This window comes from Staurois parvus, unplaced genomic scaffold (assembly GCF_062004578.1).
Source record: "Staurois parvus isolate SC_StPar_1 unplaced genomic scaffold, SC_StPar_1.0 ptg000029l, whole genome shotgun sequence".
Classification (NCBI taxonomy): domain Eukaryota; kingdom Metazoa; phylum Chordata; class Amphibia; order Anura; family Ranidae; genus Staurois; species Staurois parvus.
In genome coordinates, this window is record NW_028317825.1 from 4,976,532 (window position 1) to 5,120,710 (window position 144,179).

The 144,179-nt window shown below is 41.3% G+C and overlaps 2 protein-coding genes across 2 annotated transcripts; both read right to left on the reverse strand.

Moving 5' to 3' along the window:
• Positions 1-16,034: 16,034 nt before the first annotated feature.
• LOC149471080 (uncharacterized) lies at positions 16,035-87,077 on the reverse strand. The gene is made up of 4 exons (XM_089657992.1): positions 86,836-87,077; positions 78,244-78,395; positions 16,692-16,767; positions 16,035-16,603 (listed from the first exon to the last, which is right to left on the reverse strand). The coding sequence occupies exons 1-4, from the start codon at positions 87,075-87,077 to the stop codon at positions 16,597-16,599; spliced, it is 477 nt and encodes a 158-aa protein (XP_089514118.1). The 3' UTR covers positions 16,035-16,596.
• A 36,842-nt stretch (positions 87,078-123,919) lies between these two features.
• FZD9 (frizzled class receptor 9) lies at positions 123,920-134,153 on the reverse strand. The gene has a single exon (XM_089657417.1). The coding sequence runs from the start codon at positions 133,413-133,415 to the stop codon at positions 131,652-131,654; it is 1,764 nt and encodes a 587-aa protein (XP_089513543.1). The 5' UTR covers positions 133,416-134,153; the 3' UTR covers positions 123,920-131,651.
• Between the last annotated feature and the right edge of the window lie 10,026 nt (positions 134,154-144,179).

Consider the following 144,179-nt stretch of genomic DNA (forward strand, 5'->3'; position numbering starts at 1 on the left):
GAGCAAAAGAGTTATAGTAAGCTAATCGATACTGATTATTCATCAATACCATTGGGAGGTATTGCATTAAAAAATGTCAGCCCTTAGGTCATGGTGCTGGAGTTTAATTATACTAATAAAGCAATATTCCCCTAAAGGGAGTGTTCAAATCTTGCATATTTATTTATAATCACTCCCAAGCAAAATCCTTGCGCCACTCATGAATCAAAAGGTAATAGTGGCTTATGTCAAAAATGAAGCATTGCTTGAAAAGAAAGGAGAAGGAATGAAAGAAGATGAACAAAAGGGAGATGGTAGAAGGGAATAGGAGAAGGGGTAAAAAAAAAAAAGGGGTAAAGAGAACATATTATATTTACGCCATGCGATCAAGACCACAGCTCGAACGTTTGCATACCACAGGGTGTCTATCTGGTTTTTCAGTAAGGTATCACAACGCCCAGACCTTGTGTCACAAATCTAGGGAGTTATTCAGAAAGGCTGTCAGATGTTCCATTCATTTGACATCCCAGATCCTGGCATGTAATTCTGTGAAAAATGGGTGATCTATGCTTTTCCATTTGAGGGCTATTAGACATCCCACTGCCATGGGTGCATGTGAGAGTAACTTTTTGGCAGCTTTTTTTGGTAGTAGACCAAAAAGGTTTTAGGAAAAAAGAGGTCCAGGTGTCAAACACTTGATGGACCAAGGGGTGAACAGTTTCCCAGTATGGTTTAATAAACTGTTATTGCCAACATATGATGTAGCAAGTCTAGATCTATTTTGCACTTTCAGCATCTGTCTGTTGCTGTTGGTAGATATTGTGGAGAAATTCAGGGCTTTGGTACCAGTGGAAGAGTTTTTTATAAAAATTTTCTTTATAAAGAATACAAGTAGAGGTTGTAGAGGCTTGTGATCATATAATTTGCCAGAATTGGCCTGCATAGTTTGGAGACCCCTCACTTAGATTATACATTGTAACTTTGAAGTTAATCACAAGGTGAGAGGCTGCAATAGGGGGCTGATCTGTATCAAACATTTGTTAACGTAGGCATTGCAATTTGCATGGCTATGTAATCTCTCAGCCAGCATCTCAGTCCATTAAGTAGATGGTGACCTTAGTTATTCCCTGAACAAAGATGGCTCTGTCCTTCTGGAAATAAAAATGAATGAAAATGAAGGCATTGTCACGGTGAGTACTGTGATCTCTGTGAGAGGTAATAAATACCTGTAAGTATAACGCTTACACATTACTTAGCATGCATGCATTTAACAGTAAAAAAAAAATCTGATGGCATGTCCTCTAAGTGATTTTCACAAGTGACACCTTAATCAGCTGCATCTTTAGCCATTGATGTCTGGATTTCTATTGGTCAAGAAGGGTTAACGCATTTTGTGTGTTCGATTGGAAACAGCATCAGTTAGGGAGAACTGTAGATGAAAGGGATTCTGAAGCTGTGCCAAAGACAGCATTTTCCACCATTAACAAAACATGAGTTGTTGGAATTCCTTGTAGATGGATAGTGTTGCATAAAACCAGTACAGCTCCAGACACTGTACAACTTGTGTCAAAGCGCTTTGAAACTTGTCGGGACACTTCTGCTGTACAAAACCTACAGCCCACAGTGTTTCTACGTTTTAAGTTACTGATCTTTACTAGGAAAATGATACAGAAGCATGCTAACACAGCGATAAAGGGACACAGTCACTTGACATTTGTTAAATACACTAGTGGTGCACTGAAATGAAAATTCTGGTGCCGAAATGGAAACTTTAGGATGCACTTGGCCAAAAACCGAAACCAAAATGTCTGCATATGTGTCGAGGCTCAATTTTTTTTTTTTAACTTTTAATGTGTTTTTACAAATTTTTTTATAAGTTATGATTTTATGGCTATCACATAGGAGACCAATAATCCCCTATGTGATAGCATATAAGTGACAGGTCCTCTTTGTAGGGTCGGCAGTGTGTGCAAGCATGGAGTAGGAGAGGAGCAGTGTATACAGTGAGGGAGCGGTGTATACAGACAGGCTCCTTCACTTGCCGTCGCTAAATGTCATTGCCGATTTTTAAATGCAATTGCCGGCACCAACAATTTGCTATAATTTGCCCTCTTTGAACCTCAGTAAGCTCTGACATGACTCTGTATTACTAGCAGCACATGCAGTGAATGACGAAAATGAGGCTTCCCATCTATTAGCTAGGTGTCTCTTCACACAGCGTAATTGGCGGAATATAGCAAATTGTCAGTGCCCGGAATTGAGTGAATGATGGAAGTGAGGCTTCCCTTCTGTTAGCTAGGTATCTCATCACACAGTGAAAGCAAAATAATTTTACATCACCTGGGAACCAATCAAGTGCTATGTTGGCCTCTATGGTTCAACAACAATATTTAGAAAAACAGGAAATTTGACTTGCCTGTAAATTCCTTACCTTGGAGTACAGGACAGGTCACAGGACTTGTTTTTATGGACATTGGGTTATATGTAGCTATGTTCATATGATTGGACGCTACCCACAGAGCATCACCAATCCATATACAGGTGAAACTCAAAAAATTAGAATATCGTGCAAAAGTTAATTTATTTCAGTAATGCAATTTAAAAGGTGAAACTAATATATGAGATAGACTCATTACATGCAAAGCAAGATAATTGTCATAATTGTGACGATTATGGCTTACAGCTCATGAAAACCCGATATCCACAATCTCAGAAAATTAGAATATTGTGAAAAGGTGCAATATTCTAGGCTCAAAGTGTCCCACTCTAATCAGCTAATTAAGCCACAACACCTGCAAAGGGTTCCTGAGCCTTTAAATGGTCTCTCAGTCTGGTTCAGTAGAAATCACAATCATGGGAAAGACTGCTGACCTGACAGTTGTGCAGAAAACCATCATTGACACCCTCCATAAGGAGGGAAAGCCTCAAAAGGTAATTCAAAAGAAGTTGGATGTTCCAAAAGTGCTGTATCAAAGCACATTAGTAGAAAGGTATGAGGAAGGGAAAAGTGTGGAAGAAAAAGGTTCACAAGCAGCAGGGATGACTGCAGCCTGGAGAGGATTGTCAGGAAAAGGCCATTCAAAAGTGTTGGGGACTTTCACAAGGAGTGGACTGAGGCTGGAGTCAGTGCATCAAGAGCCACCACACACAGATGGATCCTGGACATGGGCTTCAAATGTCGTATTCCTCTTGTCAAGCCGCTCCTGAACAACAAACAACGTCAGAAGCGTCTTACCTGGGCTAAAGAAAAACAGACCTGGTCTGTTGCTCAGTGGTCCAAAGTCCTCTTTTTTGATGAAAGCAAATTTTGCATCTCATTTGGAAACCAAGGACCCAGAGTATGGAGGAAGAATGGAGCGGCACACACTGCAAGATGCTTGAAGTCCAGTGTGACGTTTCCACAGTCTGTGTTGATTTGGGGAGCCATGTCATCTGCTGATGTTGGTCCACTGTGCTTCATTAAGTCCAGGGTCAACACAACCGTCTACCAGGAGATTTTGGAGCACTTCATGGTTCCTTCCTTCTTTGCTTGGATGAGCAGGAAAGGCAGGGTGGTGATGTCAAGATCTCCACTTTGTCCACTGAGAGAACACTTTGCATTCATTGAGAAAATGGTGCCTGTGCAGTGTGAAAGTCCCTGTGTGTTCAGTAAGCAGCAGGACAGCTACTCAGCACAGGACCCAGAAGCTAGCGGAAAACACTGTAGTAACGGTGCCTACTACAGTGATTTCCAGCTTCCATGGGGATGGCACATACGTACTTGCCTTGCCAGGAAGAAAAAGCTCTGCAGCGCTAAGATGCAAAAAAAGAAAAAAGGATGAAAATTATATTTTCTAGAATATATGAGATATATATATATATATCGGTTATTTATGATACACTGTGTTTTAGCAAATTACATGTTATCCATTTAGGGTTTAGATCTATTTTAAGAGAAAAATGCTCTTCATCAGCAACTCTCCCTGACAAAAACAGCACTAGTTGTCACTATTTTTATTAATGTACCTTAATAGACAGCCTTGCCAGTCATGCTTTGCTTCCAAAGCTGACTAGAGTGGAATAAAACCATTCTGATGAATGTGCACTCCCATACAAGGTTGAGTCCAAGCTAGGAATGCCATGAGACTTTGGCTGCCAAATGCACTATCCTCAGATGTAGATGGCAGGCTATTCATAACTGTTCTGTTTTTGCCAGGAACCTGCCTGCAGTGATTGTCATGTCAACATATGCTGCTGCAGTTTCCTCGACGGATGTTTATGTGCTGTGTGCAGGAACACCAAACTCCTTCCTGGCCATGAAATGCATTTGATTACTGTTCTGTGTCACTTTTAACAGAAATTAGAATTATCTCTGCTCATTGTTGTAGCCTTAGTATCCTAAAGTGGAGCTACAAGCAAGTAAGAACAAAAAATAAAAAAATTATTAATATATCCGTAAATAGACGGCGCTATATAAGTACCTGAAATAAATAAAATAAATAAATATAGCTATGCATTCATTAACAAGTAATAACAATGGGAGGAAACCGGAGTACCCGGAGGAAACCCACGCAGTCACAGGGAGAACATGCAAACTCCAGGCAGGTGGTGCCGTGGCTGGGATTCGAACCAACGACCCTAGTACTTTGCTAACACTGAGCACGCTGACAAGTGGAATAAGTAAAATGATGACCACATTTTTGTGCTGCTACTCAATGACTGTCCAGTCAGCAGGCTAGGGGTGTCTTTTGACCAATCAAGTGAAGTTCCCCTCACATAGCCCCACTGCATGGGGCTCATCACCCCACTGCATGGGGCTCATCACCCCACTGCATGGAGGTTTCCTATAACAGATGCAATTTGTATTCAGGGTCATGGCTTAAGTGAAATGAGAAACACACATTTTTTTCCCCTTCAATGTCCAGTTGGCAGTGTGGGGGTATGTTTTTGACCAAGCTCTGTTGCTGATGCAGTAGAGATCTACAAGCATGTGAGTCTGGAACACAATACTGCCTGCATTGAAGTCCTTTGGCGCATAAATCAGCTTCCATATAGGAATAACACCTGCATATTTAGCTCCTTTCATTTTAGGCCTTTTTATAAGGGAGAATGTAAGGCTTTTAAGAATGCCCTAAGTTTTAGAGTTAATTATGCTGCAAAGGGAACTGCACTTCCCTTTTTATTTTTTATTATACATTTTTTAGAGTATATTGGAATGCTAATTTTAATAATACCCATGTAGCAATGAAGTTCTATTTCCCACAAACAATAAAACCCTCTTCCTTCTGAGCTCATATAGCCAATATATAACATTATATATAATATATAAGAAACTGCTGTCAGTCAAAAAAATATTGGGCAGGGTTAGGTGTGGTTAACTACGATTGACAAGGCTTGGACTCAGCATTGATAATCCTGATTCGCATCCTGCTCTAGTGCAAGCAGGCATAGCCTACTTAACGTGTTACTAAACGCCTTACATTCCACAGTGAGTATAACAAGCATGCTTTACTGCATATACACACTGATTTTACTAATGTGTGCTCTGAATTCAAGAGATCTCTGAATTCACATGTGGTGGACTTCACTGGAAGGATCAACGGGTATTTGTGAGGGGGACTAAGGGAAAACTGTAAGAGCAGATGCAATGACAATTAAGATTCTCAGCACATATTTTTTTAAATAAGGCCTATCACTTTAGGAAAGTAAACACACTTCAGTCTTTAAGTATGTATTTTGGCAGTGAAAGATGTACCCAAAAACGAATGCACAGAGATATCATACAGTCCCTGAGAAATATAAGAAAATGTTAGGGAGTTTTTTTTTAATAAGAAAAAAAGTTAAGAAATGTAATCCCCTGATATTTATCAGAAACTGAAATACCAAATATGAAAATTAAATGTTTTCTGATAAACACAAGTCACTAATACATCAAGACTTTAAATAAGGAATTAATTATGTAAACACTGTATTACCGCTGTTAGATAAACACCTAAAATACTTTAAAACCAAGAAAGAAATCTTTATATAAACTCAAACAGAACTTACATATAAGCAAAGTCCATAAATAAAGTGAAATGACTTTGCTATCCATAGTCAACTAAAACGTCCTGATTAGATTTATTGACTTGTATGCTATGACTGTTCTATTTGTGTGCAATACATTTCACTTCCAACTTATTTTATGACACTTTATGTTATGTTGTCAATACCTATAAAACTAGCTGTACTCAAAGCAACACGATTGTTTCTAAATGATCCTACATTTAGTGATTTCTTTTCCATCTGATGTGATTTATGCATATTCACTATTCTTGAACAGGAAAGTGGCAAAAATTTGTTGACCGGGTATGCATTAGTGATGCTGGCTTCTCAGAATACACTATATTGCCAAAAGTATTGGGACGTCTGCCTTTACATGTACATGAACTTTAATGGCATCCCAGTCTTAGTCCGTAGGGTTCAATATTGAGTTGGTCTACTCTTTGCAGCTATAACAGCTTCAACTCTTTTGGAAAGGCTGTCCACAAGGTTTAGAAGTGTGTCCATGAGAATGTTTGACCATTCTTTCAGAAGCGCATTTGTGAGGTCAGGCACTGAGGTCGGACGAAAAGGCCTGGCTCGCAGTCTCTGCTCTAATTCATCTCAAAGGTGTTCTATCGGGTTGAGGTTGGGAGTCTGTGCAGGCCAGTCATGTTGCTCAACTCCAAACTCGCTCATCCATGTCTTTATGGACCTTGCTTTGTGCATTGGTGTGCAGTCATGTTATAACAGGAAGGGGCCATCCCCAAACTGTTCCCACAAAGTTGGGAGCATGAAATTGTGAAATTGTCCAAAATGTCTTAGTATGCTAACGTTTTAAGAGTTCCCTTCACTGGAACTAAGGGGCCAAACCCAACCCCTGAAAAACAACCCCACATCATAAATCGCCCCAACACCAAACTTTACACTAGGCACAATGCAGTCAGGCAAGTACCATTCTCCTGGCAACTGCCAAACACAGACAGAGCCATCGGATTGCCAGACAGATAAGTGTGATTCGTCACTCCAGAGAACACGTCTCCAAGCTCTAGAATCCAGTGGCGGCGTGCTTTACATTACTGCATCCAATGCTTTTGTAATGTAAGGCTTGAATGCAGCTGCTCGGCCATGGAAACCAATTCCATGAAGCTCTCTATGCACTGCTGTGCTAATCTGAAGGCCACACAAAGTTGGAGATCTTTAGCTATTGACTCTGCAGAGAGTTGGTGACTTCTGCGCACTGTACGCTTCAGCATGTACTGACCCCGCTCTGTCATTTTACGTGGCCTACAAATTCCTGGCTGTTCTTTTCAGTTGCTTCCACTTTGTTATAATACCACTAACAGTTGACTGCGGAATATTTAGTGGCTAGGAAATTTCATGGATGGACTTATAGCACAGGTGGGAACCTATCACGGTATTATGCTTGAATTCACTGAGCTCCTGAGAGCAACCCATTCTTTCACAAAGGTTTGTAGAAGCATTCTGCATGCCTAGGTGCTTGATGTTATACACCTGTGGCCATGGAGGTCACTGGAAAACCTGAATCCAATTATTTGGAGGGGTGTCCCAATACTTTTGGCAATATAGTGTATTTTGTTGCCCTGTGCACACTAAAATTGTCATGCGATTGTGTCAGAATTGTTGTAATCATACAGTAAACAACGATGATTTGGCTAAAACACTTCCAAATAGAAAAATCAAGGTATTACATGGTAGATGTGTTCTGGGGTATCTATCATTCAATTTTTGGTAGCAAAGGGCATGGCATCTAAAAGGGTGCCTTAAACAGAAAAAATCATGATTGGGCTTATACCCAAATTTTTTTATTAATTCATACATTAAAACTGTTTGTATCACTTATTACAGAATAACTCTACAACTTAGTTTCAGAACCTAAAAGCCCTCTGATATCTGAAAGTCGCTTCCTTGTCAACTGGCTGATTTTTTGCTTATAACACATGCTGATTCCTAGCACCTGAGTGCCTTTAATGGTATCAAATAATAGAGTACCATAGTGAACAGGAACATAAACAATAATTTCTCCCTTTAATAAAGAGCTGGCTTAAATCCTGCTGGATTGGATTCTGGTGTTTCAAGAATTGGGCTCTGATATTTGATGCTGTTATCCACAATCAGAATTTGGAAGACTGCATGTGTTATCAGATAAAAGTAAAGCTCTGCTGATGACACCTCTTAAGGCTAGCCATATGTGGCTTGAATTCCTTCTGAATCAGTTGAAATTCAAGCTGTGAGTGTCCCTGTCGGCATCACCTGGTTCAACAACCTGATTGAAAATGCAGAGGCAATGGGTGGAAAATTGTCAGCTAAACAGTGTCTACATCTAAATAGATGCAGTTACTGTTCTGGTAGTCAGCTGCTGGAGCTGTGGCTGCCAAACACAACAGTTAGTAGCGCAGAGTCTTCCATCCATACTGTATAGCATGAATAGGGGAATCAAGTCACTTTTCCTGTTCAGCCCATGGGGAGGAATGAGAGAAATCTACAAGTGTATGGTTAGCATAAGACTTGCTATTGCCAAATGCAGCAATGGGTCAATAAGAGATGGGATGGGGGCAAGGCCAGGCACTCATTCCATCTGATCTAAGGCTATTCATACATAAAGAGAGTCCACATACTAAACAAGAGAAATCTAATAGATTCCTCCATTCATACTGAACAGAATATCTCCTGCTAGCTATTGTATTTTGACATCTGTGGATGTCACAACACCCAAATAGTGCATGAGGACTCAAGGTGGTTGTAAACCTCTGACACGAAATTTGAGCAAAGTCATCTCTGTCTGCAGCCTCATTTCTCTACTATCAGCAAGAACCACTTCTGACAAGTTTTCCTGAAACCAAGAGAAAAATGGTGACGGGGAGAAACCTCCAGCAGATTGACAGCCTCAGTTCTATTCTTATAAGCTCTGTGGATGGGGAGGTGGTGTGTCTCTTCCCTCCAATCAGCACTGAGAGCTCTCCTCACTGAGCTCTGCAGTGTGTACACGCTTTATAAATGCAGAACAGATGTAGATAAGAGAAGACTGTAGATATACAGGTACAACATATGTAGGAGGATTTGTTTAATTTCTGTGTATCACCTGAGGCTAGTCACTTCAGTGGGTATATGTAAGGGTTTACAAACACTTAAGGTATATCTGCATATCAGAGCATTTGGCTAGTCTTAACCTCCCTGGCGGTATTCCCGAGTGTAGCTCGGGGTAACGTTTCAGTACCACAAGCGGTAACCCCGAGCTACACTCGGGAATACCCTTTAGCGTTGCTCCGGGATCCCTCGATCACTTACCTTGTCCTGCGCTCCCGCGATGTTCCTCCTGCAGTGTCCCCTGTAATGTCCTCCGGCGGCTGCCGGCATCTGTCATCTGGGTTCCATCCCCTGCGACGTCGGGACGTACGGGGGATGGAACGGTGGGAAATTTGAAAATGACAAAAAGTGACATTCACTAAATTCACTAAAATCACATAGTAAAACATTACTGTATCAAACCATTTCACATACATTTTGTCCCTAGTGCTTTGTCCTGTGCCCTGCCTGCATGTTTACCGTTCTTTCTGCCTGGAAACTGAGAAATGTCCATGGCGTCCAAAAAGCATCCCTTTTGGTCAAAAGCGGTTTTAGACCAGCTAGAGAACAGCGATAGTACATTAGAACCACTTGCAGAATTGAGTGATGATTCGTGCGAAATTCGTCATCAGACACTGAAAACGATTTTGCGACTTTGCTCAGTGATGTGCGAACTTGGCGCTATATTTCAAATTTCAGTGTTTTTGGTTTGATTATATTATTGAATTAATTTTATTATTATATTATTATTATTTATGATTATTTATTAAATTATAATTTATGATTTGGTGTTTCAAATTTTATCCTACCCGGAATGTTTACTAGACTCTTGTTCGGACAGATTTCAGTGAGTTATTCCTAAAAATTACAGGCCTACAATAAAAAAAATACATATTTCCATGCAAAAAAATGTACCACTTTGAGCACAGAAATATGGACATAATCAAACCGCTAGGGAGGTTAAAGGAAATCTATGGTAACAGCACACAGTTTCATTTTATAACATGCTTAATATTATAAAATAGAAATAAACAATAGTTATGTTTGACAATCCAAAGAATCTTACTTGAAAAACCTCATATTGTGAGTTCTGCCTGTCTGCTGCTATCTCCTTCAACACTGGCTTCTGCTCCATGGTTTACTTTCAATTTCTAATGACTACATATCCCATACTAACTTGTTGTCTGTAAGCAGTAATTCCTGTGCTGACTACACCACTGCGCACCTCTATAGTCCAGGTGGCAGGCTCTGTGTAATGTGTGACACAGCAGTGCTTACTCACAGGGCATAGAGAATACATGTCACGGAATTCAAGGAAGTAAATGTGTGGGGATCTTCCCAAAGTAAGCTGACAAAACTTAAAAATCGTTTAGATTAAGAGTGGTGATCTAGAAATAATTGAAATGCAAGGAAAAAAATGAATATATAGTTTTACATTTTGACCATAGATATGTTTTAAACTAAAAATGCTTAAAGGGTAACTCCACTTGTGTGGGAAAAAATTAGCAAATAAAAAAAATGTAATATAGCATATACAATTGTGACACAAGCCATATTGCAATTGAATGTTATTGAAAATTACCTTTCCGTTTCAATCTGCAGCACTGTAATTTTCTGTAAAATGCTATGCACTATGGCTACCTGGAGGTGTTCTGTATGCAGATGGTATACAGAACGTCCCCCCCCAGATATGTAATTTCCTGCTTGTGTGATTGGCTCACAGATTTTCTCAGAAGTCTGCACTAAGATACAAATCAGATTTGAGCATCACCTGTAACAAAAATGTCATTTTTGCTGAGGTACTCCCCAAGGAAAATCACGTCTGTCTGATAATTATAAAACCACTCCCATTATCCTTTACACTGCACATGGACACAGACAAACAAACAACTATTCCTTCAGAATAACAAAAGGTAGGAGCCTGCAACAATGTTTGTTAAAATCCTTGCAATGTACATAGATCACTCAGAGGGGAATGTTTTTTCTTAAAGTGGAGCTACATCAAAAAAGGGAAGATCCACTTCAAGCCTTTGTTCTCCGCTTCCCATTAAGGATTCGTACCTTTGGGGAGCGAGGAGGGAACGGGTACCCGAATTTGACATTTACCCGCTCCCACTTCCGCTCCGATCGCCTAGGCGATCAGAAACGAAAGTTGTCCTCCCTCCCCGTAGTCTTCTGGGACGTGTGACAGGTCCCAGAAGACTACGGGGCCATTAACAAAGCGCAGCACTTCTCACACATGCGCAGCGCAGTGGGCACCTGGCTGTGAAGCCACAAGCTGTCACAGCCGGGTGCCCACACTGAAGATGCCAGCGCCAGGGCGAGAAGACGGCAGGTGAAACCAGCCATGGTGAGGAAAGGTAAGTGTCTGTATTTTAAAAGTCAGCAGCTATAGCTTTTGTAGCTGCTGACTTATTTTTTTTTCAGGTGGAACTCCGCTTTACCAAAAGTGGAGTTACTCTTTAAACAAAAATAGGAATAGATGTGCTGCAAAGTGAAGGGAAATATCTCTAACAGAGTCCAGGATAGTAGTATAAACCTGGCAAGGGTTCAAACATATCCCCACTTTATTGAAAACTAAAAATATTTGGTTGGACATACACTTTTAAGCCGGTAAACATTGCCTTTTGAATATGGTTAGAGTGAAAAGTTTCTCATTTGACTGGAGTATATATGCTGAAAAGATTCACACAGCATAGGATCTCGTACAGCTCAATACATCAGCTTAATCTGCTACACTGCAGTGTATCTGAGCAGCTGCAGGGAGTCTACGGAGCCCTGTACACTGACTGTTTACTGAAAGGACGGAAGACTGTGTTTTAGGCATGGTGACAAAACTGTAATTAGGCAAGATAGCTTACATTGTGCTGCCTGGTATGTGCACTTGCAAAACAAGCATAGATTAATATCAGCAGCATACAAGAAGGTTACTTTAAAATTATGTGATTATTTAATAACCTGTTGTAGACTGAAAGAGTATGCAGATATACAATCTTGCTGGGACTGTGCATAGATTGTGAGCTCTATCGAGCAGGGCCCACTGTTTCCTCTTGTACCAAATTGTATTGCAACTGTAATGTCTACCTTTATGTTGTAAAGCGCTGCACAAACTGTTGGTGCTATATAAATCCTGTATAATAATAATAATAATACGAAAAGAGTTCCATCAACAACGACTTTGCTAATAACTAGTCCAGGAGTGTACAAGGCTTTTCTAGGTCTTTCCTTGTAAAGACAGAGGAAACCAGTCACAATAATCAATGCTATGTTGCTAAGAAGGACCATATATATCACCTGGCACTCACAGGGATGCTGAGGGATACTTCTTTCCTTTTGTGAGGAACTGTTAGCCAAACTCCACACACCGTAGAGGAAGCGCTGGTGGTATTGCAAGTGCAGGCATTTAGGTTGATGATGGCGGAGATGCTAGAACAGCACTTGTGATGTGCCAACATGTGAGGTTCTTGTGTCGGCAACAAAGCTAATACACAATGCAACTCGCTGAAGAGATATCCTTCCTAGGTGAAGAATCTGTTAATTTTAGTAATAAGTATATTTAAAGTTAGGTGGTTCAAATTTAGTGTTGATATGAACAGTTATTTCTAGTGAGTCTTTCCTTTACACATGCAGTGCTTTAGAACTATGGGAAAGTAGTTCACATGCTCACCCATAGAGTAGTAGGATTTAGGTATGCATACCACACAATGTATTTGAAGCAAAAATTCCCAATATATCAGAAATATTTCATAATGACAAAATGCACAGAAAATACTGTAAGGGTTATTGTGTGTACATAGCTGCAACATATACAGTGTATAAACAGGCCCACACTCTGGGACAGCATGTAACAGAATGGTCAGCATTGATACCAAATACAAAATACACGGAATGCAGAGATCACATCACACTCCAAAAGGAGATCATACAGCAACTAGAATAGCAACAAGCTACACCCTAATGGATAGGATGGAGGAAGAGAGTCTGATGGTTTGGAGAACAAAAGAAACCCCCTTATTAAGAACAATTCACCTTGGAAATAAAAAATATGCACCCACAGAAAAATGCCAGCATTAGCAGGTAACATGACACAAACATTCAGTTAGTGGCAATGGTGTCTCTTAAAGGGTAACTCCACTACTTTAAAGAAGATATGACTGTGAAGAGAGAGTATAGTCTTTTCAATTACCTTACTTTATGATAAGCTTATCTGAGATAATCTTAGTGTAAATAAAGTTATCAATGTATGTTAATGGTTATATGCTGTCCTACTAACAGCCGACAGCTAACTAACAAAACTGACAGAAGCAGCACTGTGTTTCATTCCAACACTGAATTTACTTCTGTGAATAGTTCTGTAAAACTGTAAAAACAATCACATAAATTGAAGTTGCAATATGCTTGAAAACGCATCGCTAATAAATGCACACAATCAACACATTTCTCGCAAACAGCTACCTACAAATCACATTAAATACATTTAAATGTGATCTAGATATATATATATATATATATATATATATATATATATATATATATATATATATATATATATGTGACTTCAACAAACACAATGAATGATCTTACAGGCATAGGTGTGTCAAAGGGAGGAAGGATGCCTTCACTGGTGTTCTTCAGAAGCTAAAATTGCTAGATAGATGGCTGGAAGATGGGAATCTTTATTAACAAGACACTCCCTATTCTTGTTGAACAGAATAAAAAAAACAGGAACATTGCAGTGAACACCAAATAGATGGCTTCCTACTCAACACAATGATGATATACAGAACAGGTTTTAAAAATGTCTATAGTTAACTGTATATGTAAATAGAGAGAACCATATTTGCTCATTAGATAATAAAGCTTGGTCTTGCTCCTTCTCATAATGAAATTCAGCTAACTTACTGAAAACAAAAGCACTCCCTGTGTGGCTGATATCTAATCCTAACAGATGTTAAAGTGACCCTGTCACCAATTTTAATATTTAAATAAAGCAACTTCCTGTACTGAAGAATGTAAATACTTACCTTTGGTGCCCATGGTAGCAAACTCCAGTCAGTATTGTCCTACAAAGTCTACTTAAAAATGTACACATCAAGAAGCCCAGGAGCATTGCACCACCATTCATTAGTAGAATGGTGGGTATGGGACCTTGGGATATGTGTGTGTGCTGTGTGGTAGGAGGTTGGTCCTGAAAGGTAAGTAGGAGGCATTGATGCACCAAGGGAGTATGTCTAATTCTTTTTTGTGGAGGTGTAGGAGGAGTTGGTCGATCAGTGTTTCCCCCCATGTCTCCTGTCATGCTACTAAATGTATGTATGTAAGTGATTGTAAAGGCAAATTAAAAAAAAAAAAAAACAAACATGTCATACTTTTTGTGTTTTGGAGGATCAGAAAATGCATTGTTCCCATAGAAACTTATGAAACATGGAATGTATTGAGCCAAAGAAAGCTTTGATGGATTGGTATAGTGTGTAAAAAGAAGTAATCCAAGGTTCCCAAATCATCTACAGTATGGTTGCTCTGCCAAACAAGAAGAAAAATGCAAGATCTTGTTTGATCATTTTCAATATGGTTTGTGTAGTTATGGTGGCAAAGGTAGTAAAGGTTGGAAGGGAGTTGGTCTGAACTTTCAAGTTAAGAGGAAGTTCAATTGGCAGACTAATGCCACGGTTTGCAGGAACAAGATATTAAGTGCATAGGATTTCGTATAGCTTATTTTAAATATGGAACGTTGTTGGGATTTTCTTCAGGATTGTCAGCAAGGAGCGTGGATTGTAGTTGAGAGAAGATTAAGAGCAAATTGTTGGTCAAAGTTGCTATTTGCATCCGGTTCAGCCCACCCCCGATCTGTGTATATTGGTATTGGGACACATACTGTATAGCAGGGAGGTCGTGCTCATCTTAGGCGGAATTCACACTTGAGCGATTTGTAGCTTGAAGCGCCAAGAAACTCAAACTTTAAAAAAATCTATTGTTCTCTATGGTGCCTGCTCACACCTATTCATGCGAACAGGCATAGAGAATAATTGATTTAAATTTGACATTTTTTGGAGCTTCAAGCTACAAATTGCTCAAATGTGAATATAACCTAAGAAATGAAGGTAGTGTACGATGTGCTGGGGAGAGCCTCATGAAGTGTCGTTGTTCACTTAGGGTCACATTCAAAATAGCATTTGTGGTAAAACAAGTGAAGTATTGCAGTAACTATTGTTCAGGTAAAACTGAGATCAGATATAGGAGACATTCATATAATAAATCATCAAATATGTTTGTTTAAAAATGCACTGCAGTGCTTGGCACCCCATAATTACACGGCAAACCAACAGACACGCATTATGCACACAATAATGTGCACTGTGTATTGTGGATGAACCCTTTGAGGCAAAAAACACTTCAAAAAAGTTGTTTTTGCACAGAAGACTTGCAGTTGTTTCTAGAATTATAAAATGTTCATACTATGGGCCATTTTTAAATTCAAGTAGTTTTTAATAGATTTGTTGAGATAGTAGAGTTTCCCTTCAGGTCATAATGTCTGTGTTATCAATTTATGTTCTATGTCCTTGGTTAATTTAACCTTTTTGTTTTATTCCCACAATCCCTCTTAGTGTCAGTGTTATGTACCTTGTAATGTTTGTTTTTTTGCAGGATGCCATCTAATATTACACAACAGGCTTTGTCTACATACTATAAGGTCTACAGACACACAGACACGCTCCACACATGCATATCCACAAACACATAAGACAACAGAATGAATTTAAAAAGGATATCATATAACCACTAACTGTAACAGGACGTGTAGAACAAAGGGAACATTCTGCTAATTACTGGCATCAGTATCCACTATTACATTTCCTAGTGCATGCAAATTCCATATAAATGTCTTACATACAGTGTGTATATATTATAACTGGTAATGGAAAGAACATTGACACAGATTAGATTTTGGAATAAATGAGCTCAATGTCTTACGTGACCTTGCTTTATTTGGAAGGCTGAGTCTGAATTTAATGAACAGTAGTTGTTGCCAATTATGGATAGAGTGGGAGATACCACTTAAATGTGTGAAAAGGGTGAGCAAAGGTTCAATGAAACACATTCTAAGCATAACTGAATACACATTCTAAGTAATTACAGTAAGCATAGGAGAAAAGTAGCAGACTTTTTGCTCTTTAATGTTAAAGTTGGTGAAAATAATAAAAATGCAGAACTGAGAGGAGAAACATTTTATACAAAAGAAAAAAAAATGGACTTTAACGGCACAACATAAGATACTACTGTACATATACCATAAAAGTAATACATTTTATTACAAACACTTAAAATAACATACAAAAAAATAAATAAAAGCATACAAATGGACCAAACCCCCAGGAGAGGGGTCTATACGTTCAATACCACGTATAGGATTTCAGTCAGACACCTTGTATATATACTACTGTAACCAAATAGGCACTTGTCCAAATCCAAAAGTCAATGCATTTCGCACTGGACTTAGCTTCCTCTGTACCATGGGTTATGTTGGAGTGACTACATGCTGTGAAAGAATAAAAAAGACGTATTAACATTATTACATCCTGTTAACAGTATCACATGTAAATGCAACATTTAGATTGTATGCTCACATCAGTATGGCTGTACAGCAAGTACCTTGTAAATAAAATCGTGTGGCTGGGCACAGGGGTCTCAAGAAAATCATCCCTGGGAGGACAAAAAAATATATGCAAGGGCACAGGTAAGTACTTTAAAATGGAATAAAGAACCACTAAAATAATCACAGTGGGGGGGGGGGAGAAAAAAAAAAAAAGGATTACTGATATTCCACATCTCTCTAGTACACAAAGCAATACTCACAAGTCAAAAAACTACTGTGACTGTTCCCATAATGTATTGTGACTATAGTATTGACCATGAAAGCCTGATGCCAATAAATAAAAGGAGATAATTAGAGATGAGCGAATTATTCAAAAATTCGATTCGGCTGATTCGTTGAATTTGCGGGAGAAATTCGATTCGATGCGAATTTATTCGCCGCGAATTTAACTTATTAAAAGGGTTTCTAGGCTTCAGAGAGCCTTTATATTAGTGCAGAACACTGTACCTTTAATTTAAATGCCCTTGGAGTCTGCTGGGGAAGAGAAATAATACTGTCAGTCAGTATGACATGCAGATGAGTGCCGTCGATCTTAGAATCACCGCACACTTCACTCATTTGGGCAGTCACGGGGCACGACGAAGAAGAAGAAGAAGAAGAAGAAGAATGAAAAGAAGAAGAAGAAGAATGAAAAGAAGAAGAAGAAGAATGAAAAGAAGAAGAAGAAGAATGAAAAGAAGAAGAATGAAAAGAAGAATGAGAAGAAGAATGAAAAGAAGAATGAAAAGAAGAATGAGAAGAATGAAAAGAAGAAGAATGAAAAGAAGAATGAGAAGAATGAAAAGAAGAATGAAAAGAAGAATGAGAAGAATGAAAAGAAGAATGAAAAGAAGAATGAAAAGAAGAAGAAGAATGAAAAGAAGAAGAAGAATGAAAAGAAGAATGAAAAGAAGAAGAAGAAGAATGAAAAGAAGAAGAAGAAGAATGAAAAGAAGAATGAAAAGAATAAGAATGAAAAGAAGAAGAAGAAGAATGAAAAGAAGAATGAAAAGAAGAAGAAGAAGAATGAAAAGAAGAAGAAGAAGAATGAAAAGAAGAATGAAAAGAAGAAGAAGAAGAATGAAAAGAAGAAGAATGAAAAGAAGAAGAAGAAGAATGAAAAGAAGAATGAGAAGAAGAATGAAAAGAAGAATGAAAAGAAGAATGAAAAGAAGAAGAAGAATGAAAAGAAGAATGAGAAGAAGAATGAAAAGAAGAATGAGAAGAATGAAAAGAAGAATGAAAAGAAGAAGAAGAAGAATGAAAAGAAGAAGAAGAAGAAGAAGAATGAAAAGAAGAATGAAAAGAAGAATGAAAAGAAGAAGAAGAAGAATGAAAAGAAGAAGAAGAAGAATGAAAAGAAGAAGAAGAAGAATGAAAAGAAGAATGAAAAGAAGAAGAAGAAGAATGAAAAGAAGGAGAAGAATGAAAAGAAGAATGAAAAGAAGAAGAAGAAGAATGAAAAGGAGAAGAAGAAAAATGAAAAGAAGAAGAAGAAGAATGAAAAGAAGAAGAAGAATGAAAAGAAGAATGAAAAGAAGAAGAAGAAGAATGAAAAGAAGAAGAAGAATGAAAAGAAGAAGAAGAAGAAGAATGAAAAGAAGAATGAAAAGAAGAATGAAAAGAAGAATGAGAAGAATGAAAAGAAGAATGAAAAGAAGAATGAAAAGAAGAAGAAGAATGAGAAGAAGAATGAGAAGAAGAATGAAAAGAAGAATGAAAAGAAGAAGAAGAAGAATGAAAAGAAGAATGAAAAGAAGAAGAATGAAAAGAAGAAGAATGAAAAGAAGAAGAAGAAGAATGAAAAGAAGAATGAAAAGAAGAAGAAGAATGAACAGAAGAAGAAGAAGAATGAAAAGAAGAATGAAAAGAAGAAGAATGAAAAGAAGAAGAATGAAAAGAAGAAGAAGAATGAAAAGAAGAAGAATGAAAAGAAGAAGAAGAATGAAAAGAAGAAGAAGAAGAAGAATGAAAAGAAGAAGAAGAATGAAAAGAAGAAGAAGAATGAAAAGAAGAAGAAGAAGAATGAAAAGAATGAAAAGAAGATGAAGAATGAAAAGAAGAAGAAGAAGAATGAAAAGAAGAATGAAAAGAAGAAGAAGAAGAATGAAAAGAAGAAGAAGAAGAATGAAAAGAAGAATGAAAAGAAGAAGAAGAAGAATGAAAAGAAGAAGAAGAATGAAAAGAAGAAGAATTAAAGTACAGCAAAAAGTGTATCTGCAGAGAGCTCCGCTATTTCTGACAGTTCTCTGACAGTTCCTTCACATTTACAGCGGTTGAAACATTGTATCTATTTATTTCCGAATAAAAACATCTGTATTCTAAATGGAAACAAATAGATACAATGTTTCAACCGCTGTAAATGAACTGTCAGAACTGTCAGAAATAGCGGAGCTCTCTGCAGTGACACTTTTGCCGGCTGATCGGGAAAAATTCGATTCGTGCACCCGAAGTTTGCTAAAATTCGGATTCGATGCGAATCGAATTTTTCCTGATATTCGAAACGAATTCCACTTCGCCAGGTTCGATTCGCTCATCTCTAGAGATAATGTCCCGGAAAGTCCCCACTGAGCAGTGCCTAAAACAATAGCACAATAGCACTCTGTACAAGGATTTTCTCCTACCAGTTTGGCACTACTATATTCATGTGGATGTGGCACAATGGAAGCCTTGGGTTACAGATGTGAAAATAATAAAAAATATACTGATAGCTTTTTTCCAATGAAGCAATGTGCTTTTTATGTGAATACACAGAAAGCACATTTACATAGCTCAGAGCTACATAAAAGTTTGCACCCTTATTTTTTTTTGCATCGGTATTTTGTCTCATGGCAATTTTCTGAGCTCCATTGCAGCATGTATTCCACATGGGTGTGAAAATCCCAAATCAGATCAGTATAGCTAAGTAAAAATAGACAGTTGATCCATACTTTTAACTTCCACCTACAACGTGACACGATGGTCGCTCGAGTCAGTTCACATTGCTGTGGCTGCAATGCTTTGCTTCACAGTGAAACCATGACACCATGACAAGGTTAGCAAGTGGCGCCGCTTGTCAAACTCACACAATGAAGTCAATTGGACAGCGCAGCAACCGTGTGCCAAAAATGAGCAAGAGGCTTGCAAACTGGCTGGTGAGCCTGCCGCCCATGTAAAAGAGACCAAAAGGATTTAAAAGTTATCAGCTGATAAGAATCCTCTTTTGTTTGCTCCTCCCTCTCCCCTCTGGTAAGGTTTTAATGTGTCTATTGTCTAGGGGGCATGTAACAGTAAAAGTTATTTTGCCTTTTCCTTGTAGGTTTTCTTCTGTAGGACAACTGATCCCTTAAAACCACTTCTCTTCACTGGTTGTGCAACCATCCCACTCATCTTCATCATGTGCAATGCAGAACCAACAGTCCTGGACAGGACATGGGTGACCCACCAACATTTTAGGGCTGGAGCTGGAGGAGCAAGGAATGAGATACATATTCTGTTAATCCTCCTAGATTAAACAAACATTAGATCCCCAGTTTAGGGAGAAAGCTACCTAAAGAGGGCTTTTATAACTGTACTGCAGTTCCACTTTAACTCCTTCCCACTGCTGCCGCTGCCTCCTGACCGCTTAACAAGATCTAAATGCGGGCGGGCTTTCCAATCATGTGACTGATGTAATTGACAGTCACATGATCGCAAAGCTGCTGATCGCAAGTATGCTTAACCGCTGGTTACTGTGCTGGGAGCGCACAGGGAATGTGCTTTCAGCATAGAAAAGTATTTCACTAGGAACGCATATATGCGACTGCACAGCGTTCAAGCCTACTCACCTCGAATCCGCATATATGTGTCAGTTCATCAGGAAGAGATTAAAGGACATCTGTCATGAGAGAAATATGTAGGTTGCCATTGATGAACCACTTCTAAAAATGCTAGATGTCTGTGTCAGGCCAATATACCTTTCATAGTTGTCTCATGACAGGTGTACTTCACTATGATTTGCTATTCAGGAAATTCTACACACTGTGCTTTTAGGGTGAACCACTTTCCCACATTCCAGTGATTCACATTAACATCTGATTTTGTAGTTTTTACCTCAGCGTGGCGTATAAAGATCACCGAGCAACTAAACTGAAGGGTTTCCAAATGCCTATCTGACATCACCTTTAAGTTTTCCCATAGCATTGTAAACAATAAAATAAATGAGTTGTAGCCTTTTAGAACTTCCCTTTTTGTTACTTGAATTTCTTTTCAGGTGCATTAGTATGTGTATTCACAGCTCATCAGCCAGAGTAGCTCCCTGGTCTTATATTTGAAAAAAACATTCAGCTAATTAATCAAAGTTTGAAATCTATTTGTGATGTTAGTATATACTTTAAAGTGGACCTGTACTTTGTTGAGCTGCCCCCACATGACAGCTCTATGGCCTGGTGATTGGCTGCTCAGGTGCTGAGTACTGCATCATGGGAGAAAAGGAAAAGCATTTCAAAACTCCCTTTACTCAGAGGTGAGAACTAATTTATAGAAATCCAGCAGGCAAATGGGGAGGTGGGAGAGCATAAGGCAGGGGTGTCACTCAATTTCTTTGCGGGCCACATCAGCTTTATGCCTGACCACAAAGGGCCGGTTGTATCTGTAAGACTATATAAATGTATCTACTCTATCATAGTAAATATTTATTTCTGCATTTGATTATTACTGGTTTTAGTAATAACTTAAGACTTAAGCTGTGAAGGGCAGGTGCAGAATGGCATGGAGCCCATTCACACTCCTGCAGCAGATGATGCAAGTCTGAAAAGGAGGTTCACACATCACTGGTATCAACCACAAGAAAAACGTTATTGGAGACTGCTCAGATGGAACATGGTTCTGACATAGTGTTTTGCCTAAGCAGTCTCCAATAAAATTTCTTGTTGATACCAGCGGTGTACGACCATCGTTTTCAACTGGCATAGAGCTGTATTATTCTCATAATAATTATAAGCAGAGGTCCAGAGCACTCCACCCCCTTACACCAGACATCAAGAATGGTGGGGGGCACCATGAGAAGTCAAGAGTCCCTAACCCTCCTTTACATCACAGTGCACCCCCCCCCCCACCTTGTGCTCATGCTCGGAAGTAAATGGGGGCTATAAAGCAGAAAGTGCAGAGTTTAAAGGAGGACCAGAGGAGGGCTAGAGTCCAGACATGGGTGTGCTGCAGCTGTACAGAGGGGTGCAGAATCTGTAGGAGGAGTTTGTTCCTCCTCTCTGCTGCCAACTGCTAAGTCGAGATGAGGGTGGTGCCACAGCTGCAGGAGAGGTGAGGGCCACAAGAAATGGCCTGGTGGGCCTTGTGTTTGAAACAATGACACATGTGGCATGAGGAATATAAATATCAGCAGAGGGGGCAGATTATTAAGCAAACCTCCTACTTTGCCTTCAGTGCATTCGCTTTAAGAGGTGTGTTTTAATAGTATGAACTACCTAAAAATGTACATAATTATCATAAAGAACATTAAACATCAGGTCATGATCAACAGTTTTAAACCCTATTATGCAGCAGTGAAGCCAGTCCAGTTTTTTGTACTCCAGAACAGCATACTCAGAAAATTGCTGGGGCCATTTAGACTTGCAAGTGTAGTGAGATGAAGGAAAACCTCAAGAAAACTCAGTCGGTCTAGTGAGGCAGCTCCCACACAACAAGGCTTCCCTCAATGGGCACCCAACAGTAGTTTAAACTATAGAAATACAAAAAGCTCCTTTCTGTAGTTCTGCAGTTTTTTTTTGCACTGGTACCCTATATGTGTAGTTACATCACTGGTCAGATTTAATAATATTTATAAGTAAAGGAATTCAGCAGCCATGGGGTTAAGATGCATGCTTAACCTGACTGTATATTTAAAGCTGAACTCTGACCAAAACCAATACTTGGATATATGCTCTGTAAAAATAAACTAGCACTAATGAAGTACAGTATGTGCCATGTGTCAAATGATTGTCGCTGAGACTCACAGTTCTGGCTGGTGCTCCAGTAATAATAGTGGATTGCTTGCTTAGTATCTCATCCATTGAAAAAACATCTAAGGCATTTTGTGAATGGAGGAGCTGCAGATGAATGTCACGATCTGCCCTCCTCCAACCACAGGATGCCTTGCATTTAGTGAAAAGAATGCAAGACGTTTTCTCAATGGACAAGTGCCGAACTAGTGACACGCTAAGATCAGTGTAATGCAGCTGGAACTGTGAGTCTCAGCAGAAGACATTTTGCAGTTACTATACTGCATGGGGTGAAATAAAGTAAACGTTTACAGAACTACAGTATTCTGCTCCATGCCTACATACATGGCATACTTCACTAGTACTAATGTGCAGAGTACAGTAACTTATAGCACCTTATTGAATTATTGTACTGTGCAGGATATAAGTTCATACCTGTAATTGAAAAAAAAAAAAGCAGAATGCAATACACAAAACTATCTTACTCAAATATCTTTTAGTGACCCATCTATATTACTTTACAGAACAATTATTAACTATTTTACTGAGAGCATATTATGCGTTTTAAAATAAGATCACGAGCCCCCTTCCAGCGCCAAACGCAATACTCATGTATAATTCCCTGACAGTATTGTTTTCAAAGTGATCCTCCAACTCATACCTAATTTCTAAAGATCATTAATAGATGGCGCAGCTGCGGGCGCTGTGCCTACCATGGCGGCTCTGCCAGCATCCTACAAAGCCAACAAGATGAGGCTGTGCTTTATATGGTCACACGCTGTGCCCGGTGACCTTAAAAGTAATGATAGGAAAAGATAAACAACTTTCCCCACCCCTCTGTTTCATGCCAACTCAAACAGGTGCCCTTGAATGACCTCTTCCTGACCAGCGATGTTTGGAAAGGATTGCACAAGAACTGGCAATGAAGCACTAATGAAGTATGGTCTGCATGCCACTTTTGTAGGAGTAAGACATAATTCCTGTGCTCTAAGATCACAGTAAGGAAGAGGCAGCATGGTACTGATTATAATATGAATCAAAAGGACATGTTTATCACAACATAGTCCAATAGAACTTCAGATATATCTTCTGTAGGAAACCCATGAGTTGTTTTTGACCTTCGGTACATGGAAGAAATGTAGCAGAGGAGCAACATGTTGCATTGTGATGCTACCAGCAAGGATTGGGTTAAGCCAGAAAAGTGTGTGATCTAGTTCCAAGGGGGAAATTCACGTGTGTGATCTGGTTCCAATGGGGAGATTCACGTGCCATTCCTGGATGTTAAAAATACCCATGGAAAGCAATGCTGGGGCCACACCCAGAACTGACAAATTCTGACCCTCAGGGTCACCTTTCTCTGTCTCCCAACACATAGACAGCACATCTCCATATCAGTCTTCAGCACAGTCACATACGCCTATCTGAGGTCCCAAAGCAATCACAGTGTTACTATGCAAACAAGCATTTTCCATAAGGTTTTTATTGAATTCAGCAAGCAGCCACGTGCAGTGCGCAGTAACCTACAGTAGCCAATCAGATAATTTTTTTAGGAATGCTGTAAACAAATGCTATTGATTTACACAGTGCAACTGTCAGCATTTTTTTAAGTAAGCTCATATGAATATTTATTTATTTCCTCTATGCAATGAATCATGTCTTTAGTTTAATTAGAGGTTAATATAATGCATTAAAGATTAACTCTAGACAGAAAGCTAAATACACACATTTACACAGCCACACCTTTCCCTCCTTCTCTCAAAATTCTATTATACAGAGGAATATAGAAGGCTGATATCCAGGCAAATCTAGGAACGTATTCTAGTTACAATTACAAATACAGTAATGAATACATACTTGCATGGAATGTTATTTTGTTTATACAAGCCTGGAGTTCAGCTTTATTAAAAAAGAATATTAAAAAAATATAGACAGATGATGGATAGATAGACAGACAGACAGATACAGTAGATTGCACAGGTATCACTATTATTCATAATACCAGCCCTTAATATTTAATGAAGTTGGGTACATTTAATCTTTCTCTATCTTTATCGACATTACTAACAAATGGAGTTGAAAAAGGATGCAAAGAACAGAGAAATGCCTATTTTGCATGAACATGAGCACACAGTTGGTAAATAAAAGAGAGAAACAGTCATGGTTGGGCTCATGGACCTCATGGGCTCAGGAGCAGTTAAATCTTCTGTATCTCTTGGAGTCAATATTTAGCCAATAGACATAATGAAGCTGAAAAGTGAAAAATACACCCTTTGACCATGATAGTTTTTAAGGCAACTTTAATAAGTATCCTAAGGGTATACAAAGGTACCTTTCAACCAATCGTGTTGTATTTAATTTTGCATGTACGTGTTTTGTTTTTTAAATACTTACCTTTCAACAGACAGGTCACATAATGTGTGCAGAGCCTTTTTGCTTTTTCTTAGATGTTGGTCTCTGCATCATGTGAGTGTACCATGTGAGTGCAGGATCATGCCCACTGGGCTGCAGGTCAACAACCTTCTGCACTCACAAGTAGTAAGTTGAATGAAGCTGTGCATCATTCAACCTAGAAACCTGGGGATATTTAAAATAGTAAAGACCTATGCCACTTTTCCAAATGTAAAACTTACACTGACACTTTGGAAAGGTTGTTTTCAAGCCTAAATTATTTATTAACCACTTGCCCTCCAGAGGACTTACCCCCCTTCCTGACCAGGCCATTTTTTTTGCAATATGGCGCTGTGTTACTTTAACTGGCAATTGCACGGTCATGCAATGCTGCACCCAAATTAAATTTATGTCCTTTTTTTTCCTACAAATGGAGCTTTCTTTCAGTGGTATTTGATTGCCAATGCGTTTTTTTTTTTTGCGCTATAATCTAAATAAGTCCGACAATTTTGGAAAAAAAAATATATATATTTTTGACATTTTGCTATAAAACATATCCAGTAAAAAAATTTTAAAAATCAAACTTTGTCATAAATTTATGCCAAAATGTCTTTGCTAAAAAAAAAATCCCAATGCATGTAAATTGATTGGTTTATGTGAAAGTTATTGTGTCTACAAATGGCGGTATACAGGTGAAACTCGAAAAATTAGAATATCATGCAAAAGTTCATTTATTTCAGTAATGCAATTTAAAAGGTGAAACTAATATATGAGATAGACTCATTACATGCAGAGCAAGATAGTTCAAGCCGTGACTTGTCATAATTGTGATGATTATGGCTTACAGCTCATGAAAACCCCAAATCCAAAATCTCAGAAAATTAGAATATTACATGCAATTAATAAAACAAGGATTGTACATAGAACAATATCGGACCTCTGAAAAGTATAAGCATGCATATGTACTCAGTACTTGGTTTGGGCCCCTTTTGCAGCAATTACTGCCTCAATACGGCGTGGCATGGAAGCTATCAGCCTGTGGCACTGCTGAGGTGTTATGGAAGACCAGGATGCTTCAATAGCGGCCTTCAGCTCTTCTGCATTGTTCATGTCTCTCATCTTTCTCTTGGCAATGCTCCATAAATTCTCTAAGGGGTTCAGGACAGGTGAGTTTGCTGGCCAATCAAGCACAGTAATCCCACGGTCATTGAACCAGGTTTTGGTGCTTTTGGCAGTGTGGGCAGGTGCCAAGTCCTGCTGGAAAATTAAGTCAGCATCCCCATAAAGCTCATCTGCAGAAGGAAACATGAAGTGCTCCAAAATCTCCTGGTAGATGGCTGCGTTGACCCTGGACTTAATGAAGCACAGTGGACCAACACCAGCAGATGACATGGCTCCCCAAATCAACACAGACTGTGGAAACTTCACACTGGACTTCAAGCATCTTGCAGTGTGTGCCTCTCCATTCTTCCTCCATACTCTGGGTCCTTGGTTTCCAAATGAGTTGCAAAAGTTGCTCTCATCAGAAAAGAAGACTTTAAACCACTGAGCAACAGACCAGGTCTGTTTTTCTTTAGCCCAGGTAAGATGCTTCTGACGTTGTTTGTTGTTCAGGAGCGGCTTGACAAGAGGAATACGACATTTGAAGCCCATGTCCAGGATCCATCTGTGTGTGGTGGATCTTGATGCACTGACTCCAGCCTCAGTCCACTCCTTGTGAAAGTCCCCAACACTTTTGAATGGCCTTTTCCTGACAATCCTCTCCAGGCTACGATCATCCCTGCTGCTTGTGCACCTTTTTCTTCCACACTTTTCCCTTCCACATAACTTTCTATTAATGTGCTTTGATACAGCACTTTGGGAACATCCAACTTCTTTTGCAATTAGCTTTTGAGGCTTTCCCTCCTTATGGAGGGTGTCAATGATGACTTTCTGCACAACTGTGAGGTCAGCAGTCTTTCCCATGATTGTGATTCCTACTGAACCAGACTGAGAGACCATTTAAAGGCTCAGGAACCCTTTGCATGTGTTATGGCTTAATTAGCTGATTAGAGTGGGATACTTTGAGCCTAGAATATTGCACCTTTTCACATTATTCTAATTTTCTGAGATTGTGGATTTGGGGTTTTCATGAGCTGTAAGCCATAATCATCACAATTATGACAAATCACAGCTTGAACTATCTTGCTTTGCATGTAATGAGTCTATCTCATATATTAGTTTCACCTTTTAAGTTGCATTACTGAAATAAATTAACTTTTGCACAATTTTCAAATTTTTTGAGTTTCACCTGTATATATATTGGAATTTTTTTTTTTTATACTAGTAATGGCAGCGATCAGCGACTTATAGCAGGACAGCAGGACTGCGGTGGGCATTCTGACACTGGTGGGAACTGACTAACTGCGACTGACATTCCCACTGACACTAATAGAGTGATCTGTGCTAATAAAAAGCACTGACACTGTACTTATGACACTGGGCAGGAATGGGTTAACATCTGGGGCGATCAAAGGGTTAACTGTGAGCTGTTTCGCTGTGTGTGCTTTACACTGTAAGCTCACAGCTTTGTATGGCTCTGCCATGCAGAGCCATACAAAGCAGCACTCTGGAGCTGACAGGGGTGATATCTGTATTGTTTACATACAAACCTCTCCTCTGTCAGTGTTCTTTGGTGATCGCTGGGTACTGGCATTGAATCTCCGTCTGGGACCCGGTGATCAACAGCTGAAGCCACCAATGTTGGTGCGGGTAGGGCGGTGTGTATGCCCCTACCCGGAAATACAAAATCACATATATATATACAGCCCTGCTGCCCTGTAGCAGTGGTTCTGCTATAGGGCCGTCGGGAAGTGGTTAATATTATTATTATTATACAGGATTTATATAGCGTCAACAGTTTGCTTAGCACTTTACAATATAAAGGAAGACAATACAGTTCAATACAAGAGGGTTAGGAGGGCCCTGCTACTGGGAGCGTACAAGCTAATAGAAGCTGGTTAAAAGTTACAGCTCTGTGAACAGTAATGATTTACAGCTTATTGAGAAATAGAAGGGCATTCCTACAGATAAAGAGTAAGCAATGCAATTTTTTTAAAAACATGATCTAATGAAAGTGGAAAAGCATCTCCACAGTCTCCCATGCAAACTGGTGCTGACTGGTTAATGTCCCTGTTTTGAAATAACTTCATACAAAAATTTGTAGTTATCACTGGTGTTCTGAAATTGACTTTTGCGAGGGTAGCACATGCAGACATTATTCTAGAGCAGTGATGGCCAACTTGCTTGATACTGAGAGGCCTTAAGGCTAGGCTCATATCTATGCAGGTTGTGGTTGATGTGTTTTTCTGGCATGTTTTGCAGTGCGTTTTGCATTCTTGAATAAACGTTTTTGCAGCATTTTGCATTTTTGTTTCTTTTTTGCTAATAGTAAAGTATGACAGTTCTCTTTATGTAGTGCAACTTTGATGCTACTTTCATATGACTTTAAACTGTCTGGCACTTAAGTAGTATCAAAGTTGCATGAAAGTTGCATCAAAGTAGTGCAGAAACCTTTGTGTGACTAAAGTCGCATGTTAGGATTAATAGTTACGGTTATAGGCTAGGGTTAGGGTTAATGGCTAGGGTTAAATGTTAGGGTTGGGGATAAGGGCTAGGGTTAAAGTTAGAGTTAAGGTTAATGTTTCAACCCTAACAATTACCATTAACCCTATCTCTAACCTAACCCTAACCGTAACCCTAGCCATTAACCCAAATCCTAACATGTGACTTTGGTCACATAAGGGTTCCTGTACTACTTTGATGCTACTTGAGTGCCAGAGAGTGTAAAGTCGTATCAAAGTTGCAGTACATGAGCATAACTGTCATACATTTCTATTAACAAAACAAAATGCAAAACGCAGCAAAAAAGCAACACTTGCATTTTTGGTGCAGTTCTATTGAAGCATATTACACGCAAAACACAATCTGCTGCGGGAAAAAAAAAGTCTCTGACCCTTTCCAAAAAACACACCAGCTCAAAACGCACAGATATGAACTAGATCCATAGGAAACCATGTTAAATGGGCTGTAGTGCATTTCTGCAAATTGGAAAATGCACTGAAATCCGCATTAGTGTGAACCAAGGGTAATTGTGGCCCCTAACACCACCAATGGGCAGCACATAATATATAGTGAATGTAATGTACAGATAGATGTCAGAGACTTCAGGAGTGCAATAGGAAATGGTGGGTGTTAGAGGCATGCTATATGAGTTGTTGGGACTGGGTAAATGCTTTAGGAAATGCATAGACTGTACACACCTTACATAAGACTGTTAGAGATCATTGCTATTGCAGTCCCTTTGCAAATCAATGTTTTGAAACTTGTGGTTTCTATAATGCTCATAAACATTTGTGCCATATGTGAGAAAAAAGGGAAAAAAAATAAGGGACAGACAGCACAATAAGTACGATAGTATAAAAGGAATAAAAAAAAACTATTTTACTACTAGACTTCAATCCAAAGATTATATTTCTTTCACTGGCCTCAGTAAACACATAGTTAGGGAAAACACAAACAACTGTACAATATAGATAAATGTAATGAGCGCTCTCAGATCAGCGGCTATTGCACTAAAGATAATCACAGTAAAACCTTATAAAAACAGGATGCGTGAAGTGCAGCGCTAAAATGATTAATAAATAAATGATGATAAAATATTATAATAAATAAATATATGAATATATGGATAAAGTTCATAAATATGTGCGATCCAAAAATGATCCACTTGAGTATACTTCACAGGGCAGATATGAGAGCAGGAACAAACAATAAAATTGCGCACTCACCAGACGTGCATGGATACTGCGCATATATTATATATCCACCAGGATCTCTTAGGTGTGGCGGAGTAGGTGAGCTTCCTTCTATACATTGGTCATCATGCCCTGGAAGGTGTATGGTAAGGTTGCTGGATCCAGAGGTCCCCTTAAGGTTGGACAGGGTGCTCAGAATGGGTACAGGGCTCCCTCCCTCTGGTGGTGGTGGATCACATTAAGGGTATCCTGCAAGGGTATCCTGCAAGAAACAGGTGCCCATAGTGTAGTATATTCCAAAATTTATTTGATATAAAGTGCACAAAGAACAGGGTAGTAAAAAGCTTCCAGTAATTATCATATGAAAAGCACTGATACACACCCTCAGTTAAAATGGCCGCCGGGCTTCCTCGTGGCTCCGGCGGCTATGACGTCACGCTCTGCTGGTTCCTCCTAAAACTGTCTCTAGGGGCCCTGAGGGCCACACAATAAAAACCAATGGGCTGCAGGTTGGGCATCAGGGTCTTAGAGACAACTAGAAATATTTCCCTAAAGAATTCTTTGAATGTCCTCACATACAACATGTTATCATATGTAGATAATCAATAGCTATGGGCATAAATAATAATTATATTAGTGATGAGGCAATCTCAGAAAATGTGCCCCTAATAATGGTGTATAGGAGTTCCCCATAAAAGCAATGATGTCACTCTTTTTTGTGGGGAATCATACAACATTATCTCCTGCACCTTCTGCTCATCAGTAGAAAGGGATCTTAAATGAATGCTGCTAATTCACAGGCACCTTTATAAGTCTCTGAGCATATCCATGTATGCAGTGAATTTATTTTTGCCATGAATACATTTGATTCTCGTTTTGAGCAAAAACAATCCAACAATCTCCCATCAAGACATGTGCCTGCCTCTGGGTTTAGGACCTTCTTTGCTAATACAACATAGCAGGCACATGACTTTCTTTAATTCACACGCAGCCTTTACTGTAAATTCACTATTCTATCATTTCTACATACACCTTTTATTGTGTATTACAGTTGCAATACTGTTATATCTTTTGCAGCATATAATATTCTTTGAAATTAAAGCAAAGCAATAGCTTGAATGTGAAATAGCATTTTGTGACATTCATAAATCCATATGTAAAATTTTCCGCTTCTTAATAAGGGTAGTATAGTACCTGCTAAAATGAAGCCTGTCAACACAAGTCAAAATTATGTTTGGAAAGAGACTAATGTCACAATTCAGACTTCATATGACATCATATTCTATATGCGGAAACTGTGGCTGACATATCCAGCTGTGCTTCGGCCATTCTGTACCCAGGCTAAGCCAAGAGCTTTTTCAACAATGCAGAACTTACTGACTGAACAATATTAGAACTATCATGTCCAAACTACTTTTCATATTCCAACTTCTGAAGACTTAAAGTACATAAAATGTATTTCAATTCATTATAATAAATATTTACTGGATAGAGTGGCATGGGGTTAGCGGTCCTATTAAGGATATATTCCTAATTGTGTCCATCAGGGAGGTACACTCTCTATGTTTTGGAAACTCATGGTAAGGAAAAATCTAAAATTGTGAGTTGTCACTTGAACAGTAGAGTAGAGGCAAAATCTTTCAATGTGTACACATTTTCAGTGATAACTAGAGATGAGCGAATCGAACTTGGCGAAGTGGAATTCGTTTCGAATATTAGGAAAAATTCGATTCGCACCGAATCCGAATATTAGCAAACTTCGGATGCGCGAATCGAATTTTTCCCGATCGGCCGATTTTCATCCCTTCTACAGCCGGCAAAAAGTGTCCCTGCAGAGAGCTCCGCTATTTCTGACAGTTCTCTGACAGTTCCTTCACATTTACAGCGGTTGAAACATTGTATCTATTTGTTTCCATTTAGGATACAGATGTTTTTATTCGGAAACAAATAGATACAATGCTTCAACCGCTGTAAATGTGAAGGAACTGTCAGAGAACTGTCAGAAATAGCGGAGCTCTCTGCAGATACACTTTTTGCTGTACTGGAATTCTTCTTCTTTTCATTCTTCTTCTTCTTTTCATTCTTCTTCTTCTTCTTTTCATTCTTCTTCTTCTTTTCATTCTTCTTTTCATTCTTCTTCTTCTTCTTTTCATTCTTCTTTTCATTCTTCTTCTTCTTTTCATTCTTCTTCTTCTTTTCATTCTCATTCTTCTTTTCATTCTTCTTCTTCTTCTTTTCATTCTTCTTCTTCTTCTTTTCATTCTTCTTCTCATTCTTCTTCTTCTTTTCATTCTTCTTCTTCTTTTCATTCTTCTTCTTTTCATTCTTCTTCTTTTCATTCTTCTTCTTCTTTTCATTCTTCTTCTTTTCATTCTTCTCATTCTTCTTTTCATTCTTCTTTTCATTCTACTTCTCATTCTTCTTTTCATTCTTCTTCTTCTTCTTTTCATTCTTCTTCTTCTTCTTTTCATTCTTCTCATTCTTCTTCTCATTCTTCTTCTTTTCATTCTTCTTCTTCTTCTTTTCATTCTTCTTCTTCTTTTCATTCTTCTCATTCTTCTTTTCATTCTTCTTCTTCTTTTCATTCTTCTTCTTCTTCTTTTCATTATTCTTCTTCTTCTTCTTTTCATTCTTCTTCTTTTTCTTCTTCTTCTTCTTCTTCGTCGTGCCCCGTGACTGCCCAAATGAGTGAAGTGTGCGGTGATTCTAAGATCGACGGCACTCATCTGCATGTCATACTGACTGACAGTATTATTTCTCTTCCCCAGCAGACTCCAAGGGCATTTAAATTAAAGGTACAGTGTTCTGCACTAATATAAAGGCTCTCTGAAGCCTAGAAACCCTTTTAATAAGTTAAATTCGCAGCGAATAAATTTGCATCGAATCGAATTTCTTCCGCAAATTCGGCAAATCAGCCGAATCGAATTTTTGAATAATTCGCTCATCTCTAGTGATAACTATCTAAGAGGGGATTTCCCTCACTTTCAAGAGATTTTCTCTCAATTGTGTGTGACATAAAGTGAGGGGAAAACCTAATGGGAACAGATGGCAATAAAAGAAAGCCTTGAAGGGTTTTAACCCCCCTTTTTTATCTGATGGTCCTAAACATATTTTAAAGTGGTTGCAAAGTTAATTTTTTTTTTACTAAGATAAGGTGGGGCAAGTGTAGGGTACATTTATTTTTGGCTCATGGTAGTGAGTGAGTCTGAATTACTCAGGCTGGATGGCTCAGCAGGTTGGGACTCTAGCGCCTCCACATGGTTCTGGAGATCCATGGAAGCTTCCAGAAGACAGTAAGCGGAAGGGTGGAGAACTCAATCTGCATATTCATGGGGGTCTGACTAATCACAAGCTAAGAGGCTCTGGTAGTGTGGTAGACTAGCCCATAAATATGGGAGAGCCATGCTAGCAGGGGAGTTGGGTGGAAGATGGATTGCTGAGAGGTGCTGTGGTGCAGCCTGGGAGGGAGCCCCAGAGGAGGCTGGAAGCTCAGGAGAAGCTGAAAGAGGGAGCTTCACTGCCTTGCTGTCCACTGGGGAAGGACAGCCTGCGAAGCTTGAAGAGGAACCAGCCCAGCTAGAAATCCCGAAAGCAGTTCTATCCATAGTTGCAGGACAAGGACAATATGAGTACCTCTACAGCCCCAGGGTTGAGAAGGGAGAGTTCAGCTTGATGCAAGTTCTGGCAAGCCTTCAGGGGATAGTTCATAGCTTACCCAATCCTTTGTCCTGGGATCAGATACTGTAGCCAGGTGGGATACAGGGGGACCAAGAGCTCTGACACATTGTCATGTTGCTAGAAATCCACTCAGGGGACACCAAGCTCTTAGAAGGGGTTTACTTTACTAAGGCCTACAATGGTTTCTGGCTGGGACGCAGTCAAGTGTCTGTCAGTTTTTTTTACTAAGTGTGCTAGAGCAGGAAATGTCCATAATCTGCTATTTCTTCAATCAAATTGGGCATCCCATAACCCCTTTACCCTATCCGAGTTTAACCCTTAATAAAACAAAGAAATCCAAGTCCACGGACTGTGTACTGACTTTGGATGTGCAAATGTGGAAAATACATGTTGCCTGGCTGAGCAGTGCTTCAGGGGACCCCAAAAGAAATCCAGTGGCCTAACGAGGGTAGTGCTACATATGGTATTGTGCAGAGACAACAAATAAATTTATTATAAAATGGGGGTGCATAATCTCATATGGGAGGACCTTGATTAACAATCCAACTACTGGCACTACTGGCAAAATATACTGTGGACAGATGAAACCAAGATTGAGTTGTTTGGGAAGAACACACAACACTATGTGTGGAGAAAAAAAGGCACAGCACACCAGCATCAAAACCTCATCCCCACTGTAAAACATGGCGGAGGGAGCATCATGGTTTGGGGCTGCTTTGCTGCCTCAGGGCCTGGACGGATTGTTGTCATTGATGGGAAAATGAATTCCAGAGTTTATCAAGACATTTTGCAGGAACACGTACGACCATCTGTCCGCCAAGTGAAGCTCCGCAGAGGATGGGTGATGCAACAGGACAATGACCCAAAGCATACAAGTAATTCAACAAAACAATGGCTGCAACAGTACAGAATACGCCTTCTGGAGTGGCCCAGTCAGAGTCCAGACCTCAACCCAATTGAAATGCTGTGGCATGACCTTAAGAGAGTGATTCACACCAGACATCCCAAAAATATTGCTACACTGAAACAGTTTTGTGAAGAGGAGTGGTCCAAAATTACTCCAGATCATTGTGCAGGTCTGATCTGCAACTACAGGAAACGTTTGGTTGAGGTTATTGCTGCCAAAGGAGGGTCAACCAGTTAAGTCCAAAGGTTCACATACTTTTTCCTCCCTGCACTGTGAATGTTTACATGTTATGTGCAATTAAACCATGGCAACATCTAATGTTTGTGTAGTTTTATGCTCAGCAGACTGTGTTCTTCTATTGTTGTGACTTAGATGACGTTCAGAGCACATTTTAACCCAAACAACACTTTCAGTTGTATCCAATTAGGCAGGCCCTTGCACTACACAGTTGAAGGTAAATCTAAAGGAAATTTGGCAGAAATTGGACAGAACATTGTATAGTGTATGGCCAGCCTTAAGCAGAGAAGTTAGTAGCAGAAGACTAGAAAGCGGCTCAGGTAGTTCATATAGATAGAGCATAGCCAAGCATCCGTGCATTATCTCAGCAACAAGCAATCCATCCAGCCCAACCATCCAGCTCTCTTGGATAGCAGATGGAAGCCTGTCTGGAAGGCTCTCACCACTCTGACACCGAGTGCCCTGTCTCCTTTGGTAGTTTTCCTTATCCACTCTGCTCGTCCTGCTGTCTTCCTTGGCACCACAAGCAGCTAATCACTTTGGTCATCACGTGTCTTAGCTTGAGCAGAATTGATCCGCCATGTGATATATGATCAGTGAGGCAGCACTAAGAATGCCCCCTGTATGGACGGAGAGGACTTCTGTTCTGGAGTCCTCCCGCTGACACTCTCAGCTCCTCCTCTTTTTTGTGTACCACCATAGGAAGCCACTTCGTATGATGGCAGGCATGCGGGCTCGCTTCTGAGGCAGGCTGTATGTGTCCATAGACACACACAGCATGGCACTGCTCCGCCAATGGCTCCTGCTGCTCTCAGACAAGCCTGTGAAGGAGGGAAGAGGGGTGAAAAGACCTTCAGACGAGCACAGCTCTGGATCGATGCAGGACTCAGGCTAGTATTTAAGTGGAAGAAGGGGAGAAACAGCTACTGAAACTTTTTTTTACTTAAGAATGTATTAAATTAAAAAACCTTATGACTTTAGAAAAAACTTAAAGCCCGTGTTTACAACTTTCACATTTCTTCAAACCTCTCACATTTGGAGTGCAGCTTTTTTTTAGATTTTCTTATTTATAGTTTACCTTGCAAACCTCTTTAACATACGTATTTATGTTTTTTTGCTGTTCTGGCACCTCCCACTGCTTTATTTTTTTACTAGTTGCTATGGGAGATCAGTACACAAAAAAAACCTGTGTGTACATAACAAAATGGTTATAGCAATGTCCCTATAGGGAAACTACATCCAAAACATTTTTCTAGTTTTGAGTAGTGTGTAAAAAGGGTTAGAGATTTTATCTGTTTTTTATTGCTATGTCCCCGTTTGGGAGATTGAATCTCACGTTTTGCCCCGGTGACAAAAGTGATATGAAATCTAAAATATTACAGGTGGCACTGGAAAGGGAGTAAAATGAAATCTTCCAAATATTGAATATTCCATAATTTTAGGGAGATTTCCTCTCACTTCCTGCTATGTTTTTGAGTTCTATTTCCTACTGAAGCTCTGGCATCCCCATTGCAGTGTGAGGCTTTTTGATATGTCCAGAGCAGGAGGCTGTTATCTGCACACTGAGATTTGGTCATGCTCAGAAACATAGCTCTTATAGGTACCTCTCTGTATCTGCTTTTATCTGGGCTTGAAGCAGGGCAGTATTACGTGTGTTATGTAGGTATCTATAACCTCAGATTTTCCATATGCTGGAATGTTATGTTACAACCTGGAATTGAAATGAATTCTATAGTGGGATTTTAGAGGAAAAATATGCAGGGGTTTAAAATTTAATTATAAAAAAGCTATAACATCTTGATAGCATAAGTATTCACCATCTTTGCTGTGAAACCCCTTACATACACTCTAGTGCAAACAACTGCCTACGGATTTCACATGATTGGTTGAATAGAGACCACCTGCATGCAATTATAGTGTAAGATGTCTAAATAAATATACCCATTTCAGGAAAGCTCTTGCGTTTGTTAGAGAACATGTCTATAAATCCATATCAAGACCGAGGAACTCTCAAAACAAATCCAGGATAACATTCTAGAGATACATCAGTGAAGTTTAGGTCCAAAATTAAAGCCTTTGAATTTGCTCTGAAATCCATTATTTTAATATATGGATTGTAGTACATTCAGTGTAGTGCCTGAGTAAGGAGGGCATGAGTTAGAGAAACAACCAGGAGGGCAATGATAGCTGTAAAGGACTTAAAAGGGATCCACAGCTGTCCATGGGACAACTATAACCCAAATTGTTCTGAAAACTGGACTGTATCAAAAAGTGACAAAATCAATTGTTGAAAAAATCCTTACCATTTCCCATTCTGAGTTTGTAAAAATGCATATGGCGGATGAAGTGAACATGCAAAAATTTTTTTTTTATGTCACTCACTTTAAAATCACTTTTTCTGAGTTCAGTGGCTGACACAGCTTCTCCATAATCTTGATATTAGTGTTATGGTGCCATCTTCAGTAGTAGGACACTTGCCAGAAAAAAGAAACAGCACCACCTGTGGGCAATTGTTCTGTGCTAACGCTTAACGTAGCAATCACTAGAGATTATAAACCACCTCTAGTGATTGCTGCATTATCCATTAGCACAGAACGAGACTCTGCTTGCAAGAGAAGGTCATCCGGATAGCTTATCACAGCAATCCCCCATTGTCTCAGTAATGCTAAGACCTGAGCCAGCAGCCTGGTAAACACCCAGGAAGTAAAGGCCAGACCAAAAGGAAGTGCCACCTGAGCCGTAAACACTCCCTCCCTAGTATCCCTCCGTTGTGCGGATCCTCCCGCTCCGATCCAGGTTGAATACGGTTGGATGGGTAAGATTTTTCACTTTTCAGATGGCTTGATCCACTGCCGTAACTCTCTGCGTTTCTGATGGGGCGGAGACCTGGACTGGCCCTTGGTGGGCGAACTTTTCGTATGTTTTTGTAGATTGCGTGTTTTTAGTTTTACAGTTTGACATATTGTTCTATGCAATACTGGCATGTACTGATGGTGATCCTCATTCCCCACCGGCTCCTCGCTGTTCAATTTTGAGTTTAATTTTTAATTTTTTTTTTCTTCTTCCGCTACTGTTATTGTTATACCAGGAATTTGGTTATGTGGATCCCCGGCTCCTGTTTTTGTTTTGTTTTTTGGGCGGGGTGTTATTGTACCCCTTTATATATATCAGGGGCCTTCCTGGCTCATGGTCCTATGCCTTATACAATTGGTGCTGGTTTCCGATCTTACGGGGCCGTGACCCGGGAATGCCTCATTTCTATTATGCTGATATGTCTGTGTACCTGTTTACAGTTTCTCTATATCTTATGGTGTCATATTATGCATTCCTTACAGTAATGTACTGGATGTTGTCTTTTTGCCTGTTATGTCCCCCCTTTTTTTTTCTTTTTCTCCTTCCTCCCCTCCCCCTTTTTTTCCCCTCCTTTTCTTTCCCCTTCCTCCTTTTGCCCCCTCCCCATGAAAGTTCATATTGTATTATGTTGTTTATAACGCACCCATGTGCCCGGTGGTAGAGCCACCCCCTATGTGTGTCCTTGTGGTTGGGATGCAATTTCCACTGATTGTGGTTTTGTTACACTATCTTGGAGTGTATATTCTCTTCTTCTGTCTCTTGTTTTTGTATGTTTTTTTTTCTCCTTTCTCACGGATCCGGGGCAGCCCAGGGTAAGGTTGCATTTGAGGATTGGACCGTTATTCCTAGCGTATTTTGGCAGCTGAATTCCCTTGACTCAATATGGCTTTAAAACCTTTGAAGATTTTTTCTCAAAATATCCATGGTTTTAACTCTCCGACCAAGCGTTCTAAGGTGTTCCATCATCTTAAGTCCCAGGACGTCGACGTAGTCTGTCTGCAGGAGACAAGGTTTTCCCAGTCCTCCGTGCCGCGCTACTTCTCTCACCATTATCCTACCTTTTTCTCTGCTTTGGCCCTTTAGAAGCATAGGGGCGTGGTGATTGCTTTTAGACGCAATCTGCTGTTTACTTGCAACCTAGAAATAGCTGATCCCACCGGCAGGTATTTGCTCCTCCGGGGAACCCTTTGGGACCAGGAGGTGACCCTGGTGGGTTATTATGCGCCAAATAGATTTCAACACAAATTTTTTTCTCACTTGTTGAAGGTGATTTCGCACCACCAACGTGGTATTCTCTTATTTCTGGGCAATTCGAATGTTGCTCTTAATTCACCTGTTGATCGCCGTTACCCGACGGGAGAGACCCCTAGCCACGACCTTTCTCAGGAATCTAAATTACGTGATATGCTGCAAGCTTATGGGTTGGTAGATGTCTGGCGGGAAATGCATCCTACGTCACGGGAATACACTTTTTATTTGGCCCCACACTTGAACTTTTGTAGGATAGATCACATGTTCATTTCCTTCCAGCATTTATCTTTAAATCAAAAGATTGTCCTCTCGACCTCACCCTGGTCTGATCATGACCCATTGGTCTTTTCACTGTGTCTTTCTGGTATGGCTCGGCCCTCTTTTTTGTGGAGACTCAAAGAATCCCTGCTCACCACTCAGGCTTCTTGCTCCCAGGTTCTTTCGCACATTCGGTCCTATTTTATGGACAATGTGGATTCTGTATCCTCGGCCGTCACTCTGTGGGAGGCTCACAAAGCCACCATTAGGGGTCATTTGATTCAGATCGCCTCGTCCAGAAAACGGGCCAGAGAGAAGAGGATGCCAGAATTGACCTTGAGATTGGCCTTGGTGGACGCTGCTTGGAAAGCCTGCCCGACTACGACCAATAGGAAGGCTCAAGATGTGGTGGCTGCTGAACTTGACCTTCTCTCCACTACACGAGCTGAGAAGGCATTACGTTGGGCCGGACATAGGTTTTATACAAGCGCCAATAAACCGGGGCCAATGTTGGCCAAGAGACTTAATTCGCTTGGTTGCATGCATAAACCTATCCAACTCCGAATGAGGGGCGGTGGCCTTACCTTGGACCCTGTGAAGATTACACATAGATTTGCGGATTTTTTGTCCTCTCTATACCAAAAACCGAACACCTTTGTCACTGAACATGCTGATTTTTTTGCTGAGCTGCACCTACCCTCTTTGTCCGTTGCAGCCCGAGATGCCCTGAATGCAGATATCTCTGAATCTGAACTCTACCAAGCCATCAAATCTTTGAAGGCCTCCAAGGCTCCAGGCCCAGATGGGTTTTCTGCGCTCTACTATAAACAATTTGCCACTGTTTTGGTTCCTCATTTGACAGCCTTTTTCAATTCTTTGAAGCAGGGTTTGCGGCTTTCTTTGGTGTCTCTTCAGGCGCATATTACTATGATCCCTAAGAAAACTGAAGATGCTTTTGAACCGCAAGCTTTCAGACCGATTTCGCTGCTAAATGTGGACTTGAAGATTTTGGGAAAGATTCTGAGCACCCGAATTAATAAGTATCTACTCTCCCTTATTCATCGAGATCAGGTTGGCTTCGTTCCGGGGTGTCAAGCTGCTGATAACATCCGTAAAGTCATCCATCTCATTCATATCTTACATTGCCGCAGGATACCAGGGTTCCTTTTATCGCTGGACATTTATAAAGCGTTCAATTCACTTTCTTGGGAATATTTGACATATACGCTGTCTAGATGGGGGTTTGGTGACGCATTTCTGGCATGGATCTCAGCTCTATATTTGTCTCCCTTAGCCTCTGTTAAATATGCAGGTTTTTCTTTCCTCATCCTTCCCTATTTTTAGGGACACGAGATAGGGATGCCCATTATCACCTGCTCTTTTTGTTCTCGCTCTTGAACCTTTAGCTGCAGCCATTTGAAATCACCCAGATATTTCCGGTGTCCTTTATGCCGACACTCAATACAAGGCCAATTTTTATGCGGATGATGCCCTTTTGGTTTTAACCAATCCTCTCGTCACTCTCCCCAATCTCCAGGTCATATTAGACGGTTTTTCGACTATATCTGGCCTCCGCATCAATTTGTCTAAAACCACAGCATTGAATATTACGCTCCCTGCCGACCTGGTTGAACAGTTGCAGACACAATTTCCCTATCGTTGGGTATCCCATTCTCTGGCTTATCTTGGCGTTACACTTACTTCCTTCTACTCTACTTTATTTTCGGCTAATTATTACCCCTTATTGCGCTCTGTTACTTCCCTGCTTCATTCTTGGCAGTTTCCTTCTTTGTCTTGGATTGGCCGGATACATGCTGTCAAGATGACTATCTTGCCAAAGATCCTGTATTTTTTCTGAACTCTTCCTATTCAGGTCCCTGCGTCTTTTCTTCGTATACTGCAAAGCCAGATCCTCAGATTTATTTGGGCTCATAAACGTCGCAGAGTGCCTAGAGCTACTCTGTATACTCATAGATTACAGGGAGGCTTAGGAGTTCCACACGTTTCTAGATACTACTTGGCGGCTCAGATTTCCCAGTTGTCTATGCTTCATGCTACGACAGATATCCCGTTATGGGTACTCTTGGAATTACCCAACTGTGCTCCGCTTTCCTTAACTACATTGCTTTGGCTCCCGCCTAAGTTACGCCCTCCGGATCTGAGCCCTATCATGCTTCACAGTTTACGAACCTGGGATTCTGTAAGTATTCGGGTAATTTGATTTAATCATTTCTACCTCTTTTGCCGATTACGCATAATCCTTTATTTCCGCTAGGCCTAGAACATCCCCCTTCGTTCTCTTGGTGGACCTCCCATGGCTTTGTTATTTTACATGATTTTATGAGCACTCGTACATTTCCTTCATGGGAGTCTCTTCGAGAATCAAGGGGGGTCCCGCCACGGGAATATTACCGGTATTTGCAATTGCGCCTCTGGGTCCTATCCCTCCGTCGTAGTTCTACATACCCTTACCGCAAAACGCCCTTTGAACACGTTTGTCAGCACTCCCCAGGGTCCCCTGGTCTCATTTCTGTAATTTATGCCTCCCTTAACAGTAGGTCCTCCTCACCACCCCTGTCTTATTTTTCTCAAAGGGATCGAGATCGGGGTGTCTAGATTGCGGTGGAGGATTGGCGTAGGGCCTGGGGGATGGTGGCGAAATGTTCATTCAATACAGTCACTCTTGAGGCAGCCTACAAAGTTCTCCTGCGGTGGTACTAGGTCCCAGCTTGGACTGCTCACTTTAATCCAACTGGCTTAGATAAATGTTTCCGGAACTGTGGTCTACGCGGGGATGTCTTGCACATTTGGTGGTCATGCCCACGATTGATATGCTTCTGGTTTAGGGTTTTTGGTTTGCTACAAACGCACTTTCACATTACGGTCCGTAGGGATGCAAGGGTGGCCCTTCTGCATTGCCCAATTTTGGGTCTGTCTAGATCTCAGCAGAAATTGGCATCCTACCTATTTATTTTGACCAAACATGCCATAGCTCAAGCTTGGAGAACCCCTTTGGTTGTCTTCCAAGGGGTGAAGACCCAGATGAATGATATGTTGATCAATGAACAGATGTCTAGCATCCTTCATGATTCTCATCCGAGATTCCTTAAGGTTTGGGAACCTTGGATACGATATTCCTTGCCATCCCTGCCTCCTGCTAGTTATGCCCTCTTAGAGTTGCTGCCTGTGCTAGCCCTGGATCCGTGATTCTCCTAGTCTCCCTTTCCTCCATTTTTCTTTCTGATTCCCTTTTTTTTTTTCTTTGTCATTTTATTTTCCTTTCTTCTAACCTTTTTTTCTTTCCTCTTCTCTTTCCGGTATTTTGTTGGATTGCTGCTGATAATATTTGGTTCGGCTTTTTGCCGTCCTTCCTTGCTGTCATTGGACATTTTGTTATTTGGCAAGTCATACAAGTCAGCGGGATGATCTGTTTATGTGTTATTGTTCTGATCGGCCCCTGCGTGGGCGTATTTTGAGCTTGTTGTATTCCTAAAACAAAACTTTCTTAATAAAAATATTGAAACAGAAAAGGAAGTGCCACAATAGATAAATCGCAGGAAGTCCTGATGTCTGACACAGATGGGCATATGTAAGTGCATGTCTTTGATGTCTAAGTGTCCCAGAAGACTACGGGGAGGGAGGAGGGGAAGACAAATTCCGCTTCCGATCGCCTAGACGATTGCAGTGGAAGTGGGAGCGGGTACCTGTCAAATTTGGGAACCCGTTCCCCAAAGGTGCTAATCCTTAATGGGGAGCGGGGGCAATGCATTGAAGTGGAACTTCCCCTTTTGGGGTGGAGCCCTGCTATAAGTGCTATGAAATTGATCAGAATTTAAGGCAAATACACAACATGCCTCGAGGAAACCAGTATGCAAGAGACCTGAGGCCGGGCCAAAGGTTTGACAATAATATTAAACATGCATCCAAAGCTACACTGTAGTGCAATAAAACCATATACCCAAATGTCTTAGCCCAATCAATATCCATACCACAGACAGAATTAGTTGCAAGGCTTGAAAACTGCTGATCATCCAAAAATAAAGCAAAAGAAGACTAAGTGAAAATAGCAGGACTTAGATGTACAAAGGTGGTAGAGACACTAAGCTCTAGTTTAAAAAAAGTTAACATGAAAAAATTATTTTCAACTATGTATTCTTAAGTTAAAAATATACCTTGTATTGTGCTCAGCCTTCTCCTAATTTCCAAATTCCATTTTCTTGCTGCTGTTACCTGAATTCTAGTTAGACTTCCTGTTAGAGGGTGGCTAAGTTTGTTTTGGTTACACTGTATGTAGAAACATACCCACCTTCTCTTGCCCACTCTCAAGATGGACTAGGGACTTTGGATTATGGACCAGGGGTGGACTGACAATTCATGGGGCTCCTAGGCAATAGGAAATCATGCCGCACAAACACTCATTCACACTTTATGTGCAAGAGAACCCATGTGAATGAGCCAATAATTAAAAATTTTTTTTTTACATTTTTAGGCTCCCTGTACTCGAGTAGCTTAAAAAAAAAAAAGACAGATTAACGCTGCATATAAAAACGCTTAATATTTTTTTTGCATTTTTCAGTTTTCAGTTTTTGTGCTGGCGTTATGTGGTCATTTAGCAGTGAATAGCGGGTTGTTAAGGAGTGGGCAGCTGCCACATCATTAACGACAGGTGACTCATCTTCTGTCAGTGGGATTCTCCACTGACAGCTGAATGTAAACAAAAGAATGCTGGCATCTATACCAGGCCCTTCTGGTCTGGTAAGGAGTTTAAGAGGAATTTTTTTTTTAAAAATGGTGCGGGGTCCCCTCTAAATGCATACCAGACCCGGCCAGCAAGCGTGGGGGACAAGCAAGCGCCCCCCCCCTCCTGAACCATACCAGGCTACATGCCCTCAACATGAGGGGGTGTTTTGGGGCAGGGGAGCTCTCCCTCAAAGCACCTTGTTCCCATGTTGATGGGGACAAGGGCCTTTTCCCCACAACCCTGGGTGGTGGTTGTCAGGATCTGTAACTGAGGAGCTTATCGGAATCTGGAAGCCCCCTTTAACCCCTGCTTATTTCCAAAAACAAAAGTACTGCAGATAAAACCAGGAGCCAGTTTTTGACAAGTCCATTAGTATTAAAATAAAAAAAAAAACATTGTGCCCTGGTGTAGATCAATTGTCAATCGTGATGAACGCTGCTCTGCTGACCCTCATAAAAAAGGGAGGTCCACACACAATGTACACACACTGTATTTCTCAAATAATTATTAAAATAATTAGAACAAAAATGATGAGATGTTCTCTTGGCTCCCTTCCATAGGAGTATTAATAAGACAAGATAAAATGTTGGCTCTCACTAATCTTTTTGAGTCATAAGGTACTTTCACTCATTTCTTACTATCAGTGTCTTGGATGTCAAAAATTCTTCATAGCCAGCATAGTATAATGTTATCAAAATACCTGGCAACTCCTGGATTGCATCTTGACGTTTTAAACTTTGTCCAATTAGTACTTTTTTAAGTGAATGAGGATTACATGCAGAAACAGTTATTATTTTCAAGTCCCTTGAGGCTCCATTCATACTTGAAACTACAAAACACATTGTTAGTTTTCTATTGTGCCTGTGGTGTTCACCCCTACATGATCAAAAACCTGTAGTTAAACACCTTTCAGTGAAAAAAGTACAGTTTCCTTTACGGTGTGTTTTTTGGGCATTTTTATTCACGTAGGATAGAAATGGTGTGCTTATAAATGCTCAATATGTATATTTTTCAATGTTTTTCCATCTTATTGAAGATGATTGGAGTGTGCAAAAAACATCACTTATTGAAAAGGATTTCAGAATGCACGCTCAAAAATTGTGCATGCTCTGGTGAGGCTATGTTTGAACAACCTCTTCTGTAAAATCAGAGCATGATTTGAATATGGCCTTAACCCTTTGAGGACCAAGGGACGTATTTGTCCCATGTTTTTAATTGCGTGTATCATCTGATTAAGAACTTAAAACTCTTTTTTTTTTTTGGTTTGAGTCAAAATATTAGTTCTTATCAACAAACAACAAATGGATCTAGCTTTTTGCCAATTATTTCATGAAATGGCTTAGTTACAGCAACTGAAGTGTACGAACTTTAAAAACAAAAAAATTGATTCTTTTGGCGTTCCAAAATCTTACGGTCCTCAAAGGGTTAACAGATGCTTATCCAGGGCAAAGATAACATCCCCAAGCTGGACCAGTTGTTTCCAGCAGTGGCCAGTTTTTGGGAGGGTCAAGTCCATCAGCATGCAGCTTTATGATCCAGTCTCCAAACTAAAACCCCATAAAGCTAGATTGGGATGAACTGGACAGAAGGGTGAAAGCAAAGTAACCTCTGAGTGCAAAGCATTTGCAGGAACTTCTGGAACAGTGTTGGGAAGAACTTTCTGTACAATATTTGAATCTCATTGTAGAAGAAATGTGACGAGTCTATTTGGCTGCTATATCTGCAAAAGGTGGCTACCTTGGTGAGACAAAAATTTAGAATTCATTTTGTTAAATGAAACAATTCCGTAATTTTTTTTATGTCCAATAGTTTTCTTTGTTCTATGCTTTATTTTCATAGTACATTGAGACATTAAATTGCATAAATTTCAATAAAAACTGGAATGAAGCTGCTCTAAAACATTTGACATGGGTTGCCACCTGTGCAATAAGTCCGTCCGTGAAATTTCCCTGCTACTAAATATTCCACGGTCAACTGTTAGTGGTATTATAACATACAGTAGTGGAAGCAACTGGGAACAACAGCAATTCAGCCACGAAGTGGTAAAATGACAGAACAGTGTCAGTGCATAGTGAGCAGAAGTAGCAATAGCTAAAGATCTACAAACTTTGTGTGGCCTTCAGATTAGCACAACAACAGTGCGTAGCGAACTTCATGGAATGGGTTTCCTTGGCCGAGCAGCTGCATCCAAGCCTTACATCACCAAGTGCAATGCAAAGCGTCAGATGCAACGATGTACAGCACGTAGTCACTGGACTCTAGAACAGTGGAGACATGTTTTCTGGAGTGACGAATCACGCTATTCCATCTGGCAATCTAATGGATGTGTTTGGAATTGGCGGTTGCCAAGAGAACAGTACTTGCCTGACTGCATTGTGCTAATTGTGAAGTTTGGTGAAGGGGGGATTATGGTGTGGGGTTGTTTCTCAGGGGTTGGGCTTGGTCCCTTAATTCCAGTGAAGGGAACTCTTAAGGCGCCAGCATACCAAGACATTTTGGTCAATTTCATGCTTCCACCTTTGTGGGAACAGTCTGGGGATGGCCCCTTCCTGTTCCAACATTACTGCGAACCAGTGCACAAAGCAAGGTCCATAAAGACATGGATGAGCCACCCTTGATCTGGGTCCCTGAGCGCAGGCGGTGTTGTTTCTGTTTTCACGAGCGCGTTTGGGGTCCTGACCTCAACTCGATAGAACACTTTTGAGTAGAATTAGAGTGGAGATTGCAAGCCAGGCCTTCTTGTTCCGACATCAGTGCCTGACCTCACAAATGTGCTTCTGGAAGAATGGTCAAACATTCCCATAGACACACTCCTAAACCTTGTAGACAGCCTTCCCAGAAGAGTTGTAACTGTTGTAGTTGCAAAGCGTGGGCCAACTCAATATTGAACCCTACAGACTAAGACTGGGATGTCATTAAAGTTCATGTGCATGTAAAGGCAGTCGTCAAGGCAGGCGTCCAAATACAATGGTAATATAGTGTGTATGTGTATATATATATATATATATATATATATAGCATTCAAGTCAAACCGGGACTTTTAATTTTACAGGTATAAAAATGAATGCTAGCGTGGCAGTACTACACACAGTAGTATGTGGCAAGTGTGTCCTATTACCGGTAGGCAGCGCACATGTCGCGGGCCAGTCCAGAGACTGTTAATCGAGATGGCCGACAACAGTGTTAGTGCGTGCACGGAACAGTGTGTGGTAATGAAGTTTCTTGTGAATGAAAACCCTCAGATATCTACAGAACACATCAAGACGGTGATGAGATGCTCAACCACAGTAAGACATTTGAATGGTGAAAACTTTTTAAAGATGGGCGTACATCTGTCAGTGACGATCCCAGTCTTGGCGGTTCACAGATCACAGCAGTCACTCCTGTGAACATTCAGCGCGGGCATGCCTGATCCTGGATAATCGGTGCATAACCTGTCGGGAAATTGCACAAGAGACAAATCTTTCTCTGGGACCGATGAACACAATCATGATGAAGTGAAGCAGGCTGTCCAGCGATGGTTCACGGGTACTGACAAATCTTTCTATGCTGAAGCTATCCAGGCATTAGTTAAAGTATTACTAAACCCAGGACCCTGCATTCACTATATTTGGTCTCCCACAGTACACAGAACATGGAAATGCAATTATTTTAGTAAATATAAACTGCTAAATACCTTTTCAGCAGTTAGAGCAGTCTTGTGACTTCTATCAGTGTCCAGCCAAGCACATGTTAAAGCTTGTAGGAGGAGTTTTCATTTTGCTCTAAGAGGATCTAAATCCCCTGACCTCTGTATAGACAATGCTGATTGGTACTGTGCTGATCACATGCACTCTCCCAAGGAAAAAAATAAAAACCTCACTAGCAATACATTCCAAACTGAGCATGTGCAGAGTGTCTCCACATGATATGTCTAATCAGGAGATAAGAGGGGGACACTGGAAGAAGGGTAGGATCAGAGAAGACAGGATCAAACAGCATTTTTACACAATGCAGAGGATTAACCCCTCAGGTTCCACAGTGAGAACAAGAAGCATGTTTTACTGCATATAAAGACTGATTTTATGGTTGTGGGATTAGTGACATTTTGAATGCTGAGATAAGTGTATAAATGTAGCAGGGTAGTATGTCGAAAAATAAATGCAGTTTCCACTCCTTGAAATTTGTTCTTTTATTATATAAACTCACAAGTCCTGGTTTGACTTGAACGCCTCATATATATATCTCAATGGGGAAAAATATCATGCTGGTTATCTATACTTATACGTACTTGGTGATCTGTTAGGAATGTAAGAATGCTCCATTGTTTCCTTTGTTTAATGAAAATGATCAACCTACAGAGGACTGAATTCAAAGACACCCCGAAAATCAAAGTGAAAAAATTATGCAGCAGGCTAGTCCATTATGCTGAAGTTTTATTGCAGCAACTCAAAATGGTACTCAGTAGTTTGTATGGTCCCCACGTGCTTGTATGCATGCCTGACAATGTCAGAGCACGCTCCTAGGACAATGGATGGTGTCCTGGGGTATTTCCGCTCAGATCTGGACCAGGGCATCACTGAGCTCCTGGACAATCCGAGGTGCAACCTGGCGGCGTCGGATGGACCGAAACATGATATCCCAGACGTGTTCTATATGATTTAGGTCAAGTGAACGTGGGGGCCAGTCAATGGTATCAATTAGGTGACTGGAATCAAACAGAAAAAGTGCGCACTCACCGACCGCGCATTTTAAATGCGCATGTATGTAATTCAGATGACCAGCCAGGCATGCAGATCCAGAGAACACATAGGTCATCCCTCTCAAATACTGACATCAGCCTTGGGTGCAGTAATATATCTCCAGGTCCAGAGAGCCCTCTTGCCCCAAAGGATAGGTAGACAGGGGTCCCCCTCCTGGTTCCAGGTACCCCAGAAGTGGTAGATGTAAATCTGAAACCCTCCAGCAAGAGGGTCAAAGAAAAAAGGGAACGCCAATAGTGTAGTAGGTTCAAGAACTTTATTGGATCAACAGTAGTTAAGCCAGGGTCACATGTGCACACAAATACCATCGGCCATCAAGCGGACTGGTAAGTAAGTCTACGGACGCGTTTCGAGGACTTGCCTCTTCCTCAGAGCCAACTGACCAAATGTCTGCTCCCTCTTTTATATGCTCACTACTTGTTAAACCAAAGGTCACATGGGCCGTCCTGGACACTCCCCTGTGCAGGTGGAGGAGTCACAGGGGCAATTGACAATTGACACGTGTATAAATAAAACCATTGAAACTAGTGACAATCATAAAATCATATGAACCATAAGAAGTGTGCACAGTGAAAAATAAATAAATGGAAAGTTACACATATATATAAAATAAAAAATCCTTCCCTGGTGATGCACTGCACTGCTCGCCTTTAAATAAATGGATGGATGGATGGATGAGCAACGCTACGAAGCTGCCTAGTGCTCTGCTTGCCATAGACAACCATGGGACATGGATTTAATATAGAGAGTAGATCTGAAACCCAGCAGAGACACTTGTTAATTCATAGAGATGCAGCCTACAGGGTGTGTGCTTATCATTCTAGTACAGTCATATGATGAAACGTAGGCATGTGTGGCAATGTAGTGCACCATGGATGGATATGCATATGCGATACTATATACAAGAACAAAGGAGATAAATCACTAGTAAAACATAAATGTTGATATAAAACGTTACAAAAAACTTCTTAATATGGTTCACAAAGTTTAAATAAAATAAAATTAAATAAGTATTGTTACAATATAGTATAATATCTGGTAAAATAGGTATAGTGTATGGTATATGTGTGTATGCATAGACATGGAAGCATAAGAAATATAAATATATAGGAAATTATACAAAAAAAATTTTTTATAATAATAAAAAAATAATAAAAATTAATAATTACATAAAAAATGTATAAAAATGTATAAAAGATGTATGTGTGTGTTATATATAAGAATTATATAAAAATGTCAAAGGTGCTATGGAACAAGCACTTGCAGGATGAGAAAGCAGTGCTCGAAGAGAGCTCACTGGACAACATGCGTGCGCACATGTGTGTGTAGCACGTCCACATGAGCAACTGCTTTTTAGTAAAAAAACATGTACATACATACATACATAAACCCACACACACATATGGAAACTGAATGAAAAAAAGGGTGACCAATGAATGACCCATAGACACAAGCGCATGGGAATGCGGTCATACGCATGCGCCTAAGGGTGGCACAATAAATATGAAGTGAGCAACCTAATGTGTAAGGATGCAGGGTAATGGTAGCTATACTGATGATACTATAGTAATCATAGCTGATGAAAATGAATATATCTAAAGCATACATCTGTAGTGGATGGTGTAACCACTATAGGTTACAAGGGAAATGATGGAACTAGCACTAAAGAGGGGGGGAGAGAGAAAAAAAAAAAGAAAAGAAAAAAAAAAGGGGGTTTGGGAGAGAGACAAAAAGGATGAGAGTAGGACTCTAGGGAACATGTGCAGTTCAGCAGAAGGTACCTATGCATAACGGGGAGTCAGTGGATGACCCCATGTATCTCAAGATCTTCATTAAGCCCAGTGGGTGAAAGGGAACCCAGAGTGAAGATCCAATAGGTCTCCCTCTTACATAGTCTTTGGAATTTTCTTCCACCATCTGAATCTCCTGTGATGGATTCAATCCCAAATATTTTCATGCCTGATGGATCACCACTGTGTGCCTCCTGAAAGTGCCGTGGTACGGAATATTTGTTTTTGCCTTTATTGCTCTCCTTGTAATTAATGATGTTACATTTGTGTTCGCCAAACCTGACCCTCAAGGGGCGCATGGTTCGGCCAACATATAGGAGGCCACAGGGACAGATGAGCCCATAGATCACAAAAGAAGTACCACAGTTGATGAACTGCTTAATCTTATATGTACGGCCATTGGTGGCAGCCACCTCTTTCTTTCTGTGGCACATGTATTTGCAGGTTCCACAATTGCTCACACTGCATTTGAAACTGCCCCTTTGATCAAACAGGGCAGACCAAGGATTCACCGTATTATTGGCATCAGCAAGAGGCTTCTTAATTCTACTGGCATCTGGCAAGGGTCAGACAAGGATCTGGATGGGTTTCTTGCACACTGCCAAAATAACCCCTTTGGAATCGGCTTCACACATGCGTATGACTGCATTCCCATGCTCTTGTGTCTATGGGTCATTCATTGGTCACCCTTTTTTTCATTCAGTTTCCATATGTGTGTGTGGGTTTATGTATGTATGTATATACATGTTTTTTTACTAAAAAGCAGTTGCTCATGTGGACGTGCTACACACACATGTGCGCACGCATGTTGTCCAGTGAGCTCTCTTCGAGCACTGCTTTCTCATCCTGCAAGTGCTTGTTCCATAGCACCTTTGACATTTTTATATAATTCTTATATATAACACACACATACATCTTTTATACATTTTTATACATTTTTTATGTAATTATTAATTTTTATTATTTTTTTTATTATAAATTTTTTTTTTTTTTGTATAATTTCCTATATATTTATATTTCTTATGCTTCCATGTCTATGCATACACACATATACCATACACTATACCTATTTTACCAGATATTATACTATATTGTAACAATACTTATTTAATTTTATTTTATTTAAACTTTGTGAACCATATTAAGAAGTTTTTTGTAACGTTTTATATCAACATTTATGTTTTACTAGTGATTTATCTCCTTTGTTCTTGTATATAGTATCGCATATGCATATCCATCCATGGTGCACTACATTGCCACACATGCCTACGTTTCATCATATGACTGTACTAGAATGATAAGCACACACCCTGTAGGCTGCATCTCTATGAATTAACAAGTGTCTCTGCTGGGTTTCAGATCTACTCTCTATATTAAATCCATGTCCCATGGTTGTCTATGGCAAGCAGAGCACTAGGCAGCTTCGTAGCGTTGCTCATCCATCCATCCATCCATTTATTTAAAGGCGATCAGTGCAGTGCATCACCAGGGAAGGATTTTTATTTTATATATATGTGTAACTTTCCATTTATTTATTTTTCACTGTGCACACTTCTTATGGTTCATATGATTTTATGATTGTCACTAGTTTCAGTGGTTTTATTTATACACATGTGTCAATTGTCAATTGCCCCTGTGACTCCTCCACCTGCACAGGGGAGTGTCCAGGACGGCCCATGTGACCTTTGGTTTAACAAGTAGTGAGCATATAAAAGAGGGAGCAGACATTTGGTCAGTTGGCTCTGAGGAAGAGGCAAGTCCTCGAAACGCGTCAGTCTTTTGGATGTCTACACTCCCTATTACGGACTGTTACTCAGCGCGGTGTTGACCCAGCTGTTCTTTATGATGTGCCTTGACTATATTGTCGTTTGTGAGTACAACACCTACTTTATTTATTATTAAACATTTTTTATGGTAATGCACTAGGCCTGTGCGCCCTCTGTTTTGTCTCTCCTCATAAACAGGTTTTTCCCTTTCCTAATCATGTCCAATCAACTGAATTTTCCACAGGTGGACTCAAATCAGGTTGTAGAAACATCTCAAGGATGATCCGTGAGAACAAGATGCACCAGAGCTCAATTTTGAGTGTCATGGAAAGGCTGTGAATACTTATGTACATGTGGTTTTTTTAATTTTTTCATTTTTAATAAATTACAAAGATTTCAAAACGAACTTCTTTGACATTGTCATTATGGGGCATTGTTTGTAGAATGTTGAGGAAAAAATGAATTTAATCCATTTAGGAATAAGGCTGTAACATAACAAGCTGTGCAAAAGTTAAGCGATGTGAATACTTTCTGGATGCATTGTATAAATATAGTCTAAAACTCCTCTCATCATTATCACCCATGTGTGTTGACATCATCAAGTGCAAAGGTCAAAGTTCCAGCTAAATAATAGTGGGCAAATGTCCAAACAGAAAGCACAAAAGAAGTACAACAAATCAACAAATAGTACATACAAAACAGACAAAAATGAAGAATGAGCCAAACCCAGGCAATAATGGCAAGTACCAGAGACCAAACAAAGTATCATGCTTCCTAGGCAAGATAGCTGCCCAAGCAGAATCGGGGCTGGAATGGCAGAAAATGGTGGACAGTTAAATGTACAGGAAAAAGTACAAGGGAGGCACTACGGATCAATCTAAAGCACTACATGTGGATCAAGAAACAAGCCCAAGAACAAACATGAACCCACTGTAAAGCTCACCAAATAAATGTGCTCAAAATGAAAATAAAGAAATCTGTGATGCATTAAAAACAGCAGATTTTTTTAAAATCAGAACAGAGAGAGCACAGAAGGTGCCTGCACCCATAACAGAATGGAAGTGGAAATGATAAGGAGAAAAGTCTCCACAGACCTGTGACAGGTAATGGATTGCACAGTGGCTAAATGGTTAGCACTTCTACCTGGCAGTACTAGGGTCATTGGTTCAAATCCCAGCCACAGCACCACCTGCCTGGAGTTTGCATGTTCTCCCTGTGCCTGCATGGGTTTCCTCCGGGTACTCCAGTTTCCTCCAACACTCCAAAGACATGCAGGTAGGTTAATTGGCTCTTGTCTAAATTGTCCCTAGTATGTGTATGTATGAATGTAAGTTAGGGACCTTAGATTGTACGTTCCTTCGAGGGTTAGGGACTGATGTGAATGTACAATATATATGTACAGGTGAAACTCGAAAAATTAGAATATCGTGCAAAAGTTCATTTATTTCAGTAATGCAACTTAAAAGGTGAAACTAATATATGAAATAGACTCATTACATGCAAAGCAAGATAGTTTAAGCTGTGATTTGTCATAATTGTGATGATTATGGCTTACAGCTCATGAAAACCCCAAATCCACAATCTCCACAATCTCAGAAAATTAGAATATTGTGAAAAGGTGCAATGTTCTAGGCTCAAAGTGTCCCACTCTAATCAAGCCTGCAAAGGGTTCCTGAGCCTTTAAATGGTCTCTCAGTCTGGTTCAGTAGGAATCACAATCATGGGAAAGACTGCTGACCTGACAGTTGTGCAGAAAACCATCATTGACACCCTCCATAAGGAGGGAAAGCCTCAAAAGGTAATTGCAAAAAAAGTTGAATGTTCCCAAAGTGCTGTTTCAAAGCACATTAACAGAAAGTTATGTGGAAGGGAAAAGTGTGGAAGAAAAAGGTGCACAAGCAGCAGGGTACAGGGGCCCATGGCAGAGTGGCGGAGCGTAAGCAGCTAAAATTGAAGGCCATACAGAGGCCTATGTTAAAAAGTCCCCCCAGCAGCAGCGTGGGGAGACGACTATCAAGAGTCCAATGGCAGAGTGGCGGAGCAGAAGCAGCTTCAATTGAAGGCCATACACAGGCCTAGGTTAAAAAGCGGAAGCCGTCAGCAGCGTGAGCAGACGACAGAGACACATGGCGCAGGGTGGAGGTGGATGCAGCAGTATTCGGAAGCCAAACACAGGCCTCGGTTAAAAAGCGGAAGCCGTCAGCAGCGTGAGCAGATGACAGAGGCACATGGCGCAGGGTGGCGGTGGAGGCAGCAGCAATGGAAGGCCATACAGCACCCTATCACAAAATGGAACCCACCAACAGTGTAAGGAGACCTGAAAGTGGCACATGGCGCAGGGTGGCGGTGGAGGCAGCAGTATTCGGAAGACATACACAGGACTAGTTTAAAAAGCGGAAGCCGTCAGCAGCGTAAGCAGACGACAGAGGAACATGGCGCAGGGTGGCGGTGGAGGCAGCAGTATTCGGAAGCCATACACAGGCCTAGGTTAAAAAGCGGAAGCCGTCAGCAGCGTGAGCAGACGACAGAGACACATGGCGCAGGGTGGCGGTGGATGCAGCAGTATTCGGAAGCCAAACACAGGCCTCGGTTAAAAAGCGGAAGCCGTCAGCAGCGTGAGCAGACGACAGAGGCACATGGCGCAGGGTGGCGGTGGAGGCAGCAGCAATGGAAGGCCATACAGCACCCTATCACAAAATGGAACCCACCAACAGTGTAAGGAGACCTGAAAGTGGCACATGGCGCAGGGTGGCGGTGGAGGCAGCAGTATTCGGAAGCCATACACAGGCCTAGGTTAAAAAGCGGAAGCCGTCAGCAGCGTGAGCAGACGACAGAGGCACATGGCGCAGGGTGGCGGTGGAGGCAGCAGCAATGGAAGGCCATACAGCACCCTATCACAAAATGGAACCCACCAACAGTGTAAGGAGACCTGAAAGTGGCACATGGCGCAGGGTGGCGGTGGAGGCAGCAGTATTCGGAAGCCATACACAGGCCTAGGTTAAAAAGCGGAAGCCGTCAGCAGCGTGAGCAGACGACAGAGACACATGGCGCAGGGTGGCGGTGGATGCAGCAGTATTCGGAAGCCAAACACAGGCCTCGGTTAAAAAGCGGAAGCCGTCAGCAGCGTGAGCAGACGACAGAGACACATGGCGCAGGGTGGCGGTGGATGCAGCAGTATTCGGAAGCCAAACACAGGCCTCGGTTAAAAAGCGGAAGCCGTCAGCAGCGTGAGCAGACGACAGAGGCACATGGCGCAGGGTGGCGGTGGAGGCAGCAGTATTCGGAAGCCATACACAGGCCTAGGTTAAAAAGCGGAAGCCGTCAGCAGCGTGAGCAGACGACAGAGACACATGGCGCAGGGTGGCGGTGGATGCAGCAGTATTCGGAAGCCAAACACAGGCCTCGGTTAAAAAGCGGAAGCCGTCAGCAGCGTGAGCAGACGACAGAGGCACATGGCGCAGGGTGGCGGTGGAGGCAGCAGTATTCGGAAGCCATACACAGGCCTAGGTTTAAAACTGGAACCCAGCAGCGTGAGCAGACGACAAAGACGCACATGGCAGAGGATGGATCTGGCAGCAGTATGAGAAGGCGGTACAGGGGCCCGTGGCACAGTGTGGTGATGGGGGCTACAGCAACTGGATGCCAGAAAGTGGCCGATAGGGCTATATACTGCATGACTACATAGGTGGTTTTTATAGTACTTTATTTTGGCCTCCCTCTCAGCAGGTGTGAAAAAGGCCACCATTTTTGAACGGTAGCGAGGGTCCAACAAGGTGGACAGCCAAAAGTCATCCCTCTGTCTGATGGTTATTATTCGGCTGTCACTACGCAAGCAACCGAGCATGCTATGGGCCATTTGTGCCAAGGAATGCGAGGGACTCCCTGCCTCCATCTCCACAGCATACTGCCACGGTGCGTCTGGGTCCTCTGTCTCCTCCTCCTCCTCTACCAGATGCTCCTGCTCCTCCACTCCTGTCCGCTGAGTGGAAAAACCACCCATTTCACTCAATAATTCCTGAGCACCAATGTCCTCCTCTACCTCCTCCTCTTCCTGTCCTGCCCCCACAGGGGTCATGTGGCGTTGAGATCTGTGCGCCACGTCTACCGCACCCTGACCAGCCATTGTTAACAGCATTTGTTCCAGGATGTGTAACAGAGGAATGACGTCGTTCATCCTATAGTCCTGCCGTCTCACGAATAACGTGGCATCCTCTAAGGGCCTGAGCAAGCGGCAGGTGTCACGCATGAGCTGCCAATGGCTGACATCTAAGTTACACAGGGGAGTACCTTTATCCGCTTGTAATATCAGGAAATCGGTGATGGCCTTTCGCTGTTCGTAAAGGCGGTCTAACATATGTAGGGTTGAATTCCACCTTGTTGCAACGTCGCAGATCAGGCGATGCTGTGGAAATCCGTTCTGCCGCTGCAGCTCAAGGAGGGTGTGCTTTGCGGTGTAGGAATGGCTGAAATGCATGCAAAGTTTACGTGACATTTTAAGGATGTCTTGCAGTGGGATGGTGGATTTTAGGAACCGCTTGACAACCATATTGAACACGTGAGCCATGCATGGCGCATGGCACAACCTTCCTTGACGCAGAGCAGACACCATGTTCTTTCCGTTGTCGGTCAACATGGTTCCGATTTTCAGTTTGCGCGGAGACAGCCATCTGTCGATTTCTCTGTTCATTACACTCAGAAGTTCCTCCCCTGTGTGACTACGTTCCCCAAGGCATACCAGGTGCAGCACAGCGTGACACCGTTGCGCCATGCACATATGATATGCCGGTCGGGTAATGGGACTTGGCACGGGGGTGGCGGCTGAGGACACGGCGAAAGAAGAGGTGGTAGAGGTGGACATCTTTGCTGGACCAAGGACGTGCAAACGTGGAGGCAAAAGCGGCGTGACCTGTCCAAGTTGCTGGTGCGGCTGTGCCGGCACCACGTTCACCCAGTGGGCCGTAAATGACATGTACTGTCCCTGACCGTAGTTACAGCTCCACATGTCGGCGCTGCCGTGCACTTTGGCAGAGACCGACATGCTCAAAGACTGGCCCACCATCTCTTCTACATGTGAATGCAGGGCTGGCACTGCCTTTTTGGCAAAGAAATGCCGGCTTGGCACTCTCCACCGCGGCTCGGCACAAGCCATCATTTCTCGGAAAGGTGCTGGGTCCACCACTTGGAAAGGGAGGGACTGCAGCACCAGCAACTTGGACAGGAGGACGTTCAGCTTCTGCACCGTCGGGTGCTCGCAAACTGTTGTCTCTTGGAAACGGATTCCAAGAAAGACTGCTGACGGAATCCGTGAAGAGGAGTAGCAGGAGAAGGAGCATCTGAACGAGCGGAAGATGCCAACGAGCGACAACTCCCCTCAGCAGAGGTGTTGGAGCCTTGACTGGCTGATAGAGGACGATTGACGTCGGGTGACGGAGCAAGTAACGGAGCGGGTGATGGAGCGGGGGCTGGGGCAGGCAGAACCGCCGTATCTTTATCACGGTTTTCCCAGGCCACCGAATGGCGACGCTGCATATGCTGATGCAACGCTGTAGTCCCAACATTGGCCCCCTGGCCACGCTTGACTTTCTGGCCACATAGTCGACATACGGCTACGTTTACTTCCTCGGGCGTGTTGACGAAAAATTGCCACACCGCCGAGTAGGAAACTTTGCCCCCGCTACTCCTCACTGGCTGACTGCTACTTCCTCCGTGCACACCGGCACCACTACTGGCCGTGGTGGTAGGCTGCAGTGGAGCTGGTGCTCTACTCCGTGGCCGTTTGGCTCCACTGACACTGCTGCGACCCTGCTGCCTCCTGGGCAACCCACCGACTGTTTTGCTCGCTGGCAAGCTGGCACCCTCTTCTCCTGATGATGCGGAAGCAATAGCCTGATGACGACGAGGCTGTCAAGTGCGATCAGCCTCATCATCATCAATTAGGGTCTCCGCGTCACTACTAGCCCCCTCGGCTGCGTGTGGGTCAGGAGACAGACCTGTCTCTAGACCGGCTACTGAGCCACTCTCCTCGCCAGTACTTCTTCGCCTGGCTGCTGAAGAGGCGGATGTCTCCCCCCGTTCCTGACCGCCCTCTGTTAGCTCTTCCTCACTGTACAGTGGGGCTGAGCCCACAGCATGCGATACTTCGCTTGGTGAGGGAACACCAAAGGACAGGGGCAGGTCGAGGACACGTGATTTCAGTGGGCTTGCTCCCGGGCCATGCCAACTAACGGTTGTGTCTGACGTACCCACCGACCATTGGCTGTAGGTGTCAGAGGTGACCTGGGAAGAGGAAGACGACCGAGTCAACCAATCGATGACGGCAGGGTTGTCGGTGGAGACACGACCGCTGGATGACACCGGGAGCACTGGCCTCTGGCTGCGACTAGTGCTGCCTCGACCCCTTCCTCTGCTGCCACGTCTGCTCGCTCCTGAAACATTGCCTCCTCTGCCACTCCTCTGCGTGTTGTCTGACATACTCTTTAATTCAATAAGCACCCCAAAAATAAAACCGGATTTAACTCTTTGAACGTACAATAGTGGTTGTGAAGCAGAAAGTCAGTTTATTTAGCACAATCGGTCAATTGCAGCTTGCCGTTGGCTGGAAACTGTACGTTTCTGTCACTGGAATGCACTAATCACCCAAAAAATATTACCGCCAGCCGGCGTGTAAATGGATCTAACTCTTTGAACGTACAATAGTGGTTGTGAAGCAGAAAGTCAGTTTATTTAGCACAATCGGTCAATTGCAGCTTGCCGTTGGCTGGAAACTGTACGTTTCTGTCACTGGAATGCACTAATCACCCAAAAAATATTACCGCCAGCCGGCGTGTAAATGGATCTAACTCTTTGAACGTACAATAGTGGTTGTGAAGCAGAAAATCAGTTTATTTAGCACAATCGGTCAATTGCAGCTTGCCGTTGGCTGGAAACTGTACGTTTATGTCACTGGAATGCACTAATCACCCAAAAAATATTACCGCCAGCCGGCGTGTAAATGGATCTAACTCTTTGAACGTACAATAGTGGTTGTGAAGCAGAAAGTCAGTTTATTTAGCACAATCGGTCAATTGCAGCTTGCCGTTGGCTGGAAACTGCACGTTTCTGTCACTGGAATGCACTAATCACCCAAAAAATATTACCGCCAGCCGGCGTGTAAATGGATCTAACTCTTTGAACGTACAATAGTGGTTGTGAAGCAGAAAGTCAGTTTATTTAGCACAATCGGTCAATTGCAGCTTGCCGTTGGCTGGAAACTGTACATTTATGTCACTGGAATGCACTAATCACCCAAAAAATATTACCGCCACCCAGCGTGTATATGGATTTAACTCTTTGAACGTACAATAGTGGTTGTGAAGCAGAAAGTCAGTTTATTTAGCACAATCGGTCAATTGCAGCTTGCCGTTGGCTGGAAACTGTACGTTTATGTCACTGGAATGCACTAATCACCCAAAAAATATTACCGCCACCCGGCGTGTATATGGATTTAACTCTTTGAATGTACAATAGTGGTTGTGAAGCAGAAAGTCAGTTTATTGTACACAATCGGTCAATTGCAGCTTGCCGTTGGCTGGAAACTGTACGTTTCTGTCACTGGAATGCACTAATCACCCAAAAAATATTACCGCCAGCCGGCGTGTAAATGGATTTAACTCTTTGAACGTACAATAGTGGTTGTGAAGCAGAAAGTCAGTTTATTGTACACAATCGACAAACTGCAGCACCAACTGTGCAGAACAGCCACCAAAAAAAAAAATGGTGTATGTCACTTTAAATTTTCGATTCTTTGATAGCTGTGGCCCTAAGTAACAATTCTGTGTCCCTGAGTAACGATTCTGTGTCCCTGAGTAACGATTCTGTGTCCCTGAGTAACGATTCTGTGGCCCTAAAGTCTCTGTGGCCCTAACTCTGTCCCTCAATACACAGAGGTCTGTCTCTCTTGAATGACCAGAGGCTAATGGAGAATTCTAAGATGGCCGCGATTTATAGCTCCACCATTACACAGTGCTGGCTGGCTGGCTGCTGATTGGCTAATGCGATCACATGTCATGATTCATGACTCATGAATGCATTATGGGTCAGCGCGCCTTGTCTGCACGCCTTCCCAGAGATCCCCGCCCCATCTTCTCTGTCCATTTTCTCCTGTCGCCACACATGTCGCCGCCATTTTTGGGAAAATTCGATTCGTGCATCCGAAGTTTGCTAATCTTTGGATTCGTCGCGAATAGAATTTTTCCAAATCTTCGGAACGAATTCCACTTCGTCATGTTCGATTCGCTCATCTCTACAAACAACGTCAGAAGCGTCTTACCTGGGCTAAAGAAAAACAGACCTGGTCTGTCGCTCAGTGGTCCAAAGTCCTCTTTTCTGATGAGAGCAACTTTTGCATCTCATTTGGAAACCAAGGACCCAGAGTATGGAGGAAGAATGGAGAGGCACACACTGCAAGATGCTTGAAGTCCAGTGTGAAGTTTCCACAGCCTGTTTTGATTTGGGGAGCCATGTCATCTGCTGGTGTTGGTCCACTGTGCTTCATTAAGTCCAGGGTCAATGCAGCCATCTACCAGGAGATTTTGGAGCACTTCATGCTTCCTTCCGCAGATGAGCTTTATGGGGATGCTGACTTCATTTTCCAGCAGGACTTGGCACCTGCCCACACTGCCAAAAGCACCAAAACCTGGTTCAATGACTGTGGGATTAATGTGCTAGATTGGCCAGCAAACTCGCCTGACCTGAACCCCATAGAGAATCTATGGGGCATTGCCAAGAGAAAGATGAGAGACATGAGACCGAACAATGCAGAAGAGCTGAAGGCCGCTATTGAAGCATCCTGGTCTTCCATAACACCTCAGCAGTGCCACAGGCTGATAGCTTCCATGCCACGCCGCATTGAGGCAGTAATTGCTGCAAAAGGGGCCCAAACCAGGTACTGAGTACATATGCATGCTTATATTTTTCAGAGATCCGATATTGTTTTATGTACAATCCTTGTTTTATTGATTGCATGTAATATTCTAATTTTCTGAGATTGTGGATTTGGGGTTTTCATGAGCTGTAAGCCATAATCATCACAATTATGACAAATCACGGCTTGAACTATCTTGCTTTGCATGTAATGAGTCTATCTCATTTATTAGTTTCACCTTTTAAGTTGCATTACTGAAATAAATGAACTTTTGCATGATATTCTAATTTTTCGAGTTTCACCTGTAAAGCGCTGCGTAAATCAATGGCACTATATAAGCACCTGAAATAAATAAACCCCAATAAACTGACTCTGACACATTCTAACTCTGATATTAACTTCCTGGATTTAAATATTTACAATGTTAACTCAATAGATCAAACCTCTCTGGGAACTCATCTGTACTGCAATTCCACTCACCGGAATACCCTCCTCTATAGACAGAGTGCACATCCCCTATCTTTGGTAAGGTGAATTCATTGTGCACAAATGGTTAGAGTGGTTAGGTGCAATTCCAACTCTGATACTGCATTAACACCATTGGATGCATTGGATGATGTGATCCAGCACTTTACAGAAAGAAGTTATTCTAGAAAGGCACTCCTGAAGTATAAACAGCTTTTACTGCATCTACTAATATTGTTCACTCGACAAGAACAGTAGCATGCTGATCAAGGGTAGTATGAACATGAAGTACTCAGCTCTGAACACTTCAGGGTTCACAGCTCTCAATCCTCAACCCCTTTGACCAGGGAAGACAGACTGTGCGCATGCTTGTCAGCCCTCTTGTCATAGCAATGACACTATGGTATTTAAGTATAACATTATGTTATTTACAGTATGTCTTTATGTAAAATGATCACTTTTACTCACTCTTAAGGTGAGCCAAAGATCTTCTGCCCCTCCCAGGAGCCTAGGACCACAACAAATGACATCAGGATGACAAATGGGAGGAGCTTGGGAAACATTTGTTCACCAATTTCCTCTGCTGTCTAGTTTGATTTAGTTTTTTTTTAAATTGATGGCTGAATCTTCTTGATGATGGGAGAATAAAATGAATCCTATTTGAAAATGATAGACAAATGCTATAAAATACACACAGACAAATTTTATCTAATATTCGCTGTGCAAAATGCACAGCACATCCTTTATAAATAGTCCTCTAAATGATACCCTTTATTTATTGAATTAAATTATGATCAGTGAACAGTTTACATGTCCACACTGACAGTCTGTGAATTGCCAAAGAGACTGATGTATCTGCCTACATACTATTTGATTATTACCTTGTCAATACAGCAGGGACAGTTAAAAGTTCAACAAGAGTTATTCAACATAACAGAATGTGTTGTGACACCAGGTGACAAGGGGTGTCACAACAGTGGCAAACATTTCTTTCCCTACCCCCACCCACCTCTATATCATATGACTTTTGTAAAATCAAGAATACAAGTGACAAGTATATCTTCCACTAAATGGTAGAAAACTATAAACTGTTGTTAAAAATTACTATCTCAAATATTTTAGTAAGAAATGTCTATGTTTTACGTATTGGTGTTTATATACTGTACATACTGTATGATTAGAAGCAGCCCTAAACTGCAAAGGCATAGTTTCCAAGTGCCCGTCAGGCTATTGTTAGATTGTAAGTTGATGAACTGCACACAAAGCACCCCATCTTTTTTCTTATCATAGGAATTGTGTGCATCTCTGCAAAACTACTAGGCAGAAGTTACAACTGAACTATTCTCAGAGTTCCTTATTTCTGTTACACATAATCCACCCTACTTGACTATTTAGGACTATTACTTGTTACTCTGCCAACCTGTGCCAGTCACACTTTTATTTCCACATCATGGATCTATCCCTCTGTGCAGTCAGTGTCCCAATGAGTTACTGTATCTCTATAAATTAGGTTTTTCTATATGAACATTATGTATATAATGATATGAGCTTCCTTCCACAAATATGGGGCACTTGGCTAGTCAAGTATGGTTTATCTTTGTTATAGTAAGGGTATGCTGGTATATCTTTGGCTATATTTTCTGAAGGTTTCATATGTAACAGCTGTCCAAGATCCTAAAGTTAAGTTTTCATGATTAACATGATTCTGTATCAAACTTATCAATGCTTATAGATGTGTGCTTCTTTGTTTTGTTAATTCACAATATTCACTAGGTTAACAAAGTCAGATTTTTTACATCATTAAAACATCTACAGCAGGGCCTTTTAATCTATCATGACCAAATAGCAAGTGTCTGCCAGATTCTAAGACCTTTATGTTTAATATGCTTTCTATAAAGGTGTGGTCAATGAATAAAACAACTTCTAGAGAATATTCAGATGTATTTCCTGGGTGCAATATCTTCTCTATTGCAAAATGCTGCTAAGTAGTCCTGAGCAGTGGTGATGATGAATATTGTCAGCAAACGGCACTGGAACATATTTTGCCCTCCCCCCCATTTATTTAGGATTAACGGTTTAAGTAGATGTAAAGCATCACTGGATGACATTTAGTTTGCTAAAGCAGTTTGTACCATAAACACTTGCCATGTTTTTTTCTTTTTAAATAAAATACTAGTTTTCACTATTATATGATATGTTGTAATTCAGTGCTGCTGATCTACAGCAGGGGTGTTCAACCCATGGCTTGCAGAGCCCTCTGTGGCCCGCGACCTTGGGCTCTGGGATGGTAGATTGGCAAGCCCAGATGACAGAGTGCATGGAGCTGGCACCTGCAGCAGAGGAAGCAAGCGGCCGCAGAGGGAGCACCAGCTCCTGTCGCACATGGAGTGATACCAAGTGCACTTCGCTTGGGACCTTTCTAGCAGCCTAGCGATGACACAAAAAGCTGGAAGAGGAAAAAGTCACTTTATTAAACATCACATAGTTTTGCAATGGACATATTAGCACTTTAAAAAAGGATTGTTTGGCTGCTTTCACACTGATCTGCAGGTTCATCACAGTGAACTTGCGGCTTTCCTGTAGGTTAGTTGCACTGAACCATAGACTTCTATAACATACATAGTTACATAGTTAGTCTGGCTGAAAAAAGACAAAAGTCTATCCATTTCAACCAAAAAAAAAAAAAAAAAAGTTCTAATCCTATATCGACAGTTGATCGAGAGGAAGGCAAAAAAACAGCAAATCACGAGCCAATTTGCTACTGCAGGGGAAAAAAATCCTTCCTGATCCCCCCCGAGAGGCAATTGGATATTCCCTGGATCAACTTTATCTATAAATATTAGTATCCAGTTATATTCTGTGTATCTAGGAAAGAATCCAGGCCTTTTTTAAAGCAATCCACTGAGCTGGCGAGAACCAACTCTTGAGGGAGTCTATTCCACATTTTCGTAGCTCTTACTGTGAAGAAACCTTTTCGCATTTGGAGATTAAATCTCTTTTCCTCCAGACATAAAGAGTGCACCCTTGTCCTCTGTGATGACCTCAGGGTGAATAACTCTACACTGAGTTCACTAAATGAACCACTCATGTATTTTCTCAAGAGAAAATAAATTCAGTTCCGCTAATCTTTCCTGATAGCTGAGCTCCTCCATGCCTCTTATCAGTTTGGTTGCCCTTCTCTGTACTTTCTCCAGTTTCCCAATGTTCTTTTCGTGAATTGGTGCCCAAAACTGAACTGCATATTCCAGATGAGGTCTTACTAATGATTTGTACAGGGGTAAAATGATATCTCTCTCTCTGGAGTCTATACCTCTGTTAATACAAGAGAGGATTTTGCTTGCTTTAGAAACCGCAGCTTGGCATTGCATTCCGTTATTAAGCTTGTGATCTACCAGAACTCCCAGATCCTTCTCCACCATTGATTCCCCCAGTTGTACTCCCCCAAGTATGTATGATGCATGCATATTCTTAGCCCCCAAGTGCATAAGCTTACATTTATCAACATTAAACCTCATTTGCCACATAGTTGCCCAATTAAACAGTGAATTGAGGTCGGCTTGTAAGTTGGAGACATCCTGTGAGGACGTTATTCTACTGCACAGCTTGGTGTCATCTGCAAAGACTGAAACAATATGTTTAATCCCAGACCCCATATAGTTTATAAATATATTAAAAAGTAAGGGTCCCAACACTGAACCTTGGGGTATACCACTGACAACCCTACACCATTCAGTGTATGAATCATTAACCACTACTCTCTGAATACGATCTTTTAGCCAGTTTTCTATCCATTTACATATAGATTTTTCCAAGCCTGTAGACTTTACCTTACACATTAACTGTGTGTGGGGTACTGTGCCAAATGCTTTTGCAAAACCCAAGTATACCACGTCCACAGCCACCCCTCTGTCCAAGGTTTTGCTCACCTCCTTATAAAAAGAAATCAAATTTGTTTGACAACTTCTGTCTTTCAAGAATCCATGCTGCCATGCATGCTTAACATGCTTTTCCAGCAAGCAACTCATCTATGTGGTCTTCTATTAAAGTGTTACTAAACCCACAACAGTAAAATCAGTCTGTATATGCAGTAAAGCATGCTTGTTTTACTCACTGTGGAACCTAAGACTTCTCTGCCTCTCCTCTTGTTCAAATGTCCACGCTGATAACACAGACTGAACCCGTAGCCCTTCTGCACATGCTCAGTTTAGTGTGTATTGCTAGAGAGGTTTTTTTTCTAGGGAGAGTGTATGTGATCAGCACAGGGCCAATCAGCACTGTTCAGACAGAGGTCAGGTGTTTTAGATCCTCCTAGAGCAGAAAGAAAACTCCTCCTACAAGCTTTAACCAGTGCTCAGCTGAAGTCACAAGACTGCTCTAACTGCTGATGAGAAAGGGTATTTAGCAGTTTTTATTTACTAAAATAATTGCACTTCCATGTTCTGTGTACTGTGGAAAACCAGATATAGTGAATGCAGGGTCCTGGGTTTAGTAACACTTTAAACCTCCATTATCTTCACAACTATAGATGTTAAACGAACCTGTCTATAATTACTTGGTAGAGATTTTGATCCCTTTTTAAATTTAGGCACCACATTGGCCTTATGTCAATCCAGTGGTACTATGCCAGTCAATGGCTTTGAAATGACAGAGCTCAATTCTTTAAGGACCCGTGGGTGTATGCCATCTGGTCCAGGTGCTTTATTCACCTTTATTCTGTCTAAATACTTCTGGATCATATCAGTTGTGAGCCAATGTGGATCATCTGGGGTTGTGACAATACCATGTCCATTATGGACAAGAGCCCCCCCCCCCATGCTCCTTTGTATACACAGAGCTGAAGAAGGTATTTAATACATTTGCCTTCTCTTGTCCCCAGTCACCCACTCTAGATTATTTTGTAAAGGTCTTAAGGCGACCATAGATTTGCGAAAAATCCTGCGCTTTTGCACATGACTTTAAACTCCGCCGATAATCTAGTCGTGTATGGGCAATTTTGTCTGCGGATTTTCGTCTTTTTTTGTCTTTTTGAATATCGTTGTAACTGGAAAAGTTTTAGAAAACGACCAAATTTCTTCCCATTGATGGCAATATCCCCTGATTTTCTAAACGACAAATTAATGCGCATGTGCGATGACCTGAAAGTTTCTTAAGGAACGAATTTTCATATCCGGGAGAAAGGTCAATAGTTTTAGTGTGTAAACAGAACATTATGTCATGCAATGTCATGTATTTCTGTGCAGTAATCTTTGTGTTTGATGTACAGAATAACATGCATCCACTATGCTTATTGTGTAGTGCTTAAATACTCCATAATTAATATTATGTATTGCACAATTAACACTTATAACACTTTATGTATTTTTTTCTGCGATTTAATTTGGGCATTTTACTACAATAAATGAAGAAAATTCGTAGGAACGAAACGTTGCTGTTGTCTTGCCGGCAGATTACGAAAAGAGGGAGGGACAAAAAGGTCACAAAACGACAGCATTTCCGCCCAAAACACGACAGCATTTCCGCCCAAAAAACAACATAATTTCCTGTAGAGGTGACAATTACAAAGAATTTATCATTCTAATTGGTGGTTGTGACGGGAGTGACTTTTGGGGGTGGGGGGACCGCTTGGTCAGCTCATGTCCCCCTCATTTAGTTTAACCCACCCTGTGCCTGTTAAGGGGTACAGGGTGTAAATGTGAATGTCCCAGTATTGTGTATTGTGTGTTGTCCTTTGTCTAGGCCACATGGCTGTCCATTGTCTGTTTGCCATGTGCTACCCCCCCCCCATTGTGCTGTGTCTTCCTGTCTAGCCAACTAATGTGGGATGTACTGTTTGTGTATTGGTGTGGGGGTTGGTCAATATCCTTTGCCGCATGGCTGCATCCCATTGATTGGGTGTCTTGGTGGGATGGGGAGGGGTGATGAGGTGTTTCCTGCCTAAACTGTAGCCCTTCCAACTGATAGGGTGGGCTGATGATGTGTTTCCTGTCCCTGGTTGTCTTTCCCCGCCCTCTGTATAAAACATGTTGTTTGTGTACAATAAAAGTAGTTGGCTTCCTGTTTAAGAGGAGCTGGGTGTTGTCTTTTTCCTGAGGGATTTCAAGGGTGTGGTCCATGGATGGTGTTCGGACAGGGAAGCTGCGGGATAATGGAATATACCCAAGTGCGGTCGGGTACCAGTTCCGTTACATTGGTGGCAAGCGGTGGGATTGTGCTTCCAAGCTGTAAACACATCCAAACCACCACCGGGATTCAAGAGCAGGATAAGACGTCAGTCACCCCAGTGGAGATATGGACCTGGCATCAGAGTTCCCAGGGCTGCTGCAGATCATCCTTGCAACATACCCCAGGACTGTGTCTACGGATCAGTACCTGGAGCTCAGGCAGCGGATTTGGGAGGTGCTTTGGAGAGGAGCGGTCCAGGCTGCTGGTATGGACAAATGCAAGTGGTATCCAACCCCAGAGGAGAGGGCCAGGGACCATCGGAATTTACGGATGCCATTCCTGGGAGAGCAACCCCAGGAGCAATGGGTGACTGAGTTGGACAGGCTGGTCCAGCAGGAAATATAACTGGACAATAGATATCGGGCTCTGCGGTGGTACGCAGAGCAGGAGTATTTAGGGGAGGCAACAGAATGCTTTCCTGAGGGACATGACTTTGGTGGGCCTGGATTGTTGTGGGAGAGTCTTACAAATCTTTTTGAGTTTGGCGATAGAGGAGTACCTACTCTGGAGGAGTTGCGGGAAGGCAGAGAGGCTATGTTCGGTCTCAGAGGGTTCTCAGAGCTTGAGCCAGATCTGCAATACCTGCTGATGAAAGAACTGCACCTGGAAAGGGCATACAGGCAGCTGCTAGGACATGTTCGGCAGCATGCCCAAGAGTCAACAGTGGAAATTCCAGAGACTGGGGATCTGATAGACCTCTCAGCTGAGGAGGAACCAGCAGTAGACCTGGCAACAGGGCCAAACAGTACTGAACTCTGCCCAGCACTGGTAATGTCTCCTGAGTTCCACGGACAGGAGATGGTGAGCCCCGATCCCCAAACCCCAGTTCCAGAGGCTGGGGATTTGATTGATTTTTTTTCTGAGGAGGAACCAGCAGGGGAGCCACCAGCTGAAGCGCTGACAACAGGACAGAGGGTCCAGGACCTCTGCCCCATGCCTGTGGTAGTTTCAGAGGCCCAGGGTGAGAAGGGAGAGGAGGCTGTTGTCCTCCCTCCCCCACAGTCAGCCAAAGTGGAGGAAACTCTTTTCCCTTACCAAGCCAGGATCTGTGCACCAGGGGGACAGTGACAGAGGAATGCCATCCCAGCAGCAGATCCACAGTCTGGGAGTGGAGGAAGTCGGCCTCCCTTCCCTACAGTTAGCCGGAGCAGATGTGGGGTCCCCAGCAGAAGTGCTGGCACCAGGGCAGAGTGCCGCTGGCCTCAGCCTAGCAACTACAGCCACCACTTGGATACCCCAGGGATGCTGGGCAGTCGGCCCAGAGATCGCACAGAAGGATGAAGGCGGCCCAGCCACCCTGTCTTCTCCCCAGTGGCTGAGAGGATTTCCGGGAGAAGGACCAGTCCGTACTTCTCCCCAGCGGCGGGTATGTTCTACGGGAGAGGCAGAGGTTGGCTGGGTGAGTAACGCTTGGTCTGGGACAATTTGCATGGGGTACTGTGTAGGTGCTGGCATTGAGGGACTGGAGGTGCAGAGTAACTTCAGAGTACATCCGTCTGGGATCTACTCCTGCGTTACTCTCCTGCCGAAAGGGGAGATATCACTCCCGTCACGGTGGTCTAATTGGCTTTACGACCAACCGATTTTTCGTTTATCGGAAGAAAAATCAAGAGATTTTTTTCCAAATCTATGGCCTGCATTATATGCTTGGATCTGACCTTTTTACTATTAATAAATCTGAAGAATTTTGGGGGGTTTGTCCTGCTATCTTTTGCAATCTGTCGTTTGTTTTAAATTTCTGCAACCTTGATTTCCTTTTTACATATTCTGATACCGTATATACTTTGTAATGTTTAAACGATGATAGCGTTCCTTCATTTTTATATTTAATAAAAGCTCTCTTATTATTTATAGCTTTTTTAACTTTGGCCGTAAGCCACATAAGTTTGATTTTGAGCCTTTTAAACTTGTTGCCCACGGGAATATATTTTGCAGTGTGTTCTCAAACAGTCTTTTTAAAGAACTCCCATATCTGTGTTGTGTTCATTGATGCCAATATTCCCTACCAGTCTAAGTCTTGGAGAGCAGCTCATAAAGTTGAGCGTTTTTATTTTTCCCGTATGTGCTTGTTGTTTACAGCCAACAGTAAATGAGATCATGTTATGGTCATTGTTACCCAGATGTTCTTTTATATGGACATTAGTAATAAGCTCTGCATGGTTTGAGATTACCAGGTCCAGCAGAGCATCCCTCCTATTTGGGGCCTCTATGAACTGTACAATAAAATTGTCCTGTAGTAGATGTATACATTTTTGCTCTTTAACTGTTCCTGCAGTGCCATTACCCCAGTTAATTTCTGGGTATTTAAAATCCCCCATTATTATCACTATTCCAGCCCTTTCGATCTGTGCAAGGAGCTGAGTCTCCACCTCCTCATTAACACTGGGTGGCCTATAACAAACTCCAACGATTATCTTTGTAGTACACACCCCCATGTGCAGTTCCACCTATTATGCTTCAGCCTCATCACACTCTCCATCAACTAGGTCCTCTTTCACATTTGCTCTGAGATACTTCTCACATAGAGACAGACACCACCACCTTTCCTTTTTACCCCATCTGTCCGAAAGAGAACATAGCCAGGAATATTAATGGCCCAGTCATGTGAAGAATGAAGCCAAGATTAAGCAATACCAATTAAATCATAATTCTCTTCATGCACCAAAGCTTCCAACTCACCTGTTTTGCTTGACAGACTTCTGGCATTGGTGAACATACACTTTAATCCCTTGACACCTTGTGCACACGTATTTTGCATATTTTTTATTTTCATATAAATGGTACCAATTCCACTGGTTGTTTGTAACATGGGAACCCTCAACCTAAAAATGGGTGGAACATATAACATGTTCCAAAGGTGAACTTATCCTTTAAGGAGCCTCCACCTTCCATGTATTCTGTCATTGGTTCCAACATGGACCAAGACAGCTGGGTTATGCCCAGCCCCTCCCAATAATTTATCAACCCGGTCCACCACATGCCGAACACTGGCACCAGGGAGACAGCAAACCATTCGATTGAGGCGATCCTGGCGACAAATTGTTCTATCAGTTCTTCTGACTACCTAGGCCTTCCTGCACTACCCTCACCACTCCTCCCAGATGGTTTGCCCTGCCGGCTGTTAGGGATAGTAGTAACATTCAGGACTGCCACCCCTGAGCTTGCCAACCCCACATATTCACCCAACTTGGCAAATCTGTTTGGGTGGTCAAACCCAGGGACGGCCTTCCTTTTCTGTGAGCCCCTACCACTCCCTCTGGCTACAGTAAACAATCTTCCTACCTGATAATCCTGACTAGCCCCTCTACCCTCCACATCAATCCCATTAGCGACCTGCTCAGATTGCAGAAGACCCCTTTCAAGGTTGTCGGATCTGCCCAGTGTTGCAACTTGCTTCTCCAGATCTCTAACACGAGCTTCCAGAAGGGCAACCTGCTCACATCTGTCGCAGCGGTACCCATCCTGGAGCTGTTGCTCCGTTGTTGACATGCGGCACACTGTGCACTGCACAAAACATTCAACCTTGCTAGCACTCATTATCCCAGTTACAATATTAATATTACTAATAGGAAATATCAGTTGTCACTTACAGGTCAGTAGACTCCTGTTATAATCTCCTGTTTTTTAACTCCACTTAATCAAATGTCCACTTGGTCAAAGGTCCAGCAAGCAAAATACAGGTAAGCTCAGAGTGAGCTCTACAGAAAGTTATATAGTACTTGGAGCACCAGGGAAAAGAAAGGAAAGAAAAAGAAAGGAAAATGCTATTTAAAAAGTGACAGTAAAAGTGATCTAAAAAGTAAAAGATGCTTGCAAGACCTCAAAGAATAAAAATAACACAACTACAAGCACCAGTAATCACCAGCAGTCAAAAGCTAAACTGTTTTTCACTCTCCACTCAAATTTCCCACTCTTTTTAGCTTCCAGCTGGCAAAATGTGCCAGACCTGTGGGTTTGGTACAATTTCTGAAAGTGCGTCCTGCATAAATGCACCACACCTGAAAGATATAATAGAAGTCTAAGGCAAAGCATAGCTAACATGCAGGAAAGCGGCAGATACTCTGCATTGCACCTGGGTACATCAGTGTTAAAGTAGCCTTATAGGAGGCTCAGGACAGTAAGGGCTGTTCCGAGGGTGGTAAAACACTACAGCTGAGACATGTTTTTAACACACCCCTTGTGTAGCATCAGGGGTCGCAATGTTGACCCCTCCCCATGCTCCAGGGGGCCCGTGCAGCCTCCCTGTCACACTCTGTTTTACACTTGGCTGGAGGGGCAGCATACTGTATACACAAACCGATTCTCTCCATTTTCTTCCTGCAACTGCTGGAAGCTGGCTTCTTCTCCTGTCCCTCCCACTAGTATTCAGCGGCTGCAGGAGAAAAATGTTCATTATGTTATTCAAAATGATAAAAATTCGAAATTCTGAACCATTTTGTTTCATTGTGGCCCACAACTGGTTACCAAATCACTAAAGTGGCCCTAGCTTTTCAAAAGGTTGAGCAACCCTGTTCTACAGCCTCTTCCTGTCTCCATCATTCCAGTGATGGCTGCATGGCATTGAGTGTCTTTCCTGATGGTGACAACAGAGAATCATGCCTGAGCAACATGTTGAAACAGACACTGGAATCAGAAGTCTATCTGATAAAGTGACAATACAATTGGAAGACATGGACAGACTGTTTTGTAAATTGTGGTGCTGCGCTAATAAACTATATGTGAATCCCAATACGTGATATTCAGTGAATGGGTAAACAATATCCCCTTATAAATCAATTAAATCAAAATTTGACATATACCCCAAAATATACCTCTACACCACCTCTACTAAGTGAGTACATAAACAAAATATTCCACATATACATACACAATAATTATACACATATATTGAATGCCGTGATGCGGAATGAACTCCTGAACGGCAACACCAGTGAATAAATAAAGTGACATAAACACATGTAAACTTTACATGCCCTGGATAAGCAGGTTGAAAGAAATAATAGTGATCCCACTAGGGGATAAAAATCAAAGTGAATCAGTGAAACCACTCCTTGTGGTAAACATGAGAAAAAAAAAAAGGAAAAGAGGAATCAAAAAGGTAAACGCATGTATATGCTCAACATGATTTGTGAATCTAAACAATGCCAGTGATCCCACTATGGGATAAATACAGTGGATCCGTGAAACCACAAATGGTGGTAATTGTGGAAGAGAGAAAATCAGGCTCACCACCTGTAAATCATTAACAATCACTTAAATAAATGATAGTGACCCCCTACTGGGGATAAGTGAACACCAAAAAAATAGGCTAAATGCCTATAGATACTGGCGTGATGCGTAACCCCAAATTGGGGTTCTGAATAAGCGTGAAAATAAGTGACTTCAAAAAGTGCTTCACACTTTCCGTATATCTACAAACATAAATCAACAGTGGATAATCAACCCACCAACATAAACAAAAAACAAAAACTACAAAAAAATGATTGTGTCCTAAAAAGTGAAAAAATAAATAAATGTCCAATCTAAAAAAGTGCCCAGAACCATCCAAATGTCAAATGTTTTAGAGCACTCTCATTCCAGTTTTTATTGAAATTTATGCAATTTAATGCCTCAATGTACTCTGAAAATAAAGCATAGAACAAAGAAAACTATTGGGCATAAAAAAAATCATGGAATTGTTTAATTTAACAAAATGAATCTAAGGGACCAAGCCCAACCCCCGAAAAACAACCCCACACCAAAATCCCCCCTCCACCAAACCCAGACATGTCCATCAGATTGCCAGACAGAGAAGTGTGATTCGCCACTCCAGAGAACACATCTCCACTGCTCTAGAGTCCAGTGCCGTGTGCCTTACACCACTGCATCCGACGCTTTGCATTGCACATGGTGATGTAAGGTTTGGATGCAGCTGCTTGGCCCTGAAAGCCCATTCCATGAAGCTCTCTACACACTGTTGTGCTAATCTGAAGGACATAGGAAGTTTGGAGGTCTTTAACTATTGATTCTGCAGGCAGTTGGCACAGGTAAGTGTGTGTTTATTAAAACTTAGCAGCTACAGTTTTTGTAGCTGCTGACTTTTAATAAACACGAAAACGTCTGGAACTCTGCTTTAAGCAAATTAGGGAAGATTTACACACTGCTTAGTTTCTAATGCCATCAGAAGATCGCCTCTCCCTTCTGTCCTACAGCAAAATGGTCAGTGAAACAAGAAGTGAGGAGAAATCCCCTCAAACAGGACACAGACAACATGAACCTACTCCTGCTTTAAAATTAATTTTATTAGGTTAGGAAGTAAATTGCATCTAAACTCAATAACAAACTTTATTGCAACTTACATGTCCTTGGATGTTGCAGCTGCATTAGTTACTCGTTTTCATTCTTTTCTCCTTTATTTTCCGCTGCCGATCCTGCCTGTAACATTCATTCTGTTCTAGGGTGGCAACGCTCACTCACCATACTGTATTTTTATAGAAGCAACATTGTCACTCCACTATATTACATTTTTGTTTTTGGGTTTAGATATACTTAAAATAATGTATACATTTTAATACAGATGTATGAAGTATGTCTAAAAGAATACAGAACAGAATAAATTCTAATCTAGCCAGTACAACTAATGGAATTGTATGTTTCCCCTAAAACATTGTGATCATAATAAAACAACACTGACTCCTACAACTAGCTATGATTATGTATGGAAAAATGGGTTGTCTGGGAGCTGTAATATGTACAGAGATGAGCAGAAATATATTGTTTAGTTTATATTTGAAGATAATAGCTATAAATCACTGCAGTGAACTATGCAGCCCTGGTAGATAGAAGACAGATATTCAGTGTGATGTAGATTGTTTATATAAGAAGGATGAGTTATAAACAATAGAAATGATTTCAGGGAGTCTGGCCTCCTGTGTTGGCATTCTCTTTAGCTGTGTCTCTTAACCCCTAATGCATTCAGCAGATTACAATATCGCCAATGGCAGCTTGAGAACGTTCTAAAGGCTTGTAACCTAATAAGGCTTTCTTTAATTCAGCTACTGTTAGCTGTGGCATATGCCTTGGTATTCAGAGAAGGTACATCCTGCATTCATAGCCATGAAAGCATTTAAACCTTTGGTTGAGGGAAGAGTAGGACAGACTGGTTATTCTCAACGTTATATAGTAAGCAGACCTTTTCAGACTATGCCCAAGACACAATAGGGGTTATTTATTAAAATCGGTGAGTACAGAATCTGGTGCACCTCTGCATAGAAACCAATCAGCTTCCAGGTTTTTTTGCCAAAGCTTAATTGAATCTGTAGCTAGGTGCTAATTGGCTACCATGCACAGTTGTGCCAGTTTCTGAGTCCTCCAGTTTTAGTAAGTCTACCCCAGTGAGTCAACAATACCTACAGTCACCTCTTTTCCTGCAAAAATCATCACATTAGCATATGTGGAAATGCAAACTTGGGAGCTGTATAACAGACTGCAATCATGTGCAAAACCTTATTGACTAGAAGTCAATGAACCAACTGTCTGGACTTCTTACCTCTAATGTTTTTATCAGAAACAGGCCTGGTTAAGAGGCAGAACACAGGTAGGTTCAAAAGCAAGTTGGTTCAGTAATGGCTAGGCAAAATGGGAGCAGGTCCAAAGGCAAGGATACACCCGATAGCAGGATCAGGTTACTCAGGTCACAGGGTTTATTGCTGAAGACCATCCAGTAACTCTCTTCTTTAGGTCTGATCCCTCAACAGGCCTTCTGGCACCAACGCTGGAATTGGGTGTGTGAGTTCCTACATACATGTGTTGAGCAGCTATGCATAGGTGCAGGACTCTAAGCCTCCATGTGCATGTTGTCTGATGGCATCATCTTGACAATAGAGTTCTGACTTGGTTTTTACTTTCCTGAACTTCCGATAGCATTTTCAGAAAGAGGTCAGTATCAGTACCTACATATTTCTTTCATTACAGGTTTTTCAAGAACATTATTGGTAAGGTTACACCTTTAAAGTACCCTATTATAAAAATAAAATATCCATAAAGGTGCCTTCTTACCTGCTCAGTTTTTCTGTTGCAGATACCTAACTTTCCTTTGATCCCTTGCCACTCCATTTGCCAGCTGGGGCCTTATGAAATGCAATGTATTTGGTACTTCCAGATCTGAGGAAGCAAGCCACTCTTTCCTTTTTTTCACACAATGCAGGGCTCAGCACTTGAGCAGCCAACTACCTCTACTGTTATGTGGCAATGGGGGTCCTTAGCCCTGTGTAAGCTCCAACACAATAAGACAATGAGCTTACACAGGTTTTTTTCCCAAGGCTCTGGGGAGTGATGGAGGAGAGTCGGAAAGGTAACTATCAGCAGCAGAGTAGGTGGTCTGTCAAGATAACCTATTACTGCCCGGAACTGAATAGGCAAAATAACACGCTCACTTTACATACAAATGTGAACATCTAGAACCGTGAACACTCCCATGCTCTCATTCTATTGCTTTTCCTGTTAGTGGGTTATTGAAATTAGATGATAGTCAGATGTAATTTGGACAGAGTATGACCACTGGCAGATTATTTTTTTTTACTATCCAGCACACATACATTTAACATATAATCACTAAATAAGCTGACAGAAGAATTCCATAGGCATCTCTGGTAAGAGAGGGTGTTGAAGATGTGTAAAACATTCAGCCCATTGAATTTACATTTTATACATCATTGGTGCACATGAGCATGTAACCATTCATGCTCCACACTCTGCTCAGATCATCATCAAAACCTGTAAGAAGTGCAGATTTCAGCCAACAAGCTTTTTATATGTATGGTTGGTTAACTTTATAAATGAACACATCTAAAATAATGTATACCCTATGCTGATTCATATTGACAACTGCTCTTAAAAAGTGTAAACATGAACAAAGTTTGATCTGTGCAAAAGCCACAGATACTGATGCTGCAGAGACCCTGCTGATTTCTGTAGGCTGCCATAGGTGCTGAGCACATTGGGCTATTACTGGATGCAAAAAGAGTTTTGGTTCAAACAGCCCTGTGTGCATGACACCTGCGTCCACCAAAAAGGGGCTATGCAATCTCCTCTGCAGAGTCTTCGATGCATATGTAAAAAATATTTATCTTGACCACATCCCTGCATATCTCACCAGTAGATTCATAGTAAATTTAGCAAAACCGATTTGAGCGCAAAAAGTGTCTTTGATCTTTGTTACTGGCAAGTTGAATCATCTCTTTGCCGTTTTTTTCACTCTTTTTTTCTTTCAGAAACAGTAAAATAAGCTCAATAAAAAAACAACAAATTAACTTGTGAGCCACTGAGGTATATTTAACAATGGGAGTATTAGGTCGCTGGTAAAAAAAATGCCCACTCTCATATGATGTGCGTTTATCAACAAAATATTTAAATAATTACCGCGCTCCAATACCCTCAAGAAATTCAATCTAAAAGTGCACAGTGCTTATAAAGTGAGTAAATACAATAAAAAAAGTGCACAGTGCTTATATTTAAAACAAGAAATGTATATTAAGGTGATAGAAAATAAATGAATTAAAAAAAAAAAAAGTGTATAAAAAAAAAATTATCAAATTTATCGTCCTATCAAATCATTATTTGTGAAATCTCCATATAAATGTGCCAATATTTCATTTTCATTTTCATTTAAATGAAATATTGGCACATTTATATGGAGATTTCACAAATAATGATTTGATAGGATGATAAATTTAATAATTTTTTTTTATACACTTTTTTTTTTTTTTTTTTTAAGCACTGTGCACTTTTAGATTGAATTTCTTGAGGGTATTGGAGCGTGGTAATTATTTAAATATTTTGTTAGTAAAATAAGCTTATGATTGGCCACATATTGGCACAGAACAGTTTCACGATAATTGAAAGTCGCTTCTGTACTCTTCCAGAGCCATTTTAAGCTGAATGCAAACCTAAAAACCTATAAACTAGCTTATTGGCACCAATGAATTTTGCAAAAATATTGCAATTTTCACTAAATTTCCAGAAAAAATGAATTTGTCCATCCCCTTTGTCCACACCTTTCTTTAATTTTCTGGGGCCATAAGTCAACTGCAAACTTACAAAACAAAAACTAAATTATTTTCACCTTTCCCCGTTGACACCAATGCATTTTGCAAAAATCTCAGGATTTTCACCAACATTTGGGAAAACTCAATTTTATAGAAAAAATTACAGAGGCTGCCATTTTTTTATTTTCTTCTAGAAGTGTTGTATTTGGCTTTAAAGAAGAGTTTCAGGTATGGTATATTTTTACAGTTACACTGGACCAGCTTGGACCAATGTAACTTTGTATATACCACACCTGGTCGATGCCCCAGAAGGTGGAAATCACTGAAGTAGACATCACTACTCCAGTGATCTCCACTTGCTTTCGGGTTCCATGCTGAGTGGCTGGTCTGATGTATTGTGTACACAGGAGATTGGCCACTTGGCTCAGCGCCATTCAGGGAATGCTTTGAATTTTTTGAATGAATGCAAGCAATGGCCATCTACATGTTTCCTCTGTGTTGCCTTTAAAGGGTCAGTCCACCAAAAACTTTGAATGAAGAAAAAAAATACTGACCCACTGTCTGTTTACCTGTTGATGTCCTTGACATGTTCCTGGCATCTTTCCTCTGCTTTCTACTACAGATGACATTGTTCTCCTTTTGCACTCTCCATAATACAAAATAAATTAAGAATTTCAACCAGGTAAGGGAGAGATCCTCGCGGTTGCTAATGTAGGCATACCTGGAAAAGAGATAAAAGAAGGCAGTGGATGATTCAACTTGCCGGTAACAACAAAAGAAACTGAAATATCAGCTTTAAGTGGACTGACCCTTGCAGATGGTGTATATTTCCCCTTTAGCATTATCCCTGACATGAGAGCATCCTCCATGCCGGCCATGTATCAAAGCACTGCTCCTTGTTCTGGAATGTCGGATGTACTACAGCTTTAATCATGATATGCTTAGAGGAGAACTTTATGATACATACACCCTTTGCATATCTCAGCTCTATTTCTGGTTGAAAGATTCAGCTATAATGTTTCATGACATTGGGAACTGACACCACTTTGCTGTATATTACACTGTAAGTTACAGTTACATACTAAATATTTATAGATCCTCATTCAAAATAGTTTTCTGCTAGAAATGGGTAATAGTTTAATGTGTCTATGTTATGTGGCCCTAAACAGGTTGAGACGATTTCTAAAGTCAGAATAGTAAATGCCCTGACAATGTCACTGATCAGCATTTACAGGATGTGTGTGACTACACGCTGCGTTACATGTCATCATGACAGCTGTTAAACGGCCAGCAGTTATAAATGACTGCTGCACTCATATAAAGGAAATCTTTCAAATGCTAATGGAGGCTACAAAACACACCTTATACAAACTCCAGTGGAATTTCAGAAAAGTTTCATTATCTTTTGTGAAAAAATATTTGCTGTTTAGAATGTAACGCCAGTCACAGATACTGCATTAAAATATGAGGTATACAGTACTGTGCGAAAGTTTTAGGCAGGTAGTAATAAAAGTAAAAATGCTATCACAAATGTATATTTTATAATTTATATTTATCATCTTACAAAATGCAAAGTGAATGAACAGAAGAAAAATATAAATCAAATCATTATTTGGCATGACAACCCTTTGGCTTCAAACCTCCATCAGTTCTTACACTTGCACACTTTGTACACTTGCAGAAAGTCAGGGGTTTTGTAAGATTAGAGTAAAGTGTATGATTAACAAATTATACCAAGCAGGTGCTAATGATCATCAATTTTATACGTAGGTTGAAACACAGTCATTAACTGAAAATAAACAGCTGTGTAGGAGGCTTAAAACTGAGTAAGGAACAGCCAAACTCTGCTACTAAGGTTGAAGAAGACAGTTTCATGTCACAGGTCAAATACCATGGCAAGACTGAGCACAGCAACAAGACACAAGGTAATTATACTACATCTGCAAGGTCTCTTTCAGGCAAATATTTCAAAGCAGCCTAGGGTTTCAAGTTGTGCTTTTCAAGCTCTTTTGATGAAGCACAAAGAAAGAGGCAACCAGTGGACCAAGTTAAATGCAGCAGATGAAAGACACATCATGCTTACTTCCGTTCGATATGGGAAGATATCCAGCAGTGCCATCAGTACAGAACTGGCAGAAAGCAGTGGGATCCAGGTACACCCATCTTTTGTTCTGAGATGTCAGGACAGAAGTGAACTTCATGAAAGAATTGCGACCAAAAAGCTATATCAAGGCTAAGACACTCGACTATGCCCAAAAACATAGGAGAAAACATGCAGAAAAATGACAGCAGGTGCTGTGGACTGATGAGTCAAAATTTAAATATTTGGCTGTAGCAGGAGGCAGTTTGTTCATGAAGGGCTGGAGGGCAGTACAAATGTGTGTCTGCAGGCAACATTGAAGCATGGTGGAGGTTCCTTGCAAGTCTGAGGCTGCATTTCTTCAAATGAAGTTGGAGATTTGTTCATGATCAGTGGTGTGCTCAAAGCTGAGAAATACAGGCAGATACTTATTCATCATGCCATACCATCAGGGAGGTTTGTCACTGGTGCCAAATATATTCTGCAGCAGGACAATGATCCCACACATACAGTCGTCATTAAGAATTATCTTCAGCATAAATAAGAATAAGGAGTTCTGGAAGTGATACTTGGGTCCCAACATAGCTCTGATTTCAAAATCATTGAGCCTGTCTGAGGTTACATGTAGAGAAAGAAGGATTTGATGCAGCCTACATCATCCAGCTTACATCCACAAAAGATTTATAGTAAGTTCTTTAAGATGTTTGGACCAACCTACCTGCAGAGTTCCTTCAAAAACTGTGTGCAAGTGTACCTAGAAGAATTGATACTGTTTTAAGGCAAAGGGTGGTAACACCAAATGCTGACTTGATTTGGATTTTTCTTCTGTTCATTTACTTTCTGTTTCCACAAGCATTCCTAATTAACAGCATACCTAATTTACAGCACCTACTTAAAACTCTTGCACAGTAGTGTATGTTAGGGTGACAAGAGGTTCCTGGTTTCTGAGGACAGTTCCTGATTTGTGTAGACTCTCCCTGATGAAATGAGTCCCCGGATGTGTCCCTGTTTTTAAAAGTGAGTTTCCAGCCTGGCTGGCCATTAACTGGAACTCAGTGACCTCTGAATCCACCACCTGACAATGCAGCACTGCTGGGAGCTAGAATGTGGGCTGCCAATCTATTAGTAGTCACCAGTACAGATGTCAATGTCCTTCAGCCCTGTCCTTACCCCCAGGAACACACAGAGAGCCTTAGCTCAGCGCACTGCAAAGAACCACCTCTACATCAGCCTCCCAGCTCCCCTCCTTTATCTCACTAACATGGATGCTAAGGACCGACACCACTGATACAGCAGCCTTTTTTCCTCCGACTGCCACCAGTGCAGTGCTATTTATTTATTCAGTGACACCACCAACACAACAATATTTTTTCCTCATGCTGATGCTTGGGCATCTCTCAGCACCATTTCAAAGCTTGCTGCAACTATTAAAACATGTTTTAGCACTGCATTTTGTCTTCTTCCTACCTTCAAGGTGTCCCTATAACTATGCATGCATACCTTGGTGCCTCTTATTTAAATCTGTTTAATCTGTATTTATACCCTCCTGTTCCAAAAGTTTGTGACCAATTGTTCGAGGGTGTGCTAAAATAGGGGCATGATATTGAGGTGTTCTTTTGTGGGTGTGGTTATACAGTTGTGTTCAAAATAATAGCAGTGTGTTGAAAAAAGTGAATAAAGCTCAAAATCCTTCTAATAGCTTTTATTTCCATACACACAAATGCATTGGGAACACTACACATTCTATTCCAAATCAAAACATGAAGAAAAATAGATCAAATTTGTGTTGTTCCTCTAAAAAAATTGAAAAGTGAATATTAGACTGTTAAAAAAAAAAGCAGTGTTTGTATTCTGCTTTACAAACTCAAACATTCACTATATAAACTGAAAAATGTTTGAAGATTTTGCTTTCCTTTGAATCACTTAATGAATATTTAGTTGTATAAGCACTGTTTATGAGAACTGCATTTACATGTTTATGTACATTTACTGTACATTTGTGTTGCATGGAGTCAACCAACTTCTGGCACCTGTGAACAGGTATTCCAGCCCAGGATGATTGGACTACATTCCACAGTTCTTCTCTATTTCTTGGTTTTACCTCAGAAACTGCATTTTTGATGTCACCCCACAAGTTTTCTATTGGAATAAGATCGGGGATTGGACTGGCCACTCCATAACATCAATCTTGTTGGTCTGGAACCAAGATGTTGCAGGTTTCCTGGTGTGTTTGGGGTCGTTGTCTTGTTGGAACACCCATTTCAAGAGCATTTCCTCTTCAGCATAAGGCAGCATGACCTCTTCAAGTATTCTGATGTCTTCAAACTGATCCATGATCCCTGGTATGCGATAAATAGGCCCAACACCGTAGTATGAGAAACATCCCCATATCATGATGCTTGCGCAACCATGCTTCACTGTCTTCACAGTGCACAGTGTACTGTGGCTTCAGTGTTTGGGGGTCGTCTGACAAACTGTCTCCGGCCACTAGACCCAAAAAGAACAATCTTACTTTTATCAGTCCACAAAATGTTGCGCCATTTCTCTTTAGGCCAGTCAATGTGCTCTTTGGCAAATCGTAACCTCTTCAGCACATGTCTTTTTTTCAACAGTGGGACTTTGCGGGGGCTTCTTGCAGATAGCTTGGCTTCACATAGGGGTCTTCTAATTGTAACAGTACTCACAGGTAACTTTAGACCTTCTTTGATCTTCCTGGAGCTGATTGTTGGCGGAGTCCTTGCCATTTTGGCTATTCTTCTATCCATTCAAATGGTAGTTTTTCGCTTTCTTCCACGTCTTTCAGGTTTTGGTTGCCATTTTAAAGCATTTGCGATCATTTTAGCTGAGCAGCCTATCATTTTCTGCACTTCTTATCTGTTTTCCCCTCTCCAATCAACTTTTTAATCAAGGTACACTGTTCTTCTGAACAATGTCTGGAACGACCAGTTTTCCTCAGAATTTCAGAGAGAAATGCACTGTAACCAGCATGTACAACATTTGCTGCCTTCCTTCCTTAAATAAGGGCAATAATTACCATCTGTTTTTCAAAGAACGAATGACCTCACTAATAGAACTCCACACTGCTATTATTTTGAACATGCCCCTTTCAATTAGTGATTCAATTACACAGAATCAGCAGCATGAATGTCATGACTGTTGGGTCTGTTGGATTTTTATTACTCTACTACACCTGCTAGTAAATTATTTGCCGTGTAGAAATATCATTTCTACCAAAAACAGTGATTGATCAGGATAGTGATGTCTGACTGCTATTATTTTGACCACAACTGTAAATGGACTGGTCAATAGGGTATCCCTGAATTTCCTTTTTTTTTAAATAGTTGACAAGTGATCACATACCCTCTGTTCTCAGCTGCATAAGGAGCTCCTGAGAGCTGGAAGGGGAGGGGACAGCAGAACACTTGTCTTTCCAGTGAATGGCTGTGGGGGGCTTGTCAGGACAAGTCTGATCATCGGAGGAGACCAGGCTGTGTTATCAGCATAGCTAGAATACTGACCATGCTGTGCTCTCATACCTAGTGTGGTCAGTTTTTAATAGGAAAGTAGAGGGACTGGCAGGAACATAAGGTATTTCATACAAATTAAGCAATACAACGAGAACATAATACATTTTTTATACAAGTACATGGTACAACAGGCACATATCAGGAATATGAAAAGTTGGATTTACATATTCTTTAAAGCAGAAAGGGCATAGATATAAGATGGTTCTTAGCACTATACTTAGGAAATCAGCTAAACTGCTTAGCAGGTACCCTCTGAGCTTTAGATAAAGCTAATTTTTTATAGTTGAACTCTAGGAAGTTTTAAAATTTAAAAAATAATGCAACTCTGTAATAGTGAATACATCATTAAATGTATTTTTTAAATGCAATATCTAACTACAGGTGCTACAGGTACTTCAATAAATCTTGCAGTACCTGTACAGCAGGACTAGAGTGTGAGAGGACGTAGCAGCACAAGGAGCCAAACTTCAGAGCCCCCGGTGCAAGAAGCCATGAAGGCCCCCCCAGAACCCATCCCAGGGCCCTTTCCCTTGGTCCCAGGACCCTTTTCTTCTGGTCCCACAGTGGTACCATTTCACATGTTCTGCATAGGGTTGCCCCCTTTTCTTCAAGCCAAACCCTAACACTTTAGAAGTGCACAACATTTTGTTTTGTAGTATACCCTGTTCATATGTTCTGTGATTAAATAATATTTCTAATCATATGGATTTAATCACAACTTATTTGCTGTAGAAATACACTGTGTGTTGAAAGACTGTCTGTAGGGATCAGTGTCACCTCCTTCATAATACAGGGGACCCCCATTAGGTCAGAGCTCCCTTATATCAGTGCCCCCCCTTTAGAGACCCCCCATTGGATCAGAGACCCCCTTAGAAACAGCCCCCCCCATTAGGTCAGAGTCCCCTTATATAAGTGCTTCCCTTAGAGACCCAAAAAACTAAACATTTAAAATAATGTAGTGCAACCTCCCCCTATAATTTATTCATATGTGAAAAAAATAATTGTGAATGACACTGGAAGCCCCCAAGATTAATCCAAGTATTAATACAGTACAATCTTATTTAAACATACAGTCATGGCCAAAAATATTGGCACCCCTGCATTTCTGCCAGATTATTTATTTATTTCAGGTACTTATATAGTGCCATCAATTTTATGCAGCGCTTTACATATATGTTGTACATTCACATCGGTCCCTAACCCTCAAGGGGTGTACAATCTAAGGTCCCTAAGTCACATTCATACATACACATACTAGGGACAATTTAGACAGGAGCCAATTAACCTACCAGCATGTCTTTGGAGTATGGGAGGAAACCAGAGTACCCAGAGGAAACCCACGCAGGCACAGGGAGAACATGCAAACTCCAGGCAGGTGGTGCCGTGGCTGGGATTCGAACCAACGACCCTACTACTGCCATTCGGAAGTGCTAACCATTTAGCCACTGTGCTGCCCAGATAATGCACCACTTCGCCAAGAAAATTGTTGCAATTAAAAAAGTTTAGCCATTCTCATGTTTAAGTCTTTGTATTGGTATGACACAAAAAAGTGGAGAACCAAAAAGCCAAATGTGACACATTCCATGCAAAAACCCAAAAATGGTCTAGACAAAATTATTGGCATCATCAATTTAATATTTGGTAGCACTCCCCTTCAAAAAATAACTGAAATCAGTCGCCTCCAGGAACCATCAAAGAATTTCTTACATTTCTCTACTGGAATTTTAGACCACTCTTCTTTCACCAACTGCTCCAGGTCTCCCAGATTGCAAGGGTTCCTTTTCCCAGCTGCTGTTTGAGATCTCTCCACAGGTGCTCTATGGGATTGAGTTCTGGACTCATTGCTGGCCAGTTCAGTATTCTCCAGCACTTTGTCTTCAACCATTTCTGGGTGCCTTTTGACATGTGCTTTGGGTCATTGTCCTGCTGTAAGGCCCATGACCTCTGATGGAGACTCAACTTTCTGACACTGGGCCCTACATTGCATCCCATAATTCTTTGGTAGTCTTCAGATTTCATAATGCCATGCACATGGTCAAGACATCCAGTGACTGAAGCAGCAAAGTAACCCCAAAACATCAGTGAACCTCCACCATGTTGACTGTAGGGACTGTATTCTTTTCTTTAAAGGCCTGATTTCTTTTTCTGAAAATAATAGAATGATGGGCTTTACCAAAAGCTGTAATTCTGTTTCGTCTGTCCTCAGCACATTCTCCCAAAATCATTTTGGCTTCCTCAGATAAGTTTTGGAAAACTCTGACTCTTTTATGTTTCTGTGTCAGCAGTGGGGTCCTCCTGGGTCTCCTACCATAGCGTCCCTTTTCATTCAGATGGCGATGTATTTTGCAAGCTGACACAGTTATACCCTGTGCCTGAAGGTCAGCTTGAATTTATATGGAAGTTGATAGAGGTTCTTTATCCATCATTTGAGCAAACCTTTGTTGCAATCTTTTATTAAATTTTTCTCTTTCATCCACGTCCAGGGAGATTAGCTACAGTGTCAGCAGCTGTAAACTTCTTGACAATGTTGCGCACAGTGTACACAGGAACATTAAGATCTGTTAATTGATACAGGTGAGTTTAATTACAAATTACAGAAGCATCACAAACTTGGAATGCAATTATTTCTTACGATTTTGAGAAGGTGCCAATAATTTTGTCCAGTCCATTTTTGGCACTTTACGTGGAATGTGTCAGATTTGGCTTTTTGTTTCTTCACTCTTTACCAATATTAACAAATAAAATAAACATGAGAATGCCTAAACATTTATAATTGCAACAATGTTTCTGGGCGAAGTGGTGCATTTTCTGACAGAAATGCAGGGGTGCCAATATTTTTGGCCATAACTGTATATACTGTGCAATCTTGATATACATAATACTATATGAATGGTGGTGGAAACTGCCTATCCATTCCAAAATGTGGTGTGCTAATTTCCAACTTAAAAGGAAGTTATAGGGACTTTAGGGAGTGTATTAATACTTGGATTACCCTTAGGGTTTTCCACCATCATTCACAATTATATTAATTATAGAGGGAGGTTGCACTGCATTTATCACATATCAGTGCTAGCAGCAGCCCAACAGTGAGTTTCTTTACCAAGCTTTTTATTTATTTATTTATTTATTTATATCAGCAACCCCCCACTGAGACCCACCATTGATCTCTAAGGGAGGTTGCTAATATAAGTGGACTTTGTTAAAATGAGGGTGTCTCTAAGGGGGTTGCTAAAAAAAAGGGTACTCTAATCTAATGGGGGAGGGGGGTCTTTAAGGTGAGTGCTAATATAAAGGGACTCTGATCTAATGGTGGTCTGCAAGGGGGGGGGGGGTTTGCTGATATAAGGTGACTGATATAATGGGAGGCCTCTAAGGGGGGTGCTGATATAGGGAGACTCTGATCTATCGGGGTGGGTGGGTCTATAGAGGGGGTCGCCAACCTTTAGAACAGCAGTCAGCAACTCCCTTTATAGACCCCATTAGCTCACAGTCCCTTTATATCAGTGACCCCCTCCATTATATCAGAAAGTCCCCCTGCCCATAGATTGCCTTACCTGAGGGACTCAGGAGCAGCTGCAAGCCGGGAAGAGTGGGGGGCTGGGAGCAGGAGTTGAGGGACGGAGCTGGGAAGTGGAGCTGCTGCAGCTTTAGAGCTGTTTTCCTCCCCTCCTTGTGTGTCACTGCCGGCTAGCAAAAGAGATCCGTGGGTGCTCCCGGAGGGGGAGAAAGCTGAGAGCACAGGAAGAAGGCACAACTGACAGGAGCGGAGCCCAGTGCCTGAACTTGATCCAGCCATCTAGAGGCCCCCCTTTACAGTGGCCCGATCACAAGGGAGATCATTGAGACACCAGTAGTTTCGCCACTGAGCCAATTGGTTGTGTCACATGCTGACAAGGAGCATGATGATAGCAATAGAAAACAAAGTGACAGAGAGATGAGCTTTCACAGTCTATTAAGAAACTGGGGCAGGTTAAGGATGACCTGGGCTCAGTAGAAGTAGCTTAAATAATGCTGACCATCAGAATGATTACATCTAGCAGAGGAAAAAAAGTTAAGTGGAGAAATTTCTTGATTGCAGGTAAATATCGAAGCAAAAGTTGGTTTTATCATTTTATTTCACAATGGGCTATTCATTTTGATTTTGTTACTTTTTTTTTTCTATAACTGGTTATATTTACAGGTCTATAAACATCAGAGACATATTAGTGATGCAATGAAAATGCTGCTGTAGTTAGTTGCAAAATTTTACTTAGAGAAATTTGCAATTCAATATTAGGCTTCAAATGCATTCATCATAAGTGAAATGGGACAATTGTAGTAGGCACAAAAGGCAGGAAAGTTTATTTGGGGTAAGTTATCGCCATCTGCAACATTACAGTGATTGCTTGAGAATCATTACAATTCTGCACGTTTTTCAGGGGGTGGCACCTCCCCCCAGAAGAAGGGGCAAATATCAATCACAGTCCATCAGCTAATGAGGAGAGAGAGTGGGCCGGGCAAAGCCACGGCTCCGTGTGTGAATGGACACACGGAGCAGCTGGTGCACCCATAGGGGCACCTGAGAGGAAGGAGGAGCCAGGAAAGTCTGCAAGAGACCCAAGAAGAGGAGGAACCACGCTGCTCTGCGCAAAACCACTGCACACAGCAGGTAAGTCCCTACTTGTCCCTACTGAAATCAGTAGGGACAAGTAATGTGCAATGTGCTTAGGGAGAGGTTGATGTAGGAAACCTACATTTTCAAAGGCCTGGACTCAAATTTAAAATAAAGATAAAGGCAACCCTATGGATTTAGAGAACAGGGCAGCCAAATCCACAAGTTGAATGTCAAGATAAGAATTAGAGTGAGTGAAGTGAAGTGTTGTTTCTAGACTAAACAGAATGAGCAATTGTCATGTCTGACTGTACTATGCCTTTAAGCCTAGGTTCACACTGTGAACCATATGTGACTGGCACAGGAATCACACCACATTCTTATGCAATTCACAAGCCATTCTGTGCTGTGCAATTTGAGCCCATGCATTTTAAATGGCTCAAATCAAACCGCATTTGCACCAAAAAAGTGCTGGCACCTTTTTTCTAGCTGCACTGGAACCAGATCACATGGTTGTTTATACCCATGCCAGCCTGTTCACTGCGTTTGCGACCTGCTTTTGGGGTGTTGTTAACTTTCAATGGACACCCACAGCAGATCACAGAACACAGTGCAATTGTGATGCAGGAAACACACAGGGATTACTGCGTCACCCGCACTGCATATGTGTGAACTGGGGCAGCCTAGGTTCACACTGAGAACTGCATGTGAATCGCACCACATTCCTGTGCAATTCACATGCAATTCTGTGTGATGCGATTTGAGCCCATTCATTTTGAATGGCTCAAATTGCTCTGCCTCCGCACAAAAAAGTGCAGGCACCTTTTTTTAGCCGCACTGGAACCGGATTGCATGCTTGTTTATACCCATACATACGCACTGCGTTTGCAACCTATTTTTGGGGTGTCGCTAACTTTCAATCGACACCCGCAGCAGATCGCAGAACACTGTGTGATTGTGATGCACTAGGCACACAGGGCTCGCTGCGTTTCCAGCACTGCATATGTGTTATCCTGAGGCTTAGCTATAGTAAGTAGTACAGGACCCCACAACAAGCAACACCAACCTCTGGGCTCCATAGCAGTGACATGGGTTGCCCTGGAATTAAGACTATGACTTTTTCACTCAGTGACTACTATGAAAGCTATCAGATAACAAAAATCAATTAAAATTACACAGTACACCCCATTCATGATGCTTTAAAAAGTGATTCAAATAAGACCCCTTTAAGTGCACATGTTTCACACATAAGGAGCCAGAGTTAGTCTCAACATATTACCATGGCCATACCCTTCACAATTTGTAGAGCTGATCCTGTATGTACATATAGACAGCAGAGATTGTGAGTTTGATATCTTGCTTTAAAAGAAATAGAGTACACTGTGCTGCAGGCATAATTTATAGGGCACAGTTAAGTAAACAGAAAGGGATAATTTCAAGGTGACTGATACTCTCCATGTGTGTGCAGCATACCCATGTACCAGATGTATATCACATTGACCATTTCCTGAGTGTGTCATAAATAATTTTCTCTACTGCCGATTTAGGAGCTCCATCGGATTTCAGCATTTACAAAAGGAAAATAGAATATAAAATGTAGTAGACCTTGGCTTGGCTAGCACAGATGAGATAAAGTTGTTTTAGCACAATGTAACTTATCAAATACAAATTAAAATGTACTGCTGTGCCAGAACCTCATGGCTCTGATTAATTAATGTGATACAAACACAAAATGCAATGCTTATGGAAAGCTTGAGTTTCCAGTTGCATACAGAGCAGCCAAAATCAATTTCAATCTGGTGTGAACTAAAAAGAAAACTAAAGACTTTTTCAATGAAGTCATACTTGCCGATAGTCCCTATTTTTCTATACTGAAACAATGTAATTATGTTGTGATATCCATAGACAATGCAAATGTGTACTTAATGTGTCCGGTTTTCAAGAATGAAGACCAGCTCCACCAAATTGTATGCAATGGTATTCAGTTCGCTTACACATGGGAACATACTGCTGACTGTGTAGGAGATTAGATACTTTGGAGTACTGAGAAAACATCCTAGGAGGTCCTGGGAGAAAGCTGACGTCTGTGTTGTATGTGTTGCATTAATGAGTGAAGTTCTGTGGTCATTACACTGTTCCAAGGTTGGGAAGTGTGAGACAAGGATTGTGGTTCACCTATAGTCATGAGCTATGGACAAAAATTCAAAGAATTAGGTCACAGATGGCAGGCAAGATTAATGAGGTCTCTCCAATGGATTTATGGGCAAACTCTATTCCAGCCTTTTCCAACCAACGTGCCGAGGCATCCTGGGATGCCCTGGCAAAATCTCTAAAAATTGCTCCAAAAAGTGTATACAAGCCAGCTGGTGGATCAAGCCTGTCTTTTAGTTACATAATGCCACACATTTTCATTGTGCACCATTACAACCTTCTAGCTGATATCCTAACATCTAGTGACATCATTGGTTGATAAGGAGGACGTTTGGCGCCTGCACAACATCATTGTTGCTTGCTCCTCCACTGCCCCTCTCTATCAGCACTGGTGTTACATTAGCTGAGTGAGAGATAAAAGCTGAGGGAGAAGAGAAACATTGGAATACTAGTCAGCACCAGTGTGGAAAGGTGTATTAGCTCTGGAATAATAAACCCCCTCTAGCGTTGAGTGTTTTACTACATTATGTAAAACTATTAGTTTAGTTTTTTTACATTTTAAAATGGGGTGCCTGAAGATTGTGAATAATTTTAAAAGGGCACCTTGATTGAAAAAAGGTTGATAAAAACTGCTCTACTCTAATCAGAGGTACTAATTGTAGTCAAATAGTACTATGATGGCATGAAAACTACTATTAATTACCTCCTTTGAAAATACTAGCTTTCTGGCTATAGAATTCAGTACTGTTTAAGTCATTGATGCTGAACAAGAACAGGAAGTAGTAGCCAGAAAATGATTGCTTTACTCTGACATTCTTGACCTGTTCTTGTTCAGAGTGTCCAAAAAAATCCCATCCAAAGTAACCATATCCTTCCATAGGGGCTAACCAGAATTGAGAGTATATGGGTAGTTAGCACATAAAGGTGACTCCTGGCAAACTTACCCAGGAACTTTATCAGATTTATCCATTGAGAAAGACACGGTGTAGATATAGAACATGCTTATAGGATTATATCCCCCGGCTGATCTAGGAACACCTTGGAAATCACTAGGAGGAGCTGCAGTTTGTGGCTGAGCAAAAGGGAGTCTGGACAATCTGTGGTTTAAGTGGTCTGAAATGATAATGATTATGATGACAATTATCTCCTGCTTCACCCAAAGACTTATGTAAAAATTAAAACAAAAGTGCAACAGTTGCATTATGTTCATCCACTCACTGGCAACACCTGCTCGTGAACTCAAATAGCTAAGCAGTAAATCATATAGCTATAACTCAATTCATAAAATGAGGAGATATGACCAGGGAGATACATGGAGAAGCTCTGTTATCTAAATGACCGTGTAACAATCACTGCTGCCAAACATAATGATTGCAGAACCCAAGAAACTTCTGACTTTCTGTGATTTTTAAGAACTGTAGTCTAGAATTTACAGAAAATGGTACTAAAAACAAACAGCAAGCATCCCTATGGAGAGGCATGCTTTGTTAATGGGAGAGGTCATAGGGATACATGTCCTAGTTTTTAGTTAGTCCAATACTTCTCTGTACAACAGAGGTGTATGAAGGCTATTTCAGCACTCCAAAACTGGAAGAGGATGAGCTAGAGCAGCAGGCGACCATGCCACATTCCACTCTCGTCAGTTAAGAACAGGAAAATAAGGCTACAATAGGCATGGGATCCCCCATAACTTGACAAATGGAAACTGGAGCAAAAATGACCTTTATAAACCTCAATTTCATCAGATGTCAGAAAGTGATGCACACAGCATAGATCAATGGATTTTTCCTATTTTTCCATTAATGTTCCATGCTGCAGAGGGTGGTGTTAGGACATGGTGAAAGCTTTCTTGGCTTACTTCAGGCTTCTTAATGCAAAGTGAGCATCATTTGAAGCCCAAGTACTGCTGGTTACCATGTGCATCTAAAAAAAGTGGCAGCAGAGCATGGAAAAAATGACAGGCGATCCTAATTGGAAAGTTTGAGTGAAAGGTCCTTAAAGGGGAGTGGTTAGGGGACAGTAAAAACACAGCTGGGCTGGGCATTTTTACTGCTCCCCCCAAAGACAAGTGTAAAGTAGCATCTCACTGTTTCTAATGATCAGCAGCAGCGGTGGCGTGGCAGTAGTGCAGCACACAGTGAGTGACACAGTAACATCTGGATAGAGTCCCCAGAATCCTCACTGTGTCTTATGATCATCAGCATTAGGATAATCACACAGTGGCAGCAGGAGATCTATGGCTCTGCCACAGTGTGTCACGTGGATATTGGGTTGTGATTTTGTTATGGCTGTGCAGTGCTACAGTTTGTAACACAGAGTACAGCCTGTAGCACCCAGCAGCAATGCAACACTGTGACAGAGCCATAGATCCCCTGCTGCTGATCATAAGACACAGTGAGGATTCTGAGGACTCTATCCAGATAATACTGTGCCATTCACTGTGTGCTGCATACTGCCACGCCACCTGCCGCTGTCGGGATTAGTGCTGCTGCTCCCTGTCAGTGTCAGCCTCCTTATATCAATCTTGGCACCTGTCCTGGGGGAGCGGAGCATGTACATACGATTACTCTGCCAGGGATGGCAGCTGGCTGGAACTATAACTGAGCAGCACAGGGTGAAGTGAGGGATTATGTACCTGTGCCTCAAAAATGATAAAAAAGTTCCTTCAATGCGCCCACCTCCTGGGTCCCTTTGTTGACCTGATGAGGCCCAGGGACCCCTTAAGCATGTAAGAGTGGAGGGTTTGTATTTTAGCAGAATGTATCTATAAAGCTACCTGGGCCCCCTGTCGAGCTGCTGGGCCCTGGACCAGTTACAAGAGAACCATCTGTTCTGTCTTATCAGTGGCCCTGACAGAGATCACATCTAGTATCAATCAGGATCCCTAGTGGCAGTTGTTTTAATGCGGTCTCTCTGAACCCAAAACTGGGTTCTCCACTGATAAGTTGAAGGACCCCTGTTTTCTACTGTATTTTTAGCAAGATCCTACTTACATATTTTTTATTCCAGTCAACCTTGTGGTTTTAACATCCTTTTTGCTGCAGAACTATTCAGTAAGGCTTTCTGTAGAGCTGGGAGGAATTCTCAGCTACCCACATTTAACTGATTTTACATTGGTTTAGGGAAGGGGTGGGCAATCTGCGGCTCTCCAGCTGTTGTGGAACTACATTTCCCATGAGGCATTGCAAAGACCAGTTACAGCTATGACTTGCAGAGGCATGATGGAACTTGTAGTCCTGCAACAGCTGGAGAGTCACAGTTTGCCCACCCCTGGTTTAGGGTTTTGCAGCCTAAATGGGGAGTGTTTAGTCCTATATTTTTTGCCTGAAATTTTGGGGAGGTAGTTTTAGCGTCAGTGATTTGCTTCTTTTACAAAATGTTTTTCTTTTTGGCTTCAGAGGGTGCCAACTAAAAGCACCAAATATTTTGTAATGGAGATCATCAGAGTGGGGAAGGGTTAGGACCCTAGTCAAGTTTTACTGCCATCTGGGGCTTTGTTGGGGAGATTTACCCTCACTTTTTTCCACCTCACATTTTCCCAGAGAAGACATGAGAGTAAATCTCAAACAGCAACACAAAGCAAAATAATATTGCTACTACTAAATACAGTAGGGTGGAGCTAAAACCCCAATCAGATTTGTATTTCTCTCTGGAAAAAAAAAGCTCTAATTTTTCTCCACTTTAGAAATTAGAAAACATTAGATTTCCCATTACATTTTGTTCCTTGAAATTCATTGTGGGACACATAAATGTAGTAATTCTTAAACAAATGGGTTACTCTGCCACATAGAGGATGTTGAGACACTGGCGAACAAATATTAAGCCAGCCCCTGTATAATCCCACGTTCCAACGCTCATGGCTCAGGTTTGTGAGCATGTAGTACATAAGACCAGTAACAGAGAGTGGTGGGACTTAAGGAAAAAGCATATACGGTAAGTGCACAAATCTTATTTTCTTTATCATCCATTGAGGAACATAGGAATATAATCATTTTTAGACAACTGGGACATCCAAGCAGTCCAACTGAGTTAGCAATATAGAGGACAACCAATTATCCACCATAAGGAAAATAGCCTAGCACACCTAACCTTTGACTTCAAAGAAAAAAAGCTTGGATAGACAAGGTCCAGAGAAGAGGAACCAGTCAACAGCCAAAGGCGTAAGTAGAATCCCCTAAACAGATCAGGGAGAGGAAGGTTCATACTAAGAAGGATGTTACCTGTTAGACAACATGTCTTAAGAGATATACTTGCCTGCAAAAGCCTTTCCAGATGATCATCCAATTCAGGGGAGGCAAAAGAAAATGTCAAGCAAGGAAAAATAGAAGGGTAGTAATCCAGAATCCATTCAGGAGAGGATGGGGTGATGAACAATACCTGCATAAAAAATAATTAAAATGGACTACTGCCACGCCTTCCTAACTGACCCAATCTAGCACTGCATAAATCACATATGAACAAACTCAAAATAAAAAATCATGTGCATAAACTTATAATCAATGTCTTTGTTACTGCTTGTGATCCAATGTCCATATAGACTCAAGCTCTCTGAATAGTCACCCGTGGATTCTTAATTATTGTCTTCTTCTGTTCCCCAGCACCTTTCACTATATGCACTCACCTCTATCTGTAGAGCTGCTTAATAGTCAGGTCAAACACACTTTCCCCTCATTGGAGTTCCCGTCGGATCCTCACCCTTGATGTCTTTCCTGGGACACTCGGCATCCCCTCCTATGCTGGTCCTTTGTGGTCCTTTGTCCTCGCCTAAAAAAAATAGTGTGTGGCCCTTTAAAAGATCATGGTTTCTCCTACAGTGGACTCATATAGAAAAGGGGGGCCTTATGGTGTAGTATACTTATCCCAAAAACTTTATTTGATAAAATTGCACTTACATGGATAAGTTAAAAGCTCGCACATACATTAAGATACAATGGAGCTCCGGTTCCCGAGCCATTTCTGGTTACCGCTGTCAATAACCTGGCTCTGCCCATGCATAAAAAAAGGGGTTAGGCAGGGATCTGAATATACCATAATGCAATCTGGTGTACAAGTATGTCAGGATCAGATGTTTAAGAAGGATTCTTTCTGACTCACACTTACAGGTGTTTCAGGGGAGTGATAGCCATACTGTAAAACTGCCTGAAAAATAATGAATATATATGATTGTAGAAATCAAAAAGTCTAGTACTGTAAAGAGCAGAATCCTCTGTAGAGGAGCTAGGGGTAGAAGTCCTAAAACTAACACTAGGAATATTACCCTGATACAGAATTGGATGAGGAAAGAATGTAAGGAGTTTTCCTCAGAAGGACACAGGTCGGTTCAGAAGAGGATTTATTCATCAGTAATTAGGTCCCACAAATGCCTCTGGACTTACCCCACTGCAGGACTCCCATAAGTGGCAGAGTGTAACAGAGTGCCCTGCCTGCTGACCCTACAGGGAAGCAGATAGCTTATTGATGATGGAAACTTCCTTGTGAAGAAGAAAGGAGGCACACCCATGTCTATAATAAGTTGGGAAAATAAAATGTGGATACTAAGATGCCAATACCTTAACTCCAGTCAAAAAAAAAAAAACACGGTCACAAATGACACACTTAACATTCTTCAGCACGGGAATTAGGTCATTCAGTCAGTTATATGTTTCTAGAGGTGAAGATCGTGCAACCTCCAGAAGAAGTCCAGCAGAGACAAAGGGGTCCACAATGAGTACAGATGATAGGATCCTTGGCTTAGCAAGAAGCGCAAATAACTGGAACACTTTCTTCAGTGAAGGTCTCCTAAGCATTCTGCAATGGAGCCGGAAAAAAGGCACTAGGGTGGATATTAAGGTAAGTGCCATGGGTAAGGTCTAGAAGAATTGAAAGATAGTGAAAAATCAAGTCTTTTCAAAGTAAATGAGCAGAAGGAACCTGTCAATCTTGCAGACCACACAATGCCTCAGGAGAATGATAGGTTAGAAGAGAGTCAAGCACCACAAACTAACTATTTATGATGGAAAAGTATTGAGTGGAATAGCATTCTTCAGTCTAGTGTGCTAGCAGAGTAGGAATTAGAGAGCTCATGGTGTGGGTGTCGCGTACCTGATTGGAGACTGAAATGACGAGGTCGGCCTCACTTGTGTCACTAGCCCTGACCCCACTGGAAGTGGAATAGAGGGTGTCTAGGGACCAGGGGGACAAGACTGCCAGCAAATGTTTGCAGCACTTGCAGCTGGAGTCCTTAAAAGACTGATGCACCACCGATTCAGGAACAGTAGCGATATGCAGGTCAGGAACAAGTATCAAGCAGGAGAGTAATCAAGAGTCAGGTCAGGAACAAGCCGGGTCAGCAACAAGGGAATCACACAGTAACGAGCAGGAAACGGGGAACAGCTGAAGACCAATCAGCATTCAGCACAGGCAGAGGCACCTTTAAAATAGTCCGTCTGGCGCCAATCTTCCCCGTGCGTGTGCACGATCGTTCATTTCTATGCACATGTGCACGTCTATTCGCAAGCCGCCTCATGGAAATTCCCTTACATTGCCCCCACCCCCTTAGGGGCAGCCTCCGGATGCCTACTAATGCTTGTTTTTCAGAATGAAGATGAAGATAAGCTTGCACTAACCGTGGAGCGTGGTCATTAGCGGATGGTTCCCAGTAATTATCCTCTGGACCGTAGCCTTTCCATTTAACAAGGAACTGGGTCTGACCACCCCTCTTTCTACAGTCCAGGATGGCTTCTACTTCATATTCCCCATTACCTTCGACAAGCAGTGGAGCAGAAGATTCTGGACCTCGATCCGGAAATAGACTTGAGCCTGTTGGTTTTAATAAAGAGACATGGAATACTGGATGGATCTTCATATTCTTTGGTGACATTAACTCAAAAGCTACAGGATTAATCTTTCTTTTGATTGTAAATGGTCCCAGGTACCTTGGACCAAGCTTCTTTGAAGGGCAGCTTAAGTTTGTTGTGGATAGCCAAACCTTATCTTCTGGTTTCAGATTCCCCCTTCTTTTTCTGTCAAAAAATCTCTTGTTAGTTGCCTGAGCCTCTAAAATAGTTTCTCGTAACATTTGACCATTCCTATTGAGGAAATCCAGCCTTTCTTGTACCACCGGGACAGCGGGTTCCCCCGGCATTTCAGGGAGGAAGGAAGGATGGTATCCATAGTTGGCATAAAAATGGGACTGTTTGGTAGCAGAGTGGATGGAATTGTTATATGCACATTCTGCCAATGGAAGGAGAGACACCCAGTCATCCTGTGAGTAAGAAGAGAAACATCATAAATATTGTTCAAGGGTCTGGTTTGTCCTCTCAGTTTGCCCATTCGTTTGTGGATGATACGCAGAAGAAAAGCGAAGTTTGATCTCTAGTGCCACACACAGAGCTTTCCAGAAGTTATAGGTGAACTGCACTTCCCGATCGGATACAATATTGCTGGGAATACCATGTAACCTCACAATCTCTTTATTGAAAGCAGAAGCAGTTTCAGCAGCAGAAGTAGTCCCTCTCTGGGGTATGAAGTGGGCCTTCTTTGGCAGACAAAGATGGTGGTGAACCCTTCAGATGGGGGAAGCTGTACAATAAAATCCAGAGAAACCATACTCTGTGGTTTTTCAGGAACTGGAAGGTATTCCAATAGGTCCCAGGTTTTGGCTCTATCAGACTAGTTTCGGAGGCATACCGAGCAAGATCTAACGTAATTTTTACAATCTTTCATTAAGTTTGGCCACCCGAAGGAACGGGAGACCAAATTCGAGGTCTTGCGGATCCTGAAGTGACCCGCTAAAGGATGATCATGGCATCTTTTAAGAATGAGAGTCCTGAGTTGTTCCAGTATATAAATCTGTTCTTTATGCATATTTTAGCTGAAGATGCATTTCCAAGGGGGATGGATGATTATCAACCACTTCCTTTATTTGGGATACAAGGTATGCTTGCAGGAGTAAAAGGTTTTTAGCTGGCAGGATCGTGTCAGGTTCAGATGGTACTATTGAGTCATGAAACATGCGTGAGAGCGCATCGGGTTTGCCGTTCTTTGATCCTGGATGGTATGTCAAGTGAAACACAAAGCGAGAAAAGAAAAGTGCCCATCTTGCCTGCCGTGGCCTTAGGCGTTTTGCAGTTCTCAAGTATTCCAGATTTTTGTGATCCGTAAAAATGAGGATAGGGTGTGAAACTCCCTCCAGCAAGTAGCGCCATTCCTCGAGGGCCGCCTTGATGGCTAACAGCTCCCTGTCCCCTACGTCACAGTTCCTTTCAGGGGAGCTTAACTTTCTAGAGAAGAAGGCAACAGGGTGAAGGAGGGACTTGAGTCCTTGTCATTGAGACAATATAGCTCCAACAGCATTTTCAGGAGCGTCTTCTTCGAGAACATAAGCTAAAGCAGGATCTGGGTGCTTCAGGATAGGAGCAGAAGTGAATAAGGTCTTTAGTTGTTCAAAAGCTGCTTGAGCCTCGGGAGTCCATTTGAAAGCAACATGTTGCCTGGTTAACTGCGTGACTGGTGCAATGATACCGGAAAAGTTCTTAATCAATTTCCTATAGAAATTAGCAAATCCCATGAAGTGTTGTACCGCTTTCCTGTCTCCTGGAACGGGCCACTCTAATACAGAGGTCAGTTTTTAAGGATCCATAGCAATGCCATTGGGAGTAATCACAAGTTCGAGGAACTGAATGGTCTGTTTTTCAAATTCACACTTTTCAGCTTTGGAATAGAGATGATGTTGGTGTAACCTACCTAGTATCTTCTTCACGTGGTCCCGGTGTCATTCTATTCAGCTTGAGAAGACTAGGATGTCATCCAAATAGACAATGATAAATAAATCAAGAAAGTCCTGGAATATATCATTAACAAAATTTTGGAATGTTGCTGGGACATTACAAAGGCCAAATGGCATAACCAGGTATTTGAAGTACCCAAACGTGTTCGAAAGGCCATCTTCCATTCATCCCCTTCACGAATTCTGACTAAATTGTATGCAATTCACAGATCTAGTTTTGAAAAGACACATGCCCCTCATAGCCTTTGGAACAATTCAGGAATCAGAGGAAGAGGATAGCGGTTCTTGACTGTTATCTTATTTAGATCACGATAGTCCACACATGGTCTAAGAGTATGATCTTTCTTTTCGACAAAGAAGATGCCAGCTCCCGCTGGTGATGTAGAGGGCCGAATAAACCCTTTTTCCAGGCTTTCATCAATGTAATTCCGGAGGACCTCTAGTTCCAATTCTGAGAGAGGGCAAATTCGCCCAAAAGGGATCTCAGCACTGGGCAGGAGTTCAATAGGACAATCGCAGGGCCGATGCGGGGGAAGAGCATTGGCACTCTTTTTGTTGAATACATCCAAGTAATCATGGTAGGTGGCAGGGACAAGTTTCATCCTCTCTGAATCAGGATGGATACTAAGAAGAGGAGTCACTGCGCATGGTTCCTTTGGAATGCAATGAGCCTCACAGTATTCGGAAGAAAAGAGGATTTTCCCGGAGAGCCAGTTGATGGATGGGTTGTGCACCCTTAGCCAGGGCATGCCGAGGATGACCGGAAACATTGGTGAGGTTATGACATCCAGACATAGAAGTTCCTGATGTCCAGAGGATGAGTGGCAGAAGATTGGCATAGTCTCTTGCGTCATTGGGCCAGAACTGATACCACAGCCATCAGCCAGATGGACCGAAAATCTTTGTTTCTTGGTACAGAGAGGGATATTGTATTGATTAGCAAAGATAGAATCCATAAAACAGCTACAGGCACCAGAGTCTATAATTGCTAGAATAGTAATAGTTCTTTCAGCAAGTTGCAAGTGAAGAAGGAAGGAGAGGTGCGTTTGACTTGTTCCTTGTGGGTGCATCATATGGAACCAGCTAGGAGAGGGCTTAGTAGGTCTCACTGGCCATGTCAGTACATAGTGACCCCCATCACCACAGTAGAGGCAGAGGTTGGAGTTTTGTCGTCGAAGATGTTCAGCAGAGGATAAAGGTGGTCTCCAAAAGCTCCTACGAGGAGAATTACAATGCCCCCTTTTACTGGAGAGTATGTCTGATGCGACAGCAGTGGGTGAGGGGACAGGAGTCTTTATTTCAGAGCAGATCAAGACACCCCTGCTATTTTTTTCACCCTGCCTTTCCCGGAGCCATCGGTCGATTTCAATGGCTAGGTTTATCAGGTCCTCTAGCATGGCTGGAACCCCTACTCGGGCAAGCTCATCTTTCAAGGTGTTGGAGAGACTGAAGCGAAACTGATGGCGGAGAGCAGACTCGTTCCATTTAGTGTCAGAACTTCATATACGGAACTTAGTCACATAGTCCTCTATAGGCCTTTGGTCTTGCTGTAGCTTGCTAAGCATACATTCTGCAGTCTGATGATGGAAAGGATTAGTGTAAAGTTGTGACACGGCTGAGAAAAAAGAGCCCATAGAAGTCAGAGCCGGATCATGTTGCTCATGAAGGTGGTGTGCCCAGGATTGGGGTTCATTCTGAATGAGTGAAATAATGAACCCCACTTTGGTGCTTTGTGATGCAAAAATTCTTGGTAGCAGAGAAAAATATAGCTCACAGGAGTTACGAAAGGTTCAAAACTTCTCCCATAAAATATTCAGGTATTGGCACCCGGGGTTCAGGTAGAGGAAAAGTTCCATAAATCATGCTGAGCTCTGTCTGAGTAGTTATATCTGAGACTGCAGAGGGACCCATGGTTGCTGAAACATCTGGCTTGGCTGGTAGTTGGTTCTCCATGTGATCAAGGTTTTTTTGCAAACTCTGCACCATGTAAGATAAGGCAGAGATTGATTGGCAAATGTCCCCCAATGCAGAGGCCTCCCTTTCAGACTCCATCACTGGTGACTGGTACTGTCACGTACCTGATTGGAGACTAAAATGACGAGGTCAGTCTCACTTGTGTCACTAGCCCTGACCCCACTGGAAGTGGAACAGAGGGTGTCTAGGGACCAGGGGGACAAGAGTGCCAGCAGATGTTGTTTGCAGCACTTGCAGCTGGAGTCCTTAAAAGACTGATGGACCACTGATTCAGGAACAGTAGCGATATGCAGAGTTGGTATGGTAGATCACCTGGCGTGCACCAGAGCAAGGCAGGAAGCTGGGATGGGAGACAGGAGCAATGTCATAGGAATAGCCGGGGTCATCAACGGGCGGACAGCGAGGTACCAAATCATAAGCAAGCCAAAGTCAGGAGCAGAGCCGAGGTCAGGAACAAATATCAAGCAGGAGAGTAATCAAGAGTCAGGTCAGGAACAAGCCAGGTCAGCAACAAGGGAATCACACAGGAACGAGCAGGAAATGGGGAACAGCTGAAGACCAGTCAGCACTCAGCACAGGCAGAGGCACCTTTTAAATAGTCCATCTGGCGGCAATCTTTGCCGTGCATGTGCACATGCGCGTGCACGATCGAGCATTTCTGTGCGCATGCGCACATCTATTCGCCAGCCATCTGACGGGAATTCCCTTACAGTGGGAGCCCAAATAAATCTGGGAAAACACACAGTGGGGTGCAGTAATATCCGAAATGGCAAGTAAAGAGAGTGCTGGAATTAAAGGGTATACAATAGAAGCTACAAGGGGTAGCCTGAGCATACAAATGCTTGGAAGTAAACCAGCTAGGGAACCAGAAGAAAGAACAAACAGTCCCACACACTTACAAAAATGGGGGTATAACATTCCAACACAGGGTTAAGCAGATACAATTAAGGACATCTGGCCTTGAGATCTGTGAGTGGGAGGTAGACTGGGATTGCCAACAAGGTACAACTGTAAAAGTAAATGAAGAATGGGATTCCTCTGCCCCATCCCAAGATCTCCTTTATTGAGGCCAGAGATCTTCTTTACTGTCCAGTACCAGGGCTATCCAGAGTTACATTGTCATGACCAGAATTGTCCGAGTACTAAAGCCATCAAGAATGACATTGTCTAGAGCAAAACTAAGGAGACATTGTCAAGGGGGAAGTAAATCAAATGTTCTTTAACCATATCCTCAGTGTGCCAGGCACAAAGCCAGAGCACCCTATGCCTATGCATTTGGACAGACATCGTGCCCATGCGTGATACAAGCTTAGACATTTGTAAGAGGCCATCACAACTGCAAGGCCTCAGACATTTGTTTCTAAAGGACACAAAGGTTCATCCTTGAGAGAATGTCACAAAAATAGAACAAAAAGAGGCCACCTGAAATGACACAAATGACTAGTGTCATAGTCATATCTCCAGCTCACTTAACATGTAAGTGTGGATCCATAAACCCAGAAAATGCATACTAAACAATATGGTAGTGTGACCAGAGCACCCCTACCTAGAAGAAGGAGGTTACTGAATGATCCACGCGGAGTAATATGGGTACAAAAATTACAAACAATATTTTATTTGATCACATAGATCATAAGGAGGTTAAACATGAGCACGGTGAACATGTCAAACAGATAAAATCATTTTTAAAAAACACTTAGCGTCTTCATTTCAGGGTCATTCTGGCAAGTAGACCCTATATTGTCTTATATGGTACTCTACTTGCCAGAATGACCCTGAAATGAAGACGCTAAGTGTTTTTTAAAAATGATTTTATCTGTTTGACATGTTCACCGTGCTCATGTTTAACCTCCTTATGATCTATGTGATCAAATAAAATATTGTTTGTAATTTTTGTACCCATATTACTCCGCGTGGATCATTCAGTAACCTCCTTCTTCTAGGTAGGGGTGCTCTGGTCACACTACCATATTGTTTAGTAGTCATCCTTGAGAGAGACTCCCTTTAAGTTATCAGATTCACAATGGCATGGACTCACAAATTTGGACTCACCAACTGATCAAAAAAAGCCTGTTCTGTCTCTCCAATCTAAGCACTGAAAGTGTGATCTCTGTAACTTACAGTTGTGATGAGATAACGATAACTCCAATCTCAGTTGGATACCACAGTCAGTTACTCAATCAAGATGATATCTTGTATATCTTGTGAAGTTTATTCCATAAACTGAATCTTACAACAATGAACATCTGATAGGTCAAAGGATCATAATGTGTCCTGCTTCATGACATGAGGCTAGAGCTACAATGCCTTACTGGGAAAAGGGGTGGGCTATCTATACAGCATTAACTAAACCAAAGGAAAAGGAGGAGCAGAGACAAAATATAGAAAACACTTAAAGGCATATGACAGTCAATATGAAAGTCATATGAAACATGACAAAGCCATTTACAATAACTCAAACTGGGATTTGAGTATGAAGTTTCAATGTTTGTCAGTGAAATCCCTAAAGGTAAGGATATCATCAACCAGTTTGCTGGTATGCCTAATAAAGTGTAACTAAAGCCAAAACGTTTTCTTTTAGTTTTAGAGCGGTGAGGGATTGGAACATTTGTCAGTTTTGATTGCGGTTTGCAATTTGTTATCATTGAAAGTGAAAGTAAAAAAAAATACAAAATTTTGGGTTGACATCAGAACACTAATAGAGAGGAAATCTTCCAGTGGGGACACTAATAATCAGGAACCAGGAGTCCAGGTTCCCAAACACCTGATCACTGTGATAGCATCTGATTGGCTATCACAGTGATCAGTCATTGTGCAACCCTCCCCTGGGTTTTTTCTCCTCTGAATGGAGAGAAAGATACATTGGGGTTGACTTACAAAAACTGGAGAGTGAAAAATCTGGTGCAGCTGTGCATGGTAGCTGATCAGCTTCTAACTTCAACTTGTTCAATTAAGCTTTGACAAAAAAAAAACTGGAAGCTGATTGGTTTCTATGCAGAGCTGCACCAAATTTTGCACTCTCCACTTTTAGTAAATCAACCCCATAGTATCTTTCTCTCCTTGCCAAGGGAGAAAAATATAAACAAATAAATGTGTGTAAAAAGTAATTAATAAAAATAAGTAAAGAAGTAAAAAAAAAAAGGTAGATCAAAGTTTGAACTAGGTTAGTATCGGGGTTAGTGTTACAGTCAAGGTAAGGGTTAGGTAGGAATTTTAAAAAAATGCATTTTTCTAATTAGTATCGGTGTCAGTGAGTTTTAGGTAGGATTTAAAAAAAGCAAAATGCGCACTACTGTTTCTGGACCCCCCTATGGGTACAGATAAAATTATATACACATATGTGGTATTGCAGAGATCATCAGGAGCAGGAACAATTATTTTGGGTTGCTCTTTGGTGGAAAGTTAAGGTAATAGCAAGAAATATACAGCTAAATTTAAAAAATATATTTTTTACTACTTTGACCCAGTTTTCACAGTAGAATTTAATTTGGCTCACCTAAACAGAGTGAGGCCATTCACTTCATCCACTTGCTCAACACTCCTTACGCATCTTGAGTAAAACTTGAGGCAAAACTTATTTCGCTGCACTGGGCCTTATTATCCCTTTTCCACAATCAGGCCTTCTATCCTGCAGTGGCCTCCCAAGATGCATTTCATCATTGGACACAACCAGGGGTATACTGACCATTCGAGCACTCGGGCACTGCCCGAGGGTCCGGGGTCAGTAGGGGGCCCCATTAAATGCCCCTGGTACCTTTTTATAGGCTTTTTTGGGTGTAAGGACACAGGGGCCCCATGATCCCCTATTGTCCAGTGGCCCCATGAGTTGTCAGTCCGCTACTGGACACAACTACGTCTCACTTGACTACACCGCCTTGTGTCTTCCAAAGGCTTTAAATCATTCCTGACCTTGCAGGAGCAATATAAACTCCCCAACTCAGAGATCTTCAGGTTCCTTCAAATAAAAGATTTTTACACGGCTAAGCTTTCGTCCTCAACAGACCTCAGCATGATGTTTATATGCAAACACTTTTGTGCATCTGACCAACTCACTAAGCATGTTATTTCAAAATTGTTCACAATTCCGTTAACTATCCCACAGCCATCCTATGTTGCTAAATGGACTACTGATCTAGCCCTAGACCTTTCCCCAGAGGTTTGGTCAGATATTTGGCAAACAACTCAGAAGGGTTCCCCAAATGTTGCTGCACTGGAGACATCCTATAAAGTCCACTAGATGGTGTCTGGTGCCACATAGGATAGCCAAGTGCGTCCTGTGCTACAAACTCACCTGTATACGGGTGTGTGGGCAGCCAGGCATGTATATACATACATGGTGGTCATGTCCCACTGTACAGTCCTACTGGGGAGACATTTTTTCAATCTTGTTTTCTTTATTTCACAAGTTAATGAATAGCCCTGCTAAACTTTAAGCCATCGGAGGTGTCCAGGAACCAATGTCGCCTCCTCATCACGACTGCCATGAAATAGCCAAAGCCTTGCAAATGCTGCTACTTTGTGTGGTTGCTATGAAAAATCGAGTCACTTAGGCGACGATAGATGCCAAGATTGAGGCTATGCTCCAGAACAAGGTAAGACGGTACACTAAAATTTGGCAACATTGACTTTGACACCTCCATCATGGAGCCTTAGCTGACTCATTATCTTTGTTATTTGATTGTGCTCTTGAGACTGTGGCTGGTTCAACCCTGGAATCATCCTTTTCCCCTTACTCCCCCCTCCCCCCCCCCCATTACTTTTCTGACCACCTCTTTCATTTATTAGAACATTGCTGAATAATTCACTGACTTTGCTTGGTCCTAGCTCTCCCGTGGGCCATTGCTGGGACATGCCATCCAACTGTTGGCTCTTTACCTTATATCTTTATGCTGTCTATTATGTTGCTACATGCCATCATCGGTTGGACCATATTTGTTCATTTGTCAATTGACCCTTTTTGTTGGGTTGCTGTTTGATCCACCATGTTAACTGTGCTTGATATTGTACTTCTCCCTGCGTGGAGTCAATCTTCACTTACAATAACTGTTAATTTTCACGTGGTGGTCTTTGTGCTGTTCAATAAAATATTTGAATATAAACACAATGACAATTAGCAACTCACATAAGCATGTATGTAAAATGCTTGTCATGAGGCTGATGCTGTATATATTGTTACTACAGGTGTCTCTATTGACAGTGTTTCTACTCCACCTATTCACTGTTGCCCCTTCTGGATGAGACCCTTTCCTAACTGTGATGACAAGCATCTTACATTCATACTTAAATTAGTTGCTAACTGTTGTTGTTTTAATACATTTTGTGACATCAACTGCATTTATCCTGCACACTCTACTGCATTTGCTTTCTATTCTAGAGCATCCTTCAGTCTCTTAGAGGTGCTGTGAAAAGTGTTCTGGATTTATGACACCATTGACTTTACATTCTAAGAACTTGCCCGGAGGACTCATTTTTCATTTACATGTTTGCCCTATCTATTGAATCCTCCAATTCCCAGTTACACTTCTGCATTATATTACTCACAATTTACTCACATGCTGTGGCTACAGTTTGTAGTGTCATGGCTTATCGATTCCCCTATATGCATGCATTATTAAATATCTGCTAAAGGGACAAGTAATTTCTTGCCTCACCATTTCCTCTGTGTTGCATCACAAATGAGGAAGTGCTAATATGATGAAAGACTGCATAATGAGCTCTCTGTTAATTGCTCTTCTTGCTGGTGTCTGCAACAGATCCAATTATTTAGCTCTCACCTGAAGAGTGCCAAGGACTGTGGGATATATAGTTTATTCACAAAAAGTGTCAGTTCTTGGACTACAGACAGAAGTCATGTATCAACCTATGTAGTGCCATACCACATGCCTCATGTGAAGATTTACTCTACTATAGGCTGTGCGTAAAGAGCAACAAAAGACAACCTAAAAATTTATGATCAATACACATCTTGTGCAGATAAAAAAAAAAGGCGGATTATGATTCCTTTAAGGGCCCATTCACACCAGAATGCAGTACAGGAAAGGCACGTTCTATGCACCTTTCCGGCACAACACGTGAACAGGCTGCCCTTGCGGGGACACCCACAGGTGCCAATTAATTGTCGCTGGCAACCCAAATGTATCTTGCAAATGCAGCACGTTTTTAGCCATAAAACCATATGGTATTGTAGTACCATTTGGTCTGGTGTGATAGGATTTGCAAAAGTAGTGCTTACAGTACTATTCGCATACTGCACTGCATTTTGCAGCCCATTCAAATGAACGGGCTGTAAAAACCAGAACATGAGGGACAGCATGGGAACATGCACATTCCAGTGTGAATGGCCCTAAAGGTGGAGATCCAGTAGGGTCAGAATAAAGCTGGGTATACATGTATCTAATCTCAACTGGTTCAATAGAAATGGGATTAATTTCAGTCTGTGTATAGCCCTCTGTGTTCAACAGAAGCCAATGGTTAGATGGGCTTCTATCGAATGGTCCTGCTGAATAACCTGCATTTAATCAGTGCATGCAGCCAATGGCTGCAGCGCTGATCTGTGTTTTCTGACAGGGTGGAGCCCCGCCTGTCAGAATACAATTGTGCAGCAGGGTGATTCCAGTATCCACACTGCTTGTGTGCATGCAGGAATCTGTGATTTTTTTTCATTCAACACACTGGTTGAATGAAAAAAAAACTCAATGCCTATACCTCAGCTTTAGATGCTGCCGTGGATGATGCCAGAGTGCTATGCTTGGAGCCCCTACAAGCAGATTGTTCTATCAATTGTACACAAACCAACATGGAATCTAAAGTTGTGGACTTATGGGAGGTCTCAGCCTTATGCTGTGAGATAGCAAAAAAACACCCCTAGCAACAATAAAGAAAAATGGGTTAAGGCCACCCACTGCAGCTGGACCTAAAGGTGGAGATCCAGTAGGGCCAGGATAAAGCTGAATATGGCAGGAGAAGAGCTTGTGTACATATTGTACAGCACTCCACCAAGCTGTTAACGTCAGTGCTCAGTTCCCTCAGCATTAACAGTTACTGCTCTAAGATGGTGTTGGTGGGAATTTTAAAATGGCTCTCAATGATACCAACAGTACTTGAAGGACACAATCCAGACTAGCCTCACCACATCCAGAGGCCTACTCACTACATTAGTCTTCAGAGGGTTGGACTGTGACACAGCTCTGGACCTGGAGAGCGAAAATTCCAGGCTAGCTCTGCAAATGTTTGGTACAGCAGGGTTCAGATACAGCCACCAAAGCTATTGCTGAGGAAATGCTGATGCAGAATTTGTGTTTTCAAAGTCTTGATTGAAGTCCCCTAAGAAGTCCCTGCATCAACTATCTTGATTCATGAAAGTAAAAAAGGAGGGAAATAAGAATAAAGTGGCTAATAAAAAAATATAGCTAGACTTTATTTAAGCTGAGGTCAAGAAAAAAGGCGCTCAGCCTCCTAAGACACTAACAAAAAACTAAGACATGATGGTGGGAGGCGGGGTTATACAGTGGCAGCCAGCCCTAACTCCCTGTCAGCTACCAAAATACCTGAATAGTACCTGCATCTTTTTGGATGTAGGCCCTATTTGCCTGTCAATTTTCCACCCAGCACATTTTATTTTTTTAATCAGTGAGCGAATTTGGTCAGTTCATCAGGACTGCTTAATGTATGTACAGCTTTATGCTTGGCCAATGTGAGTTTTAGACAGGCTGATAGGCATGGCTAATGTAAGTATTTATTTTGCACCACTGAGAGTTGTTTAACCACTAGCCTACAGAGCACTTATACCCCCTTCCTGCCCAGGCCAATTTCCAGCTTTCAGCGCTGTCACACTTTGAATGACAATTGCGCGGTCATGCAACACTGTACCCATATGAAATTTTTATCATTTTTTTTGTGACAGATAGAGCTTTATTTTGGTGCTATTTAATCACCTCTAGGTTTTTTATTTTTTCTTAAACAAACCATGTGTGCTAATGAGGCTATAGTGATAGGCACTGATAGGCTGCACTGATGGACTGGACACTGATAGGTGGCACTGATGAGGAGGCAATGGTAGGTGGCACTGATAGGCATTGACAGGCATCACTGATGGGCACTGAAAGGCAGCACTCATATATGGCACTGTTAGGCGGCACTGACTGGCACTGTTAGGCGGCACTGATAGTCGCCACTGACTGGCACTGATAGGTGGCACTGATTGGCAGCACTGATAGGTGGCACTGAAAGGCAGCTCAGATGGTCACTGATATGTAGTATTGATGTGCACTGGTAGGCACTGATATGTGGCATTGATGTGCACTGGTAGGCACTGAAATGTGGCACTGATGGGCACTGGCAGGTGCCAGCGTGACAGCTTGTGAGGAGTGAAATGCCGATAATTGGTATTTCCCTGTTTACATGTGATCAGCTGTGATTGGACACAGCTGATCACATGACCGAGCCAACATCTTCGGCTCTTTCCGCTGTGTCCCAGGGAAACAGCGCATCGCCGATCTCTGCGCTGCGCGCTCCCAGAGCCACGCGCGGTTATAATGGGAGGATGTCATATGACGTCCTCCCAGAACGAGAGAACCGCCTTGCGCCCGTCATTGTACTATATGGCGGGCAGGAGGCGGTTAAAGTGTATTTTAAACAAATTTACTACAGTACTCCTATGATCCAGAGTCAGCTGTTGGGGATAGAGCAGCAACAGGCTTGGGAAAGATCCCAACATTATTGTTAGGATCCACCCAGCTGCCTGATCGAAAGCTGGCTGAGTCTCGGAGCCAGTAGTGCCCACCTCCTCCTCAGCTTGGTGCTTCAGTAAGCACTGGAGAAGCAAAGCAGAGAACTGTGTCTGACAGTCCCAGCTCTATGTTGCCAGCAGATTAAGAGCTGGCTAATCATCAGTCATGTGATTGCTCAGTCTAAGGCTACACTCACACCAATGCTTTTTTTAGTGCTTTTTGCTGAAACACACTACAGTCCATTTATCATGGTTTCGGATGGAACATGTTCACATCTATGCTTTTTTGAGCTGCTGTGTTTTTGGAAAGGGTCAGGGACTTTTTTAAAAGCAAGAAGCAGCATTTTTGCTACAATAGAGTTCAATGCAGAAGCTGCTAAAATGCATGGTAGTGCATTTTTGCAGCGTTTTGCATTTTGATTCTGCCCAGTAACAAAAAAAATTCAACTTTAACAAAAAAAAAAAAAAGGAGTTGAACAAAACGCAAAACATGGTAAAAATCTGTCAAAAAATGTGTAGAAAATGCAAAACAAACTGCAAAAAAGCACTGGAGAAAGTATCAAATGCATATATGTGAACCAAGCCTTAGAGCCAGTGTAGTATAGCTGAAGTATCACACCAATGTTGCAGCCTGATGGCAATATGTATGTTTGCTTTTTAAGTAATCCCAAACTTGACCAGGGGACTAAAGATGGCTTGTAAGTCCCACTCAAACAATACCTACCCCCCATCCTTAACCTAAGTAACCACACTGACAACAAATGGAGTTAATGGCCTTCAAAACCGGCCTTTTATTATAACCATCAATAAATAGCATTTTAAATAACAGAAACACACAGTATAAACATACGTTCCTGCAAGGTCCCAATAGGCATCAAGAAAAATGAATACCTGCGTCCTGCTTAACTAGGCCTCCAGCCGCAACATCACGGACTCGGAGACACCAACGCAGATACCCCCACCAGCACAACTGGAAGCCGTACCTCAGACAGGTTCCTACAAAGTGCCTTTTCTTGTGCCCACCTTAAGCAATGAGAACCTTGCACCCTGCCAAACGTCCCCCAGCACCAATATGGCACAACCACCACCCAGACAGACCATAAAATGGTGGGTGGGAGGGAAGCTTGCCCTGTGAAAACTCTCTCCAGACTGATAAAAAACCCTGCCACACCCTGTAAGACCACCCCTCGTAGTTCCCCCACTCCTTCGTTAACTATCTTGATTCCCCCTTATGCTAGTAGGACTCTGCCTCTCCCAACCCCCTTTAACCCCTGTCATGCTGACCCTTGGTTCAGGTCTTCTTTTTTCTTACTCCGGGCCTTCCTTTTACCTCTTTATGACTGCTTGACACATATGTGCGGCAGCAAAAGGGGTGAGCTTTAACCCCCACAGGCTGCACATATGTGTCGCTGGGCGGCCATTGTTTATGTGCTGAAAGCACACAGTGCACGCTCCCGGCACAAAGATGGTGCTTTTGCAGAGAGCTCTCAGTCCGGGCTACAGATTGGTAGCCGGTCGGGACTCACTTCCAATCATGTGACCACTGTGATAGCAGCCACATGACTGCCAATCCTTTCCACCTCCTGGGCAATCCAAACTATTTAAAGGGACGCTGGACAGGAGGGAAAGGGTTAGCTATAGGTTAGTTTTGGATAAAGAGAGGAAGATGAGAAGTAAGGGGAAATGTTGCTTTCCAGTGACAACAGTCTAAGAAGGATTTTCCCATGACTTTGACTGGATTTGCTCTCACTTCTTGTTGTAACTACAGAACTGGAAGGAAATCTCCCAAATGGGACACAGACATCAAGAAAATGTGACAGGGTTTTAACCAGTCACTCCTCTCTCCAAAACAACACAAAAAAAGTTTAAAAGTTTGGCATTGAATATACTTTAATCATGAGTACAAAAAGCATATGATGGTGTAATTCCTACACACTAAGACACAGTTAAATCTTTTGTTGAACAAACTATACATATCAATATCTGCTAAGCATGACAAACACAAGTAACAAGATCATCTGTCTTTCATCAAATCATCGGAAATAGACAGAACCCACAGAAATATTAATCTTACATGCAGTGCTGTACTGAGATATACACGCAGGGCCCTTGAAACATTAAAAAATGATCAGCATTAGCATAATATATTCCATTATGAACATTATATAAGAGCACTAATGAAGTCACTGCATTCTAGTCTGTCCGAGGAAACTGCTAACAAGGCCAGAAACCAATGACATTTTTCCTTTGTAACTCTTTACTTTACTTGGTCAAGCCATAGCTGACATTTTCTTATCAGATGGCCTTGCCAATCCCCTCTATATATCTTCCTCAGGGACAATGCAAGGCATATCTCAACCTCCATCTCACACTCACTGATGTGGAGTTCAGAAGGACATAACATATAATATATCCAAGCAGAGCATATTCTCTGCATTTCTCTTCAAAGTATTCCTTAAAGTGACACAAATCGATATTCTTATTCTCCAAAAATAATCCATACATACAGTTGTGTTCAAAATAATAGCAGTGTGTTGAAAAAAGTGAATAAAGCTCAAAATCCTTCTAATAGCTTTTATTTCCATACACACAAATGCATTTGGAACACTACACATTCTATTCCAAATCAAAACATGAAGGAAAATATATCAAATTTGTGTTGTTCCTCTAAAAAAATTGAAGAAAAGTGAATATTAGATTGTTAAAAAAATAGCAGTGTTTGTATTCTTCTTTACAAACTCAAACATTCACTATATAAACTGAAAAATGTTTGAAGATTTTGCTTTCCTTTGAATCACTTAATGAATATTTAGTTGTATAAGCACTGTTTCTGAGAACTGCTGTACATCTGTGTTGCATGGAGTCAACCAACTTCTGGCACCTGTGAACAGGTATTCCAGCCCAGGATGATTGGACTACATTCCACAGTTCTTCTCTATTTCTTGGTTTTGCCTCAGAAACTGCATTTTTGATGTCACCCCACAAGTTTTCTATTGGATTAAGATCCGGGGATTGGGCTGGGCACTCCATAACGTCAATCTTGTTGGTCTGGAACCAAGATGTTGCACGTTTACTGGTGTGTTTGCTGTCAATGTCTTGTTGGAACACCCATTTCAAGGGCATTTCCTCTTCAGCATAAGGCAGCATGACCTCTTCAAGTATTCTGATGTATTCAAATTGATCCATGATCCCTGGTATGCGATAAATAGGCCCAACACCGTAGTATGAGAAACATCCCCATATCATGATGCTTGCGCAACCATGCTTCACTGTCTTCACAGTGTACTGTGGCCTGAATTCAGTGTTTGGGGGTCGTCTGACAAACTGTCTCCGGCCACTAGACCCAAAAAGAACAATCTTACTTTCATCAGTCCACAAAATGTTGCGCCATTTCTCTTTAGGCCAGTCAATGTGCTCTTTGGCAAATTGTAACCTCTTCAGCACGTCTTTTTTTCAACAGTGGGACTTTGCGGGGGCTTCTTGCAGATAGCTTGGCTTCACATAGGCGTCTTCTAATTGTAACAGTACTCACAGGTAACTTTAGACCTTCTTTGATCTTCCTGGAGCTGATTGTTGGCTGAGTCCTTGCCATTTTGGCTATTCTTCTATCCATTCGAATGGTATTTTTTCGCTTTCTTCCACATCTTTTAGGTTTTGGTTGCCATTTTAAAGCATTTGCGATCATTTTAGCTGAGCAGCCTATCATTTTCTGCACTTCTTTATATGTTTTCCCCTCTCCAATCAACTTTTTAATCAAGGTACGCTGTTCTTCTGAACAATGTCTGGAACGACCCATTTTCCTCAGAATTTCAGAGAGAAATGCACTGTAACCAGCATGTACAACATTTGCTGCCTTCCTTCCTTAAATAAGGGCAATAATTGCCACCTGTTTTTCAAAGAATGAATGACCTCACTAATAAAACTCCACACTGCTATTATTTTGAACATGCCCCTTTCAATTAGTGATTCAATTACACATAATCAGCAGCATGCATGTCATGACTGGATTTCTAATTTCTAATACTCTACTACACCTGCTAGTAAATTATTTGCCATGTAGAAATATCATTCTACCAAAAACAGTGATTGATCAGGTTAGTGATGTCTGACTGATATTATTTTGAACACAACTGTATCCACAACTTTATGGCCCTGTAATCTATTTTCTATCAGATTGTTACATACTGTGTTTTTCTGTCTCCTTGTAAAGTCCTCCATGAGCTCTTGAACCTCTCTTTCCCCCCACAATTCCATTTGTTTGGAATGTGCAGTGCACATTAGTTGTGGTTATGTGTACAAATCCCATAAACTGTAGTCCATACTCCATACAGGGAGCCAGCAAGAAAGGGTGGCTATGTTCCTCCATACTGCGGGACCATGGAGAACAAATGTAGCCATCCTCCAACATGAAGTCAAAGCACATTCCTACACACTAAGGCACAGTTAAATCCTTTGTTGCACAAAGTAGTAACGTTTTCCTTATACATGGCAAAATCTGCTAAGCATGACAGGCACAAGTAACAAGATCATCTGCCTTGTATTAAATCATCAGAAATAGACAGTATTAAGACTTCACGGGACTGAGATTGAGCTCTGCAGTCATCAGTTGTTTTCTTATTCCGGGTCACAATCCTGCGCAATGTCCTTTTGTCTCTTTTGGTCAGTTGACCATGTTGATCGCGCTTACGCTTATCAGACAATGTTTTCCTGGAAACTGTATATGCCGTTATAACCTTTCATACTGTACCTCGCGACAGCAAATAAATTAGCAACTTCAGTCACAGAGGCAGCAGCTAAGCAGGCACCAACAATTTGCCCTCTTTGAAGCTTAGGAAGCTCTGACATGACTCCATATTACTAGCAGCGCACACAGTGAATGACAAAAGAGAGGCTTCCCACCTGTTAGCTAAGTGTCTCATCACACAGCGGAAGCAAAATAATGTTACATCACTTCCGCTTTCAGCGCAAAACATGTCGTCGTTAAGACTAGGTTCACAACTTCACATTCCTGCGGGCCGCGTTTTGCGCTGGCACGAGAGCCCATTCATTTAAATGGACATTTAAATGGACACGCAGGGAAGAAGTCCCTGCACTTCTTCAGAAAACGCAGCCCGCGGGTTCGCAGCGGGTGGTGCGGCTACACGGATTTTTGTGCAGATCCGCAGCGGCACCACCTGCACAGATGTGAACCAGGGGTCACACCTGCAAATCATGTAGTGTTTCCATTTTTTTTAATCTAACCCCTATATATACTTATTATATTTTTTACTTTAGTTAAGTGTTACTTTAAAGTCAAACTCTAGCTGTCCCCTCTTCACCTTGAAGCCACTCCACAAAACAATCCATACATAACTAAATCTTCCAGTCTTTAGGCTGATCATGTGACATCACAGGTACATCCTCATATTTTCTGACAACAGCAGTTGTTGATCTGTGTGGAAAGTGTGGTGCTCATGTAATGACAATGTGAGCTCCATTCTGTGCAGGAGTACTGTAAGTGCAAACTAGCATGCCGATGCACCCCAAGGAGGCAGGTCCATGACAGCCTGGACATTCAAGAAATGGGTTGGATAATGCGCAGCATATAATGGCTAAGTGGTTAGCACTTTGTGTCATTGATGCAGTAAAGGCTTCTTCCTGGCACCTCAACCATGCAGCTCATTTTTGTTCAAGTGTCATAATATTGTGCACCTTCAAAACAACCACACTGTCTTTTTCCAGAGCAGCCTGTATTTTTCTTGTGGTTACCTATGGGTTTCCCTTTGTATCCCGAACAATTCCTCTGGCAGTTGTGGCTGCAATCTTTCTTGGTCTACCTGACCTTGGCTTGGTATCAAGAGATCCCCGAACTTTCCACTTCTAAAAAGGTGATTTAACAGCACTGATTGGCATATTCAAGGCTTTGGACATCTTTTTATGTCCTTTTCCATCTTTATAAAGTTCCATTACCTTGTTACGCAGGACTTTTGACAGTTCTTTTCTGATCCCCATGGCTCAGTATCTAGCCTAGTCAGTGCTTCCACGTAAGAGCTAACAAACTCATTGACTATTTATACACAGACACTAATTGCAATTTAAAAAGCCACAGATGTGGGACATTAACCTCTAATTGGCATTTTAACCCCTGTGTGTCACCTTGTGTGCCTGTACCAAGGCCAAACATTCCAGGAGATGTAAACTTTTCCTCATGGCCATTTGGGTGATTTCTGTTATCATTATAATTTAAAAAGGAGCCAAACAACTATTTGATAATAAATGGCTTCATATGATCATCAGCCTTCAATAAAAGAGCATTTTTTGGCATGATCAGTCATATTTTCAATATCAATGCCAAAATTTCACAATTTCTGCCAGGGTATTTAAACGTTTGAGCACAACTGTATATATATGTGTAAAATTCATGGTGCTACATAAGTAGCTATATTAAATAAATGCTGGGTATCATTCAATTTAGAAGAGGACTGCTGCATAGCAATGGAGAGGAGATGAGGATTACAGCAAGAGTTTTATTTATTCTTTACAGTGCTGGGCCATTTAAACATTTAAAACATTTCTGAAAAGAGTAACTGGGATTCATTGCTGATTCACATATGTTTGGTGCAGCTTGACAGCTCCGGTTTCAGTGTGAATTGAAAAGCAGTTGTTCAGGTCTGGATCAGGTCTGGTTCAGGTCAGGATTTGAAGAGAGAAAACCAACCTGAAATTGTGTCATGACGTGCAATTCAGAAGCGGTTTCCAAAGAAGTCAATGAGCCTGTAAACTGCACCTGAACCGGACCACACTGCTCAGAAGTCGGACAGGACTCTTTTTCAATCCTCACTGAATCTGCACTGCTAGTGCAAAGGACATATGTTAACCCTTTCATGCCTAAGGGTAAAACAAATCTAAATGCCTAAACACAATTTTGCAACTTTGACATGTGTTTGTAAAACTGTACATATCATCACAAATACTTTGTGCATCCAAGTGATTTTTTTTTACTATCAAAGGAAATCTGGCCCAAAATAGTAAAAAATAATATATTTTTTTAATTGAGCTGTATATTTCTTACTACTACCGTACCTACCACCAAAAAACAACTCAAAATAAATTCTCCTGCTCCTGACAATGGCAACGATACCACATATGTGTATGTTAGTTGTCTGTACCCATAGTACACCCCAGAAACAATAGTGCGCATTTTGCTTTTTTTTATCCTAAAATACACTGACACTAATTGACACTGCTACTAATTTAAAAATTTTAAAAAATCCTGACCAAAAAAAAAAAAAATTGACCCTGACCTTTGACCCAAACACTAATCCTGGAACTGACCTAGATTTTTTAATTATTATTTATTTATTTATTTACACACAATATTTTTTCTCTCTGAAAGGACAGAGAGAGATACAATGTATCTCTCTCCTCCATTCAGAGAAAGAAAACACGGGGGCGGGCTTCACAGTGACTAATCAACAGGGACCATAGGAAGCAATGTTAATTCACATGTCATGCAGATTAGATGCAGTTCAAACTGCATCCAGCCTGCATATCTGTGAACTGGCACTTAACCCTGGTTCACACCGGTTCGACTTGTCATAGAATTTGACCATTTCAAATCGCATGCATCCCCTGTGATAGAAATAGTTAGTGACAGATCTTTATGGAGAGATATGGGGTCAATAAGACCCCACATCTCTCCTCTACAATGTAAAGCATTAGATCAAAAAAAGCATTGATCTAGTGTTTTTAAAAAAAAAAGTGGTCTTGTTTTCAAGGCGCTGGAACCGGAAGTGACATTGCTCCGGTCCTCCAAACGCATAGAGATGAGTGGAGGCCATCTTTCCTCCACTCATCTCTATGCCCAGTGCCGGGATTGTTCGGTGGTTTCTCGGGTAAGGCTGAGAACCACTGAGTGGCGGCGGGCAGCAGCAGCGGCAGGCGTGCGGCAGTGGCGAGGGGGCGGGGTTAATTTTGGCACCTGTATCAGTGCTTATTTTTATATCGGCCGATAAGGGTGTTTTTGGCCAAAACATTTTGGCCACTGAAGTTTCGTTGCACCTCTAATTGCAACAACTGCAAAATGTCTCTTCATGTACTGATTGTTCCCTTTTCTTTGGAGAAGGGAATGGCAGCGTCAGCACTTCTCCAGTAAGTGCAGTCAATGGGAGGATCAGTTCTAATGGTGCTAGGATGCACCTGAAGGCACTTGGTTACCTTATATTTATATTAGGTTTAGATTTTAGAGGAAAAAAATAAAATGTTTGTGATGCTTAAATTATGTTTTACTGTATACAGCGGGGAAAATAATTATTTGATCCCCTGCAGCTTTTGTAAGTTTGCTCACAAAGAAATGAAGGGTCAGTAATTTTTATCATAGGTGTATTTTAAATGATAGAGACAGAATATCAACCAAAAAAAAACCACATGATACAAATGTTATAAACTGAGTTGCGGTTCAATGAGTAAAATAAGTCTGTGCTCCCACAGACTGGCTATGTGCTCATGTGGTACACAGATTAGTCCTGTCAATTTAAGAAGGTGCTCCTAACAACAACTTGTTATGTGTATAAAAGACACCTGTCCACAGAATCTCTTTCTTCCATTCAAACCTCACCATCACCAGCGGCAAGACAAAAGAGCTGTCAAAGGACGTCAAGGATACAACTGTAGACCTGCACAAGGCTGGAATGGCCTACAAGACCATCAGCAAGAACCTTGGTAAAAAGGAGACAACTGTTTGAACGATTATTTGCAAATGGAAGAAATACAAAGTAACCACCAATCGTCCTCAGTCTGGAGCTCCATGCAAGATTTTACCTCATGGGGAAAGGATACTCATGAGTAAAGAGAGGGATCAGCCCAGAACTACACGGGAAAAGCTTGTGAATGATCTCAGGGCAGCTGGGACCACAGTTACCAAACAAACCAATGGGAACACAATACGCAGCCATGAATTGAAACCCTGCAGCACCCTCAAGGTCCCCTTCTTCAAGAAGGCACATGTACAAGCCCAATTAAAATGTGCCAATGAACATCTAAATGATTCCGAGAAGGACTGGGAGAAAGTGCTATGGCATTAATTCGACTCGCCATGTTTGGAGGAAGAAAAATGCTGACTATGACCCTAAGAACACCATCTCTACAGACAACCATGGAGGTGGAAACATTATGCTTTGGGGCTGTTTCTCTGCTAAAGGTACAGGCAAACTTTGCCACATTGAGGGGCCAATGGACCAGGCCATATTGTAAAATCTTGGATGAGAACCTTCTTCCCTCAGCCAGAACATTGTTGGTGGGTCATGGATGGGTCTTCCAGCATGACAATGAACCAAAACATACCACCAAGGCAACAAAGGAGTGGCTCAAGAAGAAGCACATTAAGGTCATGGAGTGGCCTAGCCAGTCTCCAGAGACCTTATTCCTATAGAAAATGTATAGAGGGAGCTGAAACTTCGAGTTGCCAAGAAACTTTAAGGATTTAGAGAAGATCTGTAAAGAAGAGTGGATCAAAATCCCTCCTGAGATGTGTGCAAACCTGGTTGCCAACTACAAGAAACGTCTTACCTCTGTGCTTGCTAACAAGGGTTTCTTCTTCAAGTACCAAGTCATGTTTTGCTTGGGGATCAAAAACTTATTTTACTCAATGAACTGCAACTCAATTTATAACATTTGTATCATGTTTTTCTGGATATTTGGTTGATATTCTGTCTCTATCATTTAAAATACACCTATGATAAAAATCATAGACCCTTCACTTCCTTTTAAGTGGGCAAACTTACAAAATCTGCAGGGGATCAAATAATTATTTTCCCCCGCTGTATGTGAGAGAGTCTGATGGACTGAGAAAGACCAGAAAAGAATGATATAGATTATAGGTGAAAAAAAAGAAGGAATTATAGAAGCACACTATAATAAAAGTGAGGAGTGTCAGAGGACAGAAAGTGTGGAAGTCTGGTAGAGAAGTGGTCACAGACAATGACATCAGTGAGAAGAGCTGTAGATAATTGCAGAGCACACAAAGAAGGAAAAATGCAAGTGTGGACTTCAAAGTTTGGCACTGTAAAAGATTATTTCGGGGAAATTATGTGATAGGTACATTGGGGGGGACGGGGTTATAAAGATAAAAACTTCACCTCCCAGCCTGTTTCTAGATTCTAGAACGTGGCTAAAGTTTGGGCCACCAATCAAGAGAGGCTGTATTAGTAAGTTTTCATTGGGAACCATTACATTTAGAGAGACAGAGATCAACCATAACAGTATATTATAGAGCATGCATTACAGAGGGCACATGAAAGTGTACGTCTATGAGGATTCTCATTTATCCAGGTTATGGTAGTACTACCTCTTAAAGTGTATGCTTTATTTTGTCTGTTGAGGTTTCCATTAACTTCTTGTCCAAGAGACTCAACAGGAAGTAAGAGTAAATCTCTACCAAGTAAAGGGAATTCCGCTTAGTTGTTAAAGTGATTCTAAAGGTTGTGATCTTTCTTTTATTAACAAACATGTAATACTTTCCTGCTCTGTACAATGGTTTTGCATAGAGCAACCCCAATCCTCCTCTTTTTGGGTCCCCTGTCAGCAGTCCAGGCTCCTCCCCCCTGCTGAGTGCTCCCAACAGCAAGCCTCTTGCTATAGGGGCATTTGACCAGGGTTGCTCCCATGCCACACTCCTGTGAATGGACATTGTCCAATCACACACATAACAAGGCTTGACCACGCCCCCACTCTCTCCTCACTGGCTCTCTGGCTGATTCACAGCAGCAGGAGCCAATGGCTCTGTCTGCTGTGTCAGCCAATGAGGAGATAGAGATCCAGGAAAGCCATGGCTCTCATGCACATTGCTGAGTCGACATGGGATTTAGGTAAGCATAAGGGGGGCTGACAGGGGAGCTATACTCAGAAGGTTTCATACCTAAATGCATAGAATGCATCAAGGTAAAAAAATCTCCTGCCTTCAGAACCACTTTAAGGAAATATTTCTACCCACAGAAGAATATATTTATTTCTATCAGGTACTTATATAGCGTTGTGAATTTACGCAGCACTTTACATATGTATTACACATTCACATCAGTCCCTGCCCTCATGAAGCTTCAACCTCATCTCTCGTTCCAGTGACAACTGTAAAATTGGCCATTGCCCCTCTTGTTCTGTCTCAGTGACAATGGTCTTTAGGCTTATTAGAGAGGGTGAATCTCTCCAGTGGAAAAACAGACAGCAAAAAACATGACAGGTTTGGCTATACATACACTTAAAAAAAGTATACCAAAAACAGCAATGTTTTTATTGTCATTTTCATGAAGCTCAGTCTTGAGAGCTTGAGAAAGATGAACTGAACGTCATCAAAACGTTGACAGTAAAAACACTGCTGTTTTTTTATCTACCTCCTGTGCAAGACCCATAAGTACTTCTACACCAGTTTTGGATTTATATAGATTTCTTGTGGGTGAGCACCTGGGCATTTACTTACAAACATGAGAGTGCTGTGGCTACCTTTGAAACTGTTTACACTTAAATAAGAATATATCATTGAAGAATAACTGGGAGCATAAAGAGAAATCCAAGTGGAGCCACTGTCTTCTGGTGGTAGGTAAAGATGACCTTGAGATGATGACCTGATTGTTACTGACTGAATCAGAAAACTCATGTCCATGGCAGATAATACCCATTAACAGAGATATTAGAAACCTTGCCCTATCACTACTTTGCCCCCAAGGTAAGTTGGCACTCATCATCTGACTGCAACACACACTTGCTCAAGTAACCTGAATGTGCAGGTCTCAAAAGAACTGTAGCCAGAATGATCTGTAGTTTGAGCCTGCATAAAAGACTTTCTTTTATGGTCTTCTTTTGTATAAACTCTTGTTTTAGCTAGCCACATGCTAGCCATATACTCAAATGTCAAGTTGTGAGTGGCTCTGTCAAAAAAAGTCAATTTTTTTTATCAACTGTTGACAAGGGAACTGGTATAAAAATTCTCAGTTGAACCATGCTTGTATCCAATAAGATGCAAGCACTGTTCAGGTATTCAGCAGCTGCTGGAGAAGCCTCTGCTGAAGACAGTAGTCTGGCAGCTGACATTCCTCAATCCATACTGTTTAGCATGAATGGGGAAACGATGGATTTCTCTTATTCAGCCCGCAGGGTTGAATGAGAGAAATTCAAAGCATGCATGGCCAGCCTAACTCTTTATTAATCTTGTTTACTGCTTGTCTGGCTGTATTCCTGAACTGCAGATTAATCACATTGTAATCGAATCACATAAAGTGTATCTAAGCCCAAAAAGTAACATTTAATATATTGCACCCTTAGCAGTCCTTAGATGTGGTGGTCAAATTAAAGTATAGCTATAGGTTAAACTTTTTTTTTTTAAGTATGGATAGAGTGGAGAAGGATTAGAGCCTCCTGTCATTTTTTGTGTATCTCTATTAGGCAGATTCACCCTCTCTATTTGTCTTGTTTACTGTTATCATTGAAAGTAAAAGAAAATCTGAAATTGTGGGTTATCCCCAGAAAAGTAATAGAGGGGAAATCTTCCAATGGGATCCTAGTTGTGGTGACCCAAAGAATTCCCTTAATTTGCACAGACTTCCTGCCATTTCCGGTTTGGCTATGGGACAGGAAGTGAAGGGAAATCTCCAGAATGGGACACAGATGGCAAAAAAAAAACTTTATGTGGCTGAATCCCTCCCTTGCTCTATCCAAAATGGGTAAAAAAAACTTTTGCCTATAGTTGTAGAAACCAAACTTTTGCCTATAGTTGTAGAAACCAAACCATTGCATTGCACGGTAGAGTCTTCTTCTGTAAGAAGGTATGATTATTAGATCATATATCCCAAAAATAAGAGAATTATTCTCACATTAGCTACACAATGGTTCAGTGGAAGACTTTTAGTTCTTTTTATCCCTTGACAACATAATGTAGAAGACATGGTTTCAATACATTGAATTGGTTCTGGCCAAAAAGACTGAAACAGCTCTATGCTGTTTGGAATACATTGCAGTAGATTAAAGTGTTCCTAAACCCAGGACCCTGCATTCACTATATCTGGTCTCCCACAGTACACAGAACATGGAAGTGTAATTATTTTAGTAAACATAAACTGCTAAATACTTTTTCTCATCAGCAGTTAGAGCAGTCTTGTGACTTCTATCAGTGTCCAGTCGAGCACTGGTTAAAGCTTGTAGGAGGAGTTTTCATTTTGCTCTAGGAGGATGCAGAACCCCTGACCTCTGTCTGGACAGTGCTGATTGACCCTGTGCTGATCACATGCACTCTCCATAGAAAAAAAAAACCTGTCTAGCTCTCCACACCAAACTGAGCATGTGCAAAGTGTCTCCAAACATGTCTTTTCAGGAGATAAGAGGGGGACACTGGAAGAAGTGGAGGATCAGAGAAGTCAGGATCAAACAGTTTATTTACACAATGCAGATGATTAACCCCTCAGGTTCCACAGTGAGTATAACAAACATGCTTTACTGCATATACAGACTGATTTCACTGTTGTGGGTTTAGTAACACTTTAAGCTTTATCTCTACTACATACGTCAGGGCTTCTGGAAGTACTTTGGCCAACATGAGCAAAATGATGAACTATTTTCATAGCTTTGCCCATTATACTGAAATAAAGGACACTCTTTATTTTTGGGATATGTGATGAAATGAAAAGACATTAAAATAATTGCTTGTGTTATCAAAAATGCTCTACTGTGCTAAGAACTGAAAAGAAAAATGTAAAATGTACAAAAACAGCTTGAGAAATCTATGCTTAAACGGAATTACACAGCATCTGAGCAGCACAAACCAAAAACACTGTTTAATTCATTTTTTAAATTCAGAGACAGGAACAATTGAGTACTGTCCGTGATACTTTTTTTATTTGCACTAACATACAATTTTGAGGACAAGCTTTCGGGGAATGTACCCTTCTTCAGGTCTAAGCAGCACTGAAACAAAGATTTAGCAGAATGTTGGAAGAGATGTAGGGGACGGGAAAAAAAAAAAACAGATAAGATGCAGCAAAAGCAAAGTCTGAGCAAACTCACCCATTCATCCATGTTTTATTTTGTTGAGAAATCATATTGAAAAACACCCCCTAGCATTTCTAGCTAAGGCCATCTTGAGTAAGGGCAAATGATTCATGTAGCATTTACTTCCTGGAATCCATCTGCCTTTAGCTCAGGCATGCAGGTAGGAGGGTGTACTTAGCTGAAAATGCCCCTCCTAAAGACTCCTGGGATGTATGACATAATTTGCCTAGGCATGGAAACCTGGAAGTGTCTGAAGAAATGTAAGAAAAATGTTTAAGACAAGTAAATATGATACACTTCCCCACCTAGTTACTAATGCTAGCAGCAGAAGGATTAAAAATAGTCAATGTTGATCGAGAGAGTGATGTTCCCCTTTAAAGTTTGTTAATGGAATCACACACAATGTACAAAATATATCACACAAAAGCCAGTTTATTAAACCATCAAATCAAAACTCTGACAGTTGAAGAATAAATTACAACATTAAATTATCATTCTCAATATTACTAATATATTCTGTACTTTAGAAAACTTGTACCAATTTTTATAATGCAAATCCAAAAATATATATATATTTATTTTTATATATATATAGATCTGTGTGAGAGAGCCGCGGCATGTCTTGTCACCCCTTTCCCCGAAAGACATCTGGAGAATAAGGTTTCTCTGTGCTTTTTAGTACCCAGTAAACCACTGCTCCTTTGTGACATTTATCATGTCACAAAATGACTACTGATGGGACTGTTTTACCAAAACAAAACAAAAAAAAAAACTGGAGCTGTTGCCTACAGTAAATCATTCAGGCTTGATCTTTCAATTATTTACAAAAAGGAAACGAGAATTGAATCTGATTGCCTTGGACAACAGTTCCCCATATGTTCCATTTTAAGTTGCTCCAGTATTTCTGCCCCAGTGAAAGAAAACATTTGGTGCTCTCAACCAAACCAGCCTCTGACTTTGCTTGCCATTCATGGCACAATTGGTGCATGAGATCTCAGTGATGGCTCTGACTGCTAAATTATTGCTCTTGTCCACAAAATGGCACTCCAGACCTTTACCTGACAAGCTGCACAGCTATACCTGATAAAACATTGTTCTATATTGCATTTGTCATAGAAAGGAAATGTGCCGTCGCAGTGTTTAATAAGTTAATAGCTGGCAAACTTTGGCATTCCAAGAACAACTAACTTCATCTGTAGCCTATAAAATTACCAGACTGCCAAAAATCCATAAACTGTCTTATTTTTCTTCTTATATATTGCTGACAGTATGACATTTTTTGAAAGCCTGCCCTTTCAGAACGGTGCATCCTTCCAAATTGCATAACATTGACTCCTGCTATAGTTACCAAGTGTGGATGTGTTTCAGTCACTAAGGGCAGAAAAACTACTAATGCTGTTGGGCACAATTATAAAGGAAATAGCTGCTAAAATTCTATGACTACTCCATTATCTCCTTGCTAACTTGAAAAGTCAGGCAACTGTGTTACTAGAAACTCACTTGGCATGAATGAAGTGTACTGCCAAAGAATTCTATAATAAATGAACACTGTTTTACATGCCACATGCATATAGTTCATATAAAGATACCCATAAATTCCTTTTTATGCCCCTGGGCATTCTATAACTTCATCTTTAATTGTCACATTTTCTTTTTACACAATAACAGTTTTCACCTCAAAACCGCAACTAAATATAGGCCCATGCTACTGACAAGCTCATGTAATAAAGTAGTGGAAATAGCTCTGTGAAATAAGCTGGTCAGTGATGGAATCCAACATCTCAACTTTCATAAGACCAGGTAAATGAAACTGCCAAACTGAGTAATACAATTCACTGAAGGAATAGGCTCATTTTGCCAAAGACACTATACACTTGTTTAGAAGAATCGTTTGAGACCAGCTCTGCTTATAATTGTCCGGTGTGAGTTTAAAGAGCCTTTTCCACCCCATTGTAATTTTTTTGATATGATGGAAGATGCAAACATTCCAGAGTTGGGAAAGCAGCTGTCAAATAATGAGATTCTTAGTCTCTTAATATGGACAGTTGGCACCTACCTAGGACTACAGGCCTGGTCTCGTCTTTCAGGTCTGGTCACCTTGGATGGCCAATTTTGCTGTAGATCAGGCAGCCTGAGAAGTAGAACATTCTGGCAGATCTGTATGCAGGTGTACGAGCAACTAGTCTATATGTCAAATAATAAAATGACATAAATGGAACCTTTATCAGCTATCAAACTGGGTAAGGGCTATTTTTTAAAGTCCCCAAAGACACCAGTTTGACATGCCAGGATTACCACAATGTGAATAATAAAATATCACTGCTGATTGGCTCCTAAGGGTTAGGGCTCTAGAATTCATTGTTTGCATTATTCATTGATTAACTTTTTTCACCAAATTCCAAACATATAACAGCTTTGTGTTAAGATGTTGTTCTTATAACATACAGTATATATTTTGCTGCACATGATCTATATGAACCTGTTCTAAGAGAAAGATGCAGGCTGCCACTGCTGAAAACGATAGCTTCCTGGCTGTGTGATTGCAGAATGAGTTGCTGTCTTGGGACACGCATGCGTCAACTAAAGCTGGAATTTCTGATTTGCATACTTGTGACTCACAAAGTAATCAAGTTAGTGAATTAGCAATACAGTCATGTTACTAGAAATCTCCAAAGGATATAGGCAATGGCAGCCCCTCTCTCAGCTCGAGTTTTTGCTAACACACATACATTTTTCCCTTGTAAAGTGGTAACAGGTACACTTTAAATGGCATAAGTAAGTACCTGCCTATGAATTCTTATGTTCAAATATCATATACCGTAGGTAGTGATTGGAAATGGGTAAATAGAAAATCTATGAAAAGTTACTTGAGAATTGGTGTACTTATTAAGCAGGAGTATTTGTTCTGTAGTGTGCACATTTCCGAACAAACTGCCCTCAAGTCAAGGATGATAATGGCTCAAATATTACCCATTAATTGTGGGTGCATTGGATGCTTACATACACCGATCAGCCATGCCATTATGACCACCCACCTAATATTGAGTAGATCCTCCTTTTGTTGACAAAACAGGCCTGACCTGTCCAGGCATGGACTCCACCAGACCTCTAAAGGTATGCTGTGGTACCTGGCACCAAGCTGTCAGTAGCTTAAGTCCTGTAAGTCACAAGGTGGGTCCTCCATGCATTGGGCTTATTTTTCCAGAACATCCCATAAATGCTCAAATAGATTGAGATCTTGAGAATTTGGAGGTGAAGTCCACACCTTAAAGACACCTTCTTCCTTTTCTACCTGGTCCAATTCTGTGCTCATTGTAGGTGATTTTAACTGTCGACATGGGCACACTAACCGATCTGCACTATGCAACAAACTGTGATACACTATGTGTTCTGACACCTTTCTATTGGAACCACCATTAACTTTTTAAGCAATCTGAGCGACTTTTTCCAAGTTAAAGTCGCTGAAATCCTTACATTTGTTCATTTTTCTGCTTACAACACATAAACTTCATGGACAACATGTTCACTTGCTGCCTAATATATCCTACCCACTTTCAGATGCCATTGTCATGAGATAATCAGTGTTATTCACTTTACCTGTCAGGGGTTATAATGTTATGGTTGATCCGTGTATGTCTTATTCAAAAGAGTGAGAACCCTTATACGCCGACAGACTCCGCCAGCGAATCTGCCTGCTCAGCGGGTAATCTCTCCGCTGATCCACGCTAAGCCGGCGAACGACAGGTTTGTGTCAACTCCGTTTATGCAGAGTGGACACGGACACAGCCCGCTGTCCTCTATGGGTGGTTGGATGTAAACAGACCGCCTGTCCATTTACATCCGACTGTCATCCAATCTGTTTTTAGTGGATATGATCAGATCATATGCAGGCGGGTGTAAACAGACTCTGCAACAGCAGCTAGGACAGTAATTTAGTTGTTGCTCCACTAGCTTGGCAAATCCTGCTATGTCCTAGTTCACTGGCTCCTGTTTGGCAGAAAATAGCACATATCCAAGGTATCTAAATGTTCTGATAGCAAGAACTGAATATAGCTTAAAATAAAACCTTATGAATACCAATTTAGCTCACAAAATGCCTCTCTATAATATGCTGAGGGCACAGGGGTTCTTTCATTTACTGATGGCCCCCATTACAAACCACATGCAGTCATTGTATGATAGTGAAAATATAAAAATATGAATGATTTGAATTTCACATCAGGAGATATCTTTAAAACACTAATAATAGTTGCATTTTTATGAAATTACACATAGCACTATATAAAGGGAAGTTTTATATTAAGGGATATTCATTGTTATTTTTCATTGACCTAAACCAATTCATCTTCAGGACTGGGAGGCAATTTAATATATGTATATTTATTTATCTTACAGATTGATATATACCACCTAGAGGCTTAAGTACACCATTTACATTAGAACACCCGGCAAACCACCTAAATAAATGTGTTAGCTGGCTTACCTATCCAAGGATTTGTGATTCAGCTAGCCTTGTAACCTAGGCACCACTGCCACACAGTATAGACAGGTCACTGACCTCTATGTTATCCACTACAATTAAGCAGTAAAACATGGTCAAGGATCCACCTCCAGTCTGCTCCTTGGAAATGGAGGAGCTTCACAGCACTGATGAGGTCTGCACCCTGCTCTCTCCACCTGTTAGTAAGATCCCAATGTTATGTTGCTGGCTCTATACAATGCAGCAGAGCCTGGCCCACACTGCTGGCCTCCCTCTCTCTGTATTTATGTTCAAGCGAGTTACAGAAGCTTATTTAAAGACACATGTAGGAAAATCTCTTCAGTGTTGGTGTAATACCCCCAATGGCACTATCCTGACTCCCCACCTCCTGGGACCCTGCTGATCTTCTATTTGGAACCTGTTTTGAAGCCACCAGAGGAATCAGAGCTAATCAGCTCCTTCCTTCCATTATAGTGTAAATAGGTATTTTCCTGCAGCTGAAACTTTTAAACAAGATACTTATTAAGAAAAAGAATATATGAGATTTGTAGATTTGTACGCTAACATTTCCTAGTACTGCACACCTATTGATTATTGTATATTAAAGTGGTGGGCTACACTTCATTCAAAACACTGTTTTCCCTCCACCTGTAAACACACTAGAGAATATTTATGACAGCACAGCAGCCAAAAAGATCCTATTTTTTTTATTACTAGTGCAGTTTAGCAAACAGTAGCTAACATTATAATTGTGATTATTTTTTGGATCTTTTTCAATGCGTCTGTTTTCATAAATATTCTCACAATCTCATATAAAAGTCATATAAACCTTTAAATTACATACATTTTATATTCTTGAAAACCACCTAGCGATCATCACTTCAATCACTACACATCACAGCATATATGAGTCATCTCTCAACTAATCTGTGCTCTCGTTCTGAACTATGCACACTGTGGAGCTAGATGTAACAAGCAATCCATGATGAAAGGCTGCGCGGGACATTTTTGTGTCAAAAGAAGTATGCAAGTCTGATGTTTTATAATGAATTATCTAAATGCTTTTAAAGTTGGTGCACGTGGCTGATAGGGAGTGCTTTGAACAAAATGCTGCATGCCTATAGACAAGTGCAATATATGTATCTGTACACTGTGTCTGTATATGTATATACACAGTGTATATATATATATATATATATATATACACACACACACACATACTGTACACATTAGGAGGCACTTCAAAAATATATCTCACATGTAGCTTTGCTATTTTATGGGACATATTTGATAACATAGCTGGGTCCTCAAATATTAACATATTAAGGTAAAAAGTACCAGGAACTATGGTTATTTTTGTATTTTTGCCCACCCACCTGTTGGTTTCAACACTGCCAAAAATGACAGCTTTGAGCGGACAGTCAAAATCTTTGGTAACTGTGGAAAAATTCTTGTTCTTAGTAGTGACACTTTGATAAGAAGCCTACAGTGCATTAAGAGATACTGTTGTAACCCGCAGAATCCAATCAGCAGTCTGCTTTGAGCATTTTAATGTATTTAGACTGCCCCAAACTGATTTCTGATTGGCTGCTAATACTTACTGTACAGAAATGTTCTTTGTAAAGCAAAACCCTGTAGAGGCTGATTTACTAAAACTGGAGAGTGCAAAATCTGGTGAAGCGCTGCATAGAAACCAATCATCTTCCAGTATTTTTTGGTCAACGCTTAATTGAACAAGCTGAAGTTAGAAGCTGATTGGCTGCCGTGCACAGCTCACCAGATTTTGCACTCTCCAGTGTTAGTAAATCAACCCCTATGTCTGAACTTTATGTCCAGTATTAGGTCCGTATTAATAACAGGACATCAAGAACAATTACTAATAAGCCATCCAGTTTGTATGCATTTTACATTTATTTTGTGACATTATAAGGGTAAATAGAAAGTAAAGGACAATGATGTGCACATGCCCAACCAATCAGAAATCAGCTTTGAGAAGTTGCAGCTGATAGCACTATCTGCTCCGTTAACAGCTGCTATGGGTTTGTATATTTTGGCTTATTAGAAAAACTTCACAGCAAACTTTGGAAATACCTTTGCAGAATATAGTACATAAATGTCAGTGGTCACTTTCATGAGTCACGGGTTTTAGAACATTTTCTTTTATGAACGTGAACAAGTTAAATGTTTAACGTCAAACCACAATGTCTCAAGAACAGGTTTCAGCAGCAAACACTGTCAAGACCATGCAATTGTTAATAATGAAACTATCTTTAACAGATGTCAAGCCTTATGGTGCAATAAAAAGACATCCTAATATCTAGCATGACCCTTCTGTCAAATCCTGTTACTTAGTACAAATTTAGGCAACTTGCGGGTCCCCAGCTGTCATGGAGCTACAAATTTCTCAAGCCCTCCCAGTCAGCATTTGTTTGTTCCAAAACTAGAGAGACCAAGAGACCTCCTTGATTTACCAAAAAAAGAATGTCAAAGTTTTGTGAAGTACTAATAATGTGTGGAATACCAACATAGTGATTTTATGTTTTGTAGTATTGTATCAGGTGAATAAATGACTAAATTAATAAGCATAGCCCAGTTAAACAGACTTGAGAATTTTGAATAATAATATTTTTCTTATTTCCCTTTAACCCAATTGGCAGAGAAGGTAACAGGCTTGCACCAGACTTATTCTGTAATAAATAATTGTATTTCTAATTCTGAATAAGCTGTACATGAAATCATACCTCCACAAACTACATCTGAATGACTAAAATGGTTCTTTCCAATTAAGCTTGAAACATTTGGAGTTTAAATTCTCAAAAACTAGCAAGCAGTCCTGAACTTAAATACTTCACCATCAGTAATTAACCCCAAAATAAACCCAACCAACCACCGTATTGCACTTCTATCGTGTAAGAAAATATATTCCCTTATATTTAAAATATGCACTTCTAAAATGCATTTCCTTCCAAATAGAAAACTCGGAACATGAATGTTCAGTACTATTCTGCTTAAATCAGGGTTACATTATTTTGGTAGCAAAGGGCCCTGAGCAGTTTAAGGTTTACAATGTTGTTTACAGCATTCTGTAAAAGTACTCATCCACAGAATGAAGGATGGCCTTACGTAGCTGCATCTGTTGCAGAAACAGTGACAATCACTGTAATACAGCTAGCACTACAAGGTGTAACATTAGCTGGGAGGTAAGTTCCTTGAAGATGACGGGACTGGATCAGTCACATAGGCACCAAATTGGGTCATTTCTGCTTTTGTGCTTGAAGAGCAGGATTTGAGCTTTGAAAACAGATGTTTATAGACTTAGTGTTCAGATAAAAGCAGCCAAAAAAGGGGTCTTTGATATGGAACATTTCAGTAATGTCTCTAGAACTGGGACATGAACAAGTTTCCTTTTGGGTAGCATCAAAATATATTATCCATCTTATTAATTATTCTGCAGGCAAGGTATCACTTGTCCTTACCATATTCCATTTATATGCACTTAATCCACACTCTGAGAAAAAAAAACCTTACAGGATTCTCACATTCCACTGACAGGGCTTTTGTATTGTTTCTGTAGCAAACAGTTAAACTGTGGTTTCCCACAGATATAAATATACTTTCTAGTTACAAGTTTGGCATGAAAACACTCATTAGCTATTATTTTGTGTTTCACACGTGTGTTGGACAGTCCATGAAGAGGTCTGTTTTAGCCACTTGTAGAGAGAGGGGAGGGGGTTTGTAGGGGCAGCTGCTCAAGCTACAGGGAATACCTCCTCCGCTTTGAGGCTTCCCTCGAGTCCTTGTGCCCACAACCCCGAGCCGGCGTTGGCACAGAATTCCTTGCCAGGCTTGTAATGTCTTTGAACTCCATACCCACACACCACTTGTTATGCCCATTGCTAGAGACATAAAAATCTTGAGCATAAAAACTGCTACACTAGGTATGGAGGTAGGCAAGGTGCAATCTGGTCTGCCACTTCCAGCTGCTGTCCTGCAGGGCTCTTCTCGAGCTCTGGCTTCCCAGTGAGCCAAATTAAGTCTTTCATAAAAGCAGCAGACAATGATGCATGTTGCTGGGACAGTATATAGTATAGAGAACACACCAATCTTAACCATGAGCTTCTCCAATTTCTCTGTATTGGTTCCCCCGGTTTTCATTACACGACGGATGTGGAAGAGTGCTACAAAGCCAGTTAGTAAAAACGATGTGCCGGTCACTAAGTAGCAGGAAAGGGGCACAAGAACAAATCCAGTTAGGGCACTGGGATCCGAGCCTCCAACATAGCAAAGTCCAGTGAGCTCGTCTCCCCCTACTTTTCGCATTGTGAGTATAATAATAGTCTTCACTGCTGGAATACCCCAGGCAGCCAGGTGAAAGTAGCTTCCGTGGGACTCAATGGCCTCATGACCCCACTTCTTGCTCGCTGCCAGGAACCAAGTGAGAGTTAATACCACCCACCACAGTGAACTGGCCATGCCAAAGTAGTACAATATAAGAAAGACAAGGGTGCAACCACTGCTCTCCAGGCCTTCTCGGATCAAGTAGGGGGCACCACCTTCCCGGTCACAAGCTATGCTGGGCGCTCCAGCTGCAGCTCGGATGAGAAATGCAGTACAGTATACATTGTAACACATGCTGAGAAAAATAATTGGTCTCTCAGGATACTGGAATCTCTGAGGGTGTAATAAAAAAGTCAATACAGTGAAGGCAGTGGAGATGAAGCAAAGGCCAGACCAGGCTGCCATCCACACTAAGGCAAAGTCTTTATCACTTGAAGACCAATAGACATCCACCCCTGGGGAGCACCTTGGGGCGCAAACTCCGCTCCTCTCCACATATAAAAATTTGTCAGGATTTGGGCAGCGGCCGGGTATACTAATTTCTGCACCTGATGGACGTGGAGGCCGTGGAGCAACAGGAAGCATGCCATGTCCATTGGTTACAGGATCTCCATTTGTGGCATTCTCAGGAGCCTCCATGCATAGCGCATTTGGGTCATTTTTACTGGGCAGACGATCACAGTCCAAAGAATCAGGCCAGCCAAATCTAAACTGCTCCATTATGGGGACACACTTGAGACGAGCAGATTCACACATGGGTTTGCATGCAGGAATTGAAGTGGACACCTGCTCAGTGCACATCGGTGCATAAAGAGAGCAGAGGAAGAAGCGGAGGTGAACATGACAGCCATACTCCACCAGCGGGGCAAACTCCTGTAACTTTACCGCTGCCTCTGCTTGAGACTCATGGCCAACATAGTTGGGCATCCTAGTCATGTTGTATCCAATGCCTTGACACATAGGGATCTGAATAAGTTCACATTTTGCATTTCTTCCCCTCTCCACATCATATAAACCCATCTCCAGAGCAAGGGTCATTAGCAGCATCTGCCACAGACAGGTAAGGGTTACAAGGCAGCCTAAGCGAGACATCCTCAGGGCAAGTCAAACTTAAGCACAGGCTACAAGGCAACAACTGTGAGGACAAGAAGAGAGCTGGAGCAGACATACGCACACATACACGACTTATATCCAGCTGTCTGTTTTAAGCAGGACACAATGCATTCCAGTACAACGGCGTGTAGGATCAGTTTTCCAGCCTTACAACTGGGTCACAGAGGACACAAATGACCCTTTTTTTGTAGCAGTCCTTCCAAGCACGATGGCCAATACTTGCCGCAAGCACAGGGCATAGAATCCAATCATTTGGGAATGTTGAAGAATTCTGGATCAGGATCCAATTTGAAGACTCATGTTACAATCCACAGGAAAAACACGATGCCCTTTGCAGAATGGCATGTCAGTTCTGGCTTGTCCTGTCCACAGGTTGGCAGATCTGCCTTGCTGCCTTCTACCCAGCTGTAGTCAGGCTGTCTATTCCAGAAGGTGGTGGTCTTCAGTGAGCTATTTAGCACAAGTGCAGCTTTCCTCCTCCCATGCTGCCACTGTTGTGAAACAATGCAAGACTGAGAGAGTCTGTGACAGCGTACGACACACGCTTACAGGGCATGAAAACAAATGCTTAGGAGTGCAAATGGAAAAGATGAAAGGCAGCGTGTTAATATGGAGAGGGCACACAGGGTTAAGGACAGAGAGGTTTTGCAGACAGATCCCGCCCAGCCTGCATGCTGGGGAGGGGATGCCAGCTGTTGCTGGGAGCTCTGGCTACTGCTGACACTAAGCGTGCTATGGATTTCTCAGCAGAGAAATCACAACTGGGGTGTGGCTAGGCTCCCAACCCCACCCACATCTGTCAAAGGGGCATGGCCTGGTTAAAGAAACAGTTCCCTCATTAAACAAAGTGAATGGCAATTTGCAAAATTGCTAGAATAATATTTTCCAAGTCATGTCACCCCCTGTTGGCAGCCATAACAAAGCCGGGCTTTCTGCTGCTTCAGCAAGCAAGATAGATATATATATATATATACACACACATATATATACACACACATATCCCTCTCTATATATAATCTGCATATCTGTACAGAGGAGGGGGCTGGGGGGAAATTACACACAAACCTTGTTGATTTGAAAAAGCAGAAGGGAAAATCTTGGGTTACAGTTCTAAACCGCATGGAATAAGAAGCTGACTGTTTCTCTCCTGCTCTGAACAAGTCATGTTTTGTGCTTCACTGGAACCTCTGCACAGCATTTATTTTATTAAACATTTAAATTTCTGGCAGCAGGGGAATCTAATACAAAGACACACACTTCTCTGTACACTTCCACAGGCACACATTTCTACTGCAGTCATGTGTGGCTTACAGGCTCAGTGCCATATAGACATTTCTATGACATACGGGATATAGAGCCATCAATAGTGGAGGAACTCTGATCATGATCCTGTGTTGATGACTCAGTGGGGGATTAATAGGTGATTATTATCATAGGTACTTATTAAGAGCCGCCAATTTACACAGCACTTTACGTATATAAATTGTACATTCACATCAGTTCCTAACCCTCAAGGAGCGTACAATCTAAGATCCCTAACATGCATTCATACATACACATACTAGTGATAACAGGGTATATATTGTACACGGGAACACTATGTAGTATATAGTGTACAACAGAGTGTATACAGAGAGTAGTTTGAAGTAGATATTGTACAGCAGAGTGTAAAAGGAAGAAATATGGAGTATATATTGTACATCAGAGTGTATACAGAGAGTACCTTGGAGTATATATTGTACAGCAGAGGGTATATAGAGGAAGCAATATAGAGTATATAATGTGTATCAGACTGTATACAGAGAGTAGTTTGAAGTATATATTGTACAGCAGAGTGTATACAGAGAGTAGTTTGTAGTATATATTGTACAGCAGAGTGTAAAAGGAAGCAATATGGAGTATATATTGTACATCAGATTGTATACAGAGAATAGTTTAGAGTATGTATTGTACAGCAGAAGATATAGAGGAAGCAATATGAAGTATATTTTGTGCATCAGAGAGTATACAGAGAGTAGTTTGAAGTATATATTTTACAGCAGAGGGTATAGATGAAGCAATATGGAGTATATATTGTACATCAGAGTGTATACAGACAGTAGTTTGGAGTATATATTGTACAGCAGAGTGTAAAAGGAAGCAATATGGAGTATATATTGTACATCAGAGTGTATACAGAGAGTAGTGTGGGCTATATATTCTACAGTAGAGTGTATACAGACAGTAGTTTGCAGTATATATTTTACAGCAGAGTCTAAAAGGAAGCAATATGGAGTATATATTGTACATCAGAGTGTATACAGAGAGTAGTGTGGGCTATATATTCTACAGTAGAGTGTATACAGACAGTAGTTTGCAGTATATATTTTACAGCAGAGTCTAAAAGGAAGCAATATGGAGTATATATTGTACATTAGAGTGTTTACAGAGAGTAGTTTAGAGTATATATTTTACAGCAGAGGGTATCGAGGAAGAAATATGGAGTATATGTTGTACATCAGAATGTTTACAGAGAGTAGTTTGGAGTATATATTGTACAGCAGATTGTAAAAGGAAGCAGTGCAGAGTATATATTGTACATCAGAGTGTATACAGCAGTAGTTTGAAGAATATATTTTACAGCAGAGTGTATAAGGAAGCAGTGCAGAGTATATATTGTACAGCAGAGTATATATATGAGTACCAATAAATAAAACAAAAATGTACTATTGTGCTGTCACTTTAAATAAATATGTGTACAAGTGTTCAGCTGCAGCTATCACTTAAGCATGTTCCCAAACAACTAAATAGTGCAAAGTAAAGATATTGAAATCCTGCTGTATATATCTCAGTAAAGTACAAAAAAAAATAAATTGTGTAACATAATCATACACTCAAAGTAAACCATAAAATGATGACAAGAATCACTACAACATTGCCTAAAAATCAGAGCAAATAATGTTTTAAAAAACAGCATACTATTGTATTATTTTATATATTAGTATTAGGACAATAGTACACTGTTTTCTGAAACTATATTTGCACTGATTTTTAAGCAATGTTGTAGTGATTCTTGTTTTATGGCTTACTTTGAGTTTCTGGTTATGTTACATTATTTAAGTTATTTCTTCTTACTTATCTGAGAGATATACAGCAGCGCTTCGCTAATTTTGCTATATACAGGGAGCAATATGGAGTATACATTGTATAGCAGAGTGTATACAGGGAGCAATATGGAGCATATATTGTACAGGAGAGTGTAAACAGGGAGTAGTTTGTAGTTTATATTTTACAGCAGAGTGTATACAGGGATCAGCTTGGATTATATACTGTACAGCACAGTGCATGTAGGGAGTAGTTTGGAGTATTTATTGTACAGCAGAGTGTATACAGGGAGCAGTTTGGAGTATATATAGTACAGCCATAGTTTTAAACAGGGAGTGGTTTGGAATAAAATTGTACAGCAGAGTGTATACAATGAGCAGTTTGGAGTATATATTGTACAGCAGAGTGTTAACAGGAAGCAGAGTGTTTATAGAGTGGAGCATATAATGTATAGCACAGTGTTCAGAGCGAAGTGCCTTATAGTGTATAGGGTACAGTGCAGTGTTTAAAGTGGAAGTTTGGTGCATATAATGTACAGCATTTTGTTCAGAGTGGATCAATTTGAAACATATAATGTACAGCACAATGTGTAAAGTGGAACTGTTATGAGTATATAATGGACAGCACAATGATCAGAGTGGAGCAGCTTGGAGCATTTCATGTATAGAACAGTGTTCAAAATGGAGACCTTTGAGTATATAATATATAGCACAGTATTTAGAGTAGAAACGTTTGGAATATATCAGATACGGTGCAGTGTTCAAAGTGGAGCAGTATAGTGCATATAATGTAAAGCATGTTGTTCAGAGTGGATCAGTTTGGGGCATATAATGTACAGCACAGTGTTCAAAATGAAACTGAGTATGTAATATACAGCACTGTGTTTATATTGAAGAATATAATGTACAGCACAATGTTTACAGTGGGCCAGTTTAAAGAATATAATATACAGCACAGTGTTCAAAATGGAGCAATTTTAGGCATATGATGTACAACATGTTGTTAAGAGTGTAGCAGCTTGAAGCATATAGTGCACAGTGCAGTGTACAGAAAGGAGCCGTATGGAGCAGTGTTCAGCAAAGAGCAGCACTGTGGAATATACTGTATAATGCTCAGCAAGGTGTTGAGAGTAGCAGTCTGAAGCAAATACCGTACAAAGCAGAGTTTACGGTGGAACAGTTTAGGCATATAATGAACAGTAAATGAAAAGTGATCTATGAATGGAGGACAGGAAATGAATGAAAAGTACACCTCCTCTATTAATAGATCATTTTTCATTCAAAGAAGCTTTAACCACTTCCAGTCCGGACACTTTTACCCCCTTCCTGTCCATGCCAATTTTCAGCTTTCAGTGATATCACACTTTGAATGACAATTGCGTGGTCATGCAACACTGTACCCATATGAATTTTTTAACAGTTTTTTGAGACAGATAAAGCTTTATTTTGGTGGTATTTATTCACCGCTGGGATTTTAATTAATTTTTGCTATGTAAATTAAAAAGTCCAAAAATTTAGAATAAAAGTGTTTTTCTTATAAAATTTTGCAAATAAATAGTATTTCATCATAAATCTTGGCCAAAATTTATTCTGTTATATTTTTAGTAAAAAAAATAATAACCCAAATTAGTTTATAACCAAAAATTATAATTTTTAAACATTTTTTTTTACTATTTTTTATTTTTTTAATATTATTTTTTAATTAATTTTTTTTTTACATACTGTCACCCTAGCAGTACAATGTCACCATGGTGACACTGTACTACTTGTGGGGGGTGATGAAGATTTTTTTTTTTCACTGATTGCTTTTATACCCATAAAGGATGTAAAAACAATCATTTCTCCTTCTCTCTAGCTGCATTCTTGCAGCCATTGAGAACTGTTGAGTGAGCTGTGATTGGTCACAGCTTGTCACATGGTACAAGGCTGTTGTGAATAGCCTTGTACCATGTGACCTCTGTGATCATTCACTGATTTCACACGTAGTAAGCAATGACATCTTGCTTACTACTCTGCATGTTATCACTGATTGGCCAATCAGCGATCACATGATTGGGACATCGTACAGAGGTTCCGTCTGACAATCGGTGTTCCACTGTGTCCGGAGGACACAGCGGGCACCGGATCGCGGTGCTGCGCGCTCCCAGGGAGCACGCACAAGCAGGGTGTGGGGAGGCCATTTATAAATGGCCATCCGAACCAGCACGGCCACCGGGAGGTGGTTAATGCAGCTTGAATTGGGGAGGGGGTTGGAAAGGGTGGGCACAGATGGCACCCTTGATGAGTGCCTGTGGCAAGCCAGCTCTCGTATTAACTCCTGCAGTACGGGAATAACTTAGTATTTTGACTATGACAGCTAACACAATACAAGGGACACTGCATTAAATGTAGGTACTGTCCCTTGTGCGGATCTTCTTTAACCACTTTGTGTCTGTTGTTCATTTACACTCATTGACCACATTATAAGGTACACCTTGCAGGTTGGATCCCCATTTGCCTTCAGAACTGCCTTAATTCTTCATGGTACAGATTCAACAAGGTGTTGGAAACATTCTTCAGAGATTTTGGTCCATATTGACATGAGTTACTGTTGCCTTTCTGTCATCTCAAACCAGTCTGCCCATTCTCCTCTGAGCTCTTACATCAAGGCATTTTCATCCACACAACTGCCACTCACTGGATATTTTCTCTCCCTAGAGATGGTTGTGTGTGAAAATCCCAGTAGATCAGCAATTTATGAAATACTCAGACCAGCCCGTCTGGCACCAACAGTCGTTCAAGTCAAACTGGGACTTTTCAGATTGTATAATAAAAGAACAAATTTCACGGAGTGGAAACTGCATTTATTTTTCTAAATACTCCCCTGCTTCACTTATTCCAGTGTTTAACTAATTCATGGAAAGCTTTGTCAGTATGCCTGAATTATCCTAGGACAGCCTGCTTCACTTCGTCCTCATTGTGTTCACTATTTCCACAGAAGGTTTTGCCCCTTGTGCAATTTCACGTCAGGTTATGTGTTGATTATCCAGGATCAGGCGTTCCATGCGCTGAATGCTCACAGGAATGACTGCTGTGGCCTGGGAACCACCACGGCTGGGATCGTCACTGACGGACGTATGAAGATCTTTGAAATGTTTACACCATTCATATGTCTTACTGCGGCTGAGCATCTCATCACTGTACTGAGCTTGAAGTCTTTTGTAGCGAGTTTTATGCCTTCATTCACAAGAAACTTCATCACTACATGCTGTTCCATGCACACACGCATGTCCTTGGGAAGTGGTGATGATATCTGGATAATGGCTGCATCTGTAGCCGTCATCCAGCTATCATTCTTTACAGGTGCCGATTCCCTTTTCTGCTCAATCAATTTTAAAAGTGGAGGAAAGGAACCCCCTGCTTCCAGACTCTCCTTCCTGTCCCACTGGGAAGCCCAAGGGCCACTGCTGGCGGTCGTGCCAGCTGGCTATAGAGATGAAGTAGGAACTTCCATGCCTTGATGATCTATATGTTGTATAAAACTGAAAGCAACAAGGATTTCATCACTTCTAGTTGCAGCAGTTTGTTTACTAGTCTTTTTTTAACCGCTTCCCGACCGCCCTATAGCAGAAATAATTGCTACAGGGTGGCACGGGTGTGCAAAATCATGTATATATACGTGATTTTGCATTTCTGTGTAGGGGGCGCGCACTCTACTCACACCACCATTCGTGGCCGCGGCTGTCAATCACCGGGTCCAGGCTGATGATTACCGAGCATCTCCAACAGGGAGGAGGACTGTTTTGTTTGCTAACAGTACTCCTCCCTGTCAGCTTGGGCACACTGCTCTGGATGGCTGTGCACAACACAGCCATCCAGAGCAGTGTGCTTACAGTGAAGCACCAACACACCACCCCCTAATAAAACACTCCCTGCACAGAGTTAACCCTTTGACCGCCCCTCATGTTAATCCCTTCCTGCCCAGTGCCATTAGTACAGTGGCAGTGCTTTTTTTTTTAGCACTGATCACTGTATTGGTGTCACTGGGGATGTCAGTGACACCAAGTCAGTTCCCTCCAGTATAGGAATGTCTGCCGCAGTCCCGCTATAAGTTGCTGATCACCGCCATTACTAGTAAAAAAATTCCAGTATCTATACCGCCATTTGTAAACGCTATAACTTTCACATAAACCAATTAATTTACACGTATTGGGATTTTTTTTTTTTAGCAAAGACATGTAGCAGAATACATTTTGGCCTAAATTAATGATGAAATTTTATTTTTTTAAATTTTTTATTGGACATGTTTAATAGCAAAAAGTCAAAAATATTGTTTTTTTCTTAAAATTGTCGGTCTTTTTCTTTTATAGCACAAAAAATAAAAAACTCACAGGCGATCAATTACCAACAAAAAAAGCTCAATTTGTGGGAAAAAGAGGACGTAAATTTCATTTGGGTGCAGCATTGCATGACCGCGCAACTGTCAGTTAAAGTAACGTATCACCGTAACGCAAAAAATGACCTGGTCAGGAAGGGGGGTAACTCCTCTGGAGGGCAAGTGGTTAAAGAGGTTGTATTGCCATATGCACAAGTATACATAGCATAACAATTCTTAGGACATAGTACCAAATACAGGTGTCTAATATCAGCATATGCTTTTGCGAAAGTGCTGCGCAAATATCGTGCAACTACCGCCATTTTATTCTCCAACTCCTTTGTTTTCAGAAAATATATAATGTTTGGGTGTTCTAAGTACCTTCCTTGCAAAAAAAGCAGGGTTTTACATGTATGTGAGAAGTGTCAGAATTGGTCAGATTTTGAAGTGGCTACGAAAAAAATGTAGCTAAACTTAGGCGGTCATATCAATCGTAAAAGCTAAACTCCAGGGAAAGTAAAAATTCTCCGTTACAGTGGGGCTGCCCCACACTGCAAGGGTTAACTGCTTCAGCAGGTATTTGAAATCCCTATTTTTCTCCATTAGTGCTTCAAAGTGGGACCAGATGGATTCTGATTGGACAACGGCATCAGAATCCACCTGGTTTGTCCTGGAATCTCTGACTTAGAAGAGTGGGGATTTCAAGCCCCTGGACTGCTGGAGCAGCGGTGGGGTTGCTTCCAACTTAGCAATCCTAGAGGTAAGTACAGTGGTGACTGTGGGGAGAGTGTAAGTATTAGTTCACCTTCATATTGTTATCTGTAAGGGCTAGTTTGCACCATGCCTGCACAGGAATGCACAGCGTGTTCCTGTGCGATTCTTGTGTGGGTATGGTCAGGGGCGGACTGACCATTTGGAAACTCGGGCACTGCCCGAGGGCCGGGGGTCAGTAGGGGTCCTCATGAGATGCCCCTGGTACCTTTTTCATAGGCTTTTTTGAGTTTGGGCAAGGACACAGGGGCCCCATGATCCCCTATTGCCCGGGGGCCCCATGAGTTGTCAGTCCGCCCCTGGGTATGGTATGAACATTTTCTGTTTGTGTTTTATATGCCTGCTAAAGATTAATAAAAACTGTTCTGCTTTATTGTAAGCCATGAATACCATTTATATGCATACCTAAAATGATAAGAGTGCTTACACAAAATTTTATTTCACAAACTTTATTTTAGGTATGGGCATGCCACAACTTAGCTGGTGTATGTTTGAGCAGTGGATCATACATTCTATAGCAAAGCACCAGTGCTAATAAAATCTAAGCACACTTGTCATAGTCTACACGGGAATGTTCACTCACAGAACAGATAAATGATACATTTCATAAGCACAGATTTTGCTTAACTGCACAGTCTCAGTGCACTATATACAGTGCCTTGAAAAAGTATTCAGACCCCTTTAAAGTTTCCACATTTTGTCATGTTACAACCAAAAACGTAAATGTATTTTTTTATTGGGAATTTATGTGATAGATCAACACAAAGTGGCATTTAATTGTGAAGTGGAAGGAAAATGATAAATGTTTTTTTTAATTGTTTACAAATAAATATCTGAAAAGAGTGGTGTGCATTTGTATTCAGCCCCCTTTACTCTGATACCCCTAACTAAAATGTAGTAGAACCAATTGCCTTCAGAAGTCTCCTAATTAGTAAATAGAGTCCACCTGTGGTTAATTTAATCTCGGTATAAAAACAGCTGTTCTGTGAAGACCTCAGAAGTTTGTTAGAGAACATTAGTGAACAAACAGCATCATGAAGGCTGAAGAACACACCAGACAGGTCAGGGATAAAGTTTTGGAGAAGTTTAAAGCAGGGTTAGGTTATAAAAAAAAATCTCAAGCTTTGAACATTTCACAAAGCACTGTCCAATCATATGAAAGTGGAAAGATTGTGGCACAACTGCAAACCTATCAAGACATGGCCGTCCACCTAAACTGACAGGCTGGGCAAGGACAGCATTAATCAGAGAAGTAGCCAAGAGGTGCATGGTAACTCTGGAGGAGCTGCAGAGATCCACAGCTCAGGTGAGAGAATATGTCTACAGGACAACAATTAGTTGTGCACTCCACAAATCTGGTCTTTATGGAAGAGTGGCAAGAAGAAAGCCATTGTTGAAAGAAAGCCATAAGAAGTCCCATTTGCAGTTTGCGAGAAGCGATGTGGGGGACACCACAAATATGTGGAAAAAGGTGCTCTGGTCAGATGAGACTAAAATATGTGCCAGAAAACTAATACTGCACCATCACCCTGAACACACCATCCCCACCGTAAAACATGGTGGTGGCAGCATCATGTTGTGGGGATGCTTTTCTTCAGCAGGGACAGGAAAGCTGATCAGAGTTGATGAGGAGATGGATGGAGCCAAATACAGGGCAATCTTAGAAGAAAACCTGTTAAGAGTCTGCAAAAGACTTGAGACTGGGGTGGAGGTTCACCTTCCAGTAGGACAACGACCCTAAACATACAGCCAGAGCTACAATGGAATGGTTTAGATCAAAGCATATCCATGTGTTAGAAAGGCCCAGTCAAAGTCCAGACCTAAATCCAATTGAGAATCTGTGACAAGACTTGAAAATTGCTGTTCAGACGTTCTCCATCCAATCTGACAGAGCTTGAGCTATTTTGCAAAGAAGAATGGGCAAAAATTTCACTCTCTAGATGTGCGAAGCTGCTAGAGACATACCCAAAAAGACTTGCAGCTGTAATTGCAGCAAAATGTGCTTCTACAAAGTATTGACTCAGGGGGGATGAATACAAATGCACGCCACACTTCTCAGATATTTATTTGTAAAAAATTTAGAAAAACATTTATCATTTTCCTTCCCCTTCACAATTATGTGCCACTTTGTGTTGGTCTATCACACAGAATCCCAATAAAATACATTTAGGTTTTTGATTGTGACATGACAAAATGTGGAAAATTTCAAAGGATATGAAAACTTTTTCAAGGCACTGTAACCAGAGGTTAAAGGTGTAAGCCAGCGAAAGGCCATATATTTTATTGCCTCCTGACATTCCCACTCAGTGGACCCCATCTCAGTAAGAAGTAGTGGAATAGTTTTTTTATTACCTGGCAAGTGAATTGCCCCATCACTCTGTGCTCTGATGGCTACTGTTAGCAAGGTCATATTGGTAGCAGATACCACCTGAGGCAGCCATTTTTGCTCCCCACATCCTCGTCAGTTGCTAGGACACTAGTGGCCAGACAGTTATCCGCCTGCACCACAACAACCAATGACTCTGTGCGGCAGGG

What these genes read in the sequence shown, in the direction of transcription:
- FZD9 (XM_089657417.1), bottom strand. Translation starts at nt 133,415, where the DNA reads ATGTCTCGCTTAGGCTGCCTTGTAACCCTTACCTGTCTGTGGCAGATG.
- LOC149471080 (XM_089657992.1), bottom strand. Translation starts at nt 87,077, where the DNA reads ATGGCTGGATCAAGTTCAGGCACTGGGCTCCGCTCCTGTCAGTTGTGC. An exon ending in GCTGCTCCTGAGTCCCTCAG is followed by an intron (nt 78,396 to 86,835) that starts GTAAGGCAATCT and finishes TCTCTTTTCCAG; the next exon opens with GTATGCCTACATTAGCAACC. An exon ending in CATGTCAAGGACATCAACAG is followed by an intron (nt 16,768 to 78,243) that starts GTAAACAGACAG and finishes TTGTCCTCCCAG; the next exon opens with GGATGATTTTCTTGAGACCC.